This window comes from Tamandua tetradactyla, chromosome 12 (assembly GCF_023851605.1).
Source record: "Tamandua tetradactyla isolate mTamTet1 chromosome 12, mTamTet1.pri, whole genome shotgun sequence".
Taxonomy (NCBI): domain Eukaryota; kingdom Metazoa; phylum Chordata; class Mammalia; order Pilosa; family Myrmecophagidae; genus Tamandua; species Tamandua tetradactyla.
Window position 1 is genome coordinate 97,569,197 of NC_135338.1, and position 106,645 is coordinate 97,675,841.

The following is a 106,645-nucleotide window of genomic DNA, read 5'->3' on the forward strand; positions in this document are numbered from 1 at the left end:
AACATTTTCTAATTTGCACATTTAGTCACTATTATTATACACTCTAGGCATTCCTAGATTATACCATTTCAGTCTTTATCATCTATCTTTCCTTTTGATTTCATTTGTGCCTCCAGCCCTCCTCCCTCTATCATTCTCACATTCAGCCTCATTCAGTGCTTTTACATAATTGTATTACAGGTAGGTAGCATTGTGCTATCCATTTCTGAGTTTTTACATTCAGTCCTGTTGCATAATCTGTATCCCTTCAGCTCCAATTATCCAATATTTTACCCTATTTCTACCTCCTCCATCATTCTCACATTTAGCTTCATTCAGTGTTCTAATATTATTGTGCTACAATCAGGTGGTATTGTGCTATCCATCTCTGAATTTTTACAGTCAGTCCTGTTGCACAATCTGGATCTCTTCAGCTCCCATTACCCAATATCTACCCTATTTCTATCTCCTGATGACCTCTGTTCTTAAATGAAATTCTCCAAGCTCATTCATTAACATTAGTTCATACAGTGAGACCATACAGTGTTTGTCCTTTTGTTTCTGGTTAATTTCACTCAGCATAATGTCCTTAAGGTCCATCCATGTTGTTACATACTTCATAACTTTATTCTGTCCTACAGCTGCATAATATTCCATCTTATGTATATACGTCAGCTTGTTTAGCCACTTATCTGTTGATGGATATTTGGGCTGTTTCTATCTCTTTGAAATTGTAAACAATGCAGCTATAAACATTGGAGTGCAAATGTCCGTTTATGTCCTTGCCCTCATGTCTTCTAAGTAGATACCTAGCAATGGTATTGCTGGGTCATATGGCAATTCTATATTTGGCTTCCTGAGGACCCGCCAAACTGTCTTCCACAGCGGTTGTACCATTTGACATTCCTATCAACAGTGGGTAATGTTCCACTTTCTCCACATCCTCTCCAGCACTTGTCATTTTCTGTTTTATTGATAATGGCCATTCTGGAAGGTGTGAGAGGATATCTCATTGTGGTTTTGATTTGCATTTCCCTAATAGCCAGGAAAGTTGAGCATCTTTTCATGTGCCTTTTGGCTATTTGTATTTCTTCTTCTGAGAAGTGTCTGTTCAAGTCTTTTGCCCATTTTGTAACTGGGCTGTCTTTCTTTTTGTTGTTGAGTTGAACAATCTCTTTATATATTCTGGATACTAGACCTTTATCTGATTTATCATTTCCAAATATTGTCTCCCATTATGTAAGCTGTCTTTTTACTTTCTTGATGAAGTTCTTTGATGCACAAAAGTGTTTAATTTTGAGGAATTCCCATTTCTTTCTTTCTTTCTTCAATGCTCATGCTTTGGATGTAAAGTCTAGGAAACCGCCTCCTATTATAAGATTTATAAGATATTTCCCTACATTTTCTTCTAAAAGTTTTATGGTCTTACATCTAATGTTTAGGTCTTCGATCCATTTTGAGTTAATTTTTGTATAGAGTGTGAGATATGGATCCTCTTTCATTCATTTGCACATGGAAATTCAGTTCTCCAAGCACCATTTAAGGAAGAGACTGCTCTGTCCCAGGTGAGTTGGCTTGAATGCCTTATCATAGATCAATTGTCCATAGATGAGAAGGTCTATATCTGAACACTCTGTTTGATTCCATTGGTCAATATATCTATCTTTATGCCAGTACAATGCTGTTTTGACCTCTGTAGCTTCGTAATATGCCTTAAAATCAGGCAGCATGAGACCTCCTACCTCATTTTTCTTTCTCGGGATATTTTTAGTTATTTTGGGCACCCTGTTCTTCCAGGTAAATTTGGTTATTGTTTTTTTTCTATTTCTGAAGAGTAAATTTTTCGGATTTTAATTGGTATTGCATTGACTCTATAGATCAATTTAGGTAGGATTGACCTTTTAACTATATTTAGTCTTCCAATCCATGAACACGGTATACTCTTCCATCTATTTAGGTCTGCTGTGATTTCTTTCAACAATTTCTTGTAGTTTTCTTTCTATAGGTCTTTTGCATCTTTAGTTAAATTTATTCTAAATATTTTATTCTTTTTGTTGCAATTGTAAATGGAATTTTTTTCTTGATTTCCCCCTCAGATTGTTCATTTCTAGTGTATAAAAACACTACAGATTTTTGACTGTTGATCTTGTAACCTGCCACTTTGCTATATTCATTTATTAGCTCTAGTAGTTTTGCTGTGGATTTTTTTGGGTTTTTGACGTATAGTATCATATCATCTGCAAACAGTGAGTGTTTTACTCCTTCCTTTCCAATTTTGATGCCTTGTATTTCCTTGTCTTATCTAATTGCTCTGGCTAGAACTTCCAACACAATATTGAATAACAGTGGTGATAGTGGACATCCTTGTCTTGTTCCTGATCTTAAGGGGGAAGGTTTCAGTTTTTCCCCATTCAGGATGATGTTAGCTACGAATTTTTTATATATTCCCTTTATCATGTTGAGGAAGTCCCCTTCTATTCCTGTCCTTTGAAGTGTTTTCAACAAGAAAGGATGTGGAATTTTGTCAAATGCCTTTTCTGCATCAATCGAGATGATCGTGTGGTTTTTCTGCTTTGATCTATTGATATGGTGTATTACATTAATTGATTTTCTTATGTTGAACCATCCTTGCATATCTGGGATGAATCCTACCTGGTCATGGTGTATAGTTCTTTTAATGTGCTGCTGTATTCAATTTGTAAGAATTTTTGTTGAGGATTTTTGCATCCATATTCACTAGAAAGATTGGTCTGTAGTTTTCTTTTCTTGTTATATCTTTGTCTGGCTTTGGTATGAGGGTGATGTTGGCTTCATAGAATGAGTTAGGTAGCCTTCCCTCCTCTTCAATTTTTTTTGAAGAGTTTGAGCAGGATTGGTACTAATTCTTTCTGGAATGTTTGGTAGAATTCACATGTGAAGCCATCTGGTCCTGGACTTTTCTTTTTGGGTAGTTTCTTAATGACTGATTCAATTTCTTTACTTGTGATTGGTTTGTTGATGTCATCTATTTCTTCTTGAGTCAATGTTGGTTGTTCATGCTTTTCTAGGAAGTTGTCCATTGTCTAGTTTATTAGCATAAACTTGTTCATAGTATCCTCTCATTACCTCCTTTATTTCTGCAGGGTCAGTGGTTATGTCTCCTCTTCCATTTCTGATTTTGTTTATTTGTATCCTCTTCTTCTTTTTGTCAACCTCGCTAAGGGTCCATCAATCTTACTGATTTTCTCATAGAACCAAGTTCCGGTTTTGCTGATTTTCTCAATTGTTTTCATGTTCTCAATTTCATTTACTTCTGCTTTAAACTTCGTTATTTCTTTCCTTTTACTTGCTTTGGGGTTAGTTTGCTGTTCTTTCTCTAGTTCTTCCATGTGGACAGTTAATTCCTCAAATTTCTGCCCTTTCTTCTTTTTTGATATCGGCATTTAGGGCAATAAATTTCCCTCTTAGCACTGCCTTTGCTGCGTCCCATAGGTTTTGATATGTTGTGTGTTCATTTTCATTTGCCACAAGATATTTACTGATTTCTTTTGTAATTTCTTCCTTGATCTGCTGGTTGTTTAAGAGTGTGTTGTTGAGCCTCCATATATTTGTGAGTTTTCTGGCCCTCTGCCTATTATTGATTTCCAACTTCATTCCTTTGTGATCTGAGAAAGCGTTTGTATGATTTCAATCTTTCTAAATTTATTGAGACTTGCTTTGTGCCCAGCGTATGGTCTATCCTTGAGAATAATCCATGAGCTCTTGAGAAAAAGGTATATCCTGCTGCTGTGGGGTGTAATGTTCTATAAATGTCTGTTAAGTCTAACTCATTTATTGTATTATTCAAATTCTCTCTTTCTTTATTGATCCTCTGTCTAGATGTTCTGTCCATTGATAAGAGTGGGGAATTGACATCTCCAAGTATTATTGTAGATGCGTCTGTTTCTCTTTTTAGTGTTTTCAATGTTTACCTCATGTATTTTACAGCATTCTGGCTCAGTGCCTAAATATTTGTGACACCTGCTAGTAAAGGCTCTTTCCTTTCCCCTTTGGGAAGCAGCCTGTGGGGAGGGGCGCTGGCCACCATGGTTTGGGGGCCATGGTTCTAAGGGTCTCGCAGCTGGTCCAGCTGGTTGAGACTGCGGTACCCTGTCATTCTGGTCACTGACATGGCCCCAGCCGTTGATCTGTACTTTTCCTGGCTATTTACCACCTGCTTTGGAGGATGAATTAAACCCCACTCCTCACTAAGCCACCATCTTTGTCCCTCCTCCCCATTGATCTATTTTTTCTTTCTTTGCTTGTGCTTTAGGTGTAAAGTTCAGGAAGCTACCTCTTATTACTAGGTCTTAAAGATGTTTCTTTATATTTTCTTCAAGGGGTTTTATGATACTGGTTCATACATTTAGGTCTTTGATCCACTTTGAATTAATTTTTGTATAGCATGTAAGGTAAGGGTCTTCTTTCATTCTTTTGCCTATTGATATCCAGTTCTCTCATGCCCATTTATTGAAAAGACTATTTTGTCCCAGTTCAGTGGATTTGGGGGCCTTGTCAAAAATCAGTTGACCATAGATTTAGTGGTCTATTTCGCACTCTCAATTTGATTCCGTTGGTCAATACGTCTATTTTCATGCTGGTACTATGCTGCTTTGACCACTGTGGCTTTATAATAAGCTTTAAAATCAGAAAACGTTAATCCTCCCACTTTGTTCTTCTTTTTGAGAATATTTTTTAGCTATTAAAGGTCTCTTTCTCTTCCAAGTGAATTTGATAACTAGCTTTTTCCAAGTCTTCAAAGTAGGTTGTTGGAATTTTGATTGGTATTGCATTGAATCTGTAGAACAATTTGGATAGAACTGACATCTTAACTACATTTAACTTTCATATCCACAAGCAGGGAATGTCTTTCTACCTCTTTAGACCTTCTTTGATTTCTTTTGGCAATGTTATATAATTTTCTGTGTACAGGTCCTTTACATCCCTGGTTAAGTTTATTCCTAGGTACTTGATTCTTTTAGTTGCTATTTTGAATGGAATTTTTTCCCTAATTGTCTCCTCAGTTAGGTCATTGCTTATGTATAGAAACATTACTGATTTTTTGCACATTAATCTTACATCCTGCTACCTTTCTGAATTTGTTTATTAGCTCAAGAAGCTTCCACCTAGATTTCTCAGGATTTTCCAAGTGTAGTTTCATGTCATCTGTAAATAATCAGCGTTTTACTTCTTCCTTTCTAGATGCCTTGGATGCCTTTTTTTCTCCTGCCTGATTTTTCTAGCTAGAACTGCTAATACAATATTGAATAATAGTGGTGACAGAGGATAGCCTTGCCTCAATCCCGATCTTAGGGGGAAGATTTTTAGTCTCTCACTGTTGAGTACGATGCTGGTTATGGGTTTTTCACATATGCCCTTTATCATATTGAGTATGTTTCCTTTGATTCCTATCTTTTAAAGTGTTTTTATCAGAAAAAAGGATATAAAATTTTGTCGAATGCTTTTTCAGCATCAAGATGATCATGTAATTTTTCCCTTTTGATGTGTTAATGTGCTATTACATTGATTGATTTTCTTATGTTGAACCACACTTGCATTCCTGGTATAAACCCCACTTGGTCATAGTGCATAATTATTTTAATGTGTCATTGGATTTGATTTGCTAGTATTTCATTGAGAATATTTGCATCTATATTCATTAAGGGGATTAGCCTGTAGTTTCTCTTTCTTAAAGCATCTGTACCCAGTTTTGATATTAAAGTGATGTTAGGTTAGTAAAATGAGTTAAGTAATGTTCCTTTTTTCTCAATGTTTTGAAAGAGTTTGAGCAGAATTGGTGTTAATTCTTTTTGGAATGTTTGATAAAAATTCTCTTGTGAAGCCATCTGGCTCTGGGCTTTTCTTTGTAGGAAGATTTTTGATGACTGATTGAATCTCTTTACTTGTGATTGGTTTGTTGAGACCTTCTATTCCTTCTTTCATCTTCCCCCCCCCCCCCGCATAGGCAGGAACCGGGAATCGAACCTGGGTTTCCGACATGGCAGGTGAGAACTCTGCCTGCTGAGCCACCATGGCCCACCCCTTCTATTTCTTCTTGCCTCAGTGTAGCTTGTTAATGTGTTTCTAGGCATTTGTCCATTTCACCTAAGTTGTCTTGTTTGTTGGCGTATGGTCGTTCATAGTATCCTCTTATGATTTTTTTTTCTTATTTCTTCAGGGTTCCTGGTAATGATCTCCCTCTCATTTCTGATTTTATTTGTATCCTCTCTCCTTTTTCTTTGTCAGCCTAACTAGGGGTCCATCAATTTTATTGATTTTCTCCAAGAACAAACTTTTGGTTTTATTGATTCTTTCTATTGTTTTTTGTTGTCCAATTCATTCAATTCTCCTTTAATGTTTGTTATTTCTTTTCTTCTATTTGCTTTGGGGCTAATTTGCTGTTCTTTCTTTAGTTCCTCCAGGTGACCAGTTATGTCCTCAATTTTTTAAGGAAGAAAAAAGGCATAAGTGCCATAAATTTCCCTCTCAGTACTGCCTTTGTCACATCTGATATGTCGTGTTCTCATTTTCATTCATCTCCAGATAGTTACTGGTGTCTCTAGCAATTTCTTCTTTGACCCACTGGTTGTTTAGGTGTTGTTTAATCTCCGTATATTTGTGTAAGTTCTGGTTCTTTGGTGGTTATTGATTTTTCTCTTCATTCCATTGTGATCAGAGAAAGTGTCTTGAATAATTTCAATCTTTTTGAATTTATAAAGACCTACTTTTTGCCCCAGCATATGATCTATCCTGGAACATTCCATGAGCACTAGGGAAGAATGTATATCCTGGTGTTTTGGGGGATATAACCATCTATGTCTGTTAGGTCTAATTCATTTATCAAATTGTTTAACTTCTCTGTTTCCTTGTTGATCCTCTCTCTGGTTGTTCTACCTATGGAGAAGAGTGGTGTATTGAGTCTCCCACTATTGTTGAAATGTCTGTTGGCCTTTTCAGTTTTGCCTCATGTACTTTGGAGCTCCTTGGTTGCAAGCATAAACATTTATGATTATTATTTCTTCTTGGTGAACTGTCCCTTTATTAATACATAGTGTTCTTCTTTGTCTCTTATGACTTTACATTTAAAGTCTATTTTGTCTGATACTAGTATACTTACTCCTGCTTTCTTTTGGTTACAATTCTCATGGAACATCTTTTTCCATCCTTTCACTTTCCATCTATTTGTATCCTTGGGTCTAAGATGAGTCTCTTGTAAGCAGCATAGAGATGGATTATATTTCTTAATCCATTCTACCAATCTATATCTTTTCATTGGTGAGTTTAGTCTGTTAAGATTCAAAGTTATTACTGTAAAGGCATTTCTTGAATCTACCATCTCATCCCTTGGATTTTATTTGCCAGATCTATATATTCTTTTCCCTTTTTTTCTTTTCTTCCTTTAAGTTACCTTACTGGTACTCCTCAATTCTGTGCCCTCCTCTGGAAAGCCCTCTCTTTTCTTTCTTAATTTTTTTTTCTTTCAACTAACAGAATTCCCTTTAGTATTTCTTTTAGGCTGGTCTCTTGTTGACAAATTCTCTCAGTCTTTGTCTGTCTGTGAAAATTTTAATCTCTCCCTCACTTTTGAAGGACAATTTGGCTGGGTACAGAATTCTTGACTGGAAGCCTTTCTCTTTCAGGATTTTAAATGTCCCCTCCAGGGTGCTAGTTGAGTAGTCTGCACTCGGTCTTATGTGGTTTCCCTTGTATGGAGTAGATTATTTTTTTCTTGCTGCTTTCAGGATTTTCTGCTTCCCTTCAACATTTGACAGACTGATAAGCATGTGTCTTGGAGTAGGCCTTTTTGGATTTATTCTATTTAGAGTTCATTGGGCTTCTTTGATTTGCACATTTATGTTGGGGAGAGGTTTCCAACGCTGTCCACATCACCACGTGGATGAGGTCACCCCCCACATTCCTTTGCCAAGCCTCCCAGGTCATCCCCTTCATCTGGATTTTAACACCTTACATCTCTGTATTCTCTTTAAGCTGCCCTTCTTCGCCCTCCCCAGTCCTTGGTGTATTCTAGAATTTGCAATCAGCCATAAATGAACTCTTCTAATCCTGAGCCTCTACTCTGAATATTTCCTTCACCTCCCTGGCTGAAACCCGGCTAATCCCTGAAGACATCACTTCCCTTGTAGCTTTCTCAGGTGACCTTTCACCATCACGACCGTCATTCCACGAGACCTGGATATGGGGATAGGTCACCTCCTTTTTCCTGATCCATAAAACGCCAACCTCTTTGATATAACCTGCTTCTTTGCCACAGGGCTCTGCAGACCTCTTCCTCCTTCACTGAATACTTTGGCCACAGGCTCACTCTCTCCCTCCACTATTGCACTGTCATCATTCTTGGTGACTTCATCCTCCATGTAAGTGAACTATCCAGTACGTTACCTCTCAGTCAATCACAACTATCCCCCCCACCTTCCAGGCTGCTTTGTAGCTGGGTAGTCATGTGGCCCATCTCTAGTCAATGAGATTTAAGTCAAAGTCTGATGTTAGGGTTGGTTTCTGGGAAAGCTTTGCTTTTCTGCCCAAAGCAGACAGTTGTGGCTGTCACGGTCCCTTGTCTTAGCCTTGTTTTCCCTGCCCTGAATACAGACAGGATTATGGGGTGTCCGTAGCTTTTTTGTGATTATGAGCATATGGAAAAGGCAAGAGAATGACAGTTGGTGGCCCTGGTATTATTGAAACAATGAATCCACACCAACAGCTACCTACCATCAATCTCCTTATGTAAGGAAAATAAAGTCATGTTTGTTTACACCACTTTAGTTAAGTTTTCTGTCCTTGCAAATCACTTGTAGCTGGTATGACCCATCAATACAGTCTCTCCCTTGCACATATCCTTAACTCTCTCATTCATTTCTTTCACCTGTCATTCTTTCCCAGCAATACCAAACTCTGGTGTGTCTAAAGCTACTAGGTATTCCCCCGTAGCCATTCTCCCTTTTTGGCTTTAGTAATAGAACCCTAAAGTTGACACAGAGCACATGGTCTTCCATAATAAAAGCCAGAGTCCACCGCTCTCATCCTTCCAGGAACCGGGTTCATGTACTCCAGCAATCATGTATCTATCTCTCCCTCTCCCTGTTTCTGAATTGTCAGTTTTTTACTTACTTCTTCATCATTTCCAACTGCATTCAAACATATTGCAATGTCTCCCATCTTTAAAAAAAACAATCTTCCCTGAATTCCTCATCCCCCCTGCTACCACCTCACTTCTCTGCTCCCCTTAATAAAAAAATCTCAAGAGATGGGACATGACATCCAGGGGTGAAAGTCTCCCTGGCGACAAGGGAGATGACTCCCAGAGATTAATCCAGACCTGCCACCATGGAATCAACAATTATATCCTGACCAAAAGGGGGAAAAGAAGTGTAATTAATAAAATATCAGTGGCAGAGAGTGTTCAAATAGAGTTGAGAGGCTACTCTGGAGTTTGCTCTTATGCAAGCTTCGGGTAGACCTTGCTACCTATCATAACCTGTCAACCCCCAACCAGGACCATTCCAGCCAATTCTAAAGAACACCTAGGGCAATATATAAGATTCCACAAGGGTTCCAGGCACTAGAGGGTAATAGAAAGGTACTCCAGTAACTAGTAAAGTTACTCTAGTAGTTACTAGAGTAACTTTCCAGAAACATCCAACCTCCAGATGGGTCCCTGGTCCAGATAAGTCCTGAAACCTAGCCCAGCCTCTGCAGAACATCAGATAGTTCCATCTCCCTACTCCATATTAGTCACAGACCCTTCCAATATCAAAAACTTAGAACTGCTATAGCCCAAACAATCCCAAAGAGAGGTATGGAAAGATCAACGGTGATGGTGGAATTATATATAGAAGATAGGACTTAACAAACGAATATGAATGCTGAATCATTAAATTGATATCTCTCTTAGTTTCTGGTATTTTAGAACAGCTAGAAGTAAAAACCTAAAATTGTGAAATTTGACCCATGTCAAAGTCTGAAATATATTCTACAACTAATTGTGGCGCTGGACTTTGAGACTTACAGCTTTTTTGTATATATGTTATTTTTCACAAAAAAAAAGAAGGAAAAAAATTGATTGTGATGATAAAAAAATATTTAAGCCTTCTAGCCTCCTATATTCTGGAGCACCTTGAAGGAAAAATATGAAAAGATCGTATGGTAGCCCATGACAAACTCTGGGATCTGTCCTGTCACCACTAGTGCTTTGAAAACTATTGCTTAATTTCTTTGCTTTGTATATATATATTATACTATACAATAAAAAAAGTTTTAAAAAAAAGAAAGAAAGAAAAGAGAAAATCTCAAGAGAGTTGTCTGAACTTATTGTCTTCAATTCCTCACCACGAGGTGTCCTGATCAGAGCCTGTGGCTACTGTCCTATCAGAAAAGCTTTTGTCAAGGAATGCTAAATCTTCCTTCTTGCCAACCCAACCCCAATGCTCAAATTCACTTTATTCTACCTCTTACCAGCATGTGATAGAGTTGACAATTCCCTTGTGCTCCTCCTTTTCCTTCTTTTCTACTTTTTATTACAGGAATTTTTGAACATATACAAAACCAGACTGTATAAAACAGTGTTCACATACCCACACCATCACCCAGTCAAGCCACCATCAACCCCCAGCCAAGCACGTCCATCATACCCCCTTATTCTTCCTCTTCTATTATTTTGAAGTAAATCCCAGATATTATACCATTTATTGGGTAAAATATTTCAGTAGGCATCTCTAAAGGATAACATTCTTTTTATCAGACGCCCCTTTCATTTTTTTCATTCATTCATTTTTTCAGTAGATTTCCAATCACTAAGTTCTCCTGGTTTTCCTCCTATCCAAATTGCCGCTTTGTTCACCCTCCTTCTCTTTGCAACCTCTGGATGCAGGGGCCTCTGTGTAAGTTCATCCAGGCCAATGGCTCCAAATAGCAGCTAAGCACTAATAACATTCATTTATCTCTCAACCCCAGTTTCTCCCCAGAGTTCCAGATCCATATATCTAATTGCACACCTGACATTTTTACTTGGGTGTACAACAGGTATCTCAAGCCTAACAGTGGTAAAGCATAACCCAGCCCACTGCTTCCTCACTGAGTCTTCTCCATCTTAGCAAATTGTATCACCTTCATTCAATTTTCAGCCCCCAAACCTAAAAGTCACCATCCCACTCTGCAATCTCTTTGCAGGTTGTTAGCTCCGCATTCAAAATATATTCAGAATTTGACCACGGCTTACCCCACCCACCACTTACATCCTAATCCAAAGCCACCACCATCTCCAGCCTAAGCTAATGGTCTCTGCATTTATTTGACGCTTTCCCCTATGACTATAGAACTGTATTCTATATAATTCGAAATATATAGAAGTTGAGTTTATAACCCCAATATATATGTATTTATAAACTGGTAAATTATATGCAGATATTTTTCTACTAATACTAATATATATATATAATAAAACATAAAGTAGAAATGTATAAAATAAATTTATATAAATAAAATATTTATATCTAAGGAGGAAATAAAGAAGTAAATGTCTTGCTAGTTGTGACAGCTTCTTACTATCATTAGCTAATATCTAAAAGCACAATATTCATGTAGCGTAAGGATTATGATTAAGTTAATAAAAGCCCATATTTCAAATACCCTTTCATTAATTTCAAATTTTATTTTGGCAATTTAGTGTAAGATTTTATCAAAATATCTTTGTTTAAATCTCAAAATATGATGGACAGCAATTTCATATTAGGAAAAGAAGTGTCAGAGCCACCATTTTCACATAACTTGCTTGTGATTGCATTATTAATATTGATAATATAAGGTTCAACATGCAGTTTCTTAGCAGGAATCTTTAAAAGCCACTTGTCTGTTTTTTGAAGATTATTTTAGTTGAAACCCAATCTATAATCCTCAAACCTCCTTAAATCAGGAACATGAAAAATGCAGTATGTCAAAAAAACCTGAAATCCAATGAACAAGTGAGCCATCATCCATAAAATAAAAACATAAAGAGAAACATAGGTTCTAATGTTTTAGACTGTAGCTTCCATGGGGAGGGAAGGTGTCTGAACACGGCTGTATCTACAGCTGCAGGTTAGGTGGGATTGGAGGAGTGAAAGAAGGATGGGTGCAAAGGTGAAAGGAAAAGAGTTGTGCATGGTGCTGTAATTGTTGAAGACTTTGATGGGGGGAGCCGAGGAGGAGAAGGACAGGTATAGAGACCAGGCAGGAGCATTCCTCAGCAGGCAGCATTCGATCCTGCGGAAGCATGGATCTATCTCCTTAAAACCCAGTTCAAGTGGCTCAGTGGTAGACTGCTCGCCTTTAGTGCAGGAGACCTGGGTTTGACTCCTGGACCACGCACCCAAAAAAACAAAACAAAACAAAAAACAATTCAGGTAATCAACTTTCATTCTGGTCCCCCCACACCACCCTTTCTTTCCAAATACCATAGTGCATTGATCCTAGATGCACTTTTTTTTTTTTTTTTTGGCATGGGCAGGCACCAGGAATCGAACCCGGGTCTCTGGCATGGCAGGTGAGAACTCTGCCACTGAGCCACCGTGGCCCACTCCCTAGATGCACATTTGCACAGCTCTATACTCAGCCTGAGACTGCCGGCCGATCAGAGCTAGTGGGGTGGTTGGTACAGGAGGCGTGTGTGTGTCAAGGCTTGCAAAATGGAAGTATCTACCAGGGGCAATGGTAGAACATACTTTCAGGAAACATTGCATTCCTGAAAAAAGGTAATGCTTATGACTGAGCTGAGAAGTTGACTCTCAAGAGTGGGGTTCTGAATGTGAACAAGTTTTAGGAGTGCTTTAACCACTTTTGCTTATATTTTTCTTCCCTTCTGTATGTGCAAAAGTGATATAAGATTTTTGAAAAGCCATGTGTACATAAATCTAAAGAAACTCTTTCAACTATTAACCAAAAACTTGGAAACAATTAGAAGACATTGGGTTACTGTAATTGGCTGCACTTTGTTTTCTCTGTTGGTGGCACATAAAATGATGGGTGTCTTCTAATCTGTGCAGTTTCATGGTTGATAAACTACAAACCACACAGTTAAAGGTTTCTCTTCTCTAGGAAACCTCTGCAGAACACTGTGCCTGGTGTGTGGTCAGCACTCAATTAAGCAGCTATGGCTATTATGATGACACTCTCCGGGGACAGGGTAGGGAAGGGGATTGATACAAGTTTTTTAAGTCTTTAACCTCTTCTCTGATAAGATGAAAGAAAATTAAAAACAGACACGTAAATCTTTATTTTAAATCATGATTTTGTAATTGGCTCTTAATTTTGGATCACTGTAAACTGCAGTGGCTTGGAGCATTTCCTCTGCTGTTTATTTAATGGGCCCTTAACAGTTGCTTTTTTCATGGATTTGTGGCCTCTGTATAATAGGAATCATTTTCTTTTTGTCTCTGCAAGAAAGGTGCCACGCTGCTAAGTTTTCACTTAAAACATCTGAATAAATGTACAGCAAGGAGTTTTTTGTTTGTTTAAAAGTAGACTGTGTGTGTCTTTGGGCCACAATGCCCCCTCCTCCCCCCCCCCCCCCATTTCCTATGAACTGCTCCAGCCCCCAGCATCTCAGGTTCCCTTTACCTGCCTAATGCCTAAAGGTGTTGGAATTTTTAATCCATGATGAAGTGTGTTTCTCCCTCCCCAATCCCGGGTTTGGTGGAGCCCATCTGGCCACCCTAACTTACCCCGATGGCTGCTTTTCAGAACGTTTAAATAGAAACGTTCGGTTTAGTGCTGAATCATCTCTAAAGCATTTTATGTACTGTTGCTTTTAACTCCCTTTGGGGACAAATATCAAGGCTACTTCTTCCTTTGCATCCATCCCTCACTGCCTATAATTTTTCATTAACTAAATAACATTCAAAGGGTAGAAGAGATAGAGGGAAACAATATTAAAAAAAAAAACACACACACACAAAAATAAAACCCTTTAAAGGAGATTTATTGATCTGGAGAAGGAGAAGAAAAGGAGATTAAATAGCAAGTCTCCTCTGTTAAAAACAAAAAAGCAAAACTAATCTGGATTTGGTAAGGGAGAGTCTTTATTCAAAATGACTTTTGTGCAGGGGCCATTGCAACAAGGAACTCTGACCCTAAGGTCTGCAAAACATCCCAAAATTAGGGGAAAAAAGGATTTTTCTTTTGTAGAGACGATCGAATTGGAGGTAGGTTTATGGGATGAAAGGCTGGCATGATTATATTTTATGCTGAAGCAGCCTATTTTCTGGGAGCCTAAAGTTCTGGGCCTGGAGGAAAGAGAGAAACATAACCAAAGTTTGGTTAATAAGCATTGCATCCTGACCAGTGGGGACAAGCAGTTCAATCTGGGGAAGGGTGGTTCATTGCAGTATGTCACCTTCTGGAACACAAACAATAGGGGGAATTTCTTAAATTCACTGTTTCCTAGAAACATAGGACTTTGGTAAAGTTAAACATTGTCACCTCTCATTTTTTTAAACAAACACCTCATCAGTCAACTTTCACGACTTTTAAAAGTATTACTTTAAAGTATTGTTCCTTACAAAGCTGGTTTTTAAAACCAGGATGCAAAAATTGTGCCCTAAGAAGAGCCTGGTCTTTGGAATCTGATTTTGATTCTATTCCTGATTTTGCTATGCATGAAATCAAGAAGGAGATTTTTAATTGCTCTGAGCCTCATTTTCCTCAACTTGTGAAAGAATGAGCTTACCAGTTGTTCTAGTTTGCTAGCTGCCAGAATGCAATATACCAGAAACGGAATGGCTTTTAAAAGGGGAATTTAATAAGTTGCTAGTTTACAGTTCTAAGGCCGAGAAAATGTCCCAATTAAACAAGTCTATAGAAATGTCTAATCTAAGGCATCCAAGAAAAGATACCTCGGTTCAAGAAAGCCGATGAAGTTCAGGGTCTCTCTTTCAAGTGGAAGGGCACATGGCAAACACAGTCAGGGTTCCTCTCTCATCTGGAAGGGCACATGGCGAACACGGTGTCATCGGCTAGCTTCTCCTGGCTTCCTGTTTCATGAAGTTCCCTGGGAGGCGTTTTCTTTCTTCATCTCCAAAGGTCGCTGGCTGGTGGACTCTGCTTCTTGCAGCTATGTTGTTCTGCTCTGCTCTCTCTGAATCGCCTATTCTCCAAAATGTTTCCTCTTTTATAGGACTCCAGAAACTTATCTAGACCCACCCAAATGGATGGAGACATGTTGTCACCTAATCCAGTTTAACAACCACTCTTGATTAAATCACATCTCCAGGGAGATGATCTGATTACAGTTTCAAACATACAGTATTGAATAGGGATTATTCTGCCTTTATGAAATGGGATTTAGATTAAAACATGGCTTTTCTAGGGGACACACATCTTTACAAACCAGCACACCAGTAATTCCTTAAGACCTGAGCTCTGAGGACAAGGGAGCAAACTTCCATCTCAGGGTCTTTGCACTCGGCAGGCCCCTCTTCCCTTGCCCGGATGTCCACAGCACCTTCTCCCACACCTCCAAGTGTCTTTATTCACATGTCACTTCAGTGAGGTCTCCTTACCTCTCTAAAACTGCAGACCCTTACTTACTACCTATCCCCTTCCTCCACTTCATTTTTCTTCATAGCACTATCGCCACTGAACATACTCTATTTTTCACTTATTTTGTTTATTGTTTGTCTGCCTCCCACTAAAATATAAGTTTCATGAGGGGAGGAAATTTGTCTGTTTTGTTTCCTATAATGACTATTCGTTGAATGATGAATGATAGGGGTGGAAGTTTCTAGCAAGAGCCTGACATGTTAAGACTAATGAATGTTTGGCACTAGGTGTAATCAGGAAATGTTACTTTTTTTTTAATTCACAGGCAATTTACCGAGTTATCAGTGATGGTCTTCCTTGAAACGAATGGTTCAGGCAATCTCAGGTTTGGAAGGAAAATTAAAGGTGGGTGGGCCCTAGCCAGAGAGGGTTTAAATTTCTCTCTACTGCTACAACCAATAATAGGAACTACTGCCATCTGGAATCGCAACGTTTTCTACAATTGTGGATTCTTCTATTTGCAACAAAAGGATTCATTTTATTTATCAATGATTTTCTCCTTAAATGTAAAGGTAATAGAGAAATACAGAATTGTAGAAAATTCAGAAAAGTGTAAAAAAAATTATTTTTAATCTCTATAATCTGACCATCCAGAGACAATCACAGACAACTTTCAGTACACAGTATTATTGTAATAGTTCAACAAAATGCATATACATAAAGTTTGGAGCTCTCACTGCATTGCTGTTTCGTAATTTATTTTTTCGACCTAATATAACTTTAAAAAACATTATTCTTAAAACTGCACAATGTCATTCTTGGGGGTGTACCAAACTTGAACTATTACAATTGAACCTGTTTCCAATTTTTGTTATGTTAAATAAAGTCTCCACTACCTTCTTCTGATAAACTTCAAAAAGTTACTGGAGGAAAAGAAGTGAATTATACATTGTAATACTTCTTTTAAAATTACAGAAAATTAAAGACTTCACCATCGGATTCACCTCCATAAAAAGGCGAGGGTACCTTCGAACCAGTTCGAGCAAGTCCCCAAATTCCCTTTCGGTCGTAAAATTTTCGTAGCAATCACCTCCCCGCAGTCCACTCCCACATTTGCGCTCAATCGCCCAAAGGCGGATCGCCGTCCCCAAAAAAGAAGCTTTGCGACAAGCCTCCGAAGCGCCACCCCTCTTTAAATTTTAAAACGAAGGCTCGGGCCAATGAACGTGAAGTTGCTCGCTGAACACGGCGCGCCGCCCACAACCAAATCCCCCACCAATCAGGTTGAGGCTTCCCCCCCGCTTCTCCAATCAGCGTCAAGAGTGGAAGGTGTTCGCGTAGCTTACGTGAGGCAAGCGACCAATAGAAGCCGACCTTGGGCGCTGACTCCGCCAATGGCAGCGGCTGTAGGGGAGCGCGGGAGCCTTTCGACCGCGCTAGTGAATGGAGGCCGTCCATGGCACTGGTTCCCTGAAGTGAGAGCCGGGGAGAGACCCGCGCGGGCTCCGGCGGCGGCGCGGCCGGCATGGCCTCCTGTCACAACGTGGTGCTGCTGCTGGACACCGCGGGCGGCGCTGCTCGCCGGAGCCCGGTGCGGCGAGCCGCGCTGCGCCTCCTCACCTACCTCAGCTGCAGGTTCGGCCTGGCCAGGGTCCACTGGGCCTTCAAGTTCTTCGACTCGCTGGGTGCGCGGAGCCGGCCCTCCCGTGTGCCGGACTTCCGCGAGCTGGGGGCCCGCTCCTGGGAGGACTTCGAGGAGGAGCTGGAGGCCAGGCTCGGGGACGGCGCCCGCGGCGCGCACCTGCCGGGCCCGGCGCCCAGGGCCGCGCACACGCACGGCGCCCTGATGGAGACGCTGCTCGACTACCAGTGGGACCGGCCCGAGATCACGTCGCCCACCAAGCCGTTCCTGCGGAGCCGCGGGCGGAGGCTGCTGGACGTGGAGGGCGAGGCCGGGGAGGCCGGGGAGGCCGGGGCGGCGCTCGGAGGCCGGGTGAACGCCGTCTTCCTGCTGGCCCCCTGTCCGCACTCGCAGAGGGAGCTGCTGCAGTTCGTGTCCGGGTGCGAGGCCCCCGCCCAGCCCCTGCCGCCCGCCGCGAAGCAGGTGATGGAGAAGCTGCTGCCCAAGAGAGTCCAGGAGGTCATGCTAGCCCGAAAAATCACCTTGTACTGGGTGGATACCACCGAATGGTCGCAGGTAAGATGATACGGTGACCTCGGGTCTGCGCATGGGGCCCTCGGGGTGAACCGGCGCGCCGCAGCGTCCGCCGAGCTGCCAGCCTCCAGGATGGGGCAAATAGGGACGGTCTTGAAAACAAAGCGTGGCGGGTGGGTGGGTGGGGGGGCGGTTGGGAGGGGAGGGGATGTCCTCGGTATCTACCAGGTCAAAGCTTGTCCTTCTCAATTTGGGTCCTCTCCACCTTCCCCACCTCCCTGCCCAGGATCTATATTCAAGCCTCCGAAGCACATCTTGACTGCTTGTTGTGTCTCAGCCTGTGCTGTTGAGTCGGCCTGCAATGCCGGTCCTCACTGCTTAGGGCAGGCTAAGCTCCCTCCTCCTCTAAGGCCCTGCCCTGCTGAGCATTCTCAGCCTCTGAACTCCCATACGCTTACGTTTTCTCCATTATGTTATAGCCGTCCCTTCTCTCACCTTCCATCTAGTCCAGAGTTACCTCAAAGGCGAGCACTAGTTCTCACACATCTTAGGTGTTCACGGAATATTTGCTGAATAGATGAATAAATTCTTGCATACTTCCAATCTTAGCTTGCTCGTTTGGATTTCCCACCAGGCAGTGGGACCCCCTGTTCAGTGCTATGATAAGTGCACATGTTTACCCCCATTTTCCTGACTTCGCTTCATGTAGTCAACAAACACTCCTTGGGGGAAATGGCTACATTGAATACCTACTAGACTATTTTAGCTGCTGGGAATGTGGTGGCATAGGAAGTCCCTTTCTAGTGGGAAAGATATATTCAACAGATAAACAAGTGAGTGACTTCAACTACTGCTCTGAAGAAAAGCAGGGCAGGAGATGAGGAGTGGGGCAGGGGGAAGTAGAAAGTGGGGTATTCTGAGCTGAGAGACAATTGAAGAATGGGGAAAGTGAAGACTATTCCAGGCAAAGTGAGATGTAAAAAACTTGAACTGGAAAGGCTGATGGCTGTGTGAGAGGAAGGAAAGGGCCGATCCTGAAGGGCCAAAGTTATAAATGCAGATTGTATTCTAACTGTGCTGGGAAGACTTTAGGGAGTTTTAACCAGGTGGAAAGTGTGATCCCACTTTTTGGAAATACAGGTCATTAAAGCAGGAGTGGGTTAAATTGCAGGATTACAGATGGAAAATGAGTGTGCTACAATTTCCAAAGTGCTATTGTGTACAAAGCCCAAAAAAGGCATGGGAAGGGCAAAATAAGGGAGCAGTTTGTGAAGGAGTGGTTTGTGAAGAAGAAAAGGACAAAAACATCGTTTAAGGGTGTGGTAAACATTTGATGGGGAAAACAGGATTCTAGAAATTAACATTAAGGCCATAAATCAAGTGTTGGCTATAGCATGCAGCACAGAAGTGCTCAATTTGGGATAATTGATATTAAATTACATCAACGACTTTATTCTGGAATTATAGCACATTCTGGCCAGAAATAAGATGGAGCTTGGAGATCCTTTTGCTCTCTCTGTGCTCCCCTGCCTTCCCTTCCTATCTTTTCAGAGTAGCATTAAAATAAATGGATTGAATGAATCAGGATCTCACATTCCACCATCTGAGGAAATGGGATTTCTCTGAGACTTTCCCTCTCAGACCTGCTGTGTTGTTCCTTCTAGAAAAATGCCAATCAGACAGTCTTAAGGTTTACTGGAATTTTTTTCTGGTGAAGATTTATTTTTTCCTTATTCAAAAGCCTCTGCCCAGCCACACGGTGGAGGCAACAGGGAGATGTCTGTCCTTGGGCAGTCCTCAGTACCGACTGGGAGAAGGGAAGAAGAGATCTGGCCCTGCCTTGCGGAGCTCAGTCTGGGAAGAACAGGTTTAACCGTGCCCTGCGTACAGTGGTGCCAGCTGAGCCCCGATCCAGGTTTGATAGTCTCGAAACTAAAAGAATTTAAAGATGAGAGGGTCAGTAGAAATAAGTAGTAAAGTTTATTAAAATGAGGAAGGTTAACGCAGAGGTGCCCAAGGGATTGGGCCAACTTGTTTTATAGGAAAGTTTTGCTATGACAGGTTTCCATGTAACCTAATAATTAGGTGTCTTCTTTGTTCTAGAAGGAGATAACTAGCAGAATTCATGGTTTGTTGTCACATACCTAAAATTTATCTTTGGGCAAAATGTTAACAATCTTTATGACCCTGTGCTTCCAATTATTAAGTAAGAGTTTGCTTTGGGCCCAGTATTTTTCAAGCTTTCATGGTTTGGGAAGGATTCAGTTTGGGAAGGATTTGTTGGGGAGGTTTGGGGGCTTTGAGGAGATTTGTCCCAGGAAGTCTGTAGTTGAAGTTTGCAGCTCTGATTTAGTTCCTTTGGAGCCAAATAAGAAACAAGGGACTTGTCTTTTAACTCTTTCATAGCTGAATAAGAAACCAGGGGCTTACAATTGTCCTATTTTATCCTGCCTCACAGGGAGACATAGTAGCAGAACTCAGACTGGGGAGGACCGCTCCAAGCACAAGAGATAGAGGCCAGGAGACCCATCGTGACTTTATGCCTTTGATTTATTCAACATATACTTATCACATACCTGTTATGAATGCTGGGTAGGCCAACCAGATGTAGTCCCTGCTTTCTTGGAGCTTATAGTCTAGTGGACATTTACAAATCTACACCTCTATCACTATCAGATGTCATTTACCCTATAATATGCATAAGAATAAAAAATATGCAGACTCTATAATAATGCTTGAATTTTGGGGGGCCATATACATATATTGTTTTTTAATCAAGAGTTATTCTCCCCTCAACTCTTATTAAAGGTTTACCTTTAAGCGGTTTGTTGTTGTTTTCCTTGCTCAGCTTGAAACAATTTCAAGCTTTTGTTGCTTTTTGGCAGAAGAAGATCCTAACAGGATTATGGCATCTGGACTGGTTTGCCTTTCTCCCCCATAGCAGTCAGCCCTGGCAGGGACACAGGGTGGGAATGGTAAATGCTAATTGAATGACTTATCTATTACAGCATTTTCCAAATTTGTATGAATCACTGAAACAAAGTTTCATAATACACTGTTTATTATTCACTACATTTGAAATTTTCTATTGTACTCTGATATTTTCTGGGTTATTATTATTTTAATGCTACTTATAAGCCACTGGTTTGATTTTACACCCCATCAAAGGGTGTGACAGTTTAAAAGCACTATCCAAAATGGTCCTAGGTTCTTGAACTGGTCTACTGTTGCCTTGCCGTGTGACCTTGGGCAATTCCCTGCCCCTCTTTGAATTTGAACATGATGGAAAGTTTTGGGATGACTCAATGACCTTGAAGACTTTCTAATTCTAATCCCTCATATTCACATAGCCATTTATAGTTTATAAATGTTAACTCGCCTGTGGAGTGGGTAAACCACCATGATAATCCTATTCTCTGGTAGGCGCCTCTCCTTTGCATTCCCAAAGTACTTGAAGGTTGTCATATTACATTGTAATACTGTGTTAATATTTCGCTTTATTGCTATTTTACTCACTCCATCCCCTATCTTCCCCTGATTTAAAATCCTAGAAGAAAGGGACTATGTCTTACTAGTTTGTAGTACATAGAGGTTACTCAATAGAAGTTTGTTGAAAGAAGATTGAATGAAGAGTCACCTGTGTATGAAGGATTGAAGAATGGCTTTTACAAAAAAGCAGGGTTTGAACTAGACACTGAAATAATAGAAGGCACAAGAAACAAAATTAGGAAAAACATGGAAGTATTGCAAAATGTGGTATGTTAAGGATAGCAAAGGGTTCAATCTACCTAGAAGGTAGGAATGGTACCGGAAATGGAAGATAATTTGCTCCAGTGGCTTGTTTGGGATCAGACCTTAGAGGGCTTTATGGTTATGCTAATGATTACTTTAACCTGGAGGCAGTGGGAACCCCCTGGAGGTTTTTCAGTAGAGAAGCAGCGTGATAAAATGTGTGATTGGGAAGAATACTTAGAGCAATGTGTTAGAGAGATTGGAGGCAGGGCATCGAATTGAGAGGCTCAGGCAAGAGATGACAAGAGTTTTAATTAAAGCAACGAAGGTAGAATGGAAAAAGCCAATTTAGTTCCTACCACAGATCTGTGGGATGGGCCAGTCAGAGTGATGGTCACCCTCTAGGGAAGGCTCCCCTGACTCACTCTCAAGGTGCCTGGCCATTGTATGATACTCTGTAGGGCAGTTATTTTTATTAGTGTTTAACTGTTTTGCATGATAGCATTCCTTCTGACTCTTAACATTTTATGGTTTATACTTAGTGATTTGCATCATTTCTGTTCCTTGTCATATTATATTATAATACTGTCTTTATGTTTCTCGGGGTTTATTGTTGCACATTACTTACTCCACTTCCTCCCTTCCCCCAACTTTAAGATCCTGGAAGACAGTATCTAGAAGAAGACCTTTTTTCACTAAATGGATGCTTTCTGGGAGGCATATTATATAGTAATTTTCTTCCTGGGCTGTACTTTACCAGGATCCTGACTATTATTTGTGTTTGGCTCAACAAATAAATTAATTGTATAATTTGATCCTTTAACATAGGCATTTACTTTCTCCTGATATCCCATAGTTTTTTCTGTAAATATCTAATTTATAATAACCTTGGTTCTTTGTAATTTTTCTTTTAGCTTTGGGACTCCCCAGACCACCTTGGGTACTGGACAGTATGTGAATTGCTCCACCAGGTAGGAGGTACTGTTTTGCCATCTGAGACTTTCAGCCAGAGTACTAAAGCTGAGGAAACACTGCCTGGTGGTGAGAGAAAGCTCTCAAGGGAACCTCACCTCTCCCAATGGATTTCAACCTTGCCAATTGATTCTACTTTAAACTATTTGTTCTGCAATTCTCGTGAGTATGAAGCATCATTCCCACGGATGGAAGGAACGTTATTGCTCCCTGTTGAAGGTAGGCAGAATATATATATATTTTTTGGTTACTTGTTCTTTTTTTTTAGGGGGGAGGTACAAGCGCCAGAAATCGAACCCTAGTCCCTGGCATGGCAGGCAAGCATTCTACCACTGAACCACCCATAATGTAATGTCTTCATTACATTCCTTTTCATCAAGACAGGCCCATGCTTTCAAATTCTTCAGAATTTCCAGTGGCCCTGGCACTCAATTAATGCTTGCAGATGAAAGAGTTAAAAGTTATGTCAAAGCAAAATCAGAGGTACCATTAGAAATGATTGAACACTGGTGTACAACTGCCAGCCCTGTCTAAAAAGAATATGTGAATAATTTTAAAAAGAATTCTCCAACTATTTGCAAAGAAGGACAACATGTTGTTCAGATGCCCAAGCAAATGGGTTGTAAGATTTCACTGCTTTCCTCATATAAGAAATTGATAAATTGAGGGTCATAGGGAAACAATGATTGATTAAGAAGGGAAGTAAATTATCCTATAGAAGCTGAATATGCTGCTAGTTAAGAAGAAGAGCTAGCCTATTGGAATTTTCATGAATGTGCTTCACTATATGATTTACTATATGGTGGATCTCATTTCTGAATACATTATATGTTCATGCAGAAATAATTCTACATAGAAGCATATATGTAAAATGATGTCTGTTATGCAGTAGGCACAATTTAAGGAATTTGTAAGAGTAATTTTGTTTAAGCAATTCTATCATACACATTGTCTTTAGAATTTAACCTCTTCGTAAGATAAGATTTAAGAAGCAATGCCTTCTTTTTTTGTAGCTAATAAATATTGCTTGAATATTTCAGTCATAATTACTGAAGTGTTCTGACATCAAATTGTACTCTTATGATTCTGTTTATATGTAATTTTTCCTGTAGAACTAAATGAATCTGCTGGCAGTAGAATAAGAGCTGAAGTATGACTAAAAGATAGTACTGGTATCTAACTGACAACCTCATTTTGTTTCTGTTAAATCTATTTTTAGTAACTATTTCCTAAATGACAGTTTTAACATTCTCTATCTCTAGCAGGCAAAGAGACTCAAGAAACATGGACAGTCTCCCTAGAGCCTTTGGCCATGCATCAGAGACATTTTCAGAAACCAGTCAGAATTGTTCTAAAAGGCACGGTAAGACAGTGGGCTCTCCCACTGAGCAGCGCTTTGGGCACTGACAGCTGGATGCTACAGAGTCCAGAGGATGATAAATCAACTCAGGGGATGTTATTTCAGCAGCTGGTAAGCAGGCTGACTGCTGAAGACTTACATCTGGTAGGTATCCTCCAGATGGTAAGTTTTTCTTGTCTACTAACACACTAGAAAGTGACATAAATGTGTTAACAAAATACCAGACATAGTGTCAGTGAAACTGATGACATTTTTGCAAATAATGTTATCTACATTGTAGTATCATGACAAAAATATTTATTAGTGAAGAAATAGTTTATAAAATTACATGTACTCTAAAATCAATTAGTTAAATTAGATTCACATGGGAAAAGAGGCAGTAGGCCAAATGGAATGGCTGTATTAGGGTGGTAAGGTAATGGGTAATTTCTTATTATTTTTTAAATGTTCTGTTATGTGTTTGTTACTATTATAATATGTTTTGTTTAAGAAAAAGCTGCTGCTTTATAAAAGTAGATGTAATAGTGTAATAGTTAGGCAAACTTAGAAATATCTTCTGGAAAGGAGCATGTACGTACCCAGTTGATTTAAAGGTGGTGGGTTTTTTTGTTTTTTTTTTTAAAGCTAGCATTAAATTCCTCACCTTAGCTTGTCTCCTGCCTTTGTAATCTCAGGAGGGGTCTATACACTGGATCCCATTGTGAAACATTCTAGAGAAAAATTGCTAGTCATCTGAACAGATACTGTTCTAAGAGTCATGTTCTATAATGAAAAGAACTTCGGGCTGAAGCCTGGAGATCGGGTTAGGGTCTCATGCCGTTGCATGCTCTGCTCCTGGAGGCTGGGTAGATCACTTAAGAGGTAGCATTGCTTGGCGAGTAAGGGTGTGCTTTTTGAAGTCAGGCACATCTGGCATCTGCCCCTTGCTAATTGGGTAATCTTAAACAGGTACTCATCAACCTCAATTCTTCCTCTATAAAGTGGGGATAAGAATCTTTTACATCAGAGCGATAATGATGAGTTGCTGAGTTATAGGAAGCACATAATGAGTGTTTAGTATTTAAATATTCCTGCCACCTTAATTTTTTCTTATTTGTAAATTGAGGGATTAGGAAGAGATGATCAGTAAGTTCTCGTGGTTAATAACTCAGATTTATCTTCCACCGTTTTCAATTTTTTATTAATACTAACAATCATTGGGAAAACTCATTGTCTTTTGCTAAGCTACATTCTGCTTTAGGCCTCTGTGCAACAATATTCTCAACTAATTAGAATTTCTTCTGTAGGTTGCTGATGTGGACCCTGGCGAAGGCTGGCCCCCTATCACTGGAGTTATTTCCCCTCTCTCTGCCAGCGCTACAATTCTCACTGTGTTCCGCACCGAAAAGGCTGAATTTCAAAGACATTTTATTCAAAGGGTTGTGGGAGAGAGCCCCCAGGATACAGCTTCTCTTTTCTCTGATATTACAAGTGGCATACTGAATCAGATTCATGATCCATGGGAAGATCCTGCTACTTCTGGTAAGCTTCTGAACCAATGACTAACATAGTCTAGAGCAGCAGTTTGCGCTTTTCCAGCATCAAAAATTTTTTTTCACTGTGTATTTAATAGAACCCAATACTTTATAAAACAGATAAAAGCAGTCATCGTTATTTGTAGAAAGTCTGGAGCATTTCTGAGGCAGCCTAAGGCTTTATGAGGCCAGTTTGAAATCAAAGTATAAGGTAAACCTGTTTTTTTCAAATGTCTTTAACAAAGACTGCATGTAAAACTGCAGTGATTCTATCGACCTTGCGATTCATTGCATTGTCACTAATATGCAACCTTCTTTTTTATGCTAGATAGATGTAGAGAAATCAATTTGATATTTCTAACATTCACTCATTTTTTCAACAGTTTTACTGAGTGCCTGCTGTATTTCAGATGCTGTTCTAGATGTAGGGAATACATCAGAGAACAAAATACACAAAAGTCTCTGTTCTTAGGGAGCTTACCTAGTCAGGAGAGACAAAGCAATAAGCTAAATGAGGAAATTATATAGTATATTAGGAAGAGATAAGTATGATGGTAATAAATAAAGCAGGAATAAAAGGAATGAGGAATATTAGGGCACAGAGGGTTGCAGTTTTAAGCAGGGTAGTCAGGGAAGGCCTCAATGTCAAAGTGATGCTTGAGCAAAGGCTTGAAGGAAGTGTTGGGGGAAAACATTTCTGGTAGAGAACAGCAGCTATCAAGGCTCTGAGAAGAGTGTGCATCTGTGTGTTTGAGGAATAGCAAGGAAGGCCATGAGGCTGAAGTAAAAGGAATAAAATGGAAAGGAAAGCAATAGGAGGTAAGGGTCAGAGAGAGAGAGAGTGTAGAAGACCAAATTAAGTAGGCTTGATAGGCCATCGAAAAACTTGGGCTTTTACTGTGAGTGAAAAAGGAAATCTTTCTTGAGTTTTCCATAGTGATACAATCTGACTTTACATTTTAACGGCATTACTCTGGCTGCTGTGTTGCAAGCTGACTATAGAGGAGCAAGGCTAGAGGAAACTGGTTAGAAATTATGCAATAATCCAGGCAAGAGATGGTGGTAAATTCAGACTGGTGGTAATAATGCAGATGTTAGAAGTAGTTGGAATGTTTTTGGTCTGTTCTTGGATTGAGTGTGAGGTGTGAGATATAAAGAAGTTGAAAATGACTCCAAAGGTTTTGAACTGAGCTACTGGTAAAGCATAGTTGCTTCTGAGTTAGGGAAGGCTGTGGAAAAGTGGGAGTTGGGGAAGGCGAGGACTGGGGGTTTTGTTTTGGACATATTAAGTTTGGGATGTTTGTTAAATATCCCAATACAAAAAAAGAAAAATCCAAATACAGTATTTATCAGGCAGTTAGATGTACATGTCTGTCCAGAGTTTGGGAGGTTGGTCTGGACAAGAAAGGATGGGCGTCATTGGTGTGTGCATTGTATTCAAAGCCCTGGGATGGGTTGAGATCACCGAGGGAGTAAGTAAGTGGACGGAAAAGGGAAGAGGACCAAGGACTAACCCAGTGTTTGATGAGGAGAAAGAAACCAGCAAAGGAGACAGAATAGAGGTGGCCACTGAGGGAAAACGGAAACACAGAGGGTGGTACCTAGAGGCCAAGCCAAGAGAGTGGAGGAAGTGAGTGAAGAGTGAGTGCGAGTGAAGGAGAAAACGATCCCTTAGGTTATTTGTTACTAAGTTGAATACAGGGAAGCCTGGCCTTCCACTGAGCAACGTGAAGGTCCTTGGTGACCTTGTAGAAAGAGTGTGGGAAGAGGAAATGAAAACAAGTGCAGGCCATTTTTTAGAGGAGTTCTGCTGTAGAAGGGATTAGAGCAATGTGACAGTGGCTAGAGGGAGAAATGGAGTCAAGGTTTTTGTTTTTGTTTTTGTTTTTGATTCTTTGGAAATAACACACAACTGCATGCTGATGGGTTGGATAAAAATGGATGCAGTGGACAGGTGGGGAAACTGTTGGTAAAATGTCCTTGAGAAAGTGTAAGTAGAAAGGCTGATCTTAGGAATACATACAGCTCATCTGTGATAACTAGAGTGAAGGCAGAAATATCTAGGTTTAGATACTGGTAGGTGAGTGGATGTGGTGGTCAGAGTTTGTGGGGTTCTTTTCTGATTGCTTCAGTTTTCTTAGCGAGGTGGGAAGTAGTCATTGGCTGAAAAGGAAAATTTAGGGAGTATTGGAGGGTGAGGAGAGGGTAGAAGTAGGAAGTAGTGGTTCGATGAATGAGAGAATAAATTACTGGGAGATATAAGGTTGCTGAGTGGGGTCAGGACTATGAAATGAGAAATGAGATCCCTCAGTACAGCTGTTTGCCTCAGCCTCGTTCATCTGCCAGTTGCATGACAGAGCAGGCAGAGAGCTGGATTTAACCAGAGCTGGGGGGTTGCCAAGTGAGGAGGACAGTGAAGTTAGAGAGGTGGAAGGGATTTGAGGATCTGAGCAGGAAGGAATGTCAATGATTGTCCAAGGAATTAAGGATGGGAAAGAGGGAAGTGAGGACAGCAGAAGGTTGAAGGACAGAGAAAAGGTGACAGGATCAATGGATGGTAGGACAGCTGAGAAAAAGGACCGTTAGAGTCAATGTACTGAAGAATAGGTGTAGATGGTCAGAGTTGGGTAACTAGGAAGAATCCACCTCAAGGCAAAGTGAAAGAGGGGTGTAGGGGGAAAACAGCCAGATTTTAAGAGCTCCGCAGGACAAACGGTGTCTTCAAAAGAGAAAGAGGTGGAGTTGAGGATAAGAGGATTTTGCTGACGATAGATACTGAGTTCCAGAGGGCACACTGGAAGGAAGGCTGAGCTATGGAGACAGAAGAGGAGATGGGAAGGAGCAGTGAGAGGATTACGGTGTGGGGGATGAGTAGAAACCTGGGAGTCTCGACTTTACGTGCCAGGTGAAAACAGATATAAAATTTGGTATGAAATTAGTTCCCAGTGGTTTCAAGGCAGATAGTGATGCTGAATCTATGAGTTTTGGGGGTTAGGGAGGATAGAGGTATAGAGATTACAGGGGCCACCTTACTCTCAGGGCTTGGGGTTCCTTCTAAACCTCTGCTCATGAGAGTAAGGGGGCCAGTCGGGGGTTGGTCTTATCCTGAGTGTGAGGGGCTTCCTCTTGACTCCTACTGGAGGAAGAGCCTGGTAACTGAGTGTAAGGGGCCATCTCCATGCCAATGGAAGCTTCCAGTTCAGAGGCCTGAGGAAGGTGGCAGTATTTCTGGAGACCATTTCCTCCCACAAACCAGCATACAATGATCTGAGAAGAAACTTCCATGATTTTGTTTTTTATTTGTTTTTTCATGTTTATTTTTATAGATGCATTTGTGCTGTTGCAATTATAGGCATTTGTGCTATTACATGATATGACATGGTTTGTTTTGTCTTTAAATAACGTTCTGCAAAATCTTACCCTAAAAATAATAACTTTGAGAAAAATACAGTTGGCAGATTTCTCAAAACCTTTGGTAGTAACAAAAACTAATAGTAATCCTAATAAAAATTCTATTTCAGTTAAACTTCAAAGTAAATATATTTTGCCATTTAAAAAGAAAGGTAGTGATCGCTCAATGGATGTTGATACAAGGAAGAGTTGAGGTTTCTATACGGTGGCAACAAGGGTGAATGGCAAAGATAGGGGAGAACTGTTATAAGAAGCCTCATTGAGGGAGAGCACGTGAGCACACAACTAAATAGAAGAGGGTGGGATGAAAGGTCTTAGAATACAGTACCATTTTTCTCTTACTTGCACCCTCAGCTCTGTTGCCTGCCCCTTGGTATAAAGTATTAACCCCTTCAGGAATCATCACATCTCAGCCAACACTTTGCGATTGTATTATTTATCAGTCGTGTATGAACTTTTTGTATGGTGATAGAACAGACTATACCTTAATTATTTATAGAGTCTTGGAAGCAGGTCAGAGAATGTGATTTTGGGATTTGGTAATAGAGAAGCTGGAATATTTTACTACTCTGCTTCTTGCATGTCTCTACAGTTTTTTCCAGAGTGTAAATCAGCCTGCTTACTCATTGCCCTTTCCTCCTGCACTCCATCCAGCTGCCTCCCCACGAGTGCATCTGCCCAAATACGGCTTTTTCCCATGACCCTCCTCAGCCACCTAGACAGAGTTAGCATGTGCTAGCATGTATACCTACCCCCACAACACCACTTTCATATCTGACTCCTACTATGCTGGAAGCTCCCCTCAGAGCTGGCCTTCTGGGTATTTATCTCTGCATTCTCACATTGAAAAAGGGCCTAGAACTTGATAGTTTCAATTTGAATTTGAATACATTTTAAGTATTTGGATTTTTCCTCCAAGACTTTCTACATTTATTGCATTTCCTGTGTTTGGTGTCTTGAATAGGCCTCTCAGAATGACTAAGCTTACTGAGTTTCTGTCAGTGTCCCTCCCCTGCCAACCTCCATCCGGCTTATTCTAAGAGAACCCATCCATACCCTCCGTGACACAGGGCCAGAGTTTACTAGTTCAGATTTGCTTGCTTGATGCAGCTGTGCTAAGTTCTGCAGTTTTGTGCTGCTTTTTTCTATTACTATGTTATTTATGCTTATACTAACATCATTTTTAAGGGATACGTGCCTAAGAATTTAAAAAGAACACATTTTTATAACTAATTTAATGGAACATTTCAGAAATAAGATGATGGAATTTGATGCCAGTAATGAAAACAAAAAGACTTTGAATTGTGTTTGTACATTTTTGGAGTAGGCTTTTTCAGGGACATCCTGAGCTTGCTGAAGTTGGTGGTGCAGATGAGTGAATGTTGTTCTCTCTGTTGTTCAGAGTCTTTTTCATTGTTCTTTGGAGGAATGCATGCCATCCAGACCAGGAGCTGGTGCTTGGATTCTCTAATTTCTTTCTAATCCCCCTATATCCTCCTTTCCTTTCTCTTTGCCTTGTACCCTGTAGCTCCTCCTGTTCCAGAATGGGCGCAGCACGAATTCAGCCGCACCATCCCTTGGAGCCCGGCTGTTGCGGAGACATGGTTTCCTTTCTCTAACCTCAGTGGTGCAAGTTCACATTTAATGGAGTCGTTCTGGTAAGGCTTTTTTTCGTTTTCTGAGTATCAATATATGAAAATTAACCCTTAGTTTTCTACATGTGTTGTGCTTTATTTCGTTTCATTTTCCTTTACAGACCACATTCTCATGAGTATGATCCAATAATATTAAAAACTAATTACAATAAAAATACAAAGAAACAAACAAAAAACTAATTACAAAAACAATATACTCCCTTATATTATGGTTGTCAGAAAATACTTAGAATTAAGTATCAATGAAAATAGAAAATAGTGAACTTGTACAATGTAGCTAAATTTATACTTAAAGGAAAATTTATAGACTTAAATGATTATTTTTGTAAAGAAGAAAAATTAAAAACCAATTAGCTAGGGGTCCAACACAAGAATTAGAACAGAAAAATAAACCTCAATATAATAAAAGAAGCTAACAATAAAGATAAGAACAGAAAGGAATTAAATAGAAAACGAAGTAACAGGAGCGATAACAGAAAGAAAAAATAGTTCTTTGAAAGGCCAAATAAAACAGAGAAATCTACAGCAAGATTGAACAATTTTAAAAAAGAAAAAAGACAAACCATGCTAAAATGGAAAAAGATATAGCAAAAATTCAAAATATTATCAAGAGGTAAGGTTGTGTTTATTTTCTTCACAGATGGTTCTAGCACTATTTGTTAAAAGACAATCCTTTTCCCACTGATTTACTGTGCACCTTTATGGAAAAATCAATAGACAGCCGTTGTACAGGACAGAAATTGTCTTAGGTTCTGTAGCTTTGTAGTAAGTCTTAAGATCAAGTAGTGTAAGTCCTCTTTACTTTCCTTTTTAGAATTGCTTTGGCTGTTCTGGGTCCTTTGCAGTTCCATATACATTATAGTATCAGTTAGTGGATTTCTATACACAAAAAAAAAACCTCCTGGGAGTGCATTGAATCTATAGATCCATTTGGGAAGAATTGACATCTTAGCAATATTGAATCTTCTGATCCATGAATATGTACTTCTTCATTTATCAAGTTCTTTAAATTGTCTACATTTCATAGTTTTCAGAGTATAAGTCTGGCACATAATATTTTTAAAAATTTTTTGTTGAATGTGGAAAGATAATGAAATGTGACTCCCACTGAACACCATACAAAAAAAATTCCTGTTGGATGATATTATAAATGTTATTTTTTGTATTTCAATTTTTGAATGTTTTTTGCAATCTAGAAACAGAAGGAAACTTTCTTAATATCTGATAAAGAGTATTAGCATACCACAGCACACATGATTAAAAGTGGAACTTTAGTGGCATTCCCTTCAGTGTTAGGATTGAGCCAAGATTGCCAGCTTTTTTTTTTCCGGCATGGGCAGGCTCCAGGAATTGAACCCAGGTCTCCAGCACAGCAGTGAGAATTCTGCCACTGAGTACCATTGCCCACCCACTTTTATAAAACATATTAGAGGTCCTACTTAATGCAGTGAGACAAGAAAAAAAAGTGAGATATCAGTATTAAAGTATTGGAAGATGGTATGATTGTCTTCATAGAAAATCCAAAAGATTCTACAGACAAATCATTAAGGGACTTCAGTAATGTTGCTGGATACAAAAATCAATGTACAAAGTCAGTTGTATTCCCATATGCCAATAACAATTAGAAACTATAATTTATCAAAAAGTCTATAATTTATTTAAGCCATCAACAAAAATTAAGGTGTCTAGGAATATATACGGTAAAAGATGGGTAGGAATAAAGGACCAAGAACCAGACAGGTACACTTCCCTGAATGAGATATCAAGGTAATAATCGAGCTAAGTAAATAAGGCAGTGTGGTCTTGGTGCAAGGATAGACAAATAGACCAATGGAAAGTCACCCACATGTGTGGAAGTTTGGTGCATTACAAAGGCAGCGTTATAACTCAGTAGGGAAAGAATGAACTATTCAATAAGGGATGGTGGGACAATTGGCAACCCACATGAAAAAGATAAAAGTTAGATTTCTACCTCACAAGCATACACAATACAAAATTCATAATAGATTAAAAAGCAAATGTCAAAAGCCAAACTTTAAAATTGTTAGAAGAAAAAACGTGAAAATATTAGGCTAGGGATGGATTTTTTTACGACATTAAAAAGTTCAAACCATAAAAGAAAAGGTTGATAGATTTGACTGTAACACATTTTCTTGAATTTTCAATATTAAAGTGTTAGAAGATGGTATGATTGTCTTCATCGAAAATCCAAAAGATTCTGCAGACAAATGATAAAAGATCATTTATAAAAAGATAACTATAGACTTAGATAGCTACAATCCATATAACCAAAAAGATTAGAGTCCAAGTTAAAATAAAATTCCTAAAATTCAATGAGAAAGAGACAAGTCATCCAATTGAACATTGGGCAGAAATGCAGACAAGCAATTCACACGTGGAAATCCAATGCCAATAAAATATGAAAGGATACGTAGCTCAACTGAACTTTAAAGTCACCCAAAAAATATATACAGTAAGATTCTACTTTACACTAATTAGTTCAAAAATTGGTAAATCTGATAACATGTAGGGAAATGAGATTATTTAAGAGGTGAAAGTATAAATGGTAAGAATCATTTTAGAGAGAATTTGGAAATTCCCTATAAAGCAGAAAATTCACATGCTCTGACACCCAACCATCCCACTTACAGGTGTCTACACTAAAGAAATTCTTGCACAGATGCAAATATCTGTACTTGAATATTCATTGTCCTTGTTAATAGTGAAAAAACGGAAATAACCACCTGCCTCCCAGAAGAGCAATGGATAAACTATAAAATAATCATGCAATAGAATATTTCATATAAATTAGTTAAAATAAATAAGCTAGAGCTATCTATATTTATGCGTATGGAAAAACTGAGAAGTATATGGAGTAAAAACAATTGCAAAAGAATGCATATTAATATGGTATTTATCTAAAATTTATAACAAAATAGCAATTTATGCTGGTTTTATTACATATGTGTATCTCTCTAGATAAGATATACACAAATGTAAGAATCATGGTTACCTTTGAAAATTAACAGAAAAAAAAAACAAGAATAGAAAGACAGTTGTTAAAGGAAGAACCAGACATATTGCATGTATGAAGCTGATCTATCCCAAGCAGATATTCTGACCTGTGATACTGCTCAATTAATGTCACCATTATTTTTTTTAATTATATTTCTTAAATCATGATGTCAGGTAACAGAAGATAATGAAAACACAAATAATACTTTTTGAAAGTTATGCCATTTTCGTAATTTCCTTAGTAACTGATTTTTAACTCTAGTTAGAAATGTATTTAATAACTAATCATCATCTCTGCTCCATTTCCTCTTTCTCAGAAATTCCAAATTAGTTTACTACAATGCAAAAGAATGATTCAGAAGTCATTGCAATATTTTTTACACTGAATTTCATCATCTTGTACTGTAGATTTTTCCGTATGGAAAACAGAGTAAAAAATCCAGAATGAAGTAGTTAGCATAATATGTACTTTTAGGCCATGAAGATTTCTGTTAATGAATGTAGATATTATATGTAAGGATAACGGTTTTGTGAACAAGGCAGTGTCTGCCCCTGAGTTCAAATTAGAAATTAGAAAAGGGACATTTTCCGTACTGAGTAAATATATTTTGGAAGGCATCTCATAGGACATCTTTTGATTAGCTTAAAAGTATAGTTGAATTTTTGCTTGGTTGTTGCTTGTTTTTAAAGCAATTTGGAAAATCAGAATTTCTGATTTATACCAGACGTCTTGACTTGTTCACAGGTTACTACAGCCTGCTTCAACTAATAAGGAAGAAGCGTCTAAAACTGAAAGTGAATTCACACGTTGCCTCTCAGAGTTCTACCAGAGAAAATCTCGTGAAGAATCTGCTGCAGTTAGTCAGGAAGACAGCAAAAAGAAACGTATGCACATAGAAAGGCTGTTTCTTGAAGTAGTCTTTTTTGAGATTGTATGTTTTTAAAGATAGACATTCCCTGAAATGAGGTTAAAATGCTCACTGAGTAAAAGAAGGGTAAATTGTTGTATTTCAAATTTGGGAATAATTACATTAGTACATGGTGATAAAAAATCAGCCATAATCCTCTCTTCCTAACAAATTAACCATTTTTCATTTTTGGTTATAATAGAAGTTTAAAGGCATCTTTGTATTTTGCTTATAAATATTTGACCATCTGTTCTCTTGCCTTTTTAGTTATTAGTCCTCATTGCTGAACAGTAAAATCCTCACACTGTTGAGCATTGAGAATGCCCTAAAATTTTTATCGTTATAAATAACACTACAGCGTACATTAAGATAGGATTTTTTCTTTGAGTGGTTTTCTTAGCAGAAGTTTCCAGGAACAAGTAACTATCAAAGAATTTGAAAAACTGGTTCTTGATGCAAATTGTTAATTTGTCTTTTAGAAAATTTTCATTAAACTCTGTGACCATTGGGTAACGCCAAAATGAGTCTTTTAAATTTGCTAACATAAAAATCAAGTAGTTACATTGAGATATTTAGTTCCTAAACTCAAGTTGAAAGAAGACTGCTTTCTACACTGTGTTGTGAGTAGAAAGAAAAGCAAGAACTATCTCACTTGGATCATTCTGAAGGCATATACTTCCTTTCAGCAGTCTTTCACAGTGATATAAATTAAAGTACTTGACACTACCGAAATAAAAATTATTTTGCCTTTCTCCTTGCTATGTTGTTTTGTTAGGGGGTATCCCTCGTACTCCAGTGAGACAGAAGATGAATACCATGTGCCGTTCCTTAAAGATGTTGAATGTTGCAAGGCTGAATGTGAAGGCTCAGAAGTTGCAGCCAGATTGCAGTCCAGATGCAGCTGGGGAGAAAGGGGTCCAAAAGACAGCCAGTGGGAGAACAGCAGATAAATTGGAAGACCAAGGAAGAACATTAAGAAGTTCTAAACCTAAAGGTATTCCTCTGTTCCATAGAATTTTGGTGTCTAAGCTTGTGTTTACTCATTTATACCTTTCGATTTTTATAAAGACGTTCTCACTGGGAAGGAAAAGCTATACTAGGAATTGAGAAAGGGAAGGTCAGTTTTGGGCTGGAAGAGGCTGAGGGGGCTTCAAAGGAGCCAGGGGAGCCCAGGCTAGACTTTGAAGATGAGTCGAGTTTAGATGGGCAGGAAGGTGAAGGAAGGGCATCCCAGATGTGGGATTAGCGTAAGCAAAGTCACAGTGAAGAAGGGCCATGGCTTGGCCATTTTTGGGGTTTACTCTCTTGTTTTACTTCTTGTGTTGGACCCTGAGCTATTGATTTTTAATTTTTCTTCCTTACAAATATAAGCATTTAGGTATAAATTTTCAATTTATTTCAATTATTGTAAATTTAACTGCATATGCATGTTTGATATTTTTATTTTCATTGATACTTGATTCTAAGTATTTTAAGGGAGTGTTTTATTTTTGTAATTAGTTTGTTTTTTTTAAAGTATTGTTATTAAGATATCTTCATGCCCCATACAGTCCATCCAGAGTATGCAATCAGTGGTTCACAAGGTCACCCCATAGTTGTGTATTCATCACCATGGTCATGGAATTAGTTTTTAATATTTTTGGACTGTGCTCGGAATGTTGTTTATAATATACTGCTTCTTGGATATCTGTTTAAACTCTGGCCTAATCTGCAGCCAAGTTTTGTTACTATTCCTTGTGTACTTGAAAATAATGTCTTCTATCTAATTGTTGGTATTTGGTAAGACCTAATTTATACCTATTTATGAGGTCAAGTTTCTAACATTTTCATGGGTGTTTGAAAATAATGTATGTTCTTGAATTGTTGGGTACCATATTGTTGGGTACCATATTGACGCAGTACTATACTGCGTCAAGGTTATTAATGTTTGAATAGTCAACATTCTAATTAATTTTTTCTTCTGCTTTTATCTATAAAATAATTGCATTAGTCTCCCACCACATAGATTTTTCAAAGTTTTCTTACAATTCTGCCAATTTTTGCATTGTATATTTTAAGGTTTTCTTGTTAGGTCCATACAAATTCAGAGTTGTTTTTTATCTTCATTGTGATTATGTCTTTTGTCAATGAGTAATAACCCTTTTTTAAATTTATCCCTAATAAATTTATGCCTCAAAGTCTTAACTATACCACCTTTCTTCTTGTTAGTACTGGCCTAACACACATTTTTCTATTCTTTGCACAGTGTTTCTTTGTCATTATGTTTTGGAATATCTTTTGCAAACAGAAGAAAGTGTTTTATAATCCTGACTGACAATTTGTTTCTTTTAACCAGCAGTCATAGATTGTTTATAATTATTATGATTACTCTAAAATTTGGGTCTACCTAAAAAATAAATTTCTCACTTTCTGTTTTCTTTGATTCTTTTTTACTTTTCTATCATTCTGTGGGATTCATCAAGTGTTCTTTATTTTTCTATTCTGCTAGGTTTAGAGACTATATGGTTTCTTTTCCATTAGTGGTAACCTTTAGATTTGTAAGATGTATACTTGATTTTCAAAGTCTTAATCATTATCTCTACAAACAGTGTTTCTCAATCTTGGCACTATTGATTTTTTTGGACCAGGTGATTCCTTGTAGGTGACAGTCCCGTGTGGATATTTAGTAGCAGCCCTGACCTCTAGCCATGAGATGCCAGTAGCATCCCAGGCCCCTCGAGTGTGACAGTCCAGATATTCCCAAATGTCCCCTGTGAGGCAAAATTTCCCCCAGTTGACAACCTCTGGCTTAAACAATCTAAGAAACAACTTGTTGTGATAATAATTTGGCATTTTTTTCACAGATTTTAAAACCAAGGAAGATCTACTGTCTTACATACATGAAAATTACCGGAAGACTGTGGTAGGCACAGAAGACATCACATTGTATTCCTGCACTCGGAACATGCTCTCAACCATTAAAGCATTCCTAAAATCCAAAGGCACCAAGGAATTAGAAGTAAGAGAATACAGATGTAGCTTTTGGAAATTGGGACCTGGGTGTTTTTACCTTTAAAAAGCTTCTGGGAGTGTTGTGAGCCACTATTTCAGATCATGTTTTTATTCAGGGTTTGTGGTAAAAACTGGACTCCTTCTCTAAAGCGAATAGGAGAAATTGTTTACAATATTTAGACTCTTTAACCACTCACTTTTAAAAGAAAGGAAATCTGCAGATTGCTATATCTGTGCCCATTAGCTCTCAAATGTTGATTTACCATGTTCTTTTTAAAGATATAGAGACACTTTATTTCACTGTTTTTCACTCAGATGAAAGAAGGGAGATTTGTGAGAGAATTCACTGCCCTTCTCTGAGAGGGTATTAGTCAGTTGTGAAAACATTAGGAAGGATGATAAGTAATTTTAATATTCTCTTTTGTAATAATTTTATATTTTAGATGAATTACCTGAATCAAGTGAAAAGCAACCTCTTAAAAACTAGCAAAAGTCTTCGACAGAATCTAGGGAAAAAACTGGACAAGGAAGCCGAAGTCAGAGAGTAAGTACTATTTTTTTTGCCATTACTCAAAAAAAAAGTTACAAGATTTGCTAGTATCTTTAAACTTTTTATGTTGAAATAATTTCAAACTTACAGGACAGTTACAGAAATAATACAAATTCTATACAGAGAACTCCAACATACCCTTATACCCTTGATCCAGTTCTACCAGTTTTAACATTTTGCCACATTTGCTGTATCACTCTTTCTATTAATCCATCTACCTATCTATATATCTATTGATCATCTATTTTGTGAACGTTTGAGCACAGGTCACACATATAACCCTGAACAAACAGTACTTCTATATACATTTTCCTACAAGGATATTCACTTACATAATCACCTTAAATGCAGTTATCAAGAAACTTACATGCTATATTTCAATTTTCATATGTTCCAATGATATCCTTTTGAGGCTTTTCTCCTTCCTTACTAGATCCCATTGAGGATCATGTGTTACATATAATTGTCATTGTCTCTTTAACTGCTTTCTTTTTTCTGTTTTTTAAATTGTGGGAACATATACAACGCAAATCTTCCCATCCCAACCCTTCCCAAGCACGCTATTTGGCTTAATCCCATTCACTGTGTTGCAGAATGCTCACCATCATCTATTACTAGTACTTTCCCTTCATCCTAAGCAGAAATCCTACGCCCATTTTCATTAACTTCCTATTGTCCTGTTCCCCCACCCCTGGCATCCTATACTCTCTTTCTCTCAATGAGTTTGCATAGTCTGTGATGTATCTTTGTAGTTACTATGGGGCTTACATTTAACATCCTAAATCTAAAACAATCTAATTTGATTTGATACCAGTTCAAACTTCAATAGCATACATAAACTGTTCTTATATGGGTCCGTCTGTGCACCTTTAATTTGTCAGAAATTACGTATAATGCATTGTGTCCAAAATCATTGATTTACCATTATATTTTATGCATTTGCCTTTTAGATTCTATAGAAAGTAAAAAGTGGAGTTACAAACCAAAATTACGATAGAACTGGTGTTTATATTAACCTATGCCATTATCTTTACTGGAGATCTGTATTTCATCATGTAGCTTCAGTCAAGTGTTTGGTGTCCTTCCTTTCAACCTGCAGAACTGTAGCTTATCTTGTAGGACCAATCTATTGGTGATAAAGTTCTTCAGCTTTTGTTTATCTGGGAATGTCTTAATTTTTCCAAGATAGAATTCTTGGTTGGCAGTTTTTCTCCTTTCAGCACTTTAAATATGTCATCTCACTGCCTCCTTGCTTCTGTGATTTCTGTTGAGAAACCGCACCTAATATTAGTGATGCTCCCTTATACATGAAATGTTGCTTCACTCTTGCAGTTCTCAGAATTATCTATTTTTGGCATTTGACAGTTCAATCATAATATGTAATGCTAATGGGTCTATTTGGGTTTATCCTGTTAGGAGTGCATTGAGCTTCTTGTGTGTATATATTCATGTCTTTCATTTAAATTGGGAAATTTTCAGTCATTTCTTCAAATATCCTCTCTGCCCCTTTCTCCACTTTCTGGGACTCTCAAAAGGTATATATTGGTACACTTGATAGCATCCCACAAGTTCCTCAGGCTGTGTTCACTTTTCTTCATCCTTTTTTCTTGCCATTCTTCAGACTGAATGATTTCAATTGTCTTATTTTCAAGTTCCCTGATTCTTTCATCTGCCAGCTCCAATCTGCTATTGAACCCCTCTAGGGAAATTTTTATTCCTGTTACTATGATCCTCAGTCCTTTTCCTAATTTCTGTCTCTTTATCAATATTCTCTTTATGTTTCTCCATTATTTCCCTACTCTCCTTTAATTCTTTGTCCATGTTTACCTTTAGCTCTTTGAGCTATTTTATTTTTTTAGGACGTTGCCTGGTATTGTAAGAATTTGAGAATTTGCCACGCAAAGGAGGACTCCAAGAGACGTTCTCTCATGCAACACGCAAGGGGGTTATTTTCCACACATGTGTGGGGCTCGCTGAACACGCAGGAACAGAGAGCCCCGAACCTAAGTTTGCAAAAGCTTTTTAAAGGGTAAGATGAGGGGGGTGGGGGTTGAGCATGGGTCACAGGTGTTGTTTTGCAAAAAAAGCAGATAAGAACAGTTTTACAATAAGCATTTCTTAACAGTTTTACAACAAGTAACCTCTGCGCCAGGATTGTTTATCTTCAGCCTGATGGGGCCCATAATTCTTTTCTTTATAATTCTTAACTCACACCAAATGCATAGCCATGAATATAAAATCACACAAATGCTTTTGCTGGATATTTCAGAAGCTAAAATATATGTAAATAGCTAAATTAAGCAGGAAAAATTAGCTACTGTTAAGCTTTATAAAATTCCTTTTTACATTCCCCACTCCTTTTCGTATATATCTCTAATCTTAGAGATTTTCTGGATTATTTAACACTGAGAACTGTTGTCTGATGAGCATTAATTTGACATTTCCAATCTGCCCCTGTAAAAACTGTATAATTTTATTTAGAATACATGGTCCTATAGTTATTATTAAAAGTAACACAATTAAAGGCCCAACGAGAGCAGATAATAGCGTCGTTAACCAGGGGGACTTAGTAAACCAAGATTCAAACCATCCCTGTTGTGCCTCTTTTTTTTTTTTTTTTTTTTTCACGAAGGCGCTCTCTGAGTTTTGTCATAGACTTTTTAACAACACTAGAGTGATCCGCATAGAAACAACACTGTTCTTTTAAAGCTGCACATAGTTCCCCCTCTTTAAGGAAAAGTAAGGCAAGTCCCCGCTTATTCTGCAGAACTACTTCTGAGAAGGAGGTTAGAGAGTTCTGAAGGGCTGAGACAGATTTTTCTATTTCTTTTAAGTCTTGATTTATCGCGGCTTGTAATTGACTGGTTTGTTGATTGCTATGTACAATGGCAGCAGTCCCTGTGCCTATACTGGCAGCGACAGTTACCCCCAGAGTGGTAAGATTACAAGGGGGTACCAGGAACGAAGGCTCCCCTGCTCCCTCCCAAGTTTTTATAGTCTTCCCATTTTCCCATCTGGATATTGTTCATTTCCAAGGCTTATGCGGGTTGGAATTGGGTTCCCGTGGGGGAGGGAGGAGAAGGAGTAGTAATTCTATGAACCCGCAGCTTGAGAGGATTGTCAGTCCTTTCCAGTTTTCATTGGGACTAAGAGGGCGAAGGCGCAGGTTTGAGATGAGACGCATGGATCCAGGATGCGATGCCATCGACCTTGACTGCGGTGGGGGTGGTCAAGAGTACCTGATACGGTCCTTTCCAGCGAGGTTCAAGAGTCTGTACCTGGTGGCGGCAGACATAGACGAAGTTTCCCACCTGATATTGATGCGGAGTTCTGTTGTCTCCTGGCTGGTAGGAGGTGGAGAGCTGCCGCCACAGGAACCGCTGGGCTTTTTCCAAGGCTCGCAGACTGTCAAGCAAGGGGGTATGAAGGAAACTATTAATTTCTAGAATGGAGGACATGTCCTTGACTGGAGTTGGCGCTCCATATAAGATTTTATAAGGGGTTAGATTACACAAGAGAGCAGAGGGGGTATTTCTGGCTCTGAACAGGGCATAAGGCAGGAGCATGGTCCAATCTTTCAAGCCAGTCTCTATAGCTAATTTGGTTAGGGTCTCTTTAATTGTCCTGTTCTTTTTTTTTTTTTTTTTACCTGTCCTGAGCTTTGGGGTTTGTATGCGTTAATGCAATTTCCAATTAATCCCCAATATCCTGGCCATATCCTGACTTACCTGGGCTACAAATGCGGGTCTGTTATCTGACCCTATTACCTTTGGTAGACCGAACCGGGGAAAAATTTCTTCCATAATTTTCTTGATTATGACCTGGGCCGTTTTTCTCTTAGTTGGGTAGGCTTCAACCCATCCTGAAAAGGTGTCTATAAAAACTAGTAAGTATTTAAGTCCATATTTTGCAGGTTTAATTTCAGTAAAGTCGACTTCCCAGAACTGCCCAGGTTAAGTTCCCCTTAGTCTTTTTCCGTTAGGAGCTTTTGTGGGGTAGGCGTTTACAATTTGACACGCCTGACATTTTCTGGCTACGCGATCTGCCAGCTCTTTCCTTTTTGAGGCTGTCAGAGGGTACAATTCCCTCTGGTCTTGCAGGAGCTGCTGTAGTTTCCCTGTCCCCAGGTGAGTGAGCTGGTGGACCTGCTGTATGTAAGCTAGGGCTTCCGATTCTCCTAGGGGTGCAACTTCAGATAGTGTTTCAGGGGGTTGCTGGTTTTCTTTGGCTATTAGGACTAAGTTTATAAGGTCCCTTAATGCTGCCGCTTTTGCTTCTTCATCTGCTCGCTTATTACCCAGGGTTATTGGGTCCGAGCCTCTTTGTGTTTGATTTTTTATTACCAGCTGAGGTTAATAGCCCTCTTTGTTGGTAAATTGCCCCATGTACGTGGGCAGTAGCAAAGGCAGAACGGCTATCTGTATAGATAGTCGCTCGCTTTTTTTTGCTAATTTTAGAGCTTTTGTGAGGGCAATTAGTTCAGCCTTTTGGGCAGATGTTCCCTCCGGGAGGCTAGAAGATTAAATAACTTTTGTCCCACTGACTACCGCCGCTCCTGCTCGCCTCTTACCGTGTTGGAGAAAGCTGCTTCCGTCCGAAAACCAGGTTACCTCCGAGTTAGGCAATGATTGGTTTTTTTAAGTCTCTGCGGATTCCGGTCTCTTCAGCTAATATCTCTTGGCAAGTGTGCAGCACAGGTCCCGCGGTCTCGTCCGGGAGCAGGGTAGCCGGGTTTAAACCTGACGGGGCCCCGAAAGTCACCCTGTCTTTGTCTAGAAGGATGCTCTGATAGTGGGTAATTCTGGCATTTGACATCCATTTATCTGGAGGCTGGCGGATTATGCTCTCCAGGGCGTGAGGGGCTATTACAGTCAGCTTCTGTCCTAGAGTGAGTTTGTCTGCGTCTTTTGCCAGGAGGGCAGCTGCCGCGATGGCCTTGAGACAGTGTGGCCATCCGCTGGCAACTGAATTTAATCGCTTGGACAGATAGGCCACCGGTCTCCTCCAGGGGCCTAAAGCCTGTGTTAGGACCCCTCTAGCCACGCCTCTCCTTTTTTTTATGTAGAGCGTGAAAGGTTTATTCACAGCTGGGAGGGTTAAAGCTGGAGCTGACAGGAGCGCTTTCTTAATGCTGTCGAAGGCTTCCTGCTGTGCTATTCCCCACTGGAAATCAGCACTCCCTTTGAGCAAGGGGTATAATGGGGCAGCAAGGGCTGCAAATCTTGGGATCCATAACCGGCAGAATCCTGCTGTCCCTAAGAACTCTCATAGCTGCTTTCGGGTCGTGGGCGGGGGTATTTGTGTTACAGTTTTCTTTCTAGCCTCAGTGAGCCATCGCTTTTCATTCTTAAGAGTATATCCCAGGAAGATTACTTCCCTTTTACAGATTTGGGCCTTTTTGGCTGAGGCTCGGTTCCCCAGTGCGGCTAGCTCTTAACAGTTTTCGGGTCCCATACTCACAGTCCTCCTTAGTGTCTGCTGCCAACAGTAAGTCGTCCACATATTGTAGCAAGGTGACTCTGGGATGCTGAATTCTGAAGGAGCTTAAGTCTCTATGAAGAGCTTCATCAAAAATGGTGGTGGAGTTTTTGAACCCCTGGGGCAAGCGTGCCCAAGTCAGTTGGTTCGAGGATCCCGTCTCTGGATCGATTCACTTAAAAGCGAACAAGGGTTGACTGTCCTTATGCAAGGGCAGGCAGAAGAAAGCATTTTTTTTAGATCAAGCACAGTATACCAAGTCTTTTCAGGATGGAGAGTGCTGAGCAGGTTATAGGGATTTGGCACAGTAGGATGTATGTCCTGCACTCTGCTATTTATTTCCCGTAAGTCTTGCACCAGTCTATAGTCTCTAGTCCCTGGCTTTTTGACCGGCAATAAGGGAGTGTTCCAGGCTGATTGACAGGGCTTAAGTACTCCCAAGCCAAGGAATTTCTCTATATGGGGCTTGATTCCTTCCCGGTCTTCCTTGCTTAAGTAGTATTGTTTTACCCGAATTGCAGAGGTGGTGGGCTTTAGGGTCATTATTACTGGGGGCTGATTGACTGCCAACCCTAACCCGGCAACTTCTGCCCAGGAATTAGGGACTTCTTCAAGCCAGGCCTGAGGAATAGAACTGCGGAGCTGTTCTGGTTTTATATACAGCTGATATTCTTCTTCAACTGGCAAGGTGAGGGCAGTTATTACAGGTTGGCTTACTAGCGGGTTTAAAAATTCCACCTTTGGCCCCTTAGGATTGAAGGTGATTCTCGCCCTTAGTTTAGTTAACAAGTCTCTTCCCATAAGCGGGGCAGGGCACTCAGGGATAACTAGGAAGGAGTGTTGAAGCTTCCCCTTCCCCAGGTCCATGGTTCTTTTGGTAGTCCAGGTGCAGTAGCGACTGCCATTTGCTCCCCGCACCAAGGACCTTTTTGTAGAGAGCGGGCCTATAGGTTCTTGGAGGGCCGATATTACTGCTCCCGTGTCGACTCCAAAATTAATTGGTACCCCCTCCACATTAAATTTTACCCTGAGCTCAGGGAGGGGTGCCGAGCCCTGACTCCCCTAGTCTACACTTTCTAGAGCCAACGTGGCTGGTTGTTGCCAATTTGGGGGCCTAGTACCCCTCCATTTTTTTTTTTTTTTTTCCGGACAGTTTTTGGCCCAGTGCCCAGTTTCTTTGCAGTAGGCGCATTGGTCTGGACTAAGAGGGGTATGGTAACGCCGACCTGAGGGATTTTCTTTAGCTTGTCCTCTACCTTCAGTGTTTCTTTCAACTACTGTGGCCAGGATCTTTGTTAATTTTTTCGTTCTCCTTTTCTCTCTTACCAACTCTTTTTCCTCTCTCTCTTATAAAACATTTTTCAGCTTCTTTGATTAAATCTCGCGAGGCTAGGTCCTGCAACCCGTCTAAGCGCTGCAGCTTGCGTCTAATGTCTGGAGCTGATTGGCCGATAAAGGCCATGGCCACTGAGGCTCTTTGATCCTCTGATTGAGGGTCAAAGGGAGTATACCTACGGTATGCTTCCATTAGTTTTTCTAAAAAGACTGAGGGCAATTCGTCCGCTCCCTGAATAACCTCTCTTACCTTGGCCAAATTGGTGGGCCGGCGTGCGGCTGCTCGGAGACCCGCTACTAGAGTCTGGCGACAGATGGACAGATGCTCCCTACCTTCAGAGGTGTTCGGGTCCCAATTAGGGCGGTGCAGCGGGAACCGATCGTCGATGACATGCTGGAGTTGGGTGGGTCTCCCGTCTTGTCCAGGAACTTGCTTCCTGGCTTCCAGTAGGATTCGATCTCGCTCCTCCATGGTGAAGAGAGTCCCCAGGAGTTGTTGACAATCATCTTAAGTGGGCTGGTGAGAGAACATAAGGGACTCCACCAATCCAGTCAGCCTAGTGGGAGCCTCGGAAAAAGGAGGGTTATTATTTTTCCAGTTATATAAGTCAGAGGAGGAAAAGGGCCAGTATTGTAGAGCGGGCATTTCTCCCCCGTGTCCATCATCCACTGGAGGCTCGTACGGTCTGAGGGGGAGAGTGACCGCCACATCAGATGGGCTTAGTGCTCGTCTGCTTCGTGTACTATGTGCCGGTCCTGGTTCATCTGGGATTGTCTCTTGGTGAACCTGCGAAGAGGAAATGGAAGAGAGCGGGGAGAGAGAACTAGAGGAGGGAGAAGGTGAGCTAAGAGAAGGGAGGTCCTGTACCGGAGCTGAAGGGTAGGGAGGAGGGGAAGAAGGACCTGCGTTGAAGAGGAGTAGATCCGATTGGGATTCCGGTAGGACTGCAGGAGGCAAAGAAGGATAGAGTTTCGGAGCTTGAGAAGGACCCGGCTCCTTGATTGGAAGTACAGAGGGGGAGTCATGTTGACCAAGAGGAGTAAGAAACGGCTTTACCCACGGAGGTGGGTTTTCACACAGGTCCTGCCAAACCATGATGTAGGGCTGCTGGTCCGGGTGGCCATACGGGTCAGGGCGGAAGATGACTGACTTGACGGCCCGAATCAAGGGGAGATGAAAAGCTCCTTCCCGAGGCCATTCCACATTAAAGAGGGCCACTCAGCTGAGCAGAAGGTCTGCCATTTGCCTTTTTTTTTTTTTTTTTTTACAATAAGAGATAGATTCTGACCTCTTTCCCTGACCTCAGACCAGTGTCTTAAGGTCAGAGAAAGTGGAGTCGACATTCCCTGACCCATCTTCAGTAAAACAAAAACAATTTCTAACACACAAATACAGACAGACACACACAGAGCCGGCACACCACATTTACACAGTTTCAGAGACACAGCTCAGACTGGCCTGATGACTGTGATCGAGTTTCCCCCATCCGAAGGGAAACAGAATCAGAGTCGGCCCTGTAGGACGCCTCCAGGCGTCCCCGGAGGTCCCCTAATCCCGAGGCGTCCCTCAGGAGAGTGACCTGCAACCCCTGGACACGTCTGCCGGTTGCGGTCGGGGAGTGCTCACGCGACTCTCCGACAGTCACTGCCAGTCTGACAGACTAAGCGATCGCACTTCAGACAAAAAGGCCTCACTTACCCCGAGAGAAAGAGCTGTTGGAGCCTCCCCTTACGAAGAGCCGATCTCGGTGGGACCTCCAAATGTAAGAATTTGAGAATTTTGCCACGCAAAGGAGGACTCCAAGAGACGTTCTCTCATGCAACACGCAAGGGGTTTATTTTCCACACATGTGTGGGGCTCGCTGAACACGCAGGAACAGAGAGCCCCGAACCTAAGTCTGCAAAAGCTTTTTAAAGGGTAAGATGAGGGGGGTGGGGGTTGAGCATGGGTCACAGGTGCTGTTTTGCAAAAAAAGCAGATAAGAACAGTTTTACAATAAGCATTTCTTAACAGTTTTACAACAAGTAACCTCTGCACCAGGATTGTTTATCTTCAGCCTGATGGGGCCCATAATTCTTTTCTTTATAATTCTTAACTCACACCAAATGCATAGCCGTGAATATAAAATGACACAAATGCTTTTGCTGGATATTTCAGAAGCTAAAATATATGTAAATAGCTAAATTAAGCAGGAAAAATTAGCTACTGTTAAGCTTTATAAAATTCCTTTTTACAGTATGTCCCAGGTTTCTAATGTTTTAATCTTCTCCTTTGCATGGGTAATCACTTCCTCTTTCTTTGTATGTTTTGTAATATTTTGTTGAAACCTAGACATTTTAATGTGCTGTCACTGGAATTTAGATTCTGAGGAGCCTGTTCAGTAAGCTTGTATCCAGCTAATGTTAGACTTAGTTTTTCTTGAATGCTAGAAGCCAACAGAAAGAAAAAAGAAAGAAGTCTTTACAGATTGGCCTGAGTGAATGATCTCCTTTAGAGGTTAGCCATACAATGAATTTGGAAAACAGCTCTAGGAAAAATGTAGGGTCTTCCCTTTGTCCTTATTGAATGTACATCTTTTCTCGGGCATGTGTGCGTAATCCCAGGGATTTTCCTATTTATATGGATACAAAAGTTCTCTGTTTCCTAGGAAACTGCATCTCTTCTTGGTCCCAGGCTCTGTACTGTATGTCCCACAGCCAGCAAACCCATGCCCCAGGCAACCACAAGTTGATTGTTCTCCCATAGGGTTCTATAGCAGAGGTCTTTTGGCTGACTTCTACTTGCTGGGCAAGTTCTGGAATGGTGAACCCACAACAAGTGTCCTCTATCGGTCCTTCAGGCTGCTACCAGACAGATTGAGACAGACATGTATGCTCCCAGTATGTGCTCGAGGGTTACTATGCTCCTTCCTAAACTGTCACCAGCAACCTGCACTGGGAGCTGAGCTGGGGAAAGGATGTGAGGGGGCAGCAAAGGTACCAGGTGGTCCTAGCTTTTTTTTTTTTTAAATGCTTTTTTTTGTGGGGGGGAGTACATGGTCTGGAAACAATGGATTTTTTTTATCTTTACTTTTTTGTTATAAAGATAAATACAAAGCAAAGAAAGAAAAAAGAAGTAGTTTTCAAAGCAGTCTTCAACAAGTAGTTACAGAGGTCCCAGAGTTGTCATTAGCTACCATACTATCATCTCAGATATTTCCTTCTAGCTGCTCCAGAATAAAGAGGCCAGAAGGAATAAATATTTTTTTTATCATCACAATCGACTTTTTTTGTGACGAATAACAAATATACAAGGAAAAGAAAATTTCAAAGCACAGCACAATTAGTTGTAGGACAGATTTCAATTTGGTGTGGGTTACAATTCCACAATTTTAGATTTTAATTCTAACTGCCCTAAGATACTGGAGACTAAAAGAAATATCAATTTAATGAATAAGCAATCATATTCGTTTCTTAAACCCTACCTTCTCTATATAGCTCCACCATTACCTTTGAGCTTTCTCTCCCACTCTTTAGGGGTATTTGGGCTATGCCCATTCTAACTTTTTCTTGTTAGAAGGGGCTGCCAATAATATAGGGTAGGAAGGTGGATCTAGCTGATGTTCTGGAGAGGGGGGCCCTCTAGGTTTCAAGACTTGTCTTGTCCAGGACCCATCTGGAGGTTGTAGGTTTCTGGAAACTTATGCTAGTGCATGGAAACTTTGTAAAATCTTATATATTGCCCTAGATGTTCTTTAGGATTGACTGGAATGGTTTTGGTTGGGGTTTGGCAGGTTAAATATATATATATATTTAACTTTTTTAATTGTATATGATAACATATATACAAAGCAAAGAAATAAAAAAGCAATCGTTTTCAAAGCACTCTTCAACAAGTGGTTACAGGACAGATCTCAGAGTTTGTCATGGGCTACCATATGATCTTCATATTTTTCCTTCTAACTACTCCAGAATATAGGACGCTATAGGGCTTAAAGACTTTTTTATCACCACAATCGACTTTTTTTTCCTTCTTCCTTTGTGAACAATAACATATATACAAAAAAGCAATAACTTTCAAAGCTCAGCACCACAATTAGTGTAGAACACGTTTCAGACTTTGACATGGGTGACAGTTTCACAATTTTAGGTTTTTATTTCTAGCTGCTCTAAAATACTGGAGACTAAAAGAGATCAATTTAATGATTCAGCATTCATTCATATTCATTTGTTAAGTCCTATCTTCTATATATAATTCCATCATCACCTTTGATCTTTCCATACCTCTCTTTGGGGTTGGTTGGGCTATGGCAATTCTAAATTTTTAATATTGAAAGGGTCTATCACTAATATGAGGTAGGAAGATGGAAACTATCTGATGTTCAGGAGAAGCTAGGCTAGGTTTCAGGACTTATCTGGACCAGGGACCCATCTGGAGGTTGTAGGTTTCTGGAAAGTAACTCTAGTGCCTGGAACCCTTGTGGAATCTTATATATTGCCCTAGGTGTTCTTTAGGATTGTCTGGAATGATCCTGGTTGGGGGTTGGCAGGTTATGATAGATAGCAAGGTCTACTTGAAGTTTACATAAGAGCAACCTCCAGAGTAGCCTCATGACTCTATTTGAACTCTCTCTGCCACTGATGCTTTATTAATTACATTTCTTTTCCACCTTTTGGTCAGGATGTAATTTCTGATCCCACGGTGCATGGTCAGGATTCATCCCTGGAAAGTCATCTCCCACATTGCCAGGGAGACTTTTACCCCCGGATGTCATGTCCCACGTAGCGAAAAGGGCAGTGATTTCATGTGCAGGGTTGGACTTAGAGAGACTGAGGCCACATCTGAGCAACAACAGAGGTCTTCCAGAAGTAACTCTTAGGCATGCCTATAGGTAGTCTAAGCTTCTCTGCTACCTGCATTAGCTTCACAAGAGTAAGTTTCATGATCAAGGGCATGGCCTATTGATTTGGGTGTCCCTAAAGTTTGGCACAGTATTGGGAATACCTGATGGTAAGGTTTAATGATTCTATATTCATTCTCCGCTCTCAGGGGACTTTGCCAATACTTCCTGATTATCTGCTTAATATACTCTAGGATGTTTCCAGGCATTACAATAATCTATACAGGATTAAAGGACCTCTTTCTTATTCTGTGCTTCCTGTGTTTCAGTTGTTCAAATGAGCTATACGGATAGGTTGAATTAGATTATGCATCACAGAAAATTTCAGTTCTAGATCAAATAAACCTTTCTTCCATTGGTCACAAAGAGTATGTGTGGTTCTAAAATATAGACACTGTCTCCTTTATCCCTGTGTTCTGAATTACTTTAAGCCCAACCTATTTGGCTTCATTCTTATCTCTAAATAGCAGGTTATATATATAAAACAGCCTCTCAAAAATCCAGAAAGAATAATCACCACTCCTGACTTAATGTGTCTGCTCTAAAAGCTTATAATCTGGGCCCCTGTTTTCTTATGAAAATTTTCTAAAGGTGACCATTAGCATTGTTGTTGTTTGTTTCTGGCTTATTTTGTCTCATCAAATGTCCCACATGTTCACTTTGTTGCATGCCTCACGACATTGTTCCTTTTTGTAGCAGCACAACCTTCATTCATAAGTATGTTATTCGTAAGTTTGCCAATCTACTTCTCTGTCAGTGCATACTTAAGCCATCTGCATTCATCAGGCATCATGTAGAGGGCACAAAGTCCATAGTCCATCAACATTCTCAATTTTAGATAATTTCATTGTTCCCATGAGACAGAAAACCAATAAAGAAACCCTTGCCAAATAGGAGAACTAAACCTCTTAACTCTTGTCCCTCCCCCCATTATTTACCTCTGCTGTGGCTGTGGTAGTGCTGATAGTTTCCTTTTGAACATAGCTCATAGCATGCAATAGCAGTTTTCCCCTGTACCATGGACTTAAACACACTTTATACAAGAATCATATCTTTGAAATAATTCTTACGAGAAATTCATATTTCTAGTGTGAGTCAGTGGGACACTGATGTAGGTCTATACAACCCCTTTCAGTCTTGTTCGTCTTCAAAATGGTAATATTACTTCTGGACCCACTAGAGAATCACTTTCACTCCTATCCCCTTACATTGGAGTTCAACCTCTTTAGCTAATGGTTCACCTATCTCTACCTTCTATGTATCTCTAAATCCCTTATCTTCCGTATTATAAGCCTCTGATTATACCTTTGTGCTGGTCATATAAGTGGACTCATACAGTATCTATCCTTTTCCATCTGGCTAACTTCACTCAGCATTATGTCCTCAAGGCTCATTGATCTTGTCATGTGCTTCAGGTCGTCATTTTGCCTTACTACTGCATAATATTCCATCGTATGTATAAAGCACATTTTGTTGATTGACTCGTCTGTTGATGGGCATTTGGTTTGTTTCCATCTTTTGGCAATTGTGAATGATGCTGCCATGAACATGGGTGTGCAAATATCTGTTTGTGTCGCTTTTAGCTCTTCTGGGTATATACCAAGTAATGCTATTGCTGGGTTCATAGGGCAACTGATTATTTAGTTTCTTAAGGAAAGGAATCGCCAAACAGTCTTCCATAGTGGCTGCACCATTATACGTTCCCACCAGCAGTGCATAAGTGTACCAATTTCTCCACATCCTCTCCAACATTTATAGTTTCCTGTTTGCCATTCTTTCAGGTGTGAGGTGGTATCTCATTGTAGTCTTGATCTGCATTTCCCTTATAGCCAGTGAAAATGAGCATCTCTTCATGTGCTTTTGAGCCATCTGTATTTGCTCTTCAAAAAAATGCCTATTCACATCGTTAGCCCATTTTATAATTAGATTGTTTGTTCTCTTGTTGTTGAGTGTATGGTTTCTTTGTATATACAGGAAATCAAACCTTTGTCTGATATGTGATTTCCAGATATTTTCTCCTATTGAGTTGGCTGCCTCTTCACCTTTTTCACAAAGTCTTTTTTTTTTTCTTTCAGATGGGCAGGCACCGGGAATCGAACCCGGGTCCTCGGGCACGGCAGGCGAGCACTCTTACCTGCTGAGCCACCATGGCCCTGACAAAGTCTTTTGAGATGCAGAAGTATTTGATTTTGAGGGGTTCCCATTTATTTTTTTCTGTTCTTTCTTGTGCTTTGGTGTAAAATTTAGAGAGTTACCTCCTGTTACTAGGTCTTGAAGATGCTTCCCTACATTTTCTTATAGAAGCTTTATGTTGCTAGTCTTGTTTGATCCACTTTGAGTTAATTTTGTATGGAGTATAAGATAGGGGTCCTCTTTCATTCTCTTGGCTATTGATATACAGTTCTTCCATGCCCAATTATTGAAAAGACTATTTTGTCCCAGTTCAGAGGATTTAGGGGCCTTGTCAAAAATCAGTTGACCATAGATTTGGTGGTCTATATCTGCACTCTCGATTCAATTCCATTGGCCAGTGCTTCTGTCTTTGTGCCAGTACCATGCTGTTTTGACCACTGTGGCTTTATAATAGGTTTCAAAGGCAGGAAGTGTTAATCCTCCCACTTCGTTCTTCTTTTGTAGGATACTTTTAGCTATTTGGAGTCTCTTTCCCTTCCAGATGTATTTGTAATTAGCTTTTCCAAATCTTTACAGTAGGTTGTTGGAATTTTGATTGGAATTTTGATTGGAATTGTTGAATCTATAGATCAATTTGGGTAGAATTGACATCTTAACTCTAGTTAGCCTTCCTATCAATGAGCAGGGAATGTCTTTCCACCTATTTAGATCTCCTTTGATTTCTTTTAGCAATGTTATATAATTTTCTGTTTACAAGTTCTTTACATCCCTAGTTAAGTTCACTCCTAAGATTTGATTCTTCTAGTTGCTATTTTGAATGGAATTTTTCCTTAACTGATTCCTCAGCTAGCTCATTGCTTGTGTATAGAAATGTTACTGATTTTTGCACATTAATTTTATATCCTGCCACCTTGCTGAATTTGTTTATTAGCTCAAGTAACTTTGCTGTAGATTTCTGGGGATCTTCCAAGAATAGTATCATATCATCTGCAAATGATGAGAGTTTTACTTCTTCCTTTCCAATTTGGATGACTTTTATTTCTTTGTCCTGCCTGATTGTCTAGCTAGAACTTCTAGCACAATGTTGAATAATAATGGTGACAATGGGCATGTCTTGTACCTGATTTGAGAGGGAAGGCTTTCAGTCTCTCTCCATTGAGTATGATGCTGGCATCAGTTTTTCATATATTCCCTTTATCATATTGAGGTAGTTACTTTTGATTCCTATCTTTTGGAGTTTTTTGTACCAGAAAAGTATGCTGAATTTTGTCGAATGCTTTTCCAGCATCACTTGAGATGATCGTGTGATTTTTTTTCCCTTTCAATTTGTTCTGTATTACATTAATTGATTTTCTTGTATTGAACCATCCTTGCATTCCTGGTATAAACACTAATGTGCTGTTGGATTTGATTTGCTAATATTGTATTGAGAATTTTTGCATCTATGTTCATTAGGGAGATGGGCCTGTAGTTTTCCTTTCTTATAGCATCTTTACCTGGTTTTGGTATTAAAATGATATTAGCTTCATAAAATGAGTTAGATAGAGTTCCTTTTTCCTCACTTTTTTGGAAAAGTTTGAACAGGATTGGTGTTAGTTCTTTCTGGAATGTTTGATAAAATTCCCCTGTAAAGCCATCTGGCCCTGGGCTTTTCTTTGTAGGAAGATTTTTGTTGACTGACTGAATCTCTTTACTTGTGATTGGTTTGTTGCGATCTTCTTTTTCTTCCTGAGTCAGTGTAGCTTGTTTGTGTATCTCCAGGAATTTGCCCATTTCATCTAAATTGTCTAGTTTGTTGGTGTATAGTTGTTCATTGTATCCTCTTATGATTTTCTTTTATTTCTTCAGGGTCTGTGGTAACACACCCCTTCTCATTTCTGACTTTGTTTATTTGCATCCTCTGTTTTATTCTTCATCAGTTTTGCTAGTGGCCCATCAATTTTGTTGATTTTCTCAAAGAACCAACTTTTGGTTTTATTGATTCTTTCTATTGTTCTTTTGCTCTCCCATTAATTTATGTCTGCTTCAAACTTTGTTGTTTCGCTGCGCCTATTTGCTTTGGGGTTAGTTTGCTATTCTTTCTCAAGTTCCTCCAGGTTTGCTGTTAAGCCCTTGATTTTTGCTCTTTCTTATTTTTTAATATAGGTATTTAAGGCAATAAATTTCTCTCTCAGCACAACCTTTGCTGCATTCCGTAAGTTCTGATAAGTTGTATTCTCATTTTCATTCATCTCCAGATAGCTACTGAATTCTCTAGCAATTTCTTCGTTGACGCACTGGTTGTTTAAGAGTGTATTATTTAATCTCCATATGTTTGTGAATGTTCTCATTCTTTGGTGGTTATTGAGATCCAGCTTTATTCCATTGTGGTCAGAGAAAGTGCTGTGAATAATTTCAATATTTTTATATTTTATAAAGACCTGGTTTATGTCCCAGCATGTGATCCATCCTGGAGAATGTTCCATGAGCACTAGAGAAGAATGTATAACCTTGTGCTTTGGGGTTTTATGACCTATATATCTGTTAGGTCTAATTCATTTCTCAAGTTATTTAACTTCTCTATTTCCTTGTTGATCTTCTGTCTGGTTGTTCTGTCTATAGAGGAGAGTGGTGTATTGAAGTCTCCTACTATTATTGTTGAAACATCTATTGCTCCCTTCAGTTTTGCCAATGTCTGTCTCATGTACTTTGGAGTTCCTTGATTGGGAGCATATACATTTATGATTATTATATCTTCTTGGTGAATTGATCCTTTAATTAGTATATAATGTCCTTCTTTGTCTCTTATGATGTCTTTACATTTAAAGTCTATTTTGCCCAATATTAGTATAGCTACTCCTGCTTTGTTTTGGTTACAACTTGCGTGGAAAATCTTTTTCCATCCTTTCACTTTCCATCTATTTGTATCCTTGTGTCCAAAATGAGTCTCTTGTAAGCAGCATATAGCTGGATTATGTTTCTTAATCCATTCTGCCAATCTGTATCTTTTAATTGGTAAATTTAGTCCATTGACATTCAGAGTTATTACTGAAAAGGCATTTCTTGATTCCAACATCTTATCTTTTTTATTTTATTTGTCAAATCAATGTGTTCTCTTCCCTCTTTCTCTTTGTATTTTTTAAATTACCCCTAGTGGTACTCTTCAATTCTGTGCCCTCCTTCAGACTTCCCCTCCTGTCTTTTTTTTTCAGCCAACAGAACTCCTTTTAGTATTTCTTATAGGGCCAGTCTCTTGTTGACGAATTCTTTCAGGACTTCTTTGTCTGTGAAAACTTTAATCTCTCCCTCAATTTTGAAGGACAGTTAGGTTGGGTACAGAAGTCTTGGCTGGAAGTCTTTCTCTTTCAGTCTTTAATATATCATACCAATGCCTTTTTGCCTCCAGGGTGCTAGTTGAGTAGTCTGAACTCAGTCTTATTTGATTTCCCTTGTATGTAGTAGATTATTTTTCTCTTGTTTCTTTCAGGATTTTCTGCTTCTTTTCAACATTTGATTAGTATGTGCCTTGGGGAAGGCCTATTTGGATTTATTCTGCTTGGAGTTCATTGGGCTTCTTTAACTTGTATATTTATGTCCTTTATGAGGGTTGGGAAGTTTTCCCCCGTTATGTTCTCAGCTACTCTTCCTAGCCCATTTTCTCTCTTCTCCTTCTGGAACGCCAATGATTCCTGTATTTGTGTGCTTTGTTTTGTCTATCATTTCCCTGAGTTCCCATTCAATTTTTTCCATCATTTTTGCCATTTGCTGTTTTGAGTCTTTGAAGTCATTTATCCTGTCCTCTGTATCACTTATTCTTTCTTCTGTCTCTTCAGATCTGGTGTTGTGTGCCTCTAGTATGTTTTTTATTTGGTCAACAGAGTTAAATCTCTCTGCTTTCCGCTATTTTTCTACTTTTCCTTTCAAGTTCCTCTTTGTGCTCTTCTACTTTCTTCCTGATCTCCTTTATGTCATTTGCTATCCCATTTATTTTATTAAGGAGAGTTGTATGAACATCTTTGATTAGTTGTTCTAACATCTGTGTCTCTGATGTTTTAATTTGGTCATTAGGCAGGGCTATATCTGTCTGCATTGTGATATGCTTAGTGATCTTCTGCTGTCCTCGTGACATGTAAATATCTTGATTGATTTTAGTTGTCTAAGGCCTTTTGTTTGCGGGATGGTTGTACAGCAGGGAGCAGGGCATGGGGTTGAGCTCTCAGTACATTGATTTGTTTCAGGGCAGATATGGGCGCAGGTTGGGAATGTTAATGCTGATGCTTGTGAACGTAGGCTCCCGGCCAGGGAAGGTGTACCTGTGCAGGTGCACCGGTCTGGGGGACGTAACCCTGGTGTGTGCTGGTCTAAGACACAGAGCCCTTTTTTGCGCATACGTAGAGCTGTGGCAGCTGGTCAGCATTACACTTCCATGGATTGGGGGCAGATGTGACCAGGCTGCACAGGTCGGCACCTTCTCAGAGCTGGGAAGTGAGGCTGAGGCCTGTGCGTGTGCATGGTTTAGGACAGCTGTAAAGTGTGGTTCCCAGAGCTGAATGACGTGATTGAGGGCCCCTGTGTGTGTGCGGGCCTAGGAGTGCTGTAAAGGGATGTCCTAAGCTCAGGGAGGGCAGGGTGAGGCTCGGTGACACTATGGGTGGGGGGCAGGGGTAGCCTAGTTATGGAGGTTAGTGCCTGCAATCTTTACGTGCTGTCAGCAGCGTGCAGGGAACAGGGAGGGGGTGGGTTGCAGGAGAGGTGAGTTGGCCTGCACTTGGGGTGGGGGTGGGGGGCAGGTACGTGCACTGGGGGCTGGTGGGGTGGGGGCGCCTGGAGCGTGGGGAATGGAAGAGGGTGATGGTGTTCAGATGCGTTCAGTGTTGGGTGAGTTACTCTTCACGGGGCTGCACTGGTGAGGGTAGTGCGTCCGAGGAACCTGGCCTGGCTTACTTTCTAGTCCTATGCTCCAGTCTGCACTCCCTCAGGCTCCATGTCTCCACGCCGGGCTCCAGCTTACTGCCTCTCGGTTCCTGCCTCTCAATTCCTCAGTCTCTGCAACCAGGGCTGCCACATGTGGTGCAGAAGGCTCTCCCAGGTCAGCACCCTCCCGAATTGCCGCCTCAGTCACCCTCCTGTCCCTTCTTTAACTTTTCCATGGAGCAGGGCTAACCTCAAGCTACTCTAGTCGGCCATCTTCCTGGAAGTCTGCATTTATTTTAATTGTGGTAAAATAAAATATATATATATATAATATAAAAATCATTTTAACCATTTTAAGTGGACAATTTTTGACATTAAGCACAATACTGTATAACTTCCACCACTAATTGCTTTCAGACTATTTTTATCATCCCAAGTCAAAACTCATAGTCATTTTGTAATAATTCCTCATTTCCCCCTCCTACCACCCCTGCTAAACACTATTCTGCCTTCTTTCTTTCTGTTTCTACCATTTTTAAGATCCTTTTTCTTGATTTGGTGCTTACCTTGTTACAGCAGTCCTTTAACTGTTTTCTGGAGCTTTGAGAAAGATGCTTCTGCCAGTTCTTTTGGTTGTTCAAACCTTCTGTGGGAGGACAGGTGCCTGCTTATATAATTTTAAAATAGTCTGCTGATTGCTTGAAGATGGTTTTGTGCTGATTCTTTAGGATCTAATATACAGATTATTATTTACCTAATAATCATATAGGTGTTTTAGGAAAAGCAATGATTCGTCCTTTTATCTACTTATTTCTTATATAGATAAATCTGTGCTTAAGGAAGGAGCGCGCAGTGAATGGGACCAGTGGCATTCAGAGTAGATATGATGAAGTCTTTTTTCTTTTCCTTAAAGATGCCAACTTCAGGTATTCCTTCGCTTGGAGATGTGTCTGCAGTGCCCTTCCATACAAGAAAATACAGATGATATGGAGCAGATAGTGGAGGAGGCAAGTACAGAGCTTAATGCCATTGGGTTTGTGCTGTAAATGCTTTCGGCTTCCCTGCAGTGGGCATATAGTAATTTTCTCTAACCTCCTTCAGGTGACAGATTTGCTGCGCATAATGTATTTAACTGAAGATCCAGCATACCTAGCAAAATTTCTGGAGGAAATCTTGGGATTGTAAGTTTGATGACTGCTTTCTTAACTTTATTTAAAGTATTTTACCTACAGCTACTTATGATATTGTCTCAGAATTATTGAATTGTAAAGACTATTTTTCATGCTGTGTGAGGGAAGAAATAAACAGGGTGAAATGGTAGCTGACTGTTTCATGTTTAACCCTCTATTCCACAGGTATATTGGCTCTATTCCAAAGACACTTGGAAACCTTTATAACAGCCTCGGGTTTGTGATTCCTCAGAAGCTGGCTGGTGTCCTTCCTACAGATTTTTTCAGCGATGACTCCATGACCCAGGAGAGTAAATCACCAGTTCTTTCTGTACCTCTTTTGTCGAGTGCTAGATCCATGTCAGATCGCACTGAATCTGACCAACTGGAGGATCTTCGTTCCAGATCAGCTAAGAAGAGAAGGTAGGAGCTCAAGGAACAGAAGGAATTCTTGCAGCTATAGTTCTGATAGAGGCCGTGTTTAAACCATAGTCCAGTTGTCTTTGTCCTTGTAATTTATTGAATTATTAGTTCCCCTTATGTACTGAATTACAGAAACCAGCCATTAGAGTTCCTAACAGTGAGTTTCTGACTACTCTTTTTATATTCCAGGGCGTGTATAGTATTTATTTTGTAGTTTAAAAAGCACTTCTTGACTGTCCATATGCAGTCTCCAGGAATTAGGAGCCTTCTCTGAAATAAGTTTTGAGTTTCAGCTTTCCCTTTTTTTTTTTTTTTTTTAAATTTTCTTTGATTCTTTAGTTGAACTTATAGTAGGTACTTTTGAAATTCTGGGATTGACTTGTTTTTGCTATAAACCCTAGCCAACCTCCAAATAATTGGTTTTTATTTAAATAATGTTTTATTTTAGTATCTAGTTCCATTCCAATTGAACAACTCTGTGTTGTATAACAACTCTCTGATGTGTTTCTTTTTATTTTTAAAAGGAAAAATGCATTAATAAGACATAAAAGCATTGCAGAAGTTTCACAGAATCGTCGACAAATTGAAATTCCCAAAGTATCCAAAAGAGTTAAAAAAAATGTAAGTAATCTCCAATAGACAAGAAATTTTTTTCATTCCTGCCCAAGTTGACCGTAAATAAGAATGCAAGACTATGTCTCTACTTTTGAGTAATGCACATCAGAGGATCCAGAAATAAAATAAATATATTTATGCATGTATATAAAACTGTAATCTACAGAATAAGGAAATATAAATGTATTAAGAGATTAGTCACCTTCCCCAAAAGTGTGAAACTAGAAGTAACATGAAGAAAAGTAGCAAATAAAAATTAGGGATAAATAAATGAATTCAAAATCTTTAATGTAGATAAGAAAAACTCATAAAATAAGCAAAGAGATAATTGAAATTTGATATATAATCATAATAGCACTTTGGTTGCATGTCAAAAAGTACTTTTCAGTGTATATGTTTTACTTAAGTAACAAGTTTAAAAAAGTGGAAGAGGATAGATAGTAATTGTCTTTCTGTGGCATTAGATATACGGACTTGAGGTTTTCGTTGTGTGCCCAGAAAAATTTTTAAAAAAGTAAACAACTGGATTCTATTTATTAAATGTGAATTAACATTTTACTAAGGAAAAAAGATTAAGGATGCATTGAAACTTGAACTACAGAAATCAATTCTCTGAGTTGGAATTCTATGAAAGTATCTTTAGCAGCATTAATCACTCTTAATGCTTTGCTCTCTTTCTAGATATTAAGCTGTACTTTGGAATTGGAGGTGGGATTTCTTTTAAAGAGTTAGTAGCATTCTCTTTGTATACTTCATCTATGAATGAGATGCAAATCTCGGACTCCTTACTGGAGAATATGAAATCCAAAAGTGAGCAGCCAAAAGATTTTATGTTAGACCTCCTTTCTCACTAGTTTTGTCAATGTTTTTCAATCCAATCCTTCCTAGCCCTACTATTTGGAGTTTTTGTTTTATATTGGCCAAAACAGTTTCCTTCTTTACCAGATTCACTGCGATCAAGATTTGATTTTGGTTAATAAAGAATGTCTTCTCATGTCTAAGTCAGTACCACAGATTAATGACTGTTGTTAAACTGAAAGTACCAGATGTTGAGATTTTATAGAATAAATCTGTGTCCTGAAGGATCAATATGGTTAGCTCAAAGAACAATGAACTTGTAGGATGCATGGTCTTAAATATATACACATTAATTACAATAGTGTGTATTCATTCTTTTGCCTAGAGTATCTGGGAACTGACCTGCTCAGTATTAAATTTAGATCTCTTAACTCCAGGAGAGCACAGTGATTAAAATAATATTAAAACCCGCCCCAATACCTTGTAGCTGTACTCCCTTAGTTTTGTTTTTGTTTTTGTTTTATGGCAATTCTATACTTAACTTCTTGAGGAACCGCCAAACTGCCTTCCAGAGTGGTTGAACCATTCTCCATTTCCATCAACAGTAAATAAGTGTGCCTCTTTTTTACATTCTAGTGGGTGTGAGATGATATCTCATTATGGTTTTGATTTGCATTTCCCTAATAGCCAGTGAAGTGGAACATCTTTTCGTATGCCTTTTAGCCATTTGTATTTAATCTTCTGAAAAATGTCTGTTCATGTCTTTTGCCCGTTTTTTAATTGGGTTGTCTTTTTGTTGTTGAGTTGTAGAATCTGTATATATTCTGGATATTAAACCCTTATCTGATATGTGGTTTCCAAATAATGTCTCCCATTGTGTAGGCTACCTTTTTACTTTCCTGACAAAGTTCTTTGATGCACCAAAGTGTTTAATTTTAAGGATATCCCATTTATTTCTTTATTTTCCATTGATTCCCTTAGTTTTTCTTTCTGTGATATGGATTAACAAGACTTGACAAATTTTTTCTGTAAAGGGCCAAACAGTAACTATTTAAGGGCTTGCAGACCATACAGTCTGATGTAGCTACTCAACTCTACTGTCATACAAAAGCAGCATAGACAATTGTAAATGAATGGTGTGGCTGTGCTCCAGCAAAACTTTATTTTCAAAGATAGGAGGTGACCCAGATTTGACCTGCAAGCCATAGTTTTCTGATACCAGAATTAAGATATAATTTGTATACTAAATTTTCACAATTGCAATTTAATTCCTTAGAAGTTATTAACCAATATATATGATTAAGAGTCATCACATCCATGTGTTACCAGCAACACCTTGGTGGTATCACCAAGCTCATTTGTTAAGATCATAGTACTCTCCCATGTAAGATAGTTCATTTTTCAATTATTTATAGTGCCATGATTGAAAAAATTAACACCCTTCAAAAACAGCTCCACTCCGATGCATCTCAGATTTAGGTTCTTGAAACCTCTACTTCAAAAAGCAAATGAATAGCAATTTGATACAGATAAATTCCTAAGAGAATGGAGCTACTCTTTAATTTATATATAAGGGATTTTCTTTATTTTTTAGTTATAAAAAGTATACATAATTATAAAAAAAAATTAAAGTCATGTAAAGTGAACAGAATGTCCCTCTTGTCCCCTCTTCAGTAGTAATCACTGGTAACAGTTTGTTGTACATCTTCCCAGGCCTTTTTTGTATATGTGAATTATTTTTTTAATTATTGCATTTTTTTATGGGCATTTAGAATAATTTTTATTTTGTATTACAACAATGCAGCAGTGAATATCTTGGAACATATATCTGATTTAGTGGATTTTACAACTGTTTCTATTATGAATTCCTACAAGTGGAACTGCAAGAGTCAGAGTTTCATGTGGAATTTTTATTCCTTCATTTTAAATGAATGTTTATTTAAAATTTTCTTATTAGATATTCTTCATCTTTCAGGAGAACCTCCGCTCTATTCTTCAGCAGCCTCCACTCCCAGTAAAAGATACAGTGCAAGGTAAACTTTGTTTTCTCAGGGTATTGCTCATTTATTCACTACAATGACAAATTTACTTTGATTTGTGTATATTTAACCAGATGCCTAGCATTGTGAATAATGGTTTTGTATAATTGTTGCTAAATAAATTATATCCAGATACCATGCTTAGAGGAAATAAGATATCTCAAAATATTGTATTCTTACCTACATAATTTGCCAAACCCAAACCAAAATCATTCCTGCCAATCTTAAAGAACACCTAGGGTGTTATATATAAGATTCTACAAAATTTCCATGCACTTTCTGGAAAGTTTCTGGTAACTTTCCGGAAACCTACAACTTCCAGATGGGTCCCTGGACCAGATAAGTCCTAAAATGCAGAGGGCAAACCTCTGCAGAACATCAATTAGTTCCTTCCCCTATTCCATATTATTGACAGCCCCTTCTAACAATGTACATAGCCCGAATAACCCTTAAGATTGGGAGAAAGATCAAAGGAGATGGTGGAGTTATACAGAGAAGGTAGGGTTTAACAAACAAATATGATTGCTGAATCATTATATTGCTATTTCTTCTAGTCTCCAGTATGTTAGAACAGCTTGAAATAAAAACTTAAAATTGTGGAATTGTAACCCACACCAAACTCTGAAATCTGTTCTACAACTAATTGTTGTGCTGTGCTTTGAAATTTATTTTTTTTTTGTATATATGTTATTTTTCACATACAAAAAAAGGAAAATGAAAAAAATCTCATTAAAGCATTTTAAAAATTTTTTTGGGTGCATGGTTCTGGGAATCAAACCTGGATCTCCTGCATGGAAGGCGAGCATTCTACCACTGAACCACCTGTGTACCTTCCTTAAAGCATTTAAATATGTAGCATTCTACAAAATGGAAATCTTAAAAGCATTGTCATGAAAGATAAAGAAAAAAAGGCACAGGAACTGTTTTAGATAAAAGGCTTTCAAACGTGATATCTATATGTATTACATCTTATATCTTAAATTTAGCAAGGGGGAGGCATAAAGAATATTGGGACAACTAGAGAAACTCTAATATAGATTGTATACCAGATAATATTGTCAGTGTTAAAAACATTTTTAATGTAATAATGGCATTGTAGTTATGTAGGAAATGTCCTTGTTCTTAGGAGTACATGCTCACATATAGGGATGTGAAGGGTTATGATGTCTGCAGCTTACTCTCAGATAGTTCAAGGGGAAAACTGTATCTGTACAGGGGTGAGGGGCGAAAACAATTTTAACACTGAGTTTTGTTGAAGAGCATATGTTTATTGTTCTTTAAAATTTTCTGTAGATACTACATTTTTCAGAATAAAAAGTTGGGGGGGAAGAGAAAATAAAAAGTTGAATTTAGCTTTCAGATTCACAGATGATCAGTTTCAGACAGCCTAGATATGTAGGGACTTTATGTAACAGGGACTTTTAAAATGTTTTTAAACATTTAGAGAAATGTTTTTTGAAGCTATGATACGTGTTATTGGTGTCATTAGCATTGTTTATGTCATCAGTGGGTAAATAGGGACTTCTTCCCAGTTTGTGGATCCTGGTTCATTTGGTTTTTTTAAATGAGTTGCGTAAAAGAGTGAAATTGAAAGACACAGGCTCTAGGTTCCATACTTGAAGCTGAACTGAATCCAAGGCAGCAAAAAAGTCCAAAGTGAGAAAAATAATCCTAATGCTGGGGTGTATTAAAAGACCATGACTGCTGTAGAAAGCAATTTGGCGGTTTCTTGAAATTTCAAACATATAACATATGACCCAGCAAACCCACTTCCAGTTATATACCCCAAAAGAATTGAAAGCAATGACTCAAATAGATTTGTACACCAATGTTTATAGCAGCTTTTATTCACAATAGCCAAAAGGTAGATGTAACCCAACTGTCCATCAACAGATGACTGGATAAACAAAATTTAATATATTATTCAGCCTCAAAAAGGAATGAAGTTTTGATTCACACCACTACATGGGTAAACCTTAAAGATATGTTCCGTGAAATATGTCAAAAGAGGTAGAGAACATGATTCCACTTATATGAAATAGCTAGAACATGCATGTTCGTAGAGACAGAAAGTCAGTATAGGTACCAGGCATTGGGGGGTTGGGGAATGGAATTAATGCATAACGTGCATAGGGTTTTCCCCACCCCCTCCTTATTAGAGAGGTTGTAGGTTTACAGAACAATCATGAATAAATTTAAGATTCCCACATACCATCCCACCAACAGCAGTTTGCATAGGTCTGGAACATTTGTTACAATTGATGATAGTACATTTTTATCATTGTCCTAGTAACTAAAGCTTAATTGTACTGTTAACTAAAGATCATGGTTTAAGGGGCTTAGGGCTTTTGGGGGTTGATGAGGAAGTTCTAGTAATAGATGGTAGTGAGGGTAGTAGAACATTGTTTTGGTTTGCTAAAGCTGCTGGAATGCTATATACCAGAATTGGGTTGGCTTTTACAATAGGGATTTATTAGTTTATAAATGTATAATCTATGAAAATGTCCAAATTACGGCATCTACAGGACAGATACCTTCTCGGAAGAAAGGCTGCTGGTATCTGGGGTTCCTCATCAGATAATAAGACACATGGCCAGCATCTCATTACACTCAGCTTCTTGTTCATTGGCCTCCTCTCTGAGCTTCTGTGGGTCCTCTCGTAGAACCTCTGGGGCCTTTCTCTCCAAGCTTTCTTGGTGTTTCTCTCTGAGTTCCCTGGTGTTTTTCTCTTTTATCATCACAAAGGACTCGAGTAAAGAATTAAGATCCAACTTGAATGGGGTGGGTCACATCTCAGTTGAAACAACCTAATCAAAGTGTCCCTCCTACAATAGATCTACACCCACAAGAGAGGATTTAAAGAACATGGCCTTTTCTGGGGTACAAAACAGCTTTAAACCACCACAGACATTGTGAATTAATTATATTTATCGCATTTGTGATTAATCCCACTGAGTTGTATGTCTGGGAGTGCCTGAGATGGAAAAGTTTATATAGCATGTATGTTTCCACAATTTAAAAAAGAGAGAGAGATTAAAGAGACAATGACAATTAAATGCATACATGATCCTGGAATGGATCTTCTAATGGAGGATAAAATACCCAAAAGGACATTACTGTGACGTATGAAAAAATTGGTGTATGGACTGTTAGCTTTATATCAATATTAAGTTTCTTGAACTCTTTAACTATACATAAGCGATTATCCTTGTTCTTAGGAAATAATACATGGAAGTATTAAGTATTCTGGGAGCATGTCGTATACAACCTACTCTCAAATAAATAGCTAGACAGACAAATAGAATGATATGACAAAATGTTAAAAGTTGGTGGATCTGGGTATCTGGATGTTGGAGTTCTCAGTATGGGGTTCGTACTATTTTTGCAGCTGTCCTATAAGTTTAAAAGTATTTCAAAATATAAAGTAAAAAAAAAAAAATACCACGACCTACATTAGCCAAACTCTTACTTAAGGATTAAGTCTATTTTACAATGATCAAAACTAATTTAAGTGATGTGGCTCTTGTGTTCCTGAAAAACTGGATTTAAATTGAATTTGTAAGAGTAAATAGTTTTAGTATCATGGGGATGTAACATTGTGAGAAATCCGCTTAGTAAATTAAAATAGCAGTCAGTCTCTAGAGTGTTTTCCTTAAGCAGCTTCTCTCTTGGATATTGGGGCTATCTTTCTTTTCTCAGATATGACATTTGTCAGTGATAAATATGTGGCTTTTTTTTTTTTTTTTGATGCTTTTAGAAGTGACCAAAGTTCGAAGAAACCTCTTCAACCAGGAAATGCTTTCTCCTTCAAAGCGACCCCTAAAGCAGGGACTGCCTCGAAGCCATTCTGTGTCAGCTGTGGAAGGTCTGGAGTATAAACATGACAACTTCAGGAGGACTAAAGGTACTACGTTTTCGGGAATCCAAGAGAAGGAATGGGGGTGGGGGGTGGTCTCAGACCCAACCACCACTTACTATTGCAGAAGCTCATAAGGTCCCAGTCAGTTTTCCTCTCTTCTCTGTGGTTGCTATCAGTTAGTTTTGTACTTGGGGTTTCTCTCCCTCCAAGCTTGAAATTAATCCTGGTTTATTCATATTGTAGCATATAACAGTACTTCATTTCTTTTGTTTGTTTTCTTTTTCTTTTCTTTTTTTAAATTAGAACAGTTGTAAGTTTACATAAAAATCACTCAGAAAGTCCAGAGTTCCTATATACCCCTTTTACACAGTTTTCTCTATTATTAACATTCTACATTAATGTGGTACCTTTGTTAAAATTGATGAAACAATGTTATTATAACTACACTATTAACTGTAGCCCTTTAGAGCTCACTGTTTATGTGGTACAGTTCTATGGTTTTTGTTTTTGTTTTTAATTCTGGTAACTTATATACAGCCTAAAATTTCACATTTTATCTACTTTCTCTGTGTTAAATACATTCACAAAGTTGTGCCTCCATTACCACCATTCATTACCCAAACTTTTCCATCATTCCAAACCGAAACTCCGTACCAGTTAAATACTAACTCTCCATTCTTGACCCTGCCCCTGCCCTGGCAACCCATATTCTAGTTTCTGATTTTATGAATTTGCATATTCTACTTATTTCATATAGGTAAAATCATACAATATTTGTCCTTTTGTGTCTATTTCACTTAAGGTGATGTCATCATAGCATGCATCAGAATGTTATTCATTTTTTGGCCAAATAATATTACATTATATATATTCACCACATTTTGTTTATCCATTCATCTGTTGATGGACACTTGGGTTGTGTCCATCTTTTGGCAGTTGTGAATATGCCACTGTGAATATCAGTGTGCAGATATCTGTTAAGAGTCCCTGCTTTTAATTCTTTGGGATTTTTACCTAGACATGAGATTGCCTGGTCATGCAGTAATTCTGTAATTAACTTTCTGAAGATTCACCACTGTTTTCCACATCAGCTGCACCACTTTACATTCTCACCAACAATATGTAAGGATTCCTATTTCTCCATATCCTCTCCCACACTTGTAATTTTCTGGTTTTGGTTTTGGCTTTTTTTTTTTAGTAGTCATTCTAGTGGTTAAGAAATGATATCTCACTGTGGTTTTGATTTGCATTTCCCTGAAGGCTAATGATGAGTATCTTTTCATGTGTTTATTGGCCACTTGAAAATACATTCTTTGAAAAAATATCTGTTTGAATATTTTGCCCATTTTTTAATTGGGTTATTTTTCATTTTGTTCAGTTGTAAACGTTGTTTACATATTCTGGATATTATACCACTATTAGATAGATGACTACCAAATATTTCCTCCCATTCTATAGCTTGTCTTTTTCTTTTCTTGATAAAATCCTTTGATACACTAAAAGGTTTTCATTTTGATGTAGTCCCATTTATCTATTTTTTTCTCTTATTACTAGTGCTTTTGGTGTGAAGTCTAAGAAATCACTACCTAACACAAGTTAGAAGATTTTACCTTATGTTTTCTTCTAAAACTGTTATAGTTGGGTTCTTAAATTTAGGTCTTTGATCCATTTTGACTTATTTTTTTGTGTATGGTGTGTCTGTGTTCATTCAGTTCTCCCAGTACTATTTGTTGAAGAGACTATTCTTTTCCCCATTGAATGTATTTGGCAACGTATAAAGAATTCTTGGTTGACAGTTTTTTCTTTCAGCACTTTTAATATGGTGTACCCCTGCCTGTGGGTGCCTCCATGGTTTCTAATGATTAATCAGCTCTTAATCTTTTCGAGGATCTTTTTACATGAGTTGCTTTTACTCTTGCTGCTTTTAGGATTCTTTTTCCTCTTTTGACAGTTTGATTATGGTGTGCCCAGGTATGGATCTCTGAGTTTATCTTACCTCAAGTTCATTGAGCTTCTTGGGTGGGTAGTGTTTTATCAAATTTGGGGAGTTTTCTTTTTTTTCTCTTGGGCAGGCACCGGGAATCGAACCCTGGTCTCCAGCATTGCACACGAGAACTCTGCCTGCTGAGCCACCGTGGCCCGCCCCAAATTTGGGGAGTTTTCGACCAATATTTCTTTAAACGTTCTTTCTGTCCCTTTCTCTTTCTGGGTTTCCTGTTAAGCATGTGTTAGTATACTCAACGGAGTCCAACAGTTCTCTAAGGCTCTGTTCATTTTCCTTCTCGCTTTTCTTTCTTGTCCTCAGGCTGGGTGATTTCAGTTGACCTACTTGAAGTTTGTTGATTTATCTTCTGTCACTTCAGATCTGCTGTTGAGCCCCTCTAATAAATGTTTAATTTCAGTTATTGTACTTTTGACTGCCAAAATTTCTATTTGGTTCTTTTTTATTATTTCTGTTTTTTATTGGTATTTTCTATTTGGTGAGAGATCATTTGCTTACACTTTCCTGTACTTATTAGAAATGATTTCCTTTAGGTTTTTTTTTTTTTATTAACTGAAAGAAAAAAAAGAAATTAACACAACATTTAGAAATCATACCATTCTACATATGCACTCAGTAATTCTTAACATCATCACATAGATGCATGATCATCGTTTCTTAGTACATTTGCATCGGTTTAGAGGAACTAGCAACACAACAGAAAAAGATATAAAATGTTAATATAGAGAAAAGAAAAGTAATAATAGTAAAAAAAAAACAAAACCCTATAGCTCAGATGCAGCTTCATTCAGTGTTTTATCATGATTACTTTACAATTAGGTATTATTGTGCTGTCCATTTTTGAGTTTTTGTATCTAGTCCTGTTGCACAGTCTGTATCCCTTCAGCTTCAATTACCCATTGTCTTACCCTGTTTCTAACTCCTGCTGGACTCTGTTACCAATGACATATTTCAAGTTTATTCTCGAATGTCCGTTCACATCAGTGGGACCATACAGTATTTGTCCTTTAGTTTTTGGCTGGACTCACTCAGCATAATATTCTCTAGGTCCATCCATGTTATTACATGCTTCATAAGTTTATCTTCTCTTAAAGCTGCATAATATTCCATCGTATGTATATACCACAGTTTGTTTAGCCATTCTTCTGTTGATGGACATTTTGGCTGTTTCCATCTCTTTGCAATTGTAAATAACGCTGCTATAAACATTGGTGTGCAAATGTCCGTTTGTGTCTTTGCCCTTAAGTCCTTGTCATATGGCAATTCTATATTCAGCTTTTTGAGGAACCACCAAACTGCCTTCCACAGTGGTTGCACCATTTGACATTCCCACCAACAGTGGATAAGTGTGCCTCTTTCTCCGCATCCTCTCCAGCACTTGTCATTTTCTGTTTTGTTGATAATGGCCATTCTAGTGGGTGTGAGATGATATCTCATTGTGGTTTTGATTTGCATTTCTCTAATGGCCAGGGACATTGAGCATCTCTTCATGTGCCTCTTGGCCATCCGTATTTCCTCTTCTGGTAGGTGTCTGTTCAAGTCTTTTTCCCATTTTGTAATTGGGTTGGCTGTCTTTTTGTTGTTGAGTTGAACAATCTCTTTATAAATTCTGGATACTAGACCTTTATCTGATATGTCATTTCCAAATATTGTCTCCCATTGTGTAGGCTGTCTTTCTACTTTCTTGATGAAGTTCTCTGATGCACAAAAGTGTTTAATTTTGAGGAGCTCCCATTTATTTATTTCCTTCTTCAGTGCTCTTGCTTTAGGTTTAAGGTCCATAAAACCGCCTCCAGTTGTAAGATTCATAAGATATCTCCCTACATTTTCCTCTAACTGTTTTATGGTCTTAGACCTAATGTTTAGATCTTTGATCCATTTTGAGTTAACTTTTGTATAAGGTGTGAGATACGGGTCTTCTTTCATTCTTTTACATATGGATATCCAGTTCTCTAGGCACCATTTATTGAAGAGACTGTTCTGTCCCAGGTGAGTTGGCTTGACTGCCTTATCAAAGATCAAATGTCCATAGATGAGAGGGTCTATATCTGAGCACTCTATTCGATTCCATTGGTCAATATATCTATCTTTATGCCAATACCATGCTGTTTTGACCACTGTGGCTTCATAATATGCCTTAAAGTCCGGCATCGCGAGACCTCCAGCTTCGTTTTTTTTCCTCAAGATGTTTTTAGCAATTCGGGGCAACCTGCCCTTCCACATAAATTTGCTTATTGGTTTTTCTAATTCTGAAAAATAAGTTGTTGGGATTTTGATTGGTATTGCATTGAATCTGTAGATCAGTTTAGGTAGGATTGACATCTTAATTATATTTAGTCTTCCAATCCATGAACACGGTATGCCCTTCCATCTATTTAGGTCTTCTGTGATTTCTTTTAGCAGTTTTTTGTAGTTTTCTTTATATAGGTTTTTTGTCTCTTTAGTTAAATTTATTCCTAGGTATTTTATTCTTTTAGTTGCGATTGTAAATGGAATTCGTTTCTTGATTTCCCCCTCAGCTTGTTCATTACTAGTGTATAGAAAAGCTACAGATTTTTGAATGTTGATCTTGTAGCCTGCTACTTTGCTGTACTCATTTATTAGCTCTAGTAATTTTGTTGTGGATTTTTCTGGGTTTTCTACGTATAGTATCATATCGTCTGCAAACAGTGATAGTTTTACTTCTTCCTTTCCAATTTTTATGCCCTTTAGTTTTTAAAACGTGTTTAGAATAGCTGATTTAAAGTCTTTGTCTAGTATGCCCAATGTCTGCTTTTCCTTAGGGACAGTTCTATTTGCTTTTCTCTCCTGAAAATGGGCCATACTTTTTAGTTTCTTTGCACTTTCCGTAATTTTTTATGAAAACAGTATATCTATGTAATATATTAAATAATACAAGGAGGCAACTCTGAAAATCAGAGTTCCCTTTCCTCCCAGGTTTGTTGTTGTCGTTGCTGCTCCTGCTGCTATTTGTTTGTTTAGTGACTTTCCTGGATTCTGTAAAGTTTATTCTTTGTCATGTATGGCCACTGAGGTCTCTGCCGGGTTAACTTAGTGGTCAGTTAATGATTGGACAGAGATGTCCTTAAATGCCTAGAACTGATAAGTTTCCCAGCCTTTGCCATTTGTGCATGTTGGGACACATCTTCAACACTCATGCGTACAGTTTACACCTGCACCTTAGCCTTCACTTCTTGCTGGCCCAGAGCCTTGAGGGCAGCCAGAGGTGGCAGCTAAGGGCCCTCTCAGGTCTTCCTGAACACAGCTGGCTGTATACATGCTTATGGATTTTCAGATTCCCAGGAATATGCCTGAGCTTTTCAAAGCCCACTTGCACAACTCATTTCCCTGTTTTTTAAGGTTTTAGTCAGCTTGTTGTTTGCCCCAATTGTTCTCACCACTTCCTGCAGCCTTGATGTTTAGCTGTGCTCTTGCTTACATTTACATATGTCTCCAGGTAAAAGGCTGTTAGCATTGGGTGGAATCTGAGCCAGGTCATATGAAGACAATCTTCTTGGATGAGATTTTCCAGAAACTGCCAGACCTGTCCAATAATGATAGTTATCTAAGAATTGGGCTTTGTAGGAGCCCCAATTCTGTTTTACCCCAACCATAAGTTGCTAGGCTGCTGGTTTTCAACATGATTACAAGGCTATTGATTCTTAAGGCTCCCAGGCCAGGGAGAGGGTAATGCTTAAAGTTAAAGTGACACAAAGCTCATTGTTTCAGCTGCTTTTCTTGAAGAAACACTGCCTGGATTGTTGAAAGCCTTTCATTAATTTCCAGTGTTCTAAAAAAGCTGATTTTGGTCATTCTTGTCATTGCTTTTATGGAGGAAAGTTTGAAGGTCCTTACTCCACCATTCCTGCTGATATCATTCCTTTTTCTAGTCATTTTTAACTCACTTTAATCTCTAATAGTGCTAGTAACCTATTCTAGAAGCAAAGACCATTAAGTCTACTCCAGATAAATTAATAAGCCATAGAAAAGTTCAAATTGTTACCTTTGCTTTGCTCTTGATTTTTAATAAGGTTAAATGAAATTTATAATTTATGCTGTTTTTATGTTTTAGATTATCATAAACTGCTGACCAGGAGTGTGGCAGAGACTCCAGTACATAAGCAAGTCTCCAAAAGACTGCTTCACAGACAAATCAAGGGCAGGTGGGTAACATTGTCACTCAGGGCTCTTTATAACGATTTTGGGGGCCACAGCTTATCTTTTCTTGACATATTTAAGTCTTAGTTGCATTGCTTATAAACAAAGAGTGTTCTGCGAACTCCCTGTAGGGGCTAGAGAATAACATATTATTCAGCTTAACAGTAGTAATGCTATAAGGTAGCATAAGATATATTTATATGGCATTTCAAAGTTTATAAAGCATGTTTCATTTATATATTACCTCTTTTGAACCTCATAACCCTGGAAACAAATATTGTGTGGATTTTATAGATAAAGGAACTGAAGTTCAGATATAATACATAACTTACTATAGCTTAAATGATGTCAGAATCTAAAAAAAAAGTCAACGGACTCTATCCATTGTGGTTTTTTTTTTAATTTTTAAAATTTTTATTAGAGAAGTTGTGAGTTTACAGACAAATCATGCAGAAAATGCAGAGTTTCCAGGACCCCTGTTCTAGTTTGAAAGCTGCTGGAATGCAATATACCAGAAATGGAATAGTTTTTAAAAAGGGGAATTTAATAAGTTGCAAGTTTACAGTTCTCAGGTTGGAAAAATGTCCAAATTAAGGCAAGGCTATAGAAATGTCCAATCTAAGACATCCAGGGAAAGATACTTGTCAAGAAAGCCATTGGCATTCAGGGTTTCTCTCTCAGCTAGAAGGGCACGTGGCAATGTCTGCTAGTTTATCTCCAAAGGTCTCTGGCTGCCTAAGCTCTAAAACTTTTTCCAAAATGGTTTCCTCTTAAAGGACTCCAGTAAACAACCCCACCTTGAATGGGTGGAGACACCCCTCCATTAAAACCATCTAAGCAAAAGTTACCACCCACGATTGGGTGGGTCACATCCCCATGAATAATCAAAACACTCCCACCCAGCAATATTGAATGAGGATTAAATGACTTGGCTCTTCTGGGGTACATCACAGATTCAAACTGACACCACCACCCCTCACACGCAATTTTTCCTATTGTTAACACTTTGCATTAGTGTGGTGCCTTTATTACAACTGATGAAACATTATCCTGTTAACTATAGTCCATAGTTTATATTAGGTTTCACTCTTTGTATTGCACTGTCCCGTGGTTTTGCTTTTTATTCTATTAACATATATTCAGTACAGCCTAAGTCATCCCATTTTAACCACATTTATATATATTCAGCAGTGTTAATCACATTTACAATATTGAGCTACCATCACCACCATTCATTACCAAAACTTTTTATCACCTCAGCAGAAACCCTGCATCCATTTTGTATTAACTCCCAATTTCCTGTCCCCACCCTGGCCCCTGGTCACCTGTATTCTAGTTTCTGACTTTCCGAATTTGCTTATTCTACTTACTTCATATCAGTGAAATCATATAATGTTTGTCCTTGTGGGGAGCTTATTTCACTCAGCATGACATCTTCACATTTCATCCATGTTGCATGTATCACAACTTCATTCCTCTTTTTTGGCTAAATAATATTCCATTGTGTATATACACGACATTTTGTTTGTCCATTCTTCTTTTGATGGATTCTTGGGTTGCTTCGTCTTTTGGCTATTGTCTAAGTTCTAGTGTATTTCCACTGCAGTCTGGTCCACGAATGGGTGAATCACAGTACTTTTCACTAAAAATCAGTTTATTAGTAAATGACAGCATATATTTTATGGTACTTTTCTCCTACTTGGGGTATTATAGACTCCTAACTGGTCTCCTATTCTTTCCACCCCACAATCCATTCATTTCACATAGCCAGAGTAATCTTCTGGTTTTAATTTGGGTCAGATTCTCCTGTGTGTAAAACCTCCAATGTCTTTCCATGCCTCCTTCTTATGAACTGCTTGTCCAACCTCAGTTTTTCCATTCTGTCCTCATTTCCTCTGTTCAGCCGTTCTGTTATACTCGAGCTCGATCCAGCCCGAGAGCCTTTGAGCTAGCTGTGCCCTCAGCCTGCACTGCTCTTCCCCTTCTTACTGTTTTGGTCTTGGCCAATATCTCAGCTGCTCGCAGGGTCCTCCTTGATGCCCCTGCACAGGCTTGTCCAATCCCCTCATTATACCAACGCTCTTTAGCACCATTCTCTGTTATTTCCTTCAGAGCAGTTACCACCTTTTTGAAGTAATCTTGTTTATTTTAAAGTTAACCTATTTATTGTCTTATCCTACACTAATCCCCCACTGGAATAAACATTCCAAAAGGCAAGAACATTTTCTGTCTTAGTCCACTATTCTATTCCCACTGCTAGGCACATAGTAAGAGAAGCTCAATCCATATAGATTGAAAAATTACTTATTATGGAAAACTTTGAACATATATGAGACCATTCACTCTTATAATGAAGGCCCATATGTGCATAAGCCAACGTCAACAATTATCAACTTGTGGCCAATCATATTTCATCTAGTCAATAAATATTTTAAGAATGAATTAATAAATCTCCTCATTTTCCCCAAAATGGAATCATTCCTTACAGTTCTATGCTTTTTCTTCCCCACTTATCTTAAATATCATTTCATATCAGTGTGTATAGAAATCAACCCTTTTTTTAACAACTTCTAAACTTTCTGTAATATGGATGTATCATAATTTAACTGATTTTTTTAATCGATAAAACACCATATAAGCACATACATTCCTAATATACAAACATTCCATACATGGTAGGCAGTCCATGACTCACAATGTCATCACAAAGTTGTATATTCATCACCATGATCATTTTTTAGAATATCTGCATCACTTCAGAAAAAAAGAAACAAAAAAAAAGAAAAAACTCATACATACCATACCTCCTACCCTTCCCTCTCATTGACCATTAGTATTTCCATCTACCTAATTTATATATTTTCAATTTTAACATTTGTTCCCCCTATTATTTATTTATTTGTATTCCATATGTTTTAGTCATCTGTCCATACCATAGATAAAAAGAGCATCAGACACAATATGTTCACCATTACACAGTCACACTACAAAAGCTAAATCATTATACAGTCATCTTCAAGAAACATGGCTCCTGGAACACAGCTCTATAGTTTCAGGCACTTCCCTCTAGCCTCTCTAATACACCTTAAACTAAGCAGGGGATATCTGTATAATGCGTAAGAATAACCTCCTGGATAACCTCTCAACTCTGTTTGGAATGTCTCAGCCACTGGCACCTTATTTTGTCTCATTTCTCTCCCTTTTGGTCAAGGTTTTCTCAATCCCTTGATGCTGAGTCCAAGCTCATTCTAGGATTTCTGCCCCACATTGCCAGGGAGGTTTACATCCCTGGAAGTCACGGCCCTTGTAGAGAGGGGGAGGGTGGTGAGTTTCCTTGTCGTGTTGGCTGAGAGAGAGAGGGCACATCTGAGCAACAAAAGAGAATCTCAGGGATGACTCAGGCCTAATTTTAAGTAGACTTAGTCTATCCTTTGTGGGGATAGTTTCATATGAAGAAACCCCAAGATTGAGGGCTCAGCCTATTGATTTGTTTGTCCCCACTGCTTGTGAGAATATCAGAAATTTTCTAAATGGGGAAGCTGAATTTTCCCCCTTTCTCGCTGTTCCTCCAAGGGGATTTAGCAAATACTTTTTTCTGTACATGGGCAGGCATCAGGAATTGAACCCGGGTTTCCAGCATGGCAGGGGAGAACTCCTCCTGCTGAGCCACTGTGGCCCGCACTGCAAATACTTTTTTATTCACTGTTCAATCACTCTGGGATTTATCGGGGCATCGCTCTGAACTAACCTACAAAATTTCATGCTCTAGTTAAGGTTCCATGTACTTATGGTGTTCAGTTAAACTGTCCATATAAGTTATATTAGGAAAGGCACTAGTCAAACTATAAATTTTGTGCCAAACATTTTTTGCTTTAGTCTCATACATAAGTTAAAGTTTTAAAATATGAATTACCATCTATTTTCAATACCCTGCAATATTGACATTCCTTTGTTCTTCCGCATGCAAAAACATTTTTTAATTTGTACATTTAGTCGCTATCATTGTGCGCTCTAGGCATTCCTAGATTATACCATCTCAGTCTTTATCGTCTATCTTTCTTTTTGGTTTCATTTGTGCCCCCAGGCTTCCTCCATCATTCTCACATTCAGCTTCATTCAGTGTACTAACATTATTGTGCTACAGTTAGGTAGTATTGTGCTATCTATTTCTGAATTTTTACATTGAATCTTGTTGCACAATCTGTATCCCTTCACCTCCAATTACCCAATATCTACCCTATTTCTATCTCTTGATGGCCTCTGCTCTTAACTGAAATTCTCCGAGTTCATTAATTAATGTTAGTTCATATCAGTGAGACCATGCAGTATTTGTCCTTTTGTTTCTGGCTTATCTCACTCAGCATAATGTCCTCAAGGTCCATCCATGTCGTTACATTCTTCATGACTTTATTCTCTTACAGCAGCATAATATTCCATCGTATGTATATACCACACTCATCTGTTGATGGACATTTGGGCTGTTTCCATCTCTTGGCAATTGTAAATAATGCTGCTATTATAAACATTGGTGTGCAAATGTCCTTTTGTGTCCTTGCCCTTATGTCCTCTGAATAGATACCTAGCAATGTTATTGCTGGATCATATGGCAATTCTGTACTTAGCTTCCCGAGGAACTGCCAAACTGCCTTACACAGTGGTAGTACCATTTGACTTTCCCACCAATAGTGGATAGCTGTGCCTCTTTCTCCACATCCTCTCGAGCACTTGTCATTTTCTGTTTTATTGATAATGGCCATTCTGGTGGGTTTGTGATGATATCTCATTTGTGGTTTGATACCAGGGTAGTCGAGCATCTTTTCATGTGCCTTTTAGCCATTTGTATTTCCCCTTCAGAGAAGGGGATGTCCATGTCTTTTGCCCATTTTGCGATTGGGTTGTTTGTCTTTTTGTTGTTGAGTTGAACAATTTCTTTATATATTCTGGATATTAGACCCTTATGTGAGATATCATTTCCAAATATTATATCCCATTGTATTTTATTTTCTTGACAAAATTCTTTGATGCACAAAAGTATTTAATTTTGAGGAGTTCCCATTTCTCTATTTCTTTTTTCAATGCTTGTGCTTTGGGTGTAAAGTCTAGGAAGCTGCCTCCTATTATAAGGTTTTAAGATATTTCCCTACATTTTCTTCTAAAAGTTTTATGGTCTTACATCTAATGTTTAGGTCTTTGATCCATTTTGAGTTAATTTTTATATAGGGTATGAGATATGGATCCTCTTTCATTATTTTGTTTGTGGATATCCAGTTCTCCAAGCACCATTTATTGAGAGACTGCTCTGTCTCAGGTGAGTTGGCTTGACTGCCAAAGATCAATTGTCCATAGATGAGAGGGTTTATATCTGAACACTCTGTTTGATTCCATTAGTCAGTATATCTATCTTTATGCCAGTGCCATGCTGTTTTGACCACTGTGGCTTCATAATACACCTTAAAGTCAGGTAGTATGAGATCTCCAACGTTTTGCTTTCTCAGGATATTTTTAGCTATTCAGGGCATCCTGCCCTTCCAGATAAATTTGGTTATTGGTTTTTCTATTTCTGAAAAGTACATTTTTGGTGATTTTAATTGCATTGAATCTATAAATCAATTTAGGTAGAGTTGGCATCTTAACTATATTTAGTCTTCCAGTCCATGAACACAGTATGCCCTTCCATTTATTTCTTTTAGCAATTCTTTTAGAAATTTCTTGTAGTTTTCTTTGTATAGATCTTTTGTATCATAGTTAAATGTATTCCTAAATATTTTATTCTTTTGGTTGCAATTGCAACTGGAATTTTTTTTCTTGATAGCTCCCTCAGATTGCTCATTACTCATGTGTAGAAACACTACAGATTTTTGAGTGTTGATCTTTTAACCTCCCTCTTTGCTGTACTCTTTTATTAGCTCTAGTAGTTTTGCTGTGGATGTTTCGGGGTTTTTGACATATAGTATCATATCATCTGCAAACGGTGAGAGTTCTACTTCTTCCTTTCCAACTTTGATGCCTTTTATTTCTTTTTCTTGTCTGATTGCTCTGGGTAGAACTTCCAATACAATGTTGAGTGACAGTGGTGATAGTGGACATCTTTGTCTTGTTCCTGATCTTAGGGGGAAAGTTTTCAATTTTTCCCCGTTGAGGATGATGTTAGCTGTGGCTTTTTCGTATATTCCCTTTATCATGTTGAGGAAATTCCCTTCTATTCCTATCCTTTGAAGTGTTTTCAACAAGAAAGGATGTGGAATTTTGTCAAATGCCTTTTCTGCACCAATCGAGATGATCATGTGGTATTTCTGATTTGATTTGTTGATATGATATATTACATTAATTGTTTTCTTATGCTGAACCATCCTTGCATACCTGGGATGAATCCTACTTGGTCACGGTGTTTCATTCTTTTAATGTGCTGCTGGATTCGATTCACAAGAAATTTATTGAGGATTTTGCGTCCATGTTCATTAGAGAGATTGATCTGTAATTTTCTTTTCTTGTAGTATCTTTGTCTGCCTTTAGTATGAGAATGATGTTGGCTTCATAGAATGAGTTAGGTAGCCTTCCCTTCGCTTCAATTTTTTTTTGAAGCGTTTGAGCAGGATTGGTACTAATTCTTTCTTGAATATTTGGTAGAATTCACATGGGAAGACATCTGGTCCTGGACTTTTCTTTTTGGGGAACTTCTTAATGACTAATTCAATTTCATTACTTGTGACTGGTTTGTTGAGGACATCTGTTTCTTCTTGAGTCAATGTTGATTGTTCATGTCTTTCTAGGAAGTTGTCCATTTCATCTACATTGTCTAGCTTATCAGCATAAAGTTGTTCATAGTATCCTCTCATTACCTCCTTTATTTCTGTGGGGTCAGTGGTTATGTCTCCTCTTCCATTTCTGATTTTATTTATGTGCATCCTCTTCTTTTTGTCAACCTCGCTAAGGGTCCATCGATCTTATTGATCTTCTTATAGAGCCAACTTCTGGTTTTGTTGATTTTCTCCATTGTTTTCATGTTCTCAATTTCATTTATTTCTGCTCTAATCTTTATTATTTTTTTCTTGCTTTGGGGTTAGTTTGCTGTTCTTTCTCTAGTTCTTCGAAGTGGACAGTTAATTCCTCGATTTTTGCTCAGCCCCTGCTGCTCGTAAAGTCCCTTTCCTTTACCCTCTGGGAAGCAGCCTGTTGGGGAGGGGCACCAACCACCACGGCTTGGGAGACTCATGGTTCTGGGGGGGCTCGCAGCCAGTCCAGCTTGTCCAGACTGGGCTATGCTGTGTGTCTGCTCACTGATGTGGCCCCACCAATTGTTCTGTACTATTCCTGGCTGTTTACTAGCTGCTCTGGAGGACGAAGTAAATTCCACACCTCACTAATCTGTCATCTTGGACCTGGATCCTTAACTAATTTCTTAATGGCTATTTAAGTTGTCTACAAATTTCACTATTAAAAATTATATTGCAAAAGTAGTAGAATATGGTTAACTGTTACTTTGTGTACTTATTTTTTAGAAACTTCACTGAAGTATAGTTCATTACCAATAAACTGCACATATTGAAAAATTTGGTACATTTTTACGTCTATACACCTGTGAAACCATCACCACAATCAAAATAGTGAACATATCTGTCAGCCCCAGAAGTTTATCTGTACTCCTTTGTAATCCTTTCCTCCTGCTCCTCCCTGTTTCCTTGTCTTCAGCAACCACTGATCATCTGTCAGTCACTATTGATAACATTTTCTGGGTTTTATATATGTGGAATCCAATCATATAGTCGTACTCTTTGTCTGGCCTCTCACTCAGCCTCATTACAGCTGGGAAAGGGTGGTGGAAGTCTAAATCCCCCACTCAAACTTTGCTGACCGAGGTGGCAGTGAAGCCACTATTTTTTCCATGGCAGTTGGTTTGGAATAGGGAGATTATTGTCTTTAAGTTTTGTCTTTCTAGGCTGCCCCTTTCTGGTCCTTTAGGTAGAGAGTCAGGTTTTTTAGAGATTTTTTTGGTCTGCATCTGTTGGTGTATCTGGGTTATCAGCTTCTCCAGTCTGAGATATATGAGACAAAAAGAAAGCTCAGAAACCCTACTACCCTGTCTTTCCTTGAGTCCCAAAGTCCTTAGCCAGTCTGCCTTCTCCACCTTTCAGAGTCTTATGTTTGTTTTATATCAAGGTTTTTAGTGATACTTATTTGAGGAATAGAGAGAAGAGCAGCTACTTTATCTCATCAAGATACAACCTTTCTATGTTTTTTTTCCTTAATTTTTATTGTGGGAACATATGCAGCATAAATTTTCCATTTTAAACCATTTACAGGTATACCGTTCACTGATATTAATTACACTCTCAGTGTTATGTTACCATCACCACCATCCATTACTAAAACTTTTCCATCGCCCAAACAGGAACTCTGTGCATTAAGCAGCGACTTCCCTTTACTTTCTTCCCCTGCCCTTGAAAATCTGTAATCTAATTTTTGTCTATAAATTTGCATATTCTGGTTATTGCATATCAGAGATCATACAACATTTATCCTTCTGTATCTGGCTTATTTCACTCAACATGAGTCAAAACACCATCTTGACGTTATTTGTGTACATATTTTTACACCCTGTGCAGGTTCATCCATAAGATAAATTGCTAGAGGTAAAATTGATGGTTCAAAAGGTACATATTTTAAATTACTTTTGATGTCATAAAGTCACTTTGCAAAACAAGTTCTAACCATTTTCACTCTTGACGATAATGTATGAGAGTGCTTGCCAATACAAGTATTATCAAATCCTGGGATCTTTGTTGCCTGTTAGGTGAGATGTTCTCCCTTTCTTTAATGTGTTAAATTAGAGTGATGTGGAACAGTCCTTGTCCTCCTCCCTGTCCTTCCTCCATCCAGGTCCTCAGATCCTGGTCCTGATATTGACACTGTTGAAGAGTCCCCTGAGAAAGGAGACAGCGGTGAGCGTTACTGGCATTTCATTTATTTTTTGCATTTTATCAAGTTTCTGGAGAAGAAATGTTTTTATCCAATAAACCTGGTGTTGAGAGTGAAAGCTAAATGATTACTCCTGTGTGCTATGGCTTATTGAGAAGCTATATGATGAAAGAGGGGATTTTACAAACAAATTTCTCTTTTTGATTATTCAAAAAAATTCATGTTTCTTGTAGAAAACTCAGAAAATACAGAGAAGCCAAAATTTGAAAAATTGATAATACCAAAATTCTGAAATATTTTGTTAATATTTTAGTGTATATTCTTATAAGTATTATTCTATAAAATATATGTAACATACAGAAGACATATATTTGTGTGTATGTGTGTGAGTATGTGTTTTGTTTTTGTTTTTACAGAAGTCATACTATACACCTTTTTTCACACTATGCTTAAAGGTGTGATTTAGGAGATATCTGAAAATGACAGTCAAGTGGGCCAGTGTTTTTTGAACCTTGCTGAAGCCATATATTTTTATTATTATTATTATTAATAAAACCAATCAACATACAATATGAACATTCTTTTTTTTTCATCACATAGTTGTATATTCATCATCATGATTATTTCTTAGAATATTTGCATCAATTCAGAAAAATAAATAAAAAGAAAACGGGGGAGAAATTCATGCATACCATATCCCTTAACCCTCCCTTTCATTGATCACTAGCATTTCAATCTACTAAATTTATTTTAACATTTGTTCCCCCTATTATTTATTTATTTTAAATCCATATGTTTTACTCATCTGTCAATAAGGTAGATAAAAGAAGCATCAGACACAAGGTTTTCACAATCACACAGTCACATTGCAAAGGCTATATCATACAGTCATCTTCAAGAAACATGGCTACTGGAACACAGTTCTACATTTTCAGGCAGTTCCCTCTAGCCTCTCTGTTACTCCTTAACTAAAAAAGTGATATCTATTTAATGCGTAAGAATAACTTCCAGGATAACCTCTCAACTCTGTTTGGAATCTTTCAGCCATTGACGCTTTGTCTCATTTCCCTCTTCCCGCTTTCGGTCAAGAAGGTTTTCTCAATCCCTTGATGCTGAGTCTTAGCTCATTCTATGATTTCTGTCCCACGTTGCCAGGAAGGTCCACACCCCTGGGAGTCATGTCACACATAGAGACGGGGAGGGCAGTAAGTTTTCTTGTCGTGTTGGCTGAGAGAGAGAGAGAGAGGCCACATTTGAGCAACAAAAGAGGTTCTTTTGGGGTGACTCTTAGGCCTAATTTTAAGTAGGCTTAGCCTATCCTTTGTGGGGTTTAGTTTCATATGAACAAACTCCAAGATTGAGGGTTCATCCTATTGCTTTGGTTGTCCCCACTGCTTGTGAGAATATCAAGAATTCTCCACTTGGGGAAGTTGAATTTTCCCCCTTTCTCACCATTCCCCGAAGGGGACATTGCAAATACTTTTTTATTTACTGTTCAAATCCTTCTGGGATTTATCGAGGCATCACTCTGGACAAACCAACAAAATCTCATGCCCTACTCAAGGTTCCATGTACGTATAGTGTTCAATTAAGCTGCCTATATAAGTTATATTAGGAAATACACTGGTCAAAATATAAATTTTGTACCAAATAAACATTGTTTGCTTTAGTCTCACACTCAAGTTAAAGTTAAGCTGAAGTTTTAAGATATGAATTACCATATATTTCAACACCCTGCATTATTGACATTCCTTTGTTCTTTGAGGCCAAATATTAAACCTCTCGTAGCCTTGATACAATTCGGACATCTCTGAAGGCCAATAGTTTGTCTCGAATCTCCACCTTGTACTCGGTATTACATAAACTTTACCCATTTCTGACAATATGAGATAATGCCAAGCTTGTACTTCTCTGTGGTTACTAACTATGGTTCTTGTTTTATAGAAATCTGTTTGAGACGGAGTCCTCGAATCAAGCAATTGTCGTTTATCAGGAAAAATTCTGGCTCCTTCTATTCTGTGTCTCAGCCAAAGTCTCGAAGCATGCAAAGAGTTCACTCATTCCATCTAGACAGTTCAGGTAACATGCCGACCCACCTGTCTTTCAAGTCCATGCTGACTTAGTGGGAACTGTTTTTGAGAAAAGAAATATGCAATTTGACATCTCGCTTCTTGACATTGAAGAAGCAGGTCTATTTATCTGGAGTTCAGGATGATGACTATATGAAAATTCCTGCCACGATTTATATTCATCCCTTTGGATTCCCACGGCTGGCTGTCCTCACTGTCATTAGAGGTCACTCATTCACTCAAGTGGGGTTAATCCCAGTTCACCCATAATTCCCACCAAATGACTGTATCCTACCCACGGGCAACCTAGGTGGAAAGGGATATCTTTTTTTTTATGTTCTTTATTCTTCATTATCAGATATGTATTTTAATATTTATATTTACAAATTAAGTCATTTTAGTTGCCTGCTGTCCTAACGTCTGGGCTGGGACTGACATGCAGTCTTATCAGGGTCCAAGAAGGCAATCATGGCAGTGGCTGACATAATTAGGTAGAATTTATCCTCCAGTTGCTCTAAAGAAATCACCTTCTTTTTTGTGTGTATTTGGGAAGGCTGAAGTTGAGGGGGAAAAAAATTTCACTTTTTATGACTTGCAGAGCAAAGAAAACATTTTCCAGCCCAAAGTATTCGGTCTCCCAAGAAGCTTTTTTTTGGTGCAGTGTCTGAGATGATCAGCCCCTCAGAGAAGAGTTCAGCCCAAATTCAAAGGCCTTCAAGAAACACATTTGGTTCTGAGACATTTACGGCTTATCAGGTATAAAATTTCTGCAATATTCAAAATAATCTTGGGAGACACACAGACATGGCTAAGTGGCCCCATGGCATCTACTAGGGAAGAGAAAGCCAGGTAATAATATAGTATTATAATGCAGAACCATGATAGTAGAGATTTGGGAGGATTGGGGTGGATTCAGATGAATGATTGTGAGGTAGGTGGAGGCTTAAAGCAGCAGGTTTGGCTGAGGCCAAGGTTGTGGGAGGAGATAGAGATGATCTCATCTCTCTTGGCCTTACCTACCATTTAAACTCTACCTTGTGTAAATGTCTTTCTGAAACATACAGTAATCATTCATCTATTCAGTTAGGTGCCCACTCCATCCAGTCCTGTGTTACAGACCTGGAATTGACCTTGCATTCTTCTCTCCCTGGGCAACGCCAATCCATGAGGTCCTGCCTGTTTCATTTACAGACTATCTTAATCGCATCCCCTCTTCTCACTTCAGAGGCTGCCTCATGTGCTTACCCTCATTCAGTATGTATTTACTGAGGACACAGTATGTGTGGTGAGGGGTGTAAAGTAGAGAGATATGGGCACAGCTACCAAGATAACGTCTCAGAGGACACCCTCTCCTATAAATCTCCCAGTGGCCTTACTATGTGTATTGTAGATTATTAAAGCTCTTTGGAGAAAATAGATAGGATAATCAAGCACTGAAATGAGCAGTTTTCTTTACAGACTCCCAAGAAGAGTTGCTGGAAATCCCCAGGCTCTTCCAAAACTACACCAAGGAGATGTCCTCGTACTCCACAGACTCTGCCTTACACACCAGAAAGACTGTGGAAATCCCCCATGGAAGCAACACCTGCAAAACAGGCGATTCTGAAGGAATGTTTCAAAGACCCCTCCTCGCATGGCTGTGAATCGCCTTCTGGAGAAAAAGGATACTCCCTAGGGAAAGAATTTGCCTCTCCCCTGGAAAAGACAATACCAAGAACTCCCAGAAGGCAAGATGGCCAGCCACCTGAATTTCTGCAGAATTGTACTTTGTCACACTCAGTAAGTTCCAGTCCAGAATGTGCTTCCTGCCCAGGAGCCCAGACTCCACCCGCTGTCCAGACCAGGAGTCAATGTCTGACTCCTGTCAGATACTCCCTCAGAACACCTGTGAAATTGGCAGCCACGGGGCTGCTAGGAAGAGCTGACTTCCTAGAGACATCCCCTAATCAAAACAGCCAAGGTCCCAAAGTCCCTGGTGCTTCTCAGGCAGAGGAACCAGTACAGAAACTAAAGGCCAACGATGTCAAAACCCCAAAGAGACCAGAGAATATGACTATTACTTCCTCCCCATCTACTTCTCCAAAGAGTCTATCTAAGTCTCCTTGCCGTGATATTTCTGAAAAGAGTCCATGCAGAAAATCTTTGATAGACTCTTCTCCTAAAAAACTGGATTGGAAAATGCCCCAGAATGTAGCCACATCTCTCTCCTGTTCTCTTCCCTCAACTCCCCCCAAAATGTCACAGACCGCTATATCTGAAACCATTCCTCCGGCACCCCCTTGTAAAATCGGGAAGAAGTATAGAAATTCTTCTGGTCTTGCCAGGAGCTTCCTGGAGTACCAGCTTAACACTGCTCACCTTGCTGTGGCTGGCATGACTCCCAAAGCCACTGCCGTCACAGACTCGAGAGAGGAGCGGGAGGAATTTAGCCTCTCTCCTCGGTCTTCTCCAGAAAGACACAGTGCCCCTGGAACTGGTCCAGGGGGCGACTGGCATGTTACCTCCCCTGCGCTCATTGCAAGTGACACAGAATATCTCACTCTCCTTGATAAAGCTGAACACCATGGCAGTGATACCTCGAATAATAACATTTCTCCAGCAGAAAGTGAGGGGTTAAGGACAGTGATCCCTGACGAGAAGTCTTCCCTGTCTAACCCTGGCACTCCTCCATCTCCTCCTTTCTCTGGGCCCAGCTCTCCTGTGACACCGTCCTACGACCTGTGCAGTACCACAGACGGAAGGCAGCAGCACACTGCAGCCCAGCAAGACACTCTGCAAGTTTCAACTCAATTTCCGAAAGCCTCTGCCAGCCCACAGACTTACGAGGTTGAGCTGGAGATGCAAGCCTCTGGCCTTCCCAAGCTTCGAATTAAAAAGGTTGATTCCAGCTCTTTGTTAGAAGCCGAACCCCTAAGAAAGGAGGCTAGCTCTCTGGGAGAGGAGACCTCATTCCCTGGTCTTGGCATGCCCAGGGCCAGTAAGTTCTCAAGCAAACCCGAAACCACCTATATGTCACCCCCCTGCCTTCACTCCTCACATAGCACCCCTGGCAAGAGCGGGGGACAAACCTACATCTGCCAGTCCTGTACCCCAACCCACTGCCTCTCTAGTACTTCGTCGCCTTTTCAAACAGATATTGGGGTTCCTTGGACACCATCTCCCAAACACAGTGGAAAGACTACTCCTGACACGATCAAAGGCTGGCCCAGGAGGAAGAGGGCAGTGGACTGCAGCACTGGCACCTCCGCTGGGAGAAGTGAAGTCAGTGCTGACCTCCCTGGGATCATGTCAGTGCTTGAGCCGGAGGGCAAGGAGTCGGGGTTTGAACTTGGCATCGACAAGCCCCATGCCTTGGGGGATTTTGAACTCGAGGGGGTATGTCAGCTGCCAGACCATTCACCTCCCAGAGATGGTATGCCCAAGGCTGAGGAATCCTCATGGGGACAGTTTGGATTGGGTTCCAGAAAGAGACTCCTCTCTGCCAAGGAAGAAGCTGAGTATCGAGGCAAAAGAGTTTGTGACAACAAGAGAGGAAGCTTGGAAGGTTTTAGCAAGGCAAACGAAGAGAGGTCCCCAAGAACCAGCGTGCCACAGCTCCCTTCTATAGGGGACGACGAGGTCTTCGATTCAGGTGAGTTTGTTTTTGAATGTTTTCCACATGGTTTCTGTCAAGATGTGGGTTTGGTGAGGAGGCATTTAAGAGTTGCTTCTTAAGGCAGCTCGGGTCTCCTAGAGGGAGCTGCTGGGCTGGGTTTACATGTGTGGACTCTCTTCAGGTTCTAGCCCACCTCCCTGCTGCATTGTGCGGAGCTGCCTTTCTGCCAGTGGCCTCCAGGCCCTGACCCAGTCTCCACTGCTCTTGCCGGGAAGAACACCATCCTTTCAAGGCGGAGACACCAGAGGTAATTTGTTCAAGTCCTGATTCTGTTACCAGGATCTAACTCATATCCTTTGGGTAACTCTTGGCACTCTGTCAGGGTCTTCAGGAGAGTTGTTTCCAGAGGCATCTTCAGGAATGCCGGAGTGTGGGGGAGATAACTTTGTGCCTCAGTGTCATGTGTCCATCCCAGAGAGACTTCACATTACAGTTGCTATGCATTTTAACAGAAACCCCCTCAAAACTCCATTAAAATACTTCAGTCTTCTTGAAAATGACTGAAGTGGGTGTATGACATATTGCTATTCTGCAGTCATTAGGATCTGAAAAGAAAAGCGTGCCTTGAGTAACATGAGAATAGATAGTATGTAGGGAGTCAACTGTTGCCCTGCAGTTGGTTTATACCCATGTTTTTCTGAATATTTGGGATGATAGACCTTGACCCCACCTGGAAAAGAATAGGATTTGGCCTATTAACTGCACTGGTTAGAAAGGTTTCCTTCTGCCCCTAGAACTGAAGGGGAATATAGGTGTGGGTGGACTTAAAACAATTGCCCTTCTGTGCTTTTCTTCCCTGGAGACTGATGTAAGTCACAGCATAGTGACTGAGGTTTATGTAAGCCACAGCATAAACCTCACCCATCTGATACCTAAAAACAATGCTCAAAATATCAAACTGAGGGGATTCAAACCACAGGTACTTTGCATTTCCACAGCTGCTTATTGCTGTCAGCTAGCTACATAATCATGGATAGAGGGCCTTGTAAAAAGCTTAGATAATATTTGTGCAGCGTGAGATAACCTACAAGCAATGCTGATTTTCTTAAGTGTAACCCTCCTCAGTTTAAAGCCATTTTCTTTTGTTTAGTTCTCAGTTACTTCCCACATTGCAAATCTTTCTGCCTTTTTCTAGATGAGGACCTCGACATATTTCCCTCCTCCGCAGAAGAGTCCCCTTTCAGCCGCGCATTCTCAAGGAGACGCCCCATCAGCAGGACTTACACACGGAAGAAGCTGATTAGCTAGTCAGGGTGGAACCAGGCTGGGGGGCTTAGAATTAGACAGAACTGAGCCTGTCCTGAGCAACTGCCTCGGTCCCTGGACCACGAGCAGTGTTCGAGTGGTGTTAGGAATTCTAGACTTTCACCACACATGCATTCTTAGCCTTGTGCCCAGGGACTCAGTCCATCTGACCTAGGGCCTTTTTAGTCCTTTGTATGGAGCCCTGGGCATACTGCCCAGAAAAAGGAGTAACCTGGGTTTCTTAATGGAACCAAGAAAGTTCAAAAGATGAAGGCAAGTTGGCTCAGGTCTTAATCTGAATAAAGCAAATAGGAATCTCGTCTCAAACCTCTTACTGGGGTCAGCTTTCAAAGTCCTGTTTGAATGTCTTTGCATCATGAATCCATCCAATCCTCAGGCCCTACGCTTAATCCCCCCTCACCTGCCCGTTATTAGAAAGATGGAGGGCGGGCGATGGTGTAGCTGGTGCTATAAACCAGGCAGCCTGAGAGGTCAGCAGACTGGACAAGGCACTATAAGACTGGGATCCCATACCAGTCCCGTCCCACCCCACCTGTGACTCTGGGTAGGACCACTCTGCCTTGCTTGTGAACTGGGAAAGGAAGGATCCCTACAGTGTTCCTTGCAGAGCTGCTGTTAAAGCTTGGGCACTGGTATAGGGGGTATTTTATAAACTGTAAAGCACTGTGCACATACATGGACATGAAATAAAGACTGCATCTGGGGTGGCAGAACAAGTATTTTGCACCCCCATATAGAACAATAAAATCACCCGTGGTGACTGGGCATGTGGTACGTTTCTGTTTAACGTTCCAGCCGATGGCTGATTGTGACCAAGGACCAGCTCTACTGGTTTCTGTGGTCCGCGCTTCCAGGTTTGCCCCAAGAGTCAACCAGTTCACGGCACAGACCTCACTTGCTCATGGGAAGACCCTCGGCTGACTCATGGTTTCCTCCCGGAGTGCCCCCATCACAAGACTGTTCTGTCCTGGCCACGGGCCCAGCTACCAGTGAGGACTTGCCTCACTTCAAGTGTTCCAAGCCTCTTGTCTTCTAAGAAACCATTGCCTAAATCTAATTAGAGATAAATCTTTTAAGTGAAAACTCCTATTCTTTCCTTCAGATGTTATTTTTGTTTATTGTAAATTGTGTAAAAAATATTCTAAAACTTAGCTTTCCCAGTTCCCCTTATATACACAGGACCATTTAAATCACAAGCCTTTTGCCGTTGGCCACTCTGTGACAGATCCCGGATGGCCCCAGAACCACAGGCATGTACTGCGCTTCGCCCTTCCAGAACTCAGGCAAGCCAGAGGGCAGCAGTCAGGTACTGCCGCTTGAAGGGAGTGAGTGGTAGGGATTTGTATGTTATTTTAAAAACTGATTTGGGTCCAGTTCTTTTGGGCTGTGGCCCAATTTGTTGACTCTAATCAGTAAAGACCAGGCCCTTGATTTTGTGAGGTGAGGGCTGGAAGCGAAACGGCAGGTGACAGCACCTTCAGCAGGCTCCGTCTCCTGAAAGCCTACAGGGGGTTCTTCCTGACATCAATCATCCCTGGACTGGCTCTCCGGAGATCCCGCCGGGGCCTGGACAAGGGCCCAAAGTTCCAGGGCAGACTCCCCTCACCGACAGGCAACACCCGCCCCACCAGGGGCTCAGCCTCCTCCCACTGCCTCAGCTCCTCAGGGAAGCCCTGCTCGTCGCCACCCAGGCTCGAGCGTTTCCAGGTCAGTGGTAACGGGGCACGGACCAAGTCCCGCATCTCCTCCCGGACATGGGGGGTACCCTCAGTAAGAGGGGCCTGCCAGGGAGCTTCAGGAGCCGGGTGGAGCATGTCTTCACTCGCAGGCTGTCTGTTCTCCAGGCACAGGGTCCTCTTTTCCCCACCTGTCACCAAGAATAACGACATCCTGGTCAGAAACAGCAGTACCAGCACCTTCTCAAAGTCCCAAGTTCCCAATGCCCAGTACAGTAAGCAACATGGGAAGTAATCCATTAGGAACTCAAGTTAGGGTGATTTCGAAGCTGCCCCCCACTCAGGAAGTAATAGGCCTGATTTCAGAGCACCGTCCAACTCCATGATAACAGATAAAAATTACCCCTGCTCTGGCCTGAAGCATTCAAACTACTGAGCTTCTGTTTTAGTTCCTGGTTTATCCACAGGTGGCGGCCCAGTTCCCTCTCCAGAGCTTGAATCCTGGTCTCGTATTGCCTCTTGCTGTCAGCTAAGCCTTCACCAAGGTTGTCTAGAGTGAAAAGGCAGAGAAAAGAACAGTGAGGGGCTGCAGCTATGGAGGGCAGCAGCAGCCACCAGAGCCTTCAGGGTAGGCCAGGGCCTGTGAGCCAGTCCGTCGGCAGGGGTGCCTGACCTCGACTCTGCTGGAGGAGCAGCTGGGTGTTCTGTTCGTGCTCCTTCTGCTGCAGGGTGAGCTGGCGGTCCATCTCCAGCCGCTGCCGCTCCAGGGCCACCTCCAGCCAGTAGACCAGCCGCTGCTGCTCCTCGAGCTGCATCTCCAGCTCTGAGAAGGCGATCTGCTGCTGGTGCTGTTCCTCTCGGAGTGTCACCACCTGTCCCAGACCAAGCCAGGCTCAGACCAAACCTCCGCTCCCATCACCCAGGCCATCCTCCACGGGGCACCACAGATACTGACAAACCTGCCGTCGCTAGCCCCACGGCAGACATCAACAGGAAGTCGCCACAGTCTTTTCCTGCCTGCCAAGGCTTGGCTGCGTCCTTCGTAAAACTGTTCTAGGCACCAATTTTCAGACGGCTCGCAAGGTGAAGTTTATCTGCTATTCCTGCCTCAAACCTTTTCCTGGCCAGAGCCTCAAGCCATGGAATTGCATACTGTGGCCAGGATTTCTCAATCCCAACACTAGTGACATTTGGGGCCAGATAATTCTTTGTTGTGGAGGCTGTCTTGTGCATTGTAAGATGTTTAGCAGCATCCTTGGCCACTACCCACTAGATGCCACAGCACTCCAACATGTGCCATGTGACAACCAATGTCCCATGGGGTGCAAAATCATCCCCAGTTGAGAGCCACTGAGGTGGGCCAGGGCCCCCCAAAAGTGGTTAATCAGTCTGGGGGAGGGAAGTAGAGATTTTAGCTTCATTAAGTAAAATAGGCTTTGAGGAAGAGAGTCTAAGGCAGCCTGGAAACTGGAGGTGGTCCTGATTCTGCACCCCCACCCTATTCCAGGAGGAAATAGGGTTTTCTGGGGCTGCCATCAGACACCAACCCCACACAAGTTCCGGAAGGAGGCAGGTGACCCACCTTGTCAAAGTACTTGCAGAGCAGTGCTCTGGTCTCCGAGGATGAGAGGTAGCTGAGCTTGGCCATGAGGTTCATCTCACACTGAGACAGCAAGGAGGCCGAGGCGCGCAGCACCCGCTGACGGCACGTGATGGCCTCGTTCTTGTACTCGATAGCAGCATCCAGGGCCTCGATGGCCTCGTCCAGCTGGAACAGCGTCCGCTCCTCCTGTGGGGACAGGGATGTGCGTGGGTAGGGGTGCTGGGCTCCCTATACCTCAGAGCACCTGCTCCTTGAACAAGTGCCATGCTGACACAGTGCCACAGTGGTCAACACTTAGCCACAAATGTGTCATCAAATATCCCCTCCTCGGAACCGACTACATCAAGAGTGGTGCCTTCTGCTCTCTATGGCAGGACAGCAACCCCAACCTCAGCGTGAGAGGCAGAGCACGGCGCAGAGGCTCTTTACTAAAGTGCACTCCCCTGTCGAGGGATCGCCACTCGGGAAACCAGAATACCCTACACCAAACGGAAGACAAGGCTGGGTTTGCAGCAAAGGCACCAAGGGGTCTGCTGAAGTCTCTATTAACATAGGCGTTCTTCTCTGCTGTTCAGGAAAAGCAAAAGCCCTGAGACACTTTAAATGTGCTCCCGAGGCGGCTGGTGCCCACACAGGGTGCTGAGATGTGCGAGGCGTCGAATGCAGCACAGAGCGAAGGAACCGAGGTTAGCAAGGCCCAGCCCCTTCCCGTCCCACACAAGGGCACGAAGGCTGCGGGCAGAAGGGCCCAGTCCTGGGCTCTCACCAACCCCCCTCCCTCCCTCCTTTCTGGGCATAAGGGGAGGACGGAGGGAAGCTGTGCCCAAAAGAGCAAGGCTCAGGAGCCAGCAGAGAGCCAGAGCCAGGGGGCTGAGGAGCGCAGGTGGGCAGCAGGAGTCCAGGGCCGAGGCCCGTGACGGGCAGTACCTCAGGCGACAGCAGGCTGCCCTGCCTCAACTTGCTGTCGATCTCCAGGCGCTGCTTCAGCAGCAGGTCCTTCTCCTGGCGCAGGGTGTCGATCTCCCTGCGGATCTGCTGCTGGCTGTGGGCACTGCCCTGCCGCAGCTGCCCGCTCTTCTCCGACAGCTCTTTCTCCAGGTGCTCCAGCCGGCTGGACACACGCACGATGTCCTCACTGAGGGCCTGGGGCAGCAGCACCAAGGAGTAGGGAAGGAACAGGATCTCTCCCATGAGGATGACAGAAACCACCCAGCCATCCTCGGTCACTAAGGACGATGTGAGTCCTTTGGTCAGGAAACCTACAGTCCAGAAGTGAGGCCCTGCTCTGACAATGCGGGAGTGCCCTGCCCCGGGGGCCTGGCTGCTAGCCCTGCAGGTGCTCGGGGTGTGGGCACTGGAGGGGCCTCCAGAGATGGCCCAGAAAGAGGCAAAGGACAAGCAGCAGGCGGTGTGGCCCAAGGCGGAGTGAGGTGGCAGTGGCCTGTCACTGGATGCTGTGACTGGAGAGTATGTTACAGGAATTACAGGAAATGAGCGGCCAAACCCTGACGGCCCTTCAGGGAGCCTGGCGTGGGAGGAAGCGAGGGCTCCCGTGGCCACGTGAAGTCAGGGACCCTGCAGCGGTAGCCCAGAACCCTCGTGTCCTTACAGAGCCGGCTGGGCCATGGTTCCTGGCCTCCTTGCGTCTGGAACCGTCTGGAAATCTAGCCCAAGCACCTGCTATGGAGCAGGCCTGGGGTTTGTGCTTGACCCACTCTCATCCTCATTGCATCATAATGATTCCATCTGATGGAGGGGGAACTAAGACTCAGGAGCACACCTTCCTCCCCTACCCTCCTGTGCAACAGGAAGCAGTGCCAGGTGGAGCCAGTTTCAATTCCAGGCCCATCTGCCTCCAAAGCCAGTGAATGCTCCCTCTGTTGGGCTCTTCCCACTTATCTTTACCTGCCCAGGTCCAGGGCTAATGAGGTGAAATGCATCGCGGGATTCAGGTTCCTTTACCCACACATCAGAACGGGCCATAAGTGCCCAAAGGCCCTGGTGTTCTGACCGCTGAGCTACTGCCTAGTAGGACACAGCTTTAACTAACTGGAACCCGCCTAGCAGGAGCATCCCCTGGGAAGGTCTCACGTGGCAGGACCGCTCCTGGCTGCACCTCATCTGGCAGGGATTCACCTAGTGGCAAGATGACCTGGCCAGGATCTCATGTGGCAGGAACCTGAGAGATGTCCCCTGGCAGGGCCTACCTGGCTGGAGCGCAGGCGCTTGCTCTCCAGCCCTGTCTTCTCCTGCACCAGGACCTCCTTCTTGGCCAGGATGGCCTCGCGCTTGTGCAGCTCCCGCCCCAGCTCCTCCAGCGCCCGGCGCTGCTGCAGGACTTTCTCCATCTCCACATCCAGCCACTTCCTCTGCTCCTCGATCTTCTAAGGGAAGGAGGTGGGGGGGACTCAGTTCTCACCTTCGTCTGTGGGCAGTGACCGTGGTGTCCCCACCAGCTGACTCCCACGGCCCTGGTGACCAGTCCTCCCCCCGCCCCCCACCTCCCCACCCGGGCCCCACCTGCTGCTGCTCCAGGCTGACCACGGAGCCATTGCTGCCGCTGCGCCTCTTCCTTTGGAATGCCGCGATCTCTTCCGTCTTGATCTTCAGGATCTTCTGCTGCTGCTCATGCTTCAACTCCAGCTCCTGGGGAGGGGGCAGGCGGGGAGCTCAGCAGGCAGGGCCTCCAGCTCCCGGGGAGGGGGCAGGGCAGGGGAGCTCAGGGGGCAGGGCCTCCAGCGGGCAGGGCCTCCAGTGGGCAGGGCCTCCAGCTCCCAGGGAAGGGGCAGGGAAGGGGAGCTCAGCGGGCAGGGCCTCCAGCTCCCGGGGAGGGGGTGGGCAGAGGAGCTCAGCGGGCAGGGCCTCCAGCTCCCAGGGAGGGGGTGGGCAGAGGGGGGGGTGGCTCAGCAGGCAGGGCCTCCAGCTCCTGGGGGAAGGGGCGGGGCAGGGGAGCTCAGCGGGCAGGGCCTCCAGCTCCCAGGGAGGGGGTGGGCGGGGGGGGGCTCAGCAGGCAGGGCCTCCAGCTCCCGGGGAGGGGGTGGGCAGGGGAGCTCAGCGGGCAGGGCCTCCAGCGGGCAGGGCCTCCAGCTCCCGGGGAAGGTGCGGGGCGGGGGGGGCTCAGCGGGCAGGGCCTCCAGGTCCCTGGGAAGGGGCGGCACGGGGAGCTCAGCGGGCAGGGCCTCCCTGGCACCAGCACCTTCCCAGGGCCCTGTCTGGGACCCTCAAAGCCTCAGGGAGCACCCTTCCCACCCACACACAGCCTGCAAGAGATACCCCAACCTCCCCCAGGTCTCTCTGGGATCTGCAAACACTCCTCTAGCCCCAAGATGCCAGATACCTTATAACTAACTAAATCCTAACTCTAGTCTTCAGTTTCCTGAAGACTATTCCTATAATTCTCATTTTCAGATGAAAAACAAACTCAGAGAGGCTACGTGATCTGCCGTGTAGGGTCACATGGCTGTGAGCGGTGGGTGGGAGGAGCAGGGAGTCAGGGACAGACCTGTCCAGGCTTCCCCCCAGCTGGACACAGACCCACCCAGCCAGAGCCCACCTTGACACGGTGCTGCCGCTTGGTCATCTCCGTCTCCAGGCGCCGCTTCTGCTCCGTCTCCTCGCGCAGCCGCCTCTGCAGCTGGCCCTGCTGCTGCCGCATGAGCTGCACGTTCCTCTCGAGCTCCCGCAACCGCCGCTCACTCTGGGTTGACAGCGACACCAGCCGCTCCGTCACCTGCTTCTTCTCCTTCAGCACCTGAGATGGACAAAATCTCCGCTGGGCCTCACAGGGGCCACCCGCGAGCCGGGCATGGGGCCTGACACTCAACAAGGATGGGCAAGTGGACAGAGGGAGAGTTCCAAGGGCAATGGTGGGCAATGGACTAGTCATAATACTGGTAGCTGACACTTCCACAGCATTTACTATATACTATATATATATAATCTATATACCAGGCACTCAACTCAGTGCTCTGCGTGTATTAAATAATCTGAGCAATGCTATGAAAGAACACGACGATGATCATACAGGTTAGGAAACTGAGGCACAGAGAGGTTAGGAAAGTTGACCAAAGACACACAGCTAGTAAGTTGGGATTCAAACCCAAGCAGTCTGGCTCCAGAGCCCCTGCTCTCAATCATTCTCCTGTCTTGTCTTGGACACCTGAGTTGATAAAAGAAGAGAAAAATAATAGATGGAAAGGTGGGTAGACAGACAGGTCAATGGGATATAAAGGTCAAAAATAGGATAAAACATAGACTGATAAGAGGGAATGGAAGGGTGGATGGACACACAGATAAATGGACAGTTGGTCACATCAACTGATGAAAGGATAAAGGGATGGATTATATGAGCTGACAGATGGCAAAAGGATGGAATGGAGGAACAAGTGAATAGATAGCTAGAAGGCGAGTTAGGTGGAGGGAGAGGAAGGCTGCATGGTGGAGGGTGACTTTTCTTTAGATGACTGCCCCCCTCATTTGTCTCCTAGATGGGTTCAGGCATGACCCGCTTCCCTGCCTCTGTAAAGACTGCCAGCCTCGCCCTGAAAAAGGCCAGGCAGGAGCTGGCACCACCAGTCAGGGCCTCGGCCCGCACAGCTTCCACACAGAGTTTGGGTGCCCCTCTGGCACTGCACTAGGCCCCGGCACTGACCTGCACCTGGCTCTGGGCCGCAGCGACCCTCCTCTGGAACTCCTGGAGCCGGGACCGCTCACCAGCGTCCTGGGGCTCCTGGCCCTCAAGCTCCCGCAGCTGCCTCTGGCCTTCACTAAGCTCGGCCCGCACCCGCTCCGCCTCCTGCTCCAGCTCCCGGATGCGCTGGCTGTGCTGGCGATTCAGGGCCTGAGCCGCCTTCCCTGGAAGGAGAGGGGGGCTGCGTCAGCACAGGCCAGCCCTGCTGCCCAAAAGAGCCCAAGAGAGCCCAAAAGAGCATAACCCCTGGGATTTTGCAGGCCTGTCAGCCCCAGACACCTGCAGGGGTTTGCCAAGCCTCTGGACCACCAGTACTGTGATTTGCCTAGTATTTTCCTTTAAATCAGTTCACTTTTACAATTAGCCTCATCTTCAGCAGTGACACAGAAATTATAGTTTAACTGGTTTTATCTTTTCCTAACACCCCTTAAAATACATATGCAACTTGGACCTGCATATAATTAAGGCACTGGAACTAACTTCCATTTGCAGGAAGTGTGGAAACAAAAGAACAAGTTAAATGGCACCAAAAGGAAGCGGAGACAAACCCAGAACATTCTGGGTTGGAGACATTCTTAAGGACAACTGCAAAATGAGAGAAGGAAGACTCAGAGACCAAGCAAGCAGATGCAATTGTGTGGACCAAGTCTGATTCCAGCAAACACGGCCGAATAATTGAGGGACTATGGATGGGCATTAGATGGCACTAATTTTGTTAAATGTCCTAATGGCATGATGGTTAGGTAAGAAACGGCCAAAATTTTTAGAGTGGCATGCTGGAAGAGGTGGAATAAAATGACATGATCTCTGGGATTTGCTTCAAAATAGTTCAGCAAAGAAACACAGGAGGGATGAAGTGAATGTGGCAAAGTGTGGGATAAGTCTAGGTGATGGGTGTAGGAGTTCCCTGTATGTAGTCTCGCTTTTTGAATGTATGCTCATAAACTTTCATAATGGATCTTGTAATAAACGAATTCATAACTATTAAAATAGAAGGGGCCAACCAGTCACCGAAAATCAGCCCCCAACCGTTCACATGTATCCCAGCAGCGGACATGGCACAGCTGGAGACACCCGGTCATCGGTCTGTCACTGGGTGCCCCTAGGTCCAAAGGCTCCGCGCCCAGCACAGTGGCTGACACAGGGCAGATGCATCACAAGCAATAACAAGAAATAACTGCAATAGGAAGAGACAGTTGTCATGCTTCCCAAGAGTTCTCAGTATTTTACTGGAATTAACTCATCTCATCCTCCAAACAATCCTATGGTGCAGTAACTACTCCCATTTTAGAGATGAGGAAAGTGAGGCAGAGCGGGGGTGTGCCACTTGTTCAAGGTCACACAGCTGGAAGGTGAGGCCACCCGGCCCTCCTCACCCGCTTCTGCCGTGCACGGGAAGTCACGGGGCGCCCCTCACCTGTGCGGACCAGCTCCCCGATGAGCTCCTCCTTCACGCGGATGTTGATGGCCAGCTCCCGGATCTTCTGCTGGGCCTGGGCCAGCCGCCACTCAGAGGCCGGGCCGGCAGGCGCCTTGTTCCCGCCGGCCGCTGTGACGTATGGGCCCTGTCAAGGCCGCTGCCCGCCCGACGGTGGGGAGAGATGCAGGAGGGGTGGGGGAAGCCGGGCCCTGGGCAGCGCGGTGTGGGGGCCTCTCCACGCCACCCAACTCACCTCTGCGCCCCAGGACGGCCACACCCAGCTCCTCAAGGCGAAGCTCCGGGCCCTTCCTGTTGGGTGGACTCCCCAGACAGGCCCCCGCCCTCCGGCTCCAGTTGCTGATCCCATTTCTGGAGGACAGAAGCAGGAGTTAGCACCTTTCCCCAGCCCTGCCCCAGACAGCCCCCAACAAGGCTGGGAGGGGGGAAAAGCAGCCACCAGGCCGTCCACGCCCCCAGGTCAAACGCAATCCCCAGATGGAAGTCTTAGGACTCTGAGATGGAGGCTGTGAAGCAGGGGGCCTGGGCCCATCCTGCCGCCACCCACCCCAGTGGGGTCTCCTGGCTCAGAACCCACAGCCCCTGGCCTGCTCTGCCCCAAGACTCGCCGGGGCAACACCAGTGGGGGCACCCTGAGACCCGAGGGCAAAATTCACTGCTGTCAGGCAGGACACAGGAGGTCCTCCTCCCGCCCAGCCCTGGCCCCCAGTGGGTGCCCATCAGGCCCGGGCAGTGGGTCCCTCTCACCTGCGCAGGTGCAAGGCCCGCTTGGGCGGCTCCTCCTCTTCGTCCTCCTCTGATGGAGTTGGGGAGCCTCTTCCCAGCTGCCCTCCCTCGGCCAGCGGCTCGGCCCCCGCTTCCCTGCCACCTGTCCGCTGCTGTGGGAGGGTCAGGGTTTCACAGCAGGAACGCTTCCAGGCGCCCTCAGTCACTGGGCATGCCCTGCCTCGCACGCCCTCCCCACGTCTCTGCCTCCCCAAGCCCAATCTTTACATTCAAGATTGAACATGATTTTTTTGACACCTCTGGGAAATCTTTCCAGTCTCAAACCCGAGACAATAGCTTCCTCCTCTCTCCATACCCCACCCTTAACTCCCACAGCATCTGGCACTCCCCAGGTGACAGTCTGCCCCTTCTATCTTGTGTACTTCCCACCAAGAAGACCCTGCCAGAAATGTGTACCTGACAGACTTCTGCCATCCCAAGTCCTCCCATCCCTCAGTCCCTTGAGCCTTTAGAGCTGAACTGACACAGAGCATTCAGGTAGATACAGGAGTAGCCTTGGTCCAAATGGCCCCAAATGAGAGGACCAGACATAGCAGAACAAGAGACCAGACACAGGAGAACAGGTTAGGGTGCAATGGAAAGATGAACTTGCAAAGAGAGCCATCCAATGACAAAAAAGGTGTCTCAGAGATGGTGAACTCTTCATCTCTGGAGGTATGCAAGCTTTCAATCCAGTGCTGGAAGCCAGAACCCTCTCTTCACCATCTCACTCCAAGCAATCTCCAGCTACTCCCAGGAAACCACTGCCCCAAAGCATCAGACCCTCCTGAGAGCCCCAGAGAGCCCCGGAGTCACCCAAATCTTGGAGCAGGGGCATTTCACATCTCACGGCTGGTCCCATGAAAACATGAGGTGAGGAACATGTGCCCTAACACTGCCCTGCCCCTGCCCTGCCCAGTCCAGCAGGACCCAATGGCTGCCCTGTCTCGCTACCTCCTCACCTCTCCCCACTGCTCAGGACGAGCTTCATCTGCAGGAAAGCAGGCAGGGAGCCCCAGGCCAAGCACGTGGGTGTGAGCACTCCTCAGGGGGGCTGTGTGAGGCCGGGGCACAAAAGACCCGGGAGGCAGGTCCTGCAGGAGCCCCGGGGCCCCCCAGCCAGGCCGCACCGTCTCCAGCCGCAGCCGCAGCTCCGCCATCTCTTTCTGCTGCTCTCGCAGACGGTCACTCTATAGGACAAGGGCTGAGTGCTGATGGGGAGAGAGGCTCTGGCCGTAGGATGCAGGTGCCGGGATGGAGTGGGCAGGGATGGTGGGGGCAGGGGTACCGGGGCCACGGTGCCGGGGCAGCAGTACCAAGGCCAGGGGTGTTCACTGACAGGCAGAAACGTAGGAAACTGAAGAACCCTGCCCAGATGGGAACTCTCATACATACAGGGCTCAGCGGCCTGTAAAGGAGAGCACTGCCCACACACCCATTCCACGGACACAGAAGGGCAGCTCAGAGTGGGTGAGTGCCCCATGGACACACACCAGCCTCTAAGCCACCCCACGCTAGTTCAGGCAGAAGCTCTCACCCCACCTGCACGTCCCCTTATCACACCCCCTTCATCATTGTGAGCAGAGACCACGAGGAGCAGGGCCCACCCTGTCACGGCCTGGCTCCACTGACCCTCTCTGCTACCCCATCTCCCAACAGCACTTGTGGCCATCCCGCAAAGCTGAGCTGCTAGGCGGCTGCCCAAACTCAACCGCTCCGCTCTGTTCCTCACCTCCACACTCTGCTCACACGGGCACCCCCGTCTCAGCCTGTCTCCGGCCAGCCTGGCTAACTCCATCAGCTCAGACCTGCCACCCCCGGAACCTTCCCTGCACTGGAGAAGGGGGACCCACCTGCAGCTTGTACTGCTCCATAGCATCCTCCAAGGCTGCCAGAAAGTCTCGGTTCTCCTCCTCCAGCCGGGCCACCTGGGCCTGCAGGCTCAGCAGCTGCTGTGTGCCCTCCCCTTCCTGGGGCAGGAGAGAGGCTTCAGGACGAGCTGCCAGGGCAACTCCGAGGACACTGCCCCCAGTTCCCCAGCCCTGCCTGCAATGGGGCTCCAGACCCATGGTGGGGTGGGGACCCCAGACCACGCCTGGCCTGGGATACCCATGCAAGCCGTATAAGCTAGCTCTGATAATCAGTGATTATTCGCCTTATGAATTATAACATCACCACTATTACACTAGGAGCAAGTTTCTGGGCCTTCAGCTTGTTAGACATTCAGCCCTCACACACCCCCAAGGCTAAAAACTAACCTTATCCCCACTTTACAGATGGGGACCCCCAGGTGGGTGAGGTTAAGGAAAGTGACCAAGGTCATCAGCACAAGGGAATGAATGAATTTTTAGCGTGCTCTGCTAATGGACAAGCGGCAGGCCACGGCTACAGGCGTAGGGACCCTCTCCCCCGACCCCCCCACTCCGGCCCCGGGCCCCAGGGCCACCCAGCCCTTGGCCACCTGCTGCCCGCACGGCCCCCGTGCGGCCTGCTCCTCGGCGGAGGCGCTCTCGACGCCGCTGTCAGGCCCGGAGGCGGAACTCAGGGCACTGCGTTCGCCCTCGACGGTGCCCAGCCAGGCGCGCAGCTTGCGGGCGGCGGCGCCGGGCAGCCCGGGCTCGGCCTGCAGCTCGCGGAGGAGGCCGCAGGCGGCGGCGGCGCGGGCCCGGTAGCGTGCGCACTCGGCCCCCAGGCGGGCGGCGGCGGCGGCGGCTGGGACCGGGCCGCGGCGGCCGCGGTGGATGATGCGTGTCTCCGAGCGGTGCCGCGGAGGACCCCGCGCCCCAGCCGCCGCCTCGTCGGGCGCGCGCTCGGCCTCAGGCCGCCAGTTGACCGTGGCGCGGTTGCGGATGCTCTGGGCGCGGCTGGCGTAGTTGAGGGTGTTGAGGGTCTCGTCGAAGTCGCAGGCCGAGGGGCTGACGCAGGCCACCATGACGGTCTTGGCGTTCCCGCCCAGCGAGTCTTTGAGGATCCTGAGGGCGAAGCGGTCAGGGCCCCTCGCGCCAAGACCAAGCGTCCCGAGGCTCCCCCAAGGTTCCCCGAGGCTCCCCCGTGGTTCCTCGTGACTTCCCCGAGGCTCCCCAAGGCTTCCCCGTGGCTCCCCGACTCCCCGAGGCTCCCCCGGTGGTTCCCCGTAGCCCCCCGAGGCTCCCGCGGGCAGGCCCTGGGTACCCCCGGCTGCACTGGATGGCGTCTCCGCCCCGCCTGCGCCCGGGGCTCACCGCGTGATCTTGGAGTCGCGGTAGGGGATGTGGCTGCCGCGGCGCTGCGGATCGGCCAGGGCGCTGATGACGTTGCCCAGGGCCAGGAGGCTGCTGTTGATCTGGATGCTCTCCCTAAGCCGCTCATCCGAGCCCCCCGTCTTGAGCACCCTCTCGGAGCCCGCCAGGTCCACGAAGTGGAACTTGGAGACCAGCAGCTGGCCGGCAGCGGGCCGGGGCAGGCGGCTGGGGGCGCGCCCGCGCTGCTCCAGGGTCACCGTGAAGACGGTGTGCGAGCGGCTGGAGAGGCGGTTGAGGTGCGTGGCGCCCGTGTGCCGCGCCGCATTGCCCATCTCCAGCAGGCTCAGCACCTCGTCCAGGCCCTCCACGTCCACCTCCTTCACCCCGCACAGCACTGTGGGCACAGCGGCTGTAAGCCCGGGCAGGCAGGCAGGACCAGCCCTCTTCCTGGCCCTGTCCATCCTGGTTTGGCCTTGAGAAGCTCCAGCATTCACCCCCAAACCGTGACCACCTCAAAGCCTTGCACCCTGGGTGCATGATTATAATACACTCCAGGGCTGGGGTCTCCTGAAACAAGTACTGCTCCCAGACAGGTGAGCCCCCCTCTGGGCAGGTGAGCCTCCCCAGGCCAGCTGGCCCACCTCAGTCCCCCTGGAGGAGGGGAGGGGGATTCCTACCAACATTCCCACGGTCATCCTCCCGGAGCTGGATGTCCCGGCTGGCAGTGCCCACCTCGAGCAGGTCGCGGAACTCTTCCTTGTACACTTCCAGGTAGGACACGTGCACCAGACAATCGAGCAGGTCATTCTCGTCGATGAGCTTGAAGGCCTCCGCCATGGCCCGTGGGATGATGCCCTGCTCGTCCTCATGGAGGGAGGCTGGGGAGACACCGCAGGGCCTCCTGCCACCGCGCCTGCAGCCGGCACCGCGCGAGACCCCCGCCAGCAGCTGGAGGAGGGGGCTCCAGAGTGGAGGAGGCAGCGGCAGAGGCCAGGCTGGGCTGGGCAGCCTGAACCAGGCAGGGCGCCAGGGTAGCCAGAGAACAGGTCAGGCAGCAAAACAGAACGACAGAGTTGGAAGGAACCTCTCCTGGTTCAACCAATCCACTGCACTCCTATAGAATATCAACACCCTTGACTTGACTCCTCCTGGGAACAGGGAGTTCATTACCACGGCCTGTGTGCTCTGTTATCTAAACGGTCCCCTTAAACTTATCCAGAAGAAGTAATCAGAGGGTGTTCAGAGCAGGGTTTTTTAAAACTTCAAAAAAAAATGCAAACAGCCTAAGTGTCTATCCTAAGACCCAGCGGCCATCCTGGTGACCCCGAGACCTGCAGCTTCCCTGCCCTTCCTCCCCAGATGCCCCAGAACTAGGCAGAGGGGCCCCATCTCTACATGGCAGTTGAGAAAGCCGCCCACCTCCAAGGACCGCCCTCCCATGGGCGCACCTGAGGCTTTTCCTGCCCAGCCTGTCCCCACTCTGGGCTGCAGACTCTGCCGCACCCTGCTCCCCCTCATCCAGCACCCCCAACTTCCTGCAGGGAATGCAGCGAAGGGACAGGGACAGACATTCAGGAGACCCTGAGGGCCGTCAGCAGGGTCACTCACCCACGCTGGCTTCCCCCATGGTGTACGTCTTCCCAGAGCCCGTCTGACCGTAGGCAAAGACGGTGGCGTTGAAGCCCTCGAAAAATGCCTCCAAGAGGGGCTGCACGCAGGCCTGGTACACAGCCTCCTGCCCCGAGTCCTCGGCCAGCACCATATGGAAGCCAAAGTGGCGGTCGCGGCCCAAGGTGACGCGGCCATGGCCCGGCTCCACGCGCAGGCAGCTGTGGTGCCCGTGCAGCAGCTCCTTGGGCAGCAGCGGGCGGACTCGCAGGGCCACCCTCACAGGGGCCTCCTCTGCCCCTGGTGCCCTCTGCGCCTCCAGCCCCATGTCCAGGGAGGGCTGCTTCGGGCCCTGCTGAGAGAGGGAGAGGCCCCTGCGTCAGGTGACTCGGAGCCAAGGCTAGCAGCGCCTGACCTTGGAGGGATGCAGGGGAAGGGTCAACGTCCAGGACACCCACCACACGCTGACCGGTTCCCAAATGCGGCAGGCACAGTAAAGTCCTACACAGTTCCTGTCACAGCCCCTTTCACTGGCAAAATAAGAGGCTAAATCCTCTGTTGACACCCCAGGGCTCCTGTGCTCCAGCTGCACCCTTCCCCTGTAACCCCGTCTCCCAGAAGACACCCCACCCCTTGCACACACACACACACACACACACACACACACACACACACACACACACACCAAGGAACTCCTTTCTTAACACGCACTGGATTTTCCAAAGTCAGCCTGTATCATATCACACATACCCCACCTTGCTTTCTTCAAAATACTCAGCCATTCCTTCAAGGCCAGGCCCTATCACCGCAGCCACCCAATCCCACCTAAGTATCTTTCGGGTCTCCCGATTCTCCCTGTGGCATTGTGCAGGCCTGCCAGGCCACCCACATCCTGCGGGGATTTTTACCAGCTTACCCCTTCCAAAGTGGGAGCCAGAAGCATCTTTCAAAAGAAAAAGTAAAGGCGACTGTGTCACTCCCCTGCATCACTGTCCCCTCCAAAGGCTCCCCACCGCCTTTAGGGTTCAAACCTTAACAGGCCCTGCCTCCCCTCCTGCTGTGCCCCAGCCCTTTCTCTGCCTGCAGCACCTCAGTGCAGCCATTGCCTCCTCCTCTTCAGGGCCCCAGGGAAGCTCAATCTGGGCTCCTCTGCCCCACCCCTCTCCCTCCCTCCCGCAACCCCCGTGGGTCCCCACCAGTCACTGCCACTCAGGGACTGCCAGGTTACCTGTTTGTACCCCCCACCACCCAGACCGGAGGCTGGACCACAGGGACCCTCCGTGCGCCCCTCGTGCTTATCTGAGCACCCAGCACAGGATGGGCACGTAGTAACTGCCCGATAAATACTGGTAGGTGGTGCTCATTCAAGGAACCGTCCCCATCCTCCCTCCTCATCCTGGTCCAGGCAGCCGCCTTCCCCCTCCCCACCCCCACTTTATTTTATTCGTCTTTAAAAAAATTCTCTCAGCACATATAACGGTTCTTTCGTCCATTCAATCATTCATGCACCCCTGCTGAGCGCCGGGCCCTGGGAACACGGTGGTTCCACGCAAGCCCCGCGGGGTGGGCTCCTCACCGCGCGCCGTCCCGCCGCTCCGCGCCCTGCTCCTCTCACAGTGCTCCGCGCCCTGCTCCCGGCACAGTGCTCCGCGCCCTGCTCCCGGCACAGTGCTCCGCGCGGCGAAGGCGCTCCGCCACCTCCACAGGCGCGTCGGGCCGAGAGTGGGCGATGGGCCCGGGACGAGGGTGCTCAGGAAGTTTGAAGAAGTGACTGTGAATGAGGACCCGACCCTCGCAGCCTCGGCGCCCGCTCCTCAGGCCCCCTTAGGGAAGGGGGCGGCCGCCGGCCCAGGAGGGGCCTCGGGGAGGCCGGGGCGCGCCGACGGGGGCTCCTCGTGCCGGGTCAGGGCTCCCGGGCGCCCCGGCTCGCGGAGCCTCCGGCCCAGGCCTGCGCAGGGACCGGGACGAGCGCGCCTCCCGCCAGCGCAGCCGAGCCGGGCACCCCGCGCCCCCGGCGCACACCCACCTGCTCGGAGCCGGCGCAGCCCCCCGGCGCGGGGTCAGGCGCGGAGCCCCGGCGCGGCGCGCTCAGATGCCGTCATCGGGACCCCCGCCCCCCCAAAACATCCCTCCGCTCACCCTCAGCTCCTCCCGCCTCGGATTCGGGCGGCGCCGGCAAGGCGGCCCGCCGACCGGGCGGGTGGGGGCGGGCCTAGGGGCGGGGCCTGGATCCGGGGGCGGGGCCGCCGCTTTCTCCCGGTCCCGCTCTCCGCCCCGGGCGGCTGCGGCCGTGCTGTGGTCCCAGCGCCCACTCCCGCTGGAGCCCGGGGACACCGCGATCGGCGCGGCCGGCCTGGTTCTCCGAGCTGGGGACACCCAAGCACCCATAGGGCGGGGCCCTTACGGTCTCAAAATGACAAGTTGCCGCAGATGAGGAGACAAAAGCTGACTAGAGGGTTGCAAAGGGAAGGCGGACTTTCCAACTTTTCCCGCCCTGCAAAGCGAGCTTGGATTTTCCAGTCCTGAGACTCTGGATAACAGTGAACTAAGGAAGAGCTGCTATTCGTCTATTCATTCATTCGTGCGCACAGGACCCCTCTCCCCCATGCCGCCCCTCTACCGCGATGCTCCCTGCACAGCAAAGAGCCTCTATCCTCTCTTTTTCTCCTCCCCTCTTTCTCCTCTGATTCCACTACCTCTTCTAGAGCTGGAAGGGATGATCCAGCCCCGTGAAGTCTTCCTGGGTGCGATGGACCCACGCTGCCCTGTGTGTGGGTCCTGGCTGCCCCTCTGCACCCACACCACGAAGAGTCCTGGGTGTGCCCTCCTCTCTGACCCAGGTGAGTGGATGAAGGCGGCCAGAGAAGGCGCTCACATGCGTGCCTTCCGGCAGGCCAGACGGAAAACAGGCCTGGCCCCACGGCTCTGTCTCCCCGTTTGGCATGGGCGTGAGATCCACTGGTCCATTTGTACGGGATTCGTTGGTGGGCCCCACTGACCCCCAGCCATGAGTTCCTGGATGGACAACTGCCCCTAGGAGGTGCCGTTGAGAGATGGGGGTACTGGGAAGTTCTTAGCCAACTTTACATGGGGAGGTTATTCTTTGGGCAAATGACCAGTGGAAACCTGGCAGAGGTGTTCATCCTGTGGCCACGTGGGCAGGTGCTGCCCTGGGACTGTCCCCTAACAGTTTATATTCCAGTGTGTCCTCTGTCATCACCCCCATTTCTCAAATCAGGCAAATCAGACCTGGAAAAGACCGAAAGACTTTTAAAAAGTGGTCCTAAATATGCTCAAAGAGCTAAAGGAAAATATAGACAAAAAACTAAGGAAATCAGGAAAGTGATAGATGAGCCAAAGAGAGTATCAATACAGAGATGGAATTTATGGAGAGGAGCAATTTTAAATCACAGTAACAGAAATTTTAAAGTTCCCTAGAGAGATTCAGTCCAGTTTGGAGCTGGCAGAAGAATCAGTGAACTCGAATTTAAGATCATTGAAACCACCCAGTCTGAAGAACAGAAAGGAAAGAGTGAAGAAAAGTGAACAGAGCCTTGCGAGCCTGTGGACACCATCGAGAGTGGCAACATATGCACATTGTGTGAGTCTCGGAAGGAGAAGAAACGGAGAAAGGGGCAGAGAGAATATTCAAAGAAATAATGGCTCAATACTTCCCAAATTTAATGAAAGGCATGAATACATTCATCCAAGATTCTCAGCAAATGCTGGAGAGGATAAACCAGACAGACCCACATGGGTAACATAAGAGCGGCAATAGTGGTTGGGGAGACTTCATATGTCAGAGAAGGAGGTGGAGTTAAAATTACAAGTACAGTAAATCACAGAGAAAATAAGATTGGAATTTTGAGGTTTTAGTAACATTTTAAAAATAATTTAGTGATGTTAGAGTTCATCGGAACCACCATGTAAATTGACCTGAGAAAGAAATACCCTTTTCCCAGCTCTGCGGCCAGCAGGTGTGGTACAATGCTGTCCACCAGCGAAGTCACATGGAATGAAATAGTAAGTCACAGAAGAGTACATGCGGTTCTACCTAAATAAAGTTCAAAGAATGGCAAACTGAATCACATTGTGATGGGTTATGTACATAAGAGGTGAATCTATAAAGAAAAGTCAAGAGGATGGCAGACATAAAATTCTGGATTGA

At 42.7% G+C, this 106,645-nt stretch overlaps 2 protein-coding genes across 3 annotated transcripts; one reads left to right on the forward strand and one right to left on the reverse strand.

Annotated features, from left to right (window-relative positions):
- The first annotated feature begins 16,855 nt into the window (after nucleotides 1-16,855).
- Nucleotides 16,856-88,236, forward strand: TICRR (TOPBP1 interacting checkpoint and replication regulator). Of its 2 annotated transcripts, none has more exons than XM_077124173.1 (22): nucleotides 16,856-17,722; nucleotides 22,327-22,603; nucleotides 23,647-23,888; nucleotides 25,031-25,265; nucleotides 30,198-30,327; nucleotides 34,085-34,224; nucleotides 35,023-35,241; nucleotides 37,091-37,245; nucleotides 37,682-37,782; nucleotides 57,421-57,514; nucleotides 57,609-57,688; nucleotides 57,863-58,099; nucleotides 58,624-58,720; nucleotides 61,488-61,545; nucleotides 65,309-65,455; nucleotides 71,485-71,575; nucleotides 80,448-80,509; nucleotides 82,431-82,565; nucleotides 83,154-83,311; nucleotides 84,014-86,186; nucleotides 86,332-86,457; nucleotides 87,346-88,236. In XM_077124173.1, the coding sequence occupies exons 1-22, from the start codon at nucleotides 17,051-17,053 to the stop codon at nucleotides 87,456-87,458; spliced, it is 5,742 nt and encodes a 1,913-aa protein (XP_076980288.1). In that variant the 5' UTR covers nucleotides 16,856-17,050; the 3' UTR covers nucleotides 87,459-88,236. The 2 variants fall into 2 exon arrangements, with proteins under 2 accessions (XP_076980288.1, XP_076980287.1); XM_077124172.1 differs by having other exon boundaries at nucleotides 17,036-17,722; nucleotides 23,650-23,888.
- Nucleotides 88,237-88,578: 342 nt separating this feature from the next.
- KIF7 (kinesin family member 7) lies at nucleotides 88,579-103,019 on the reverse strand. Its single transcript, XM_077124174.1, has 18 exons — nucleotides 102,478-103,019; nucleotides 101,547-101,747; nucleotides 100,870-101,263; nucleotides 100,110-100,620; nucleotides 99,502-99,618; nucleotides 98,611-98,838; nucleotides 97,631-97,761; nucleotides 97,119-97,234; nucleotides 96,863-96,994; nucleotides 95,407-95,609; nucleotides 94,309-94,506; nucleotides 93,276-93,401; nucleotides 92,963-93,139; nucleotides 91,683-91,898; nucleotides 90,735-90,941; nucleotides 89,826-90,024; nucleotides 89,556-89,702; nucleotides 88,579-89,343 (listed from the first exon to the last, which is right to left on the reverse strand). The coding sequence occupies exons 1-18, from the start codon at nucleotides 102,803-102,805 to the stop codon at nucleotides 88,979-88,981; spliced, it is 3,996 nt and encodes a 1,331-aa protein (XP_076980289.1). The 5' UTR covers nucleotides 102,806-103,019; the 3' UTR covers nucleotides 88,579-88,978.
- Nucleotides 103,020-106,645: the final 3,626 nt, after the last annotated feature.

Bases quoted from the DNA above. Each gene is read 5' to 3' on its own strand.
- KIF7 (XM_077124174.1), bottom strand. From the start codon at position 102,805: ATGGGGCTGGAGGCGCAGAGGGCACCAGGGGCAGAGGAGGCCCCTGTG. The intron at 99,619-100,109 runs GTGGCCAAGGGC...CTCCTGCCCCAG, and splicing joins GGGGGCCGTGCGGGCAGCAG to GAAGGGGAGGGCACACAGCA. The intron at 89,703-89,825 runs GTCAGGCACCCC...TTTTCACTCTAG, and splicing joins GCTCCTCCAGCAGAGTCGAG to ACAACCTTGGTGAAGGCTTA.
- TICRR (XM_077124173.1), top strand. From the start codon at position 17,051: ATGGCCTCCTGTCACAACGTGGTGCTGCTGCTGGACACCGCGGGCGGC. The intron at 37,783-57,420 runs GTAAGTACTATT...TTTTCCTTAAAG, and splicing joins AAGGAAGCCGAAGTCAGAGA to ATGCCAACTTCAGGTATTCC. The intron at 86,458-87,345 runs GTAATTTGTTCA...GCCTTTTTCTAG, and splicing joins TCAAGGCGGAGACACCAGAG to ATGAGGACCTCGACATATTT.